General features: G+C 54.3%; 17 protein-coding genes across 17 annotated transcripts; all 17 read right to left on the bottom strand.

The window, feature by feature from the left end:
• Window positions 1-5,098: 5,098 nt before the first annotated feature.
• LOC141576403 (melanoma-associated antigen 8-like) lies at window positions 5,099-6,277 on the bottom strand. Its single transcript, XM_074359534.1, has one exon. The coding sequence runs from the start codon at window positions 6,207-6,209 to the stop codon at window positions 5,202-5,204; it is 1,008 nt and encodes a 335-aa protein (XP_074215635.1). The 5' UTR covers window positions 6,210-6,277; the 3' UTR covers window positions 5,099-5,201.
• A 5,702-nt stretch (window positions 6,278-11,979) lies between these two features.
• LOC141576260 (melanoma-associated antigen 8-like) lies at window positions 11,980-13,932 on the bottom strand. Its single transcript, XM_074359013.1, has 4 exons — window positions 13,848-13,932; window positions 13,140-13,208; window positions 12,427-12,812; window positions 11,980-12,360 (listed from the first exon to the last, which is right to left on the bottom strand). The coding sequence occupies exons 1-4, from the start codon at window positions 13,930-13,932 to the stop codon at window positions 11,980-11,982; spliced, it is 921 nt and encodes a 306-aa protein (XP_074215114.1).
• Window positions 13,933-19,018: 5,086 nt separating this feature from the next.
• On the bottom strand, window positions 19,019-20,186 carry LOC141576400 (melanoma-associated antigen 8-like). The gene has a single exon (XM_074359506.1). It carries the CDS (start codon window positions 20,116-20,118, stop codon window positions 19,111-19,113), a length of 1,008 nt encoding a protein of 335 aa, XP_074215607.1. The 5' UTR covers window positions 20,119-20,186; the 3' UTR covers window positions 19,019-19,110.
• A 6,045-nt stretch (window positions 20,187-26,231) lies between these two features.
• Window positions 26,232-28,184, bottom strand: LOC141576259 (melanoma-associated antigen 8-like). Its single transcript, XM_074359011.1, has 4 exons — window positions 28,100-28,184; window positions 27,392-27,460; window positions 26,679-27,064; window positions 26,232-26,612 (listed from the first exon to the last, which is right to left on the bottom strand). The coding sequence occupies exons 1-4, from the start codon at window positions 28,182-28,184 to the stop codon at window positions 26,232-26,234; spliced, it is 921 nt and encodes a 306-aa protein (XP_074215112.1).
• Window positions 28,185-33,368: 5,184 nt separating this feature from the next.
• LOC141576258 (melanoma-associated antigen 8-like) lies at window positions 33,369-35,321 on the bottom strand. Its single transcript, XM_074359010.1, has 4 exons — window positions 35,237-35,321; window positions 34,529-34,597; window positions 33,816-34,201; window positions 33,369-33,749 (listed from the first exon to the last, which is right to left on the bottom strand). Exons 1-4 carry the CDS (start codon window positions 35,319-35,321, stop codon window positions 33,369-33,371), a joined length of 921 nt encoding a protein of 306 aa, XP_074215111.1.
• Window positions 35,322-40,342: 5,021 nt separating this feature from the next.
• On the bottom strand, window positions 40,343-41,495 carry LOC141576257 (melanoma-associated antigen 8-like). The gene has a single exon (XM_074359009.1). The coding sequence runs from the start codon at window positions 41,493-41,495 to the stop codon at window positions 40,488-40,490; it is 1,008 nt and encodes a 335-aa protein (XP_074215110.1). The 3' UTR covers window positions 40,343-40,487.
• A 5,996-nt stretch (window positions 41,496-47,491) lies between these two features.
• LOC141576256 (melanoma-associated antigen 8-like) lies at window positions 47,492-48,644 on the bottom strand. The gene has a single exon (XM_074359008.1). It carries the CDS (start codon window positions 48,642-48,644, stop codon window positions 47,637-47,639), a length of 1,008 nt encoding a protein of 335 aa, XP_074215109.1. The 3' UTR covers window positions 47,492-47,636.
• A 5,576-nt stretch (window positions 48,645-54,220) lies between these two features.
• Window positions 54,221-55,812, bottom strand: LOC141576378 (melanoma-associated antigen 8-like). Its single transcript, XM_074359433.1, has one exon. It carries the CDS (start codon window positions 55,741-55,743, stop codon window positions 54,736-54,738), a length of 1,008 nt encoding a protein of 335 aa, XP_074215534.1. The 5' UTR covers window positions 55,744-55,812; the 3' UTR covers window positions 54,221-54,735.
• Window positions 55,813-61,743: 5,931 nt separating this feature from the next.
• LOC141576402 (melanoma-associated antigen 8-like) lies at window positions 61,744-62,891 on the bottom strand. The gene has a single exon (XM_074359520.1). It carries the CDS (start codon window positions 62,846-62,848, stop codon window positions 61,847-61,849), a length of 1,002 nt encoding a protein of 333 aa, XP_074215621.1. The 5' UTR covers window positions 62,849-62,891; the 3' UTR covers window positions 61,744-61,846.
• A 5,551-nt stretch (window positions 62,892-68,442) lies between these two features.
• On the bottom strand, window positions 68,443-70,033 carry LOC141576372 (melanoma-associated antigen 8-like). The gene has a single exon (XM_074359394.1). The coding sequence runs from the start codon at window positions 69,963-69,965 to the stop codon at window positions 68,958-68,960; it is 1,008 nt and encodes a 335-aa protein (XP_074215495.1). The 5' UTR covers window positions 69,966-70,033; the 3' UTR covers window positions 68,443-68,957.
• A 5,526-nt stretch (window positions 70,034-75,559) lies between these two features.
• LOC141576374 (melanoma-associated antigen 8-like) lies at window positions 75,560-77,150 on the bottom strand. The gene has a single exon (XM_074359396.1). The coding sequence runs from the start codon at window positions 77,080-77,082 to the stop codon at window positions 76,075-76,077; it is 1,008 nt and encodes a 335-aa protein (XP_074215497.1). The 5' UTR covers window positions 77,083-77,150; the 3' UTR covers window positions 75,560-76,074.
• A 5,526-nt stretch (window positions 77,151-82,676) lies between these two features.
• On the bottom strand, window positions 82,677-84,267 carry LOC141576373 (melanoma-associated antigen 8-like). Its single transcript, XM_074359395.1, has one exon. It carries the CDS (start codon window positions 84,197-84,199, stop codon window positions 83,192-83,194), a length of 1,008 nt encoding a protein of 335 aa, XP_074215496.1. The 5' UTR covers window positions 84,200-84,267; the 3' UTR covers window positions 82,677-83,191.
• Window positions 84,268-104,374: 20,107 nt separating this feature from the next.
• LOC141576382 (melanoma-associated antigen 8-like) lies at window positions 104,375-105,598 on the bottom strand. Its single transcript, XM_074359440.1, has one exon. The coding sequence runs from the start codon at window positions 105,528-105,530 to the stop codon at window positions 104,523-104,525; it is 1,008 nt and encodes a 335-aa protein (XP_074215541.1). The 5' UTR covers window positions 105,531-105,598; the 3' UTR covers window positions 104,375-104,522.
• Window positions 105,599-111,485: 5,887 nt separating this feature from the next.
• LOC141576383 (melanoma-associated antigen 8-like) lies at window positions 111,486-112,709 on the bottom strand. Its single transcript, XM_074359441.1, has one exon. The coding sequence runs from the start codon at window positions 112,639-112,641 to the stop codon at window positions 111,634-111,636; it is 1,008 nt and encodes a 335-aa protein (XP_074215542.1). The 5' UTR covers window positions 112,642-112,709; the 3' UTR covers window positions 111,486-111,633.
• A 5,502-nt stretch (window positions 112,710-118,211) lies between these two features.
• LOC141576379 (melanoma-associated antigen 8-like) lies at window positions 118,212-119,807 on the bottom strand. The gene has a single exon (XM_074359435.1). The coding sequence runs from the start codon at window positions 119,737-119,739 to the stop codon at window positions 118,732-118,734; it is 1,008 nt and encodes a 335-aa protein (XP_074215536.1). The 5' UTR covers window positions 119,740-119,807; the 3' UTR covers window positions 118,212-118,731.
• Window positions 119,808-125,309: 5,502 nt separating this feature from the next.
• On the bottom strand, window positions 125,310-126,857 carry LOC141576387 (melanoma-associated antigen 8-like). The gene has a single exon (XM_074359473.1). It carries the CDS (start codon window positions 126,817-126,819, stop codon window positions 125,830-125,832), a length of 990 nt encoding a protein of 329 aa, XP_074215574.1. The 5' UTR covers window positions 126,820-126,857; the 3' UTR covers window positions 125,310-125,829.
• A 6,051-nt stretch (window positions 126,858-132,908) lies between these two features.
• LOC141576255 (melanoma-associated antigen 8-like) lies at window positions 132,909-133,899 on the bottom strand. The gene has a single exon (XM_074359007.1). The coding sequence runs from the start codon at window positions 133,897-133,899 to the stop codon at window positions 132,910-132,912; it is 990 nt and encodes a 329-aa protein (XP_074215108.1). The 3' UTR covers window position 132,909.
• Between the last annotated feature and the right edge of the window lie 5,209 nt (window positions 133,900-139,108).

The following is a 139,108-nucleotide window of genomic DNA, read 5'->3' as shown; positions in this document are numbered from 1 at the left end:
GAGGTCCTGTCCGCGCTAACTCAGGGTCCTCACCGGGACTCCAAGCGGGACCTGGGATTCTGCTCTCCAACCACCTGAGGGCCCCATCCTGATAGTAGGTCCCCGGTCTCTCTGAGCCCTGGATGCCGAAGTCAGGACACACCACGTGTGCTCATCCCGCATTGAGGCCTCCCAGGGCTGACAGCAGGGGCAGGATCGGTTGCGTCCCCTCTGTTCTGGGATCTCGGGTCCCTCACTCCTCCCTCGGGGTCACCTTGACTCCTGGCAGGACCTGGGATTCCCCTCTCAGCCCACCTGAGGCCCCGCCCGTCATACCAAGACCCCAGTCCCTCTGAGACCCGCATTTCAGGAACTGCTGCCCGAGGTCCTCCCGCCCCATGGCCTCCCACGACTGACTCTGTTCTGGGGTCCAGGGTCCCTGAATGCTAACTCGCGGTCGTCACCTTCACTCCCAAGCGGCCCTGAGATTCTCTCCTCCGCAGACCTGAGGCCCCCTCCCTTTCACTATGTCCCCAGTCTGTCTGAGACTCGGATGCGGAAGTCAGGACAAACCACGTGGGCCTGTCGTCCCCTCGGGCCGCCGGACAGCTGAAAGCAAGGGCGCCTCTCTGTGGGATGGCCACTTTTCTGGGTTCAGGGGCCCCTCCTTCCTGCTTGAGGGTCCTCACTTTGACTCAGGCGGCATGTAGCCTCCCCTTGGAGCCCCCGAGGCCCCGCCCCTCATCTCAGGACCCCAGTCCCTCCGAGACCCGGATGGCGGGAAATGCCGCCGGTGCTTATTCCGACCTATGGCCTCCCAGGACCGACTGTGTTTTGGGGTCCAGGGTCCCTCACTGCTCGCTCGCGGTCGTCACCTTCACTCCCAGTGGGACCTCGGATTCTCTCCTCTGCAGATCCCAGGGTCCCCCCCTCATCTCACACGAAGTCCCCGGTCTCTGTGAGACCAGGGTGCCGCAGTCACGACACAACACGGGGACCTGTCCTGCCCTCGGGCCTCCGGACAGCTGATAGCAAGGGCCCCTTTCTGTGGGATGGCCTCTTTTCCGGGTTCGGGGTCCCCTCAGTTTTCCCTCAGGGTCGTCACTTAGGCGTCGTGTCGTCTAGCCTCTGGCCACCCGAGGCCCCGCCCCTCATCGCAGGACCCCCGTCCCTCGGAGACCCGGGTGTCAGGAAGTCAGGGCCCCACGAGTGCTCATCCCACCCAGGCCCTCCCAGGGCTGACAGCAGGGGCGGGGATCTGTGGGGCCCATGCTGTCCTCCGTCAGGGTCCTCACCTTGAGCCCTGGCGGGTCCTGGGACGCCCCCTTGTTGAGCCGAGCCCACACCTTCACACCAAGGCCCTCACTGCCCAGAGACCCCCAGGGGCGTCTGTGGACTCACAGCAGGCCACCAAGCCCAGGGCTTCCCAGGACTGTGGACGCCAGGCGCTGAGATGGATTCCCTGGGGGTCCCTCAGCCTTCCCTCTGCTCCTCACCTGGGCTCCAGGCTGGGCCTGGGCCCCTCCCTCTGCCCACCTCACTTTGCTCCCCTTGGACCCAGGCCCCTCCACAGCCAGGACCCCCGAGAGGGAAGCGGGGGTGGGGGTTGGGGCACTGATCCCCGCAACCCTGCCTGCGGTCTCCCAGGGCTGACAGCAGAACCGACCTGGATTCCCTGCAACCCGAGTCCCTCCACACGGTTCTACCTTGACTCCTGGCAGCGCTGGGCTCCTTCCCTGTGCAGACCTGAAGCCGGCCTCCCTCACCCAGGCCCTCACCTCTCTCACCCCCCAGGGAGGGGGCATCAGCGCCCGTCACATCCAGACCCCATGCCCGGGGGTCTCCCAGGGCTGTCGGGAGGGCCGGAGGTGGATTCCCTGTTTGGAATTCAGCCTCGGTGGGTGTTTCCTCCCTGCGATGTCCAGGACCATTCCTCATCTATGGCTTTGGATTCTGACCATCGAGGGGAGCTGACCCATCAGTGTAAGTGTCCAGCAGACTGTTTCCAAGAACACACCCCAGTAAATCCTACCCCAAGTTTGGGGCGGTTACCAAACCTCTTCAACTATATATGCCAGGACGGAGTACACTGTGAGCCACGTCAAACGCCACTCCTCCCTGCAGTTGGAGCATTCTGAGTGTCCTAGCAGCTCAGGCAGGATAACCAGGTCTCTAAGCATCCCTGAACAAAGTACACCTTCCCCCCTCGCCCAGGAGATGTATCCACGATCCCAGAGGGACTTCTCAGAGCAATCTCCCACCTGACACGTTCCTCTCACCACTAACAAGTGCCGTCTGCACGTCTGCCTGCCGCCACCACCCAGCTTCATTACCATCACCTCCCACAGAAGGACCTCCCCCCCAGCTTCCCAAAGCCCCGAACTGCCCTGGCGCTGGGCACTTACACTTGGGTGCTCTCTCCCGGACCCCCACCCCCTCGCCCTATTTTTATTTGCCCTATGGGACTTAGGAGACCTTTCACCAACTTCCCGATGTGACTGCGGCTCCTAGACTGTCCTAGGTGTGGGCTGTCCTGCTTTTCCGAGTGTCCCCACTGCTAACACCGAGCCCTCCAGAGAGCAGAGGCTCGGTGAACGTCTGCGGATGAACTGAGATGGTGAGCAGGGATCCTACTGATCCAGGTTGATTTTCTCCTACTTTCTTAACTAAGCCAGACAAATCCAGGTTATACACACATAATTATAATTTTATAGACTGACAGAAGAAAAGGGATAAGGAGCCAATAATTACCTATCGTTTACTTTTACTTCTCTCTTTCTTGACCCCACCGATTTTAGTGCTGATCACTCTCTCTCAATTTCCAAGTAAATTTCTATTCCGATGCGGTGTTACCTACTTTGGCATGACACAGTATGATGGAAACTTTCCCAATTTGTTTTACAAAATAGCAAAACTCAGTCTTGGGCTGCCTAAGTACCAGTACGTGTATAATCAATATCATTCACAAACTAAGATACTGAAGCTTATTAAATATTATTATTAATATACAGAAATCTGTTGCATCTTATACACTAACAAAGGAGTATCAGAAAGAGAAATCAAGGAAACAATCCCATTTACCATCACATCAAAGAGAATAAATAATCTAGTAATAAACCTAGCTAAGGAGACCAAAGACCTGTACTCCAATAACTACAAGACACTGATGCAAGAAGCTGAAGATGACACCAGCAGATGGAAAGATATACCGTGTTCTTGGATTGGAAGAATCAGTGTTGTTGACCAAACAACCCAGTGACCATACTACCGAAGGCAATCTACAGATTCAAAGCAATCCCTGTCAAAATAACAATGGCATTTTTCTCAGAACCAGAACAAATAATTTAAAAAAGTGTCTGGAAAAAGAAAAGAACCCCAATAGCTAAAACAATCTTGGGAATGAAGAACAGAGCTGGAGAGATCATGCTCCCTGACGTTAGACTATACTACAAAGCTGTAGTAATCAAAACAGTGCGGTTCTGGCCCCCAAACAGACACACAGATCAATGGAACAGGATAGAGAGGCGAGAAGTAAACCCACACACTTACCGTCAATTAATGTACGACAAAGGAAGCAAGGATATTGAATGGAGAAAAGACAGTCTCTTCAATAAGTGGCTCTGGGAAAACTGGACAGCTACCTGTCAAACAATGAACTTAGAACATTCTCTAACACCATATACAAAAAAAAACTCAAAATAGATTAAAGATCTACATTTAAGACTGGATACTATAATACTCCTAGAGGAAAACATAGGCAGAACACTCTCTGACATAAATTACAGCAATAACTTTTTGGATCCATGTCCTAAATAAAGGAAATAAAAGGAAAAATAAACAGCGGGGACCTAATTATACTTAAAAGCTTCTGCACAGCAAGGGAACCCACTGACTAAATTAAAACAACAACCTACTGAAGGGGAGAAAATATTTGCAAACGTTACAACTGACAAGGGAGCAATAACCACCATATATAAACAGCTCATACAATTCAACATCAAAAAAACAAATGACCCAACTATAAACGGGCAGAACACCACAATAGACATTTGTCCAAAGAAGAAATGCAGGTGGCCAGCAGGCACGTGAAAAGATGCTCAGTATAATTAATCATCAGGGAAATGCAAATCAAAACCACAATGACATATCACCTTATACCTGTCAGAATGGCTACCTGTCAGAATGGCTACCTTCAAAAGGAACGCAAATAGCAAATGTTGGCGAAGATGTGGAGAGAAGGGATCCCTCCTACACTGTTGGTGGGGATGTAAATTGGTGTGACCACTCTGGAAAACAGTATGCCGTTTCTCAAAAAACTAAAACTAGAACTACCAAGTGACCCAGCAATTCCATTCCTGGGTATACATCTCAAAAAAAAAAAAAACACACAAAAAAAACCAAATACTAATTTGAAAAGATACACGCACCCAATATTCATAGCAGCGTTATCTACAATTGCCAAGATGTGGAAGGAAGCTAAATGTCCATCAGCAGATGAATGGACACACAAACACACAGACACACACACACAGACACACACACACAGACACACACACACACACACACACACACACACACACACCCCGGAATACTACTCAGCCATAAAAAACAAAATTTTGCCGTTTGTAGCAAGATGGATGGACTTGGAGGACATTATGCTAAGTGAAATAAATCAGACAGAGAAAGACAAATACTGTATGATATCAATTTATATGTGGACTCTAAAAAATACAAGAAACTAGCGAGTATAACAAAGAAGAAGCAGGCTCATAGAGAAGAAACTAGTGATTACCAGTGGGGAGGGGTGAGGGGCAAGGGGCAATATAGGGGTGAGGGAGTGGGAAGTACAAACTATTGGGTGTAAGGAAGGTTCAAGAATGTATTGCAGAACAAGGGGTATATAACCAATATTTTCTCATAACTGTAAATAAAATGTAATCTTTACAAAGACTGTATAATAAAATAAAGTATATTGATATTTATTAAAACGAATAACATCTGAAACATCACTAAAGGAAATGAAGATGAATTTCCATATCATTGTAGAGAACAGGAGCCCAGAGATGCTGTACACCGTGTCCCCCCCACTGGCCCGGGCCCTCACTACCTAGAAGGCTGACTGCTTGCTCCTCAGACACACAGTGAAGAGTCAGCCTCACTTCCTGCCCGGCAGGAGAAGCTGCCGGACTGGGGCCTAGAAGGAGCCCAGCTGCAAGTCTGGCTCAGGCCCCCTCTTCCTCATCACTCACTCGCTCTTCAGACAGGGACGGGAAAGAACTGGGACCCCTTCTATTGATCCTGAGGAAATGTTCCAGGACTTGCAGCTTGCTGGTCTCCGTGTAGGCCCGGGGACCCCACAGGAACTCGTGGCGAGCGGGATCGCTGTTGGCCACCTGCCGGTACTCCACGTACCCCTCCCGCACCCACACGTTGGTGATGAGCTCCCTGGGCTCCCCGTAGATGAAGTGCTCCCTCCCAGCACACAGCCCCATCTTGCTAAGTGCTCCCCAGACTGCCTCCTCAGGAGCAAAGTCGCCCTCCAGGACAATCACACCCAGAAGTATCAGCAGGAGGCCAGTCTTGGGAATGCTCTGCCCATCGTCCTGCATGCCATCGTAGGTGAGGCCCAGGGTGGGGACCAGGACATACAAGTGCTCCCTGGGGTCCACCTCCTTCACATCCACCCCAAAGACCAGCTGCAGACACTCAGAGGCTTGGCTCAAGACCGCAGGGAAGTGGTCCTGGTCATCTCTGAGGACCGCATTCAGCATTTCCTCTTTTGAGGTCGGCTGCTTTGTGCGGTACTTGTGGAGCAGGAAGCCCATCAGGTCAACCATCATCAAATGTAATGCATCGTGGAGCCGGGACTCGGCATCTGCCGGGTCCTGCCCGGTGCTGGGCCCCTCCTCACCTTGGCTTCTGAGGCCATTGTCTTCCGACTGGCTCCAGGGAGGGGCTGCCACGGCTGTGGGGGAGGGGCAGACACCCTGAGGGCTCTGCGCGGGACTGGGTGTCCCAGAATCAGCCACCTCCTCGCCACTGCCCAGGAACAGGACTGAGTAGGAAGACAAGGAGGAGAAGGAGGAGGAGGAGGAAGAGGAGGAGGAGGAGGAGGGAGACAACGGGGATGCGCCCTCCTCCTCCTCAACCCAAATGTCCTGCTCATCCTCGGAATCCTCAGCCTCTCTTGGGTCGTGAAAGTCGGCTTCAGTGTGGTGGAGGTCACGCATCTGAACGGGAGGCACGGTGAGTGGTGTCGGGCAGCTGAGAGCAGCGAGGGCAGGGGTGACAGATGGGGACCCACGGGCCTGGGGAAGAAAGGGAGTGTCAGTGGCCCGGGCTGAGAAACCCACCGTGGGGGGCTCTGACAAAGGCTACTTACAGGTCTCCTCTTCAGGGGTGCCCTCGGCCTCACAGGGGCTCTCCTCCTGGTGGACGGTCGTCTGTGAACCTGACGGGGGAAGTGAGGCGGCTCCTCAGGGTGCAGCCGGCACAGCCCGAGGTTCTGGGGGCAACACGGGGTGTGTGGAGTGGACGTTGGCCTCGTGGGGTCCCCTCTGTTCCGGGAGCCCCCGGGTACACACTCAGGGCCCACACCTCACCTTCAGTCCTGGCACTGCCAGCCTCCTGTGCTCTGTGACCCGAGAACACGTGTCTCAGACCTAGGCCTTCCCGGTGTCTGGAGCCCCTGGGAGAGAAAGGAGGGGAGACCTCGGATCTACACTGTGGCACAGCCCTGGACCCGCGTGCTGGCAGGAGGCCTGGGCTCTGGCAGGTTCCCACTCTTCTAGGGTGGGAGGTCCTGTCCGCGCTAACTCAGGGTCCTCACCGGGACTCCAAGCGGGACCTGGGATTCTGCTCTCCAACCACCTGAGGGCCCCATCCTGATAGTAGGTCCCCGGTCTCTCTGAGCCCTGGATGCCGAAGTCAGGACACACCACGTGTGCTCATCCCGCATTGAGGCCTCCCAGGGCTGACAGCAGGGGCAGGATCGGTTGCGTCCCCTCTGTTCTGGGATCTCGGGTCCCTCACTCCTCCCTCGGGGTCACCTTGACTCCTGGCAGGACCTGGGATTCCCCTCTCAGCCCACCTGAGGCCCCGCCCGTCATACCAAGACCCCAGTCCCTCTGAGACCCGCATTTCAGGAACTGCTGCCCGAGGTCCTCCCGCCCCATGGCCTCCCACGACTGACTCTGTTCTGGGGTCCAGGGTCCCTGAATGCTAACTCGCGGTCGTCACCTTCACTCCCAAGCGGCCCTGAGATTCTCTCCTCCGCAGACCTGAGGCCCCCTCCCTTTCACTATGTCCCCAGTCTGTCTGAGACTCGGATGCGGAAGTCAGGACAAACCACGTGGGCCTGTCGTCCCCTCGGGCCGCCGGACAGCTGAAAGCAAGGGCGCCTCTCTGTGGGATGGCCACTTTTCTGGGTTCAGGGGCCCCTCCTTCCTGCTTGAGGGTCCTCACTTTGACTCAGGCGGCATGTAGCCTCCCCTTGGAGCCCCCGAGGCCCCGCCCCTCATCTCAGGACCCCAGTCCCTCCGAGACCCGGATGGCGGGAAATGCCGCCGGTCCTTATTCCGACCTATGGCCTCCCAGGACCGACTGTGTTTTGGGGTCCAGGGTCCCTCACTGCTCGCTCGCGGTCGTCACCTTCACTCCCAGTGGGACCTCGGATTCTCTCCTCTGCAGATCCCAGGGTCCCCCCCTCATCTCACACGAAGTCCCCGGTCTCTGTGAGACCAGGGTGCCGCAGTCACGACACAACACGGGGACCTGTCCTGCCCTCGGGCCTCCGGACAGCTGATAGCAAGGGCCCCTTTCTGTGGGATGGCCTCTTTTCCGGGTTCGGGGTCCCCTCAGTTTTCCCTCAGGGTCGTCACTTAGGCGTCGTGTCGTCTAGCCTCTGGCCACCCGAGGCCCCGCCCCTCATCGCAGGACCCCCGTCCCTCGGAGACCCGGGTGTCAGGAAGTCAGGGCCCCACGAGTGCTCATCCCACCCAGGCCCTCCCAGGGCTGACAGCAGGGGCGGGGATCTGTGGGGCCCATGCTGTCCTCCGTCAGGGTCCTCACCTTGAGCCCTGGCGGGTCCTGGGACGCCCCCTTGTTGAGCCGAGCCCACACCTTCACACCAAGGCCCTCACTGCCCAGAGACCCCCAGGGGCGTCTGTGGACTCACAGCAGGCCACCAAGCCCAGGGCTTCCCAGGACTGTGGACGCCAGGCGCTGAGATGGATTCCCTGGGGGTCCCTCAGCCTTCCCTCTGCTCCTCACCTGGGCTCCAGGCTGGGCCTGGGCCCCTCCCTCTGCCCACCTCACTTTGCTCCCCTTGGACCCAGGCCCCTCCACAGCCAGGACCCCCGAGAGGGAAGCGGGGGTGGGGGTTGGGGCACTGATCCCCGCAACCCTGCCTGCGGTCTCCCAGGGCTGACAGCAGAACCGACCTGGATTCCCTGCAACCCGAGTCCCTCCACACGGTTCTACCTTGACTCCTGGCAGCGCTGGGCTCCTTCCCTGTGCAGACCTGAAGCCGGCCTCCCTCACCCAGGCCCTCACCTCTCTCACCCCCCAGGGAGGGGGCATCAGCGCCCGTCACATCCGGACCCCGTGCCCGGGGGTCTCCCAGGGCTGTCGGGAGGGCCGGAGGTGGATTCCCTGTTTGGAATTCAGCCTCGGTGGGTGTTTCCTCCCTGCGATGTCCAGGACCATTCCTCATCTATGGCTTTGGATTCTGACCATCGAGGGGAGCTGACCCATCAGTGTAAGTGTCCAGCAGACCGTTTCCAAGAACACACCCCAGTAAATCCTACCCCAAGTTTGGGGCGGTTACCAAACCTCTTCAACTATATATGCCAGGACGGAGTACACTGTGAGCCACGTCAAACGCCACTCCTCCCTGCAGTTGGAGCATTCTGAGTGTCCTAGCAGCTCAGGCAGGATAACCAGGTCTCTAAGCATCCCTGAACAAAGTACACCTTCCCCCCTCGCCCAGGAGATGTATCCACGATCCCAGAGGGACTTCTCAGAGCAATCTCCCACCTGACACGTTCCTCTCACCACTAACAAGTGCCGTCTGCACGTCTGCCTGCCGCCACCACCCAGCTTCATTACCATCACCTCCCACAGAAGGACCTCCCCCCCAGCTTCCCAAAGCCCCGAACTGCCCTGGCGCTGGGCACTTACACTTGGGTGCTCTCTCCCGGACCCCCACCCCCTCGCCCTATTTTTATTTGCCCTATGGGACTTAGGAGACCTTTCACCAACTTCCCGATGTGACTGCGGCTCCTAGACTGTCCTAGGTGTGGGCTGTCCTGCTTTTCCGAGTGTCCCCACTGCTAACACCGAGCCCTCCAGAGAGCAGAGGCTCGGTGAACGTCTGCGGATGAACTGAGATGGTGAGCAGGGATCCTACTGATCCAGGTTGATTTTCTCCTACTTTCTTAACTAAGCCAGACAAATCCAGGTTATACACACATAATTATAATTTTATAGACTGACAGAAGAAAAGGGATAAGGAGCCAATAATTACCTATCGTTTACTTTTACTTCTCTCTTTCTTGACCCCACCGATTTTAGTGCTGATCACTCTCTCTCAATTTCCAAGTAAATTTCTATTCCGATGCGGTGTTACCTACTTTGGCATGACACAGTATGATGGAAACTTTCCCAATTTGTTTTACAAAATAGCAAAACTCAGTCTTGGGCTGCCTAAGTACCAGTACGTGTATAATCAATATCATTCACAAACTAAGATACTGAAGCTTATTAAATATTATTATTAATATACAGAAATCTGTTGCATCTTATACACTAACAAAGGAGTATCAGAAAGAGAAATCAAGGAAACAATCCCATTTACCATCACATCAAAGAGAATAAATAATCTAGTAATAAACCTAGCTAAGGAGACCAAAGACCTGTACTCCAATAACTACAAGACACTGATGCAAGAAGCTGAAGATGACACCAGCAGATGGAAAGATATACCGTGTTCTTGGATTGGAAGAATCAGTGTTGTTGACCAAACAACCCAGTGACCATACTACCGAAGGCAATCTACAGATTCAAAGCAATCCCTGTCAAAATAACAATGGCATTTTTCTCAGAACCAGAACAAATAATTTAAAAAAGTGTCTGGAAAAAGAAAAGAACCCCAATAGCTAAAACAATCTTGGGAATGAAGAACAGAGCTGGAGAGATCATGCTCCCTGACGTTAGACTATACTACAAAGCTGTAGTAATCAAAACAGTGCGGTTCTGGCCCCCAAACAGACACACAGATCAATGGAACAGGATAGAGAGGCGAGAAGTAAACCCACACACTTACCGTCAATTAATGTACGACAAAGGAAGCAAGGATATTGAATGGAGAAAAGACAGTCTCTTCAATAAGTGGCTCTGGGAAAACTGGACAGCTACCTGTCAAACAATGAACTTAGAACATTCTCTAACACCATATACAAAAAAAAACTCAAAATAGATTAAAGATCTACATTTAAGACTGGATACTATAATACTCCTAGAGGAAAACATAGGCAGAACACTCTCTGACATAAATTACAGCAATAACTTTTTGGATCCATGTCCTAAATAAAGGAAATAAAAGGAAAAATAAACAGCGGGGACCTAATTATACTTAAAAGCTTCTGCACAGCAAGGGAACCCACTGACTAAATTAAAACAACAACCTACTGAAGGGGAGAAAATATTTGCAAACGTTACAACTGACAAGGGAGCAATAACCACCATATATAAACAGCTCATACAATTCAACATCAAAAAAACAAATGACCCAACTATAAACGGGCAGAAAACCACAATAGACATTTGTCCAAAGAAGAAATGCAGGTGGCCAGCAGGCACGTGAAAAGATGCTCAGTATAATTAATCATCAGGGAAATGCAAATCAAAACCACAATGACATATCACCTTATACCTGTCAGAATGGCTACCTGTCAGAATGGCTACCTTCAAAAGGAACGCAAATAGCAAATGTTGGCGAAGATGTGGAGAGAAGGGATCCCTCCTACACTGTTGGTGGGGATGTAAATTGGTGTGACCACTCTGGAAAACAGTATGCCGTTTCTCAAAAAACTAAAACTAGAACTACCAAGTGACCCAGCAATTCCATTCCTGGGTATACATCTCAAAAAAAAAAAAACACACAAAAAAAACCAGATACTAATTTGAAAAGATACACGCACCCAATATTCATAGCAGCGTTATCTACAATTGCCAAGATGTGGAAGGAAGCTAAATGTCCATCAGCAGATGAATGGACACACAAACACACAGACACACACACACAGACACACACACACAGACACACACACACACACACACACACACACACACACACACACCCCGGAATACTACTCAGCCATAAAAAACAAAATTTTGCCGTTTGTAGCAAGATGGATGGACTTGGAGGACATTATGCTAAGTGAAATAAATCAGACAGAGAAAGACAAATACTGTATGATATCAATTTATATGTGGACTCTAAAAAATACAAGAAACTAGCGAGTATAACAAAGAAGAAGCAGGCTCATAGAGAAGAAACTAGTGATTACCAGTGGGGAGGGGTGAGGGGCAAGGGGCAATATAGGGGTGAGGGAGTGGGAAGTACAAACTATTGGGTGTAAGGAAGGTTCAAGAATGTATTGCAGAACAAGGGGTATATAACCAATATTTTCTCATAACTGTAAATAAAATGTAATCTTTACAAAGACTGTATAATAAAATAAAGTATATTGATATTTATTAAAACGAATAACATCTGAAACATCACTAAAGGAAATGAAGATGAATTTCCATATCATTGTAGAGAACAGGAGCCCAGAGATGCTGTACACCGTGTCCCCCCCACTGGCCCGGGCCCTCACTACCTAGAAGGCTGACTGCTTGCTCCTCAGACACACAGTGAAGAGTCAGCCTCACTTCCTGCCCGGCAGGAGAAGCTGCCGGACTGGGGCCTAGAAGGAGCCCAGCTGCAAGTCTGGCTCAGGCCCCCTCTTCCTCATCACTCACTCGCTCTTCAGACAGGGACGGGAAAGAACTGGGACCCCTTCTATTGATCCTGAGGAAATGTTCCAGGACTTGCAGCTTGCTGGTCTCCGTGTAGGCCCGGGGACCCCACAGGAACTCGTGGCGAGCGGGATCGCTGTTGGCCACCTGCCGGTACTCCACGTACCCCTCCCGCACCCACACGTTGGTGATGAGCTCCCTGGGCTCCCCGTAGATGAAGTGCTCCCTCCCAGCACACAGCCCCATCTTGCTAAGTGCTCCCCAGACTGCCTCCTCAGGAGCAAAGTCGCCCTCCAGGACAATCACACCCAGAAGTATCAGCAGGAGGCCAGTCTTGGGAATGCTCTGCCCATCGTCCTGCATGCCATCGTAGGTGAGGCCCAGGGTGGGGACCAGGACATACAAGTGCTCCCTGGGGTCCACCTCCTTCACATCCACCCCAAAGACCAGCTGCAGACACTTAGAGGCTTGGCTCAAGACCGCAGGGAAGTCGTCCTGGTCATCTCTGAGGACCGCATTCAGCATTTCCTCTTTTGAGGTCGGCTGCTTTGTGCGGTACTTGTTGAGCAGGAAGCCCATCAGGTCAACCATCATCAAATGTAATGCATCGTGGAGCCGGGACTCGGCATCTGCCGGGTCCTGCCCGGTGCTGGGCCCCTCCTCACCTTGGCTTCTGAGGCCATTGTCTTCCGACTGGCTCCAGGGAGGGGCTGCCACGGCTGTGGGGGAGGGGCAGACACCCTGAGGGCTCTGCGCGGGACTGGGTGTCCCAGAATCAGCCACCTCCTCGCCACTGCCCAGGAACAGGACTGAGTAGGAAGACAAGGAGGAGAAGGAGGAGGAGGAGGAAGAGGAGGAGGAGGAGGAGGGAGACAACGGGGATGCGCCCTCCTCCTCCTCAACCCAAATGTCCTGCTCATCCTCGGAATCCTCAGCCTCTCTTGGGTCGTGAAAGTCGGCTTCAGTGTGGTGGAGGTCACGCATCTGAACGGGAGGCACGGTGAGTGGTGTCGGGCAGCTGAGAGCAGCGAGGGCAGGGGTGACAGATGGGGACCCACGGGCCTGGGGAAGAAAGGGAGTGTCAGTGGCCCGGGCTGAGAAACCCACCGTGGGGGGCTCTGACAAAGGCTACTTACAGGTCTCCTCTTCAGGGGTGCCCTCGGCCTCACAGGGGCTCTCCTCCTGGTGGACGGTCGTCTGTGAACCTGACGGGGGAAGTGAGGCGGCTCCTCAGGGTGCAGCCGGCACAGCCCGAGGTTCTGGGGGCAACACGGGGTGTGTGGAGTGGACGTTGGCCTCGTGGGGTCCCCTCTGTTCCGGGAGCCCCCGGGTACACACTCAGGGCCCACACCTCACCTTCAGTCCTGGCACTGCCAGCCTCCTGTGCTCTGTGACCCGAGAACACGTGTCTCAGACCTAGGCCTTCCCGGTGTCTGGAGCCCCTGGGAGAGAAAGGAGGGGAGACCTCGGATCTACACTGTGGCACAGCCCTGGACCCGCGTGCTGGCAGGAGGCCTGGGCTCTGGCAGGTTCCCACTCTTCTAGGGTGGGAGGTCCTGTCCGCGCTAACTCAGGGTCCTCACCGGGACTCCAAGCGGGACCTGGGATTCTGCTCTCCAACCACCTGAGGGCCCCATCCTGATAGTAGGTCCCCGGTCTCTCTGAGCCCTGGATGCCGAAGTCAGGACACACCACGTGTGCTCATCCCGCATTGAGGCCTCCCAGGGCTGACAGCAGGGGCAGGATCGGTTGCGTCCCCTCTGTTCTGGGATCTCGGGTCCCTCACTCCTCCCTCGGGGTCACCTTGACTCCTGGCAGGACCTGGGATTCCCCTCTCAGCCCACCTGAGGCCCCGCCCGTCATACCAAGACCCCAGTCCCTCTGAGACCCGCATTTCAGGAACTGCTGCCCGAGGTCCTCCCGCCCCATGGCCTCCCACGACTGACTCTGTTCTGGGGTCCAGGGTCCCTGAATGCTAACTCGCGGTCGTCACCTTCACTCCCAGGCGGCCCTGAGATTCTCTCCTCCGCAGACCTGAGGCCCCCTCCCTTTCACTATGTCCCCAGTCTGTCTGAGACTCGGATGCGGAAGTCAGGACAAACCACGTGGGCCTGTCGTCCCCTCGGGCCGCCGGACAGCTGAAAGCAAGGGCGCCTCTCTGTGGGATGGCCACTTTTCTGGGTTCAGGGGCCCCTCCTTCCTGCTTGAGGGTCCTCACTTTGACTCAGGCGGCATGTAGCCTCCCCTTGGAGCCCCCGAGGCCCCGCCCCTCATCCCAGGACCCCAGTCCCTCCGAGACCCGGATGGCAGGAAACGCCACAGGTGGTCACCCTGCCCCAAGGCCTCCAAGGTCCAACACTGTCTCGGGGTGCAAGATCCGTCCGTTCTCCCTCGGGGTCCTCAACTTGACTCAGGCAGCATGTGGTCTCCCCTCTGGCCACCCCAATCCCCGCCCCTCATCCCAGGACCCCAGTCCCTCGGAGACCCGGATGTCGGGAAATGCCACTGGTGGTCACCCTGCCCCAAGGCCTCCAAGGTCCAACACTGTCTTGGGGTCCAGGATCCCTCCGTTCTCCCTCGGGGTCCTCACTTTGACTCAGGCGGCATGTAGCCTCCCCTTGGAACCCCCGAAGCCCCGCCCCTCATCTCAGGACCCCAGTCCCTCCGAGACCCGGATGGCGGGAAATGCCGCCGGTGCTTATTCCGATCTATGGCCTCCCAGGACCGACTGTGTTTTGGGGTCCAGGGTCCCTCACTGCTCGCTCGCGGTCGTCACCTTCACTCCCAGTGGGACCTCGGATTCTCTCCTCTGCAGATCCCAGGGTCCCCCCCTCATCTCACACGAAGTCCCCGGTCTCTGTGAGACCAGGGTGCCGCAGTCACGACACAACACGGGGACCTGTCCTGCCCTCGGGCCTCCGGACAGCTGATAGCAAGGGCCCCTTTCTGTGGGATGGCCTCTTTTCCGGGTTCGGGGTCCCCTCAGTTTTCCCTCAGGGTCGTCACTTAGGCGTCGTGTCGTCTAGCCTCTGGCCACCCGAGGCCCCGCCCCTCATCGCAGGACCCCCGTCCCTCGGAGACCCGGGTGTCAGGAAGTCAGGGCCCCACGAGTGCTCATCCCACCCAGGCCCTCCCAGGGCTGACAGCAGGGGCGGGGATCTGTGGGGCCCATGCTGTCCTCCGTCAGGGTCCTCACCTTGAGCCCTGGCGGGTCCTGGGACGCCCCCTTGTTGAGCCGAGCCCACACCTTCACACCAAGGCCCTCACTGCCCAGAGACCCCCAGGGGCGTCTGTGGACTCACAGCAGGCCACCAAGCCCAGGGCTTCCCAGGACTGTGGACGCCAGGCGCTGAGATGGATTCCCTGGGGGTCCCTCAGCCTTCCCTCTGCTCCTCACCTGGGCTCCAGGCTGGGCCTGGGCCCCTCCCTCTGCCCACCTCACTTTGCTCCCCTTGGACCCAGGCCCCTCCACAGCCAGGACCCCCGAGAGGGAAGCGGGGGTGGGGGTTGGGGCACTGATCCCCGCAACCCTGCCTGCGGTCTCCCAGGGCTGACAGCAGAACCGACCTGGATTCCCTGCAACCCGAGTCCCTCCACACGGTTCTACCTTGACTCCTGGCAGCGCTGGGCTCCTTCCCTGTGCAGACCTGAAGCCGGCCTCCCTCACCCAGGCCCTCACCTCTCTCACCCCCCAGGGAGGGGGCATCAGCGCCCGTCACATCCAGACCCCGTGCCCGGGGGTCTCCCAGGGCTGTCGGGAGGGCCGGAGGTGGATTCCCTGTTTGGAATTCAGCCTCGGTGGGTGTTTCCTCCCTGCGATGTCCAGGACCATTCCTCATCTATGGCTTTGGATTCTGACCATCGAGGGGAGCTGACCCATCAGTGTAAGTGTCCAGCAGACCGTTTCCAAGAACACACCCCAGTAAATCCTACCCCAAGTTTGGGGCGGTTACCAAACCTCTTCAACTATATATGCCAGGACGGAGTACACTGTGAGCCACGTCAAATGCCACTCCTCCCTGCAGTTGGAGCATTCTGAGTGTCCTAGCAGCTCAGGCAGGATAACCAGGTCTCTAAGCATCCCTGAACAAAGTACACCTTCCCCCCTCGCCCAGGAGATGTATCCACGATCCCAGAGGGACTTCTCAGAGCAATCTCCCACCTGACACGTTCCTCTCACCACTAACAAGTGCCGTCTGCACGTCTGCCTGCCGCCACCACCCAGCTTCATTACCATCACCTCCCACAGAAGGACCTCCCCCCCAGCTTCCCAAAGCCCCGAACTGCCCTGGCGCTGGGCACTTACATTTGGGTGCTCTCTCCCGGACCCCCACCCCCTCGCCCTATTTTTATTTGCCCTATGGGACTTAGGAGACCTTTCACCAACTTCCCGATGTGACTGCGGCTCCTAGACTGTCCTAGGTGTGGGCTGTCCTGCTTTTCCGAGTGTCCCCACTGCTAACACCGAGCCCTCCAGAGAGCAGAGGCTCGGTGAACGTCTGCGGATGAACTGAGATGGTGAGCAGGGATCCTACTGATCCAGGTTGATTTTCTCCTACTTTCTTAACTAAGCCAGACAAATCCAGGTTATACACACATAATTATAATTTTATAGACTGACAGAAGAAAAGGGATAAGGAGCCAATAATTACCTATCGTTTACTTTTACTTCTCTCTTTCTTGACCCCACCGATTTTAGTGCTGATCACTCTCTCTCAATTTCCAAGTAAATTTCTATTCCGATGCGGTGTTACCTACTTTGGCATGACACAGTATGATGGAAACTTTCCCAATTTGTTTTACAAAATAGCAAAACTCAGTCTTGGGCTGCCTAAGTACCAGTACGTGTATAATCAATATCATTCACAAACTAAGATACTGAAGCTTATTAAATATTATTATTAATATACAGAAATCTGTTGCATCTTATACACTAACAAAGGAGTATCAGAAAGAGAAATCAAGGAAACAATCCCATTTACCATCACATCAAAGAGAATAAATAATCTAGTAATAAACCTAGCTAAGGAGACCAAAGACCTGTACTCCAATAACTACAAGACACTGATGCAAGAAGCTGAAGATGACACCAACAGATGGAAAGATATACCGTGTTCTTGGATTGGAAGAATCAGTGTTGTTGACCAAACAACCCAGTGACCATACTACCCAAGGCAATCTACAGATTCAAAGCAATCCCTGTCAAAATAACAATGGCATTTTTCTCAGAACCAGAACAAATAATTTAAAAAAGTGTCTGGAAAAAGAAAAGAACCCCAATAGCTAAAACAATCTTGGGAATGAAGAACAGAGCTGGAGAGATCATGCTCCCTGACGTTAGACTATACTACAAAGCTGTAGTAATCAAAACAGTGCGGTTCTGGCCCCCAAACAGACACACAGATCAATGGAACAGGATAGAGAGGCGAGAAGTAAACCCACACACTTACCGTCAATTAATGTACGACAAAGGAAGCAAGGATATTGAATGGAGAAAAGACAGTCTCTTCAATAAGTGGCTCTGGGAAAACTGGACAGCTACCTGTCAAACAATGAACTTAGAACATTCTCTAACACCATATACAAAAATAAACTCAAAATAGATTAAAGATCTACATTTAAGACTGGATACTATAATACTCCTAGAGGAAAACATAGGCAGAACACTCTCTGACATAAATTACAGCAATAACTTTTTGGATCCATGTCCTAAATAAAGGAAATAAAAGGAAAAATAAACAGCGGGGACCTAATTATACTTAAAAGCTTCTGCACAGCAAGGGAACCCACTGACTAAATTAAAACAACAACCTACTGAAGGGGAGAAAATATTTGCAAACGTTACAACTGACAAGGGAGCAATAACCACCATATATAAACAGCTCATACAATTCAACATCAAAAAAACAAATGACCCAACTAAAAACGGGCAGAACACCACAATAGACATTTGTCCAAAGAAGAAATGCAGGTGGCCAGCAGGCACGTGAAAAGATGCTCAGTATAATTAATCATCAGGGAAATGCAAATCAAAACCACAATGACATATCACCTTATACCTGTCAGAATGGCTACCTGTCAGAATGGCTACCTTCAAAAGGAACGCAAATAGCAAATGTTGGCGAAGATGTGGAGAGAAGGGATCCCTCCTACACTGTTGGTGGGGATGTAAATTGGTGTGACCACTCTGGAAAACAGTATGCCGTTTCTCAGAAAACTAAAACTAGAACTACCAAGTGACCCAGCAATTCCATTCCTGGGTATACATCTCAAAAAAAAAAAAAACACACAAAAAAAACCAAATACTAATTTGAAAAGATACACGCACCCAATATTCATAGCAGCGTTATCTACAATTGCCAAGATGTGGAAGGAAGCTAAATGTCCATCAGCAGATGAATGGACACACACACACACAGACACACACACACAGACACACACACACACAGACACACACACACACACACACCGGAATACTACTCAGCCATAAAAAACAAAATTTTGCCGTTTGCAGCAAGATGGATGGACTTGGAGGACATTATGCTAAGTGAAATAAATCAGACAGAGAAAGACAAATACTGTATGATATCAATTTATATGTGGACTCTAAAAAATACAAGAAACTAGTGAGTATAACAAAGAAGAAGCAGGCTCATAGAGAACAAACTAGTGATTACCAGTGGGGAGGGGTGAGGGGCAAGGGGCAATATAGGGGTGAGTGAGTGGGAAGTACAAACTATTGGGTGTAAGGAAGGTTCAAGAATGTATTGCAGAACAAGGGGTATATAACCAATATTTTCTCATAACTGTAAATAAAATGTAATCTTTACAAAGACTGTATAATAAAATAAAGTATATTGATATTTATTAAAACGAATAACATCTGAAACATCACTAAAGGAAATGAAGATGAATTTCCATATCATTGTAGAGAACAGGAGCCCAGAGATGCTGTACACCGTGTCCCCCCCACTGGCCCGGGCCCTCACTACCTAGAAGGCTGACTGCTTGCTCCTCAGACACACAGTGAAGAGTCAGCCTCACTTCCTGCCCGGCAGGAGAAGCTGCCGGACTGGGGCCTAGAAGGAGCCCAGCTGCAAGTCTGGCTCAGGCCCCCTCTTCCTCATCACTCACTCGCTCTTCAGACAGGGACGGGAAAGAACTGGGACCCCTTCTATTGATCCTGAGGAAATGTTCCAGGACTTGCAGCTTGCTGGTCTCCGTGTAGGCCCGGGGACCCCACAGGAACTCGTGGCGAGCGGGATCGCTGTTGGCCACCTGCCGGTACTCCATGTACCCCTCCCGCACCCACACGTTGGTGATGAGCTCCCTGGGCTCCCCGTAGATGAAGTGCTCCCTCCCAGCACACAGCCCCATCTTGCTAAGTGCTCCCCAGACTGCCTCCTCAGGAGCAAAGTCGCCCTCCAGGACAATCACACCCAGAAGTATCAGCAGGAGGCCAGTCTTGGGAATGCTCTGCCCATCGTCCTGCATGCCATCGTAGGTGAGGCCCAGGGTGGGGACCAGGACATACAAGTGCTCCCTGGGGTCCACCTCCTTCACATCCACCCCAAAGACCAGCTGCAGACACTCAGAGGCTTGGCTCAAGACCGCAGGGAAGTGGTCCTGGTCATCTCTGAGGACCGCATTCAGCATTTCCTCTTTTGAGGTCGGCTGCTTTGTGCGGTACTTGTGGAGCAGGAAGCCCATCAGGTCAACCATCATCAAATGTAATGCATCGTGGAGCCGGGACTCGGCATCTGCCGGGTCCTGCCCGGTGCTGGGCCCCTCCTCACCTTGGCTTCTGAGGCCATTGTCTTCCGACTGGCTCCAGGGAGGGGCTGCCACGGCTGTGGGGGAGGGGCAGACACCCTGAGGGCTCTGCGCGGGACTGGGTGTCCCAGAATCAGCCACCTCCTCGCCACTGCCCAGGAACAGGACTGAGTAGGAAGACAAGGAGGAGAAGGAGGAGGAGGAGGAAGAGGAGGAGGAGGAGGAGGGAGACAACGGGGATGCGCCCTCCTCCTCCTCAACCCAAATGTCCTGCTCATCCTCGGAATCCTCAGCCTCTCTTGGGTCGTGAAAGTCGGCTTCAGTGTGGTGGAGGTCACGCATCTGAACGGGAGGCACGGTGAGTGGTGTCGGGCAGCTGAGAGCAGCGAGGGCAGGGGTGACAGATGGGGACCCACGGGCCTGGGGAAGAAAGGGAGTGTCAGTGGCCCGGGCTGAGAAACCCACCGTGGGGGGCTCTGACAAAGGCTACTTACAGGTCTCCTCTTCAGGGGTGCCCTCGGCCTCACAGGGGCTCTCCTCCTGGTGGACGGTCGTCTGTGAACCTGACGGGGGAAGTGAGGCGGCTCCTCAGGGTGCAGCCGGCACAGCCCGAGGTTCTGGGGGCAACACGGGGTGTGTGGAGTGGACGTTGGCCTCGTGGGGTCCCCTCTGTTCCGGGAGCCCCCGGGTACACACTCAGGGCCCACACCTCACCTTCAGTCCTGGCACTGCCAGCCTCCTGTGCTCTGTGACCCGAGAACACGTGTCTCAGACCTAGGCCTTCCCGGTGTCTGGAGCCCCTGGGAGAGAAAGGAGGGGAGACCTCGGATCTACACTGTGGCACAGCCCTGGACCCGCGTGCTGGCAGGAGGCCTGGGCTCTGGCAGGTTCCCACTCTTCTAGGGTGGGAGGTCCTGTCCGCGCTAACTCAGGGTCCTCACCGGGACTCCAAGCGGGACCTGGGATTCTGCTCTCCAACCACCTGAGGGCCCCATCCTGATAGTAGGTCCCCGGTCTCTCTGAGCCCTGGATGCCGAAGTCAGGACACACCACGTGTGCTCATCCCGCATTGAGGCCTCCCAGGGCTGACAGCAGGCGCAGGATCGGTTGCGTCCCCTCTGTTCTGGGATCTCGGGTCCCTCACTCCTCCCTCGGGGTCACCTTGACTCCTGGCAGGACCTGGGATTCCCCTCTCAGCCCACCTGAGGCCCCGCCCGTCATACCAAGACCCCAGTCCCTCTGAGACCCGCATTTCAGGAACTGCTGCCCGAGGTCCTCCCGCCCCATGGCCTCCCACGACTGACTCTGTTCTGGGGTCCAGGGTCCCTGAATGCTAACTCGCGGTTGTCACCTTCACTCCCAGGCGGCCCTGAGATTCTCTCCTCCGCAGACCTGAGGCCCCCTCCCTTTCACTATGTCCCCAGTCTGTCTGAGACTCGGATGCGGAAGTGAGGACAAACCACGTGGGCCTGTCGTCCCCTCGGGCCGCCGGACAGCTGAAAGCAAGGGTGCCTCTCTGTGGGATGGCCACTTTTCTGGGTTCAGGGGCCCCTCCTTCCTGCTTGAGGGTCCTCACTTTGACTCAGGCGGCATGTAGCCTCCCCTTGGAGCCCCCGAGGCCCCGCCCCTCATCCCAGGACCCCAGTCCCTCCGAGACCCGGATGGCAGGAAACGCCACAGGTGGTCACCCTGCCCCAAGGCCTCCAAGGTCCAACACTGTCTCGGGGTGCAAGATCCGTCCGTTCTCCCTCGGGGTCCTCAACTTGACTCAGGCAGCATGTGGTCTCCCCTCTGGCCACCCCAATCCCCGCCCCTCATCCCAGGACCCCAGTCCCTCGGAGACCCGGATGTCGGGAAATGCCACTGGTGGTCACCCTGCCCCAAGGCCTCCAAGGTCCAACACTGTCTTGGGGTCCAGGATCCCTCCGTTCTCCCTCGGGGTCCTCACTTTGACTCAGGCGGCATGTAGCCTCCCCTTGGAACCCCCGAAGCCCCGCCCCTCATCTCAGGACCCCAGTCCCTCCGAGACCCGGATGGCGGGAAATGCCGCCGGTGCTTATTCCGACCTATGGCCTCCCAGGACCGACTGTGTTTTGGGGTCCAGGGTCCCTCACTGCTCGCTCGCGGTCGTCACCTTCACTCCCAGTGGGACCTCGGATTCTCTCCTCTGCAGATCCCAGGGTCCCCCCCTCATCTCACACGAAGTCCCCGGTCTCTGTGAGACCAGGGTGCCGCAGTCACGACACAACACGGGGACCTGTCCTGCCCTCGGGCCTCCGGACAGCTGATAGCAAGGGCCCCTTTCTGTGGGATGGCCTCTTTTCCGGGTTCGGGGTCCCCTCAGTTTTCCCTCAGGGTCGTCACTTAGGCGTCGTGTCGTCTAGCCTCTGGCCACCCGAGGCCCCGCCCCTCATCGCAGGACCCCCGTCCCTCGGAGACCCGGGTGTCAGGAAGTCAGGGCCCCACGAGTGCTCATCCCACCCAGGCCCTCCCAGGGCTGACAGCAGGGGCGGGGATCTGTGGGGCCCATGCTGTCCTCCGTCAGGGTCCTCACCTTGAGCCCTGGCGGGTCCTGGGACGCCCCCTTGTTGAGCCGAGCCCACACCTTCACACCAAGGCCCTCACTGCCCAGAGACCCCCAGGGGCGTCTGTGGACTCACAGCAGGCCACCAAGCCCAGGGCTTCCCAGGACTGTGGACGCCAGGCGCTGAGATGGATTCCCTGGGGGTCCCTCAGCCTTCCCTCTGCTCCTCACCTGGGCTCCAGGCTGGGCCTGGGCCCCTCCCTCTGCCCACCTCAGTTTGCTCCCCTTGGACCCAGGCCCCTCCACAGCCAGGACCCCCGAGAGGGAAGCGGGGGTGGGGGTTGGGGCACTGATCCCCGCAACCCTGCCTGCGGTCTCCCAGGGCTGACAGCAGAACCGACCTGGATTCCCTGCAACCCGAGTCCCTCCACACGGTTCTACCTTGACTCCTGGCAGCGCTGGGCTCCTTCCCTGTGCAGACCTGAAGCCGGCCTCCCTCACCCAGGCCCTCACCTCTCTCACCCCCCAGGGAGGGGGCATCAGCGCCCGTCACATCCAGACCCCGTGCCCGGGGGTCTCCCAGGGCTGTCGGGAGGGCCGGAGGTGGATTCCCTGTTTGGAATTCAGCCTCGGTGGGTGTTTCCTCCCTGCGATGTCCAGGACCATTCCTCATCTATGGCTTTGGATTCTGACCATCGAGGGGAGCTGACCCATCAGTGTAAGTGTCCAGCAGACCGTTTCCAAGAACACACCCCAGTAAATCCTACCCCAAGTTTGGGGCGGTTACCAAACCTCTTCAACTATATATGCCAGGACGGAGTACACTGTGAGCCACGTCAAACGCCACTCCTCCCTGCAGTTGGAGCATTCTGAGTGTCCTAGCAGCTCAGGCAGGATAACCAGGTCTCTAAGCATCCCTGAACAAAGTACACCTTCCCCCCTCGCCCAGGAGATGTATCCACGATCCCAGAGGGACTTCTCAGAGCAATCTCCCACCTGACACGTTCCTCTCACCACTAACAAGTGCCGTCTGCACGTCTGCCTGCCGCCACCACCCAGCTTCATTACCATCACCTCCCACAGAAGGACCTCCCCCCCAGCTTCCCAAAGCCCCGAACTGCCCTGGCGCTGGGCACTTACACTTGGGTGCTCTCTCCCGGACCCCCACCCCCTCGCCCTATTTTTATTTGCCCTATGGGACTTAGGAGACCTTTCACCAACTTCCCGATGTGACTGCGGCTCCTAGACTGTCCTAGGTGTGGGCTGTCCTGCTTTTCCGAGTGTCCCCACTGCTAACACCGAGCCCTCCAGAGAGCAGAGGCTCGGTGAACGTCTGCGGATGAACTGAGATGGTGAGCAGGGATCCTACTGATCCAGGTTGATTTTCTCCTACTTTCTTAACTAAGCCAGACAAATCCAGGTTATACACACATAATTATAATTTTATAGACTGACAGAAGAAAAGGGATAAGGAGCCAATAATTACCTATCGTTTACTTTTACTTCTCTCTTTCTTGACCCCACCGATTTTAGTGCTGATCACTCTCTCTCAATTTCCAAGTAAATTTCTATTCCGATGCGGTGTTACCTACTTTGGCATGACACAGTATGATGGAAACTTTCCCAATTTGTTTTACAAAATAGCAAAACTCAGTCTTGGGCTGCCTAAGTACCAGTACGTGTATAATCAATATCATTCACAAACTAAGATACTGAAGCTTATTAAATATTATTATTAATATACAGAAATCTGTTGCATCTTATACACTAACAAAGGAGTATCAGAAAGAGAAATCAAGGAAACAATCCCATTTACCATCACATCAAAGAGAATAAATAATCTAGTAATAAACCTAGCTAAGGAGACCAAAGACCTGTACTCCAATAACTACAAGACACTGATGCAAGAAGCTGAAGATGACACCAGCAGATGGAAAGATATACCGTGTTCTTGGATTGGAAGAATCAGTGTTGTTGACCAAACAACCCAGTGACCATACTACCCAAGGCAATCTACAGATTCAAAGCAATCCCTGTCAAAATAACAATGGCATTTTTCTCAGAACCAGAACAAATAATTTAAAAAAGTGTCTGGAAAAAGAAAAGAACCCCAATAGCTAAAACAATCTTGGGAATGAAGAACAGAGCTGGAGAGATCATGCTCCCTGACGTTAGACTATACTACAAAGCTGTAGTAATCAAAACAGTGCGGTTCTGGCCCCCAAACAGACACACAGATCAATGGAACAGGATAGAGAGGCGAGAAGTAAACCCACACACTTACCGTCAATTAATGTACGACAAAGGAAGCAAGGATATTGAATGGAGAAAAGACAGTCTCTTCAATAAGTGGCTCTGGGAAAACTGGACAGCTACCTGTCAAACAATGAACTTAGAACATTCTCTAACACCATATACAAAAATAAACTCAAAATAGATTAAAGATCTACATTTAAGACTGGATACTATAATACTCCTAGAGGAAAACATAGGCAGAACACTCTCTGACATAAATTACAGCAATAACTTTTTGGATCCATGTCCTAAATAAAGGAAATAAAAGGAAAAATAAACAGCGGGGACCTAATTATACTTAAAAGCTTCTGCACAGCAAGGGAACCCACTGACTAAATTAAAACAACAACCTACTGAAGGGGAGAAAATATTTGCAAACGTTACAACTGACAAGGGAGCAATAACCACCATATATAAACAGCTCATACAATTCAACATCAAAAAAACAAATGACCCAACTAAAAACGGGCAGAACACCACAATAGACATTTGTCCAAAGAAGAAATGCAGGTGGCCAGCAGGCACGTGAAAAGATGCTCAGTATAATTAACCATCAGGGAAATGCAAATCAAAACCACGATGACATATCACCTTATACCTGTCAGAATGGCTACCTTCAAAAGGAACGCAAATAGCAAATGTTGGCGAAGATGTGGAGAGAAGGGATCCCTCCTACACTGTTGGTGGGGATGTAAATTGGTGTGACCACTCTGGAAAACAGTATGCCGTTTCTCAAAAAACTAAAACTAGAACTACCAAGTGACCCAGCAATTCCATTCCTGGGTATACATCTGAAAAAAAAAAAAACACACAAAAAAAACCAGATACTAATTTGAAAAGATACACGCACCCAATATTCATAGCAGCGTTATCTACAATTGCCAAGATGTGGAAGGAAGCTAAATGTCCATCAGCAGATGAATGGACACACAAACACACAGACACACACACACAGACACACACACACAGACACACACACACACACACACACACACACCGGAATACTACTCAGCCATAAAAAACAAAATTTTGCCGTTTGTAGCAAGATGGATGGACTTGGAGGACATTATGCTAAGTGAAATAAATCAGACAGAGAAAGACAAATACTGTATGATATCAATTTATATGTGGACTCTAAAAAATACAAGAAACTAGCGAGTATAACAAAGAAGAAGCAGGCTCATAGAGAAGAAACTAGTGATTACCAGTGGGGAGGGGTGAGGGGCAAGGGGCAATATAGGGGTGAGGGAGTGGGAAGTACAAACTATTGGGTGTAAGGAAGGTTCAAGAATGTATTGCAGAACAAGGGGTATATAACCAATATTTTCTCATAACTCTAAATAAAATGTAATCTTTACAAAGACTGTATAATAAAATAAAGTATATTGATATTTATTAAAACGAATAACATCTGAAACATCACTAAAGGAAATGAAGATGAATTTCCATATCATTGTAGAGAACAGGAGCCCAGAGATGCTGTACACCGTGTCCCTCCCCACTGGCCCGGGCCCTCACTACCTAGAAGGCTGACGGCTTGCTCCTCAGACACACAGTGAAGAGTCAGCCTCACTTCCTGCCCGGCAGGAGAAGCTGCCGGACTGGGGCCTAGAAGGAGCCCAGCTGCAAGTCTGGCTCAGGCCCCCTCTTCCTCATCACTCACTCGCTCTTCAGACAGGGACGGGAAAGAACTGGGACCCCTTCTATTGATCCTGAGGAAATGTTCCAGGACTTGCAGCTTGCTGGTCTCCGTGTAGGCCCGGGGACCCCACAGGAACTCGTGGCGAGCGGGATCGCTGTTGGCCACCTGCCGGTACTCCACGTACCCCTCCCGCACCCACACGTTGGTGATGAGCTCTCTGGGCTCCCCATAGATGAAGTGCTCCCTCCCAGCACACAGCCCCATCTTGCTAAGTGCTCCCCAGACTGCCTCCTCAGGAGCAAAGTCGCCCTCCAGGACAATCACACCCAGAAGTATCAGCAGGAGGCCAGTCTTGGGAATGCTCTGCCCATCGTCCTGCATGCCATCGTAGGTGAGGCCCAGGGTGGGGACCAGGACATACAAGTGCTCCCTGGGGTCCACCTCCTTCACATCCACCCCAAAGACCAGCTGCAGACACTCAGAGGCTTGGCTCAAGACCGCAGGGAAGTCGTCCTGGTCATCTCTGAGGACCGCATTCAGCATTTCCTCTTTTGAGGTCGGCTGCTTTGTGCGGTACTTGTGGAGCAGGAAGCCCATCAGGTCAACCATCATCAAATGTAATGCATCGTGGAGCCGGGACTCGGCATCTGCCGGGTCCTGCCCGGTGCTGGGCCCCTCCTCACCTTGGCTTCTGAGGCCATTGTCTTCCGACTGGCTCCAGGGAGGGGCTGCCACGGCTGTGGGGGAGGGGCAGACACCCTGAGGGCTCTGCGCGGGACTGGGTGTCCCAGAATCAGCCACCTCCTCGCCACTGCCCAGGAACAGGACTGAGTAGGAAGACAAGGAGGAGAAGGAGGAGGAGGAGGAAGAGGAGGAGGAGGAGGAGGGAGACAACGGGGATGCGCCCTCCTCCTCCTCAACCCAAATGTCCTGCTCATCCTCGGAATCCTCAGCCTCTCTTGGGTCGTGAAAGTCGGCTTCAGTGTGGTGGAGGTCACGCATCTGAACGGGAGGCACGGTGAGTGGTGTCGGGCAGCTGAGAGCAGCGAGGGCAGGGGTGACAGATGGGGACCCACGGGCCTGGGGAAGAAAGGGAGTGTCAGTGGCCCGGGCTGAGAAACCCACCGTGGGGGGCTCTGACAAAGGCTACTTACAGGTCTCCTCTTCAGGGGTGCCCTCGGCCTCACAGGGGCTCTCCTCCTGGTGGACGGTCGTCTGTGAACCTGACGGGGGAAGTGAGGCGGCTCCTCAGGGTGCAGCCGGCACAGCCCGAGGTTCTGGGGGCAACACGGGGTGTGTGGAGTGGACGTTGGCCTCGTGCGGTCCCCTCTGTTCCGGGAGCCCCCGGGTACACACTCAGGGCCCACACCTCACCTTCAGTCCTGGCACTGCCAGCCTCCTGTGCTCTGTGACCCGAGAACACGTGTCTCAGACCTAGGCCTTCCCGGTGTCTGGAGCCCCTGGGAGAGAAAGGAGGGGAGACCTCGGATCTACACTGTGGCACAGCCCTGGACCCGCGTGCTGGCAGGAGGCCTGGGCTCTGGCAGGTTCCCACTCTTCTAGGGTGGGAGGTCCTGTCCGCGCTAACTCAGGGTCCTCACCGGGACTCCAAGCGGGACCTGGGATTCTGCTCTCCAACCACCTGAGGGCCCCATCCTGATAGTAGGTCCCCGGTCTCTCTGAGCCCTGGATGCCGAAGTCAGGACACACCACGTGTGCTCATCCCGCATTGAGGCCTCCCAGGGCTGACAGCAGGCGCAGGATCGGTTGCGTCCCCTCTGTTCTGGGATCTCGGGTCCCTCACTCCTCCCTCGGGGTCACCTTGACTCCTGGCAGGACCTGGGATTCCCCTCTCAGCCCACCTGAGGCCCCGCCCGTCATACCAAGACCCCAGTCCCTCTGAGACCCGCATTTCAGGAACTGCTGCCCGAGGTCCTCCCGCCCCATGGCCTCCCACGACTGACTCTGTTCTGGGGTCCAGGGTCCCTGAATGCTAACTCGCGGTTGTCACCTTCACTCCCAGGCGGCCCTGAGATTCTCTCCTCCGCAGACCTGAGGCCCCCTCCCTTTCACTATGTCCCCAGTGTGTTTGAGACTCCCATGCGAAGTGAGGACAAACCACGTGGGCCTGTCGTCCCCTCGGGCCGCCGGACAGCTGAAAGCAAGGGCGCCTCTCTGTGGGATGGCCACTTTTCTGGGTTCAGGGGCCCCTCCTTCCTGCTTGAGGGTCCTCACTTTGACTCAGGCGGCATGTAGCCTCCCCTTGGAGCCCCCGAGGCCCCGCCCCTCATCCCAGGACCCCAGTCCCTCCGAGACCCGGATGGCAGGAAACGCCACAGGTGGTCACCCTGCCCCAAGGCCTCCAAGGTCCAACACTGTCTCGGGGTGCAAGATCCGTCCGTTCTCCCTCGGGGTCCTCAACTTGACTCAGGCAGCATGTGGTCTCCCCTCTGGCCACCCCAATCCCCGCCCCTCATCCCAGGACCCCAGTCCCTCGGAGACCCGGATGTCGGGAAATGCCACCGGTGGTCACCCTGCCCCTAGGCCTCCAAGGTCCAACACTGTCTTGGGGTCCAGGATCCCTCCGTTCTCCCTCGGGGTCCTCACTTTGACTCAGGCGGCATGTAGCCTCCCCTTGGAACCCCCGAAGCCCCGCCCCTCATCTCAGGACCCCAGTCCCTCCGAGACCCGGATGGCGGGAAATGCCGCCGGTGCTTATTCCGATCTATGGCCTCCCAGGACCGACTGTGTTTTGGGGTCCAGGGTCCCTCACTGCTCGCTCGCGGTCGTCACCTTCACTCCCAGTGGGACCTCGGATTCTCTCCTCTGCAGATCCCAGGGTCCCCCCCTCATCTCACACGAAGTCCCCGGTCTCTGTGAGACCAGGGTGCCGCAGTCACGACACAACACGGGGACCTGTCCTGCCCTCGGGCCTCCGGACAGCTGATAGCAAGGGCCCCTTTCTGTGGGATGGCCTCTTTTCCGGGTTCGGGGTCCCCTCAGTTTTCCCTCAGGGTCGTCACTTAGGCGTCGTGTCGTCTAGCCTCTGGCCACCCGAGGCCCCGCCCCTCATCGCAGGACCCCCGTCCCTCGGAGACCCGGGTGTCAGGAAGTCAGGGCCCCACGAGTGCTCATCCCACCCAGGCCCTCCCAGGGCTGACAGCAGGGGCGGGGATCTGTGGGGCCCATGCTGTCCTCCGTCAGGGTCCTCACCTTGAGCCCTGGCGGGTCCTGGGACGCCCCCTTGTTGAGCCGAGCCCACACCTTCACACCAAGGCCCTCACTGCCCAGAGACCCCCAGGGGCGTCTGTGGACTCACAGCAGGCCACCAAGCCCAGGGCTTCCCAGGACTGTGGACGCCAGGCGCTGAGATGGATTCCCTGGGGGTCCCTCAGCCTTCCCTCTGCTCCTCACCTGGGCTCCAGGCTGGGCCTGGGCCCCTCCCTCTGCCCACCTCAGTTTGCTCCCCTTGGACCCAGGCCCCTCCACAGCCAGGACCCCCGAGAGGGAAGCGGGGGTGGGGGTTGGGGCACTGATCCCCGCAACCCTGCCTGCGGTCTCCCAGGGCTGACAGCAGAACCGACCTGGATTCCCTGCAACCCGAGTCCCTCCACACGGTTCTACCTTGACTCCTGGCAGCGCTGGGCTCCTTCCCTGTGCAGACCTGAAGCCGGCCTCCCTCACCCAGGCCCTCACCTCTCTCACCCCCCAGGGAGGGGGCATCAGCGCCCGTCACATCCGGACCCCGTGCCCGGGGGTCTCCCAGGGCTGTCGGGAGGGCCGGAGGTGGATTCCCTGTTTGGAATTCAGCCTCGGTGGGTGTTTCCTCCCTGCGATGTCCAGGACCATTCCTCATCTATGGCTTTGGATTCTGACCATCGAGGGGAGCTGACCCATCAGTGTAAGTGTCCAGCAGACCGTTTCCAAGAACACACCCCAGTAAATCCTACCCCAAGTTTGGGGCGGTTACCAAACCTCTTCAACTATATATGCCAGGACGGAGTACACTGTGAGCCACGTCAAACGCCACTCCTCCCTGCAGTTGGAGCATTCTGAGTGTCCTAGCAGCTCAGGCAGGATAACCAGGTCTCTAAGCATCCCTGAACAAAGTACACCTTCCCCCCTCGCCCAGGAGATGTATCCACGATCCCAGAGGGACTTCTCAGAGCAATCTCCCACCTGACACGTTCCTCTCACCACTAACAAGTGCCGTCTGCACGTCTGCCTGCCGCCACCACCCAGCTTCATTACCATCACCTCCCACAGAAGGACCTCCCCCCCAGCTTCCCAAAGCCCCGAACTGCCCTGGCGCTGGGCACTTACACTTGGGTGCTCTCTCCCGGACCCCCACCCCCTCGCCCTATTTTTATTTGCCCTATGGGACTTAGGAGACCTTTCACCAACTTCCCGAAGTGACTGCGGCTCCTAGACTGTCCTAGGTGTGGGCTGTCCTGCTTTTCCGAGTGTCCCCACTGCTAACACCGAGCCCTCCAGAGAGCAGAGGCTCGGTGAACGTCTGCGGATGAACTGAGATGGTGAGCAGGGATCCTACTGATCCAGGTTGATTTTCTCCTACTTTCTTAACTAAGCCAGACAAATCCAGGTTATACACACATAATTATAATTTTATAGACTGACAGAAGAAAAGGGATAAGGAGCCAATAATTACCTATCGTTTACTTTTACTTCTCTCTTTCTTGACCCCACCGATTTTAGTGCTGATCACTCTCTCTCAATTTCCAAGTAAATTTCTATTCCGATGCGGTGTTACCTACTTTGGCATGACACAGTATGATGGAAACTTTCCCAATTTGTTTTACAAAATAGCAAAACTCAGTCTTGGGCTGCCTAAGTACCAGTACGTGTATAATCAATATCATTCACAAACTAAGATACTGAAGCTTATTAAATATTATTATTAATATACAGAAATCTGTTGCATCTTATACACTAACAAAGGAGTATCAGAAAGAGAAATCAAGGAAACAATCCCATTTACCATCACATCAAAGAGAATAAATAATCTAGTAATAAACCTAGCTAAGGAGACCAAAGACCTGTACTCCAATAACTACAAGACACTGATGCAAGAAGCTGAAGATGACATCAACAGATGGAAAGATATACCGTGTTCTTGGATTGGAAGAATCAGTGTTGTTGACCAAACAACCCAGTGACCATACTACCCAAGGCAATCTACAGATTCAAAGCAATCCCTGTCAAAATAACAATGGCATTTTTCTCAGAACCAGAACAAATAATTTAAAAAAGTGTCTGGAAAAAGAAAAGAACCCCAATAGCTAAAACAATCTTGGGAATGAAGAACAGAGCTGGAGAGATCATGCTCCCTGACGTTAGACTATACTACAAAGCTGTAGTAATCAAAACAGTGCGGTTCTGGCCCCCAAACAGACACACAGATCAATGGAACAGGATAGAGAGGCGAGAAGTAAACCCACACACTTACCGTCAATTAATGTACGACAAAGGAAGCAAGGATATTGAATGGAGAAAAGACAGTCTCTTCAATAAGTGGCTCTGGGAAAACTGGACAGCTACCTGTCAAACAATGAACTTAGAACATTCTCTAACACCATATACAAAAATAAACTCAAAATAGATTAAAGATCTACATTTAAGACTGGATACTATAATACTCCTAGAGGAAAACATAGGCAGAACACTCTCTGACATAAATTACAGCAATAACTTTTTGGATCCATGTCCTAAAACAAAGGAAATAAAAGGAAAAATAAACAGCGGGGACCTAATTATACTTAAAAGCTTCTGCACAGCAAGGGAACCCACTGACTAAATTAAAACAACAACCTACTGAAGGGGAGAAAATATTTGCAAACGTTACAACTGACAAGGGAGCAATAACCACCATATATAAACAGCTCATACAATTCAACATCAAAAAAACAAATGACCCAACTAAAAACGGGCAGAACACCACAATAGACATTTGTCCAAAGAGGAAATGCAGGTGGCCAGCAGGCACGTGAAAAGATGCTCAGTATAATTAACCATCAGGGAAATGCAAATCAAAACCACGATGACATATCACCTTATACCTGTCAGAATGGCTACCTGTCACAATGGCTACCTTCAAAAGGAACGCAAATAGCAAATGTTGGCGAAGATGTGGAGAGAAGGGATCCCTCCTACACTGTTGGTGGGGATGTAAATTGGTGTGACCACTCTGGAAAACAGTATGCCGTTTCTCAAAAAACTAAAACTAGAACTACCAAGTGACCCAGCAATTCCATTCCTGGGTATACATCTCAAAAAACAAAAAACAAAACAAAAAAAAAACCAGATACTAATTTGAAAAGATACACGCACCCAATATTCATAGCAGCGTTATCTACAATTGCCAAGATGTGGAAGGAACCTAAATGTCCATCAGCAGATGAATGGACACACACACACACAGACACACACACACAGACACACACACACACAGACACACACACACACACACACACACCGGAATACTACTCAGCCATAAAAAACAAAATTTTGCCGTTTGCAGCAAGATGGATGGACTTGGAGGACATTATGCTAAGTGAAATAAATCAGACAGAGAAAGACAAATACTGTATGATATCAATTTATATGTGGACTCTAAAAAATACAAGAAACTAGTGAGTATAACAAAGAAGAAGCAGGCTCATAGAGAAGAAACTAGTGATTACCAGTGGGGAGGGGTGAGGGGCAAGGGGCAATATAGGGGTGAGGGAGTGGGAAGTACAAACTATTGGGTGTAAGGAAGGTTCAAGAATGTATTGCAGAACAAGGGGTATATAACCAATATTTTCTCATAACTGTAAATAAAATGTAATCTTTACAAAGACTGTATAATAAAATAAAGTATATTGATATTTATTAAAACGAATAACATCTGAAACATCACTAAAGGAAATGAAGATGAATTTCCATATCATTGTAGAGAACAGGAGCCCAGAGATGCTGTACACCGTGTCCCCCCCACTGGCCCGGGCCCTCACTACCTAGAAGGCTGACTGCTTGCTCCTCAGACACACAGTGAAGAGTCAGCCTCACTTCCTGCCCGGCAGGAGAAGCTGCCGGACTGGGGCCTAGAAGGAGCCCAGCTGCAAGTTTGGCTCAGGCCCCCTCTTCCTCATCACTCACTCGCTCTTCAGACAGGGACGGGAAAGAACTGGGACCCCTTCTATTGATCCTGAGGAAATGTTCCAGGACTTGCAGCTTGCTGGTCTCCGTGTAGGCCCGGGGACCCCACAGGAACTCGTGGCGAGCGGGATCGCTGTTGGCCACCTGCCGGTACTCCACGTACCCCTCCCGCACCCACACGTTGGTGATGAGCTCCCTGGGCTCCCCATAGATGAAGTGCTCCCTCCCAGCACACAGCCCCATCTTGCTAAGTGCTCCCCAGACTGCCTCCTCAGGAGCAAAGTCGCCCTCCAGGACAATCACACCCAGAAGTATCAGCAGGAGGCCAGTCTTGGGAATGCTCTGCCCATCGTCCTGCATGCCATCGTAGGTGAGGCCCAGGGTGGGGACCAGGACATACAAGTGCTCCCTGGGGTCCACCTCCTTCACATCCACCCCAAAGACCAGCTGCAGACACTTAGAGGCTTGGCTCAAGACCGCAGGGAAGTGGTCCTGGTCATCTCTGAGGACCGCATTCAGCATTTCCTCTTTTGAGGTCGGCTGCTTTGTGCGGTACTTGTGGAGCAGGAAGCCCATCAGGTCAACCATCATCAAATGTAATGCATCGTGGAGCCGGGACTCGGCATCTGCCGGGTCCTGCCCGGTGCTGGGCCCCTCCTCACCTTGGCTTCTGAGGCCATTGTCTTCCGACTGGCTCCAGGGAGGGGCTGCCACGGCTGTGGGGGAGGGGCAGACACCCTGAGGGCTCTGCGCGGGACTGGGTGTCCCAGAATCAGCCACCTCCTCGCCACTGCCCAGGAACAGGACTGAGTAGGAAGACGAGGAGGAGAAGGAGGAGGAGGAGGAAGAGGAGGAGGAGGAGGAGGGAGACAACGGGGATGCGCCCTCCTCCTCCTCAACCCAAATGTCCTGCTCATCCTCGGAATCCTCAGCCTCTCTTGGGTCGTGAAAGTCGGCTTCAGTGTGGTGGAGGTCACGCATCTGAACGGGAGGCACGGTGAGTGGTGTCGGGCAGCTGAGAGCAGCGAGGGCAGGGGTGACAGATGGGGACCCACGGGCCTGGGGAAGAAAGGGAGTGTCAGTGGCCCGGGCTGAGAAACCCACCGTGGGGGGCTCTGACAAAGGCTACTTACAGGTCTCCTCTTCAGGGGTGCCCTCGGCCTCACAGGGGCTCTCCTCCTGGTGGACGGTCGTCTGTGAACCTGACGGGGGAAGTGAGGCGGCTCCTCAGGGTGCAGCCGGCACAGCCCGAGGTTCTGGGGGCAACACGGGGTGTGTGGAGTGGACGTTGGCCTCGTGCGGTCCCCTCTGTTCCGGGAGCCCCCGGGTACACACTCAGGGCCCACACCTCACCTTCAGTCCTGGCACTGCCAGCCTCCTGTGCTCTGTGACCCGAGAACACGTGTCTCAGACCTAGGCCTTCCCGGTGTCTGGAGCCCCTGGGAGAGAAAGGAGGGGAGACCTCGGATCTACACTGTGGCACAGCCCTGGACCCGCGTGCTGGCAGGAGGCCTGGGCTCTGGCAGGTTCCCACTCTTCTAGGGTGGGAGGTCCTGTCCGCGCTAACTCAGGGTCCTCACCGGGACTCCAAGCGGGACCTGGGATTCTGCTCTCCAACCACCTGAGGGCCCCATCCTGATAGTAGGTCCCCGGTCTCTCTGAGCCCTGGATGCCGAAGTCAGGACACACCACGTGTGCTCATCCCGCATTGAGGCCTCCCAGGGCTGACAGCAGGCGCAGGATCGGTTGCGTCCCCTCTGTTCTGGGATCTCGGGTCCCTCACTCCTCCCTCGGGGTCACCTTGACTCCTGGCAGGACCTGGGATTCCCCTCTCAGCCCACCTGAGGCCCCGCCCGTCATACCAAGACCCCAGTCCCTCTGAGACCCGCATTTCAGGAACTGCTGCCCGAGGTCCTCCCGCCCCATGGCCTCCCACGACTGACTCTGTTCTGGGGTCCAGGGTCCCTGAATGCTAACTCGCGGTCGTCACCTTCACTCCCAGGCGGCCCTGAGATTCTCTCCTCCGCAGACCTGAGGCCCCCTCCCTTTCACTATGTCCCCAGTCTGTCTGAGACTCGGATGCGGAAGTCAGGACAAACCACGTGGGCCTGTCGTCCCCTCGGGCCTCCGGACAGCTGAAAGCAAGGGCGACTCTCTGTGGGATGGCCACTTTTCTGGGATCAGGGGCCCCTCCTTCCTGCTTGAGGGTCCTCACTTTGACTCAGGCGGCATGTAGCCTCCCCTTGGAGCCCCCGAGGCCCCGCCCCTCATCCCAGGACCCCAGTCCCTCCGAGACCCGGATGGCAGGAAACGCCACAGGTGGTCACCCTGCCCCAAGGCCTCCAAGGTCCAACACTGTCTCGGGGTGCAAGATCCGTCCGTTCTCCCTCGGGGTCCTCAACTTGACTCAGGCAGCATGTGGTCTCCCCTCTGGCCACCCCAATCCCCGCCCCTCATCCCAGGACCCCAGTCCCTCGGAGACCCGGATGTCGGGAAATGCCACTGGTGGTCACCCTGCCCCAAGGCCTCCAAGGTCCAACACTGTCTTGGGGTCCAGGATCCCTCCGTTCTCCCTCGGGGTCCTCACTTTGACTCAGGCGGCATGTAGCCTCCCCTTGGAACCCCCGAAGCCCCGCCCCTCATCTCAGGACCCCAGTCCCTCCGAGACCCGGATGGCGGGAAATGCCGCCGGTGCTTATTCCGACCTATGGCCTCCCAGGACCGACTGTGTTTTGGGGTCCAGGGTCCCTCACTGCTCGCTCGCGGTCGTCACCTTCACTCCCAGTGGGACCTCGGATTCTCTCCTCTGCAGATCCCAGGGTCCCCCCCTCATCTCACACGAAGTCCCCGGTCTCTGTGAGACCAGGGTGCCGCAGTCACGACACAACACGGGGACCTGTCCTGCCCTCGGGCCTCCGGACAGCTGATAGCAAGGGCCCCTTTCTGTGGGATGGCCTCTTTTCCGGGTTCGGGGTCCCCTCAGTTTTCCCTCAGGGTCGTCACTTAGGCGTCGTGTCGTCTAGCCTCTGGCCACCCGAGGCCCCGCCCCTCATCGCAGGACCCCCGTCCCTCGGAGACCCGGGTGTCAGGAAGTCAGGGCCCCACGAGTGCTCATCCCACCCAGGCCCTCCCAGGGCTGACAGCAGGGGCGGGGATCTGTGGGGCCCATGCTGTCCTCCGTCAGGGTCCTCACCTTGAGCCCTGGCGGGTCCTGGGACGCCCCCTTGTTGAGCCGAGCCCACACCTTCACACCAAGGCCCTCACTGCCCAGAGACCCCCAGGGGCGTCTGTGGACTCACAGCAGGCCACCAAGCCCAGGGCTTCCCAGGACTGTGGACGCCAGGCGCTGAGATGGATTCCCTGGGGGTCCCTCAGCCTTCCCTCTGCTCCTCACCTGGGCTCCAGGCTGGGCCTGGGCCCCTCCCTCTGCCCACCTCACTTTGCTCCCCTTGGACCCAGGCCCCTCCACAGCCAGGACCCCCGAGAGGGAAGCGGGGGTGGGGGTTGGGGCACTGATCCCCGCAACCCTGCCTGCGGTCTCCCAGGGCTGACAGCAGAACCGACCTGGATTCCCTGCAACCCGAGTCCCTCCACACGGTTCTACCTTGACTCCTGGCAGCGCTGGGCTCCTTCCCTGTGCAGACCTGAAGCCGGCCTCCCTCACCCAGGCCCTCACCTCTCTCACCCCCCAGGGAGGGGGCATCAGCGCCCGTCACATCCGGACCCCGTGCCCGGGGGTCTCCCAGGGCTGTCGGGAGGGCCGGAGGTGGATTCCCTGTTTGGAATTCAGCCTCGGTGGGTGTTTCCTCCCTGCGATGTCCAGGACCATTCCTCATCTATGGCTTTGGATTCTGACCATCGAGGGGAGCTGACCCATCAGTGTAAGTGTCCAGCAGACCGTTTCCAAGAACACACCCCAGTAAATCCTACCCCAAGTTTGGGGCGGTTACCAAACCTCTTCAACTATATATGCCAGGACGGAGTACACTGTGAGCCACGTCAAACGCCACTCCTCCCTGCAGTTGGAGCATTCTGAGTGTCCTAGCAGCTCAGGCAGGATAACCAGGTCTCTAAGCATCCCTGAACAAAGTACACCTTCCCCCCTCGCCCAGGAGATGTATCCACGATCCCAGAGGGACTTCTCAGAGCAATCTCCCACCTGACACGTTCCTCTCACCACTAACAAGTGCCGTCTGCACGTCTGCCTGCCGCCACCACCCAGCTTCATTACCATCACCTCCCACAGAAGGACCTCCCCCCCAGCTTCCCAAAGCCCCGAACTGCCCTGGCGCTGGGCACTTACACTTGGGTGCTCTCTCCCGGACCCCCACCCCCTCGCCCTATTTTTATTTGCCCTATGGGACTTAGGAGACCTTTCACCAACTTCCCGATGTGACTGCGGCTCCTAGACTGTCCTAGGTGTGGGCTGTCCTGCTTTTCCGAGTGTCCCCACTGCTAACACCGAGCCCTCCAGAGAGCAGAGGCTCGGTGAACGTCTGCGGATGAACTGAGATGGTGAGCAGGGATCCTACTGATCCAGGTTGATTTTCTCCTACTTTCTTAACTAAGCCAGACAAATCCAGGTTATACACACATAATTATAATTTTATAGACTGACAGAAGAAAAGGGATAAGGAGCCAATAATTACCTATCGTTTACTTTTACTTCTCTCTTTCTTGACCCCACCGATTTTAGTGCTGATCACTCTCTCTCAATTTCCAAGTAAATTTCTATTCCGATGCGGTGTTACCTACTTTGGCATGACACAGTATGATGGAAACTTTCCCAATTTGTTTTACAAAATAGCAAAACTCAGTCTTGGGCTGCCTAAGTACCAGTACGTGTATAATCAATATCATTCACAAACTAAGATACTGAAGCTTATTAAATATTATTATTAATATACAGAAATCTGTTGCATCTTATACACTAACAAAGGAGTATCAGAAAGAGAAATCAAGGAAACAATCCCATTTACCATCACATCAAAGAGAATAAATAATCTAGTAATAAACCTAGCTAAGGAGACCAAAGACCTGTACTCCAATAACTACAAGACACTGATGCAAGAAGCTGAAGATGACACCAACAGATGGAAAGATATACCGTGTTCTTGGATTGGAAGAATCAGTGTTGTTGACCAAACAACCCAGTGACCATACTACCCAAGGCAATCTACAGATTCAAAGCAATCCCTGTCAAAATAACAATGGCATTTTTCTCAGAACCAGAACAAATAATTTAAAAAAGTGTCTGGAAAAAGAAAAGAACCCCAATAGCTAAAACAATCTTGGGAATGAAGAACAGAGCTGGAGAGATCATGCTCCCTGACGTTAGACTATACTACAAAGCTGTAGTAATCAAAACAGTGCGGTTCTGGCCCCCAAACAGACACACAGATCAATGGAACAGGATAGAGAGGCGAGAAGTAAACCCACACACTTACCGTCAATTAATGTACGACAAAGGAAGCAAGGATATTGAATGGAGAAAAGACAGTCTCTTCAATAAGTGGCTCTGGGAAAACTGGACAGCTACCTGTCAAACAATGAACTTAGAACATTCTCTAACACCATATACAAAAATAAACTCAAAATAGATTAAAGATCTACATTTAAGACTGGATACTATAATACTCCTAGAGGAAAACATAGGCAGAACACTCTCTGACATAAATTACAGCAATAACTTTTTGGATCCATGTCCTAAAACAAAGGAAATAAAAGGAAAAATAAACAGCGGGGACCTAATTATACTTAAAAGCTTCTGCACAGCAAGGGAACCCACTGACTAAATTAAAACAACAACCTACTGAAGGGGAGAAAATATTTGCAAACGTTACAACTGACAAGGGAGCAATAACCACCATATATAAACAGCTCATACAATTCAACATCAAAAAAACAAATGACCCAACTAAAAACGGGCAGAACACCACAATAGACATTTGTCCAAAGAGGAAATGCAGGTGGCCAGCAGGCACGTGAAAAGATGCTCAGTATAATTAACCATCAGGGAAATGCAAATCAAAACCACGATGACATATCACCTTATACCTGTCAGAATGGCTACCTTCAAAAGGAACGCAAATAGCAAATGTTGGCGAAGATGTGGAGAGAAGGGATCCCTCCTACACTGTTGGTGGGGATGTAAATTGGTGTGACCACTCTGGAAAACAGTATGCCGTTTCTCAACAAACTAAAACTAGAACTACCAAGTGACCCAGCAATTCCATTCCTGGGTATACATCTCAAAAAAAAAAAAACACACAAAAAAAACCAGATACTAATTTGAAAAGATACACGCACCCAATATTCACAGCAGCGTTATCTACAATTGCCAAGATGTGGAAGGAAGCTAAATGTCCATCAGCAGATGAATGGACACACACACACACAGACACACACACACAGACACACACACACACAGACACACACACACACACACACACACCGGAATACTACTCAGCCATAAAAAACAAAATTTTGCCGTTTGCAGCAAGATGGATGGACTTGGAGGACATTATGCTAAGTGAAATAAATCAGACAGAGAAAGACAAATACTGCATGATATCAATTTATATGTGGACTCTAAAAAATACAAGAAACTAGTGAGTATAACAAAGAAGAAGCAGGCTCATAGAGAACAAACTAGTGATTACCAGTGGGGAGGGGTGAGGGGCAAGGGGCAATATAGGGGTGAGGGAGTGGGAAGTACAAACTATTGGGTGTAAGGAAGGTTCAAGAATGTATTGCAGAACAAGGGGTATATAACCAATATTTTCTCATAACTGTAAATAAAATGTAATCTTTACAAAGACTGTATAATAAAATAAAGTATATTGATATTTATTAAAACGAATAACATCTGAAACATCACTAAAGGAAATGAAGATGAATTTCCATATCATTGTAGAGAACAGGAGCCCAGAGATGCTGTACACCGTGTCCCCCCCACTGGCCCGGGCCCTCACTACCTAGAAGGCTGACTGCTTGCTCCTCAGACACACAGTGAAGAGTCAGCCTCACTTCCTGCCCGGCAGGAGAAGCTGCCGGACTGGGGCCTAGAAGGAGCCCAGCTGCAAGTTTGGCTCAGGCCCCCTCTTCCTCATCACTCACTCGCTCTTCAGACAGGGACGGGAAAGAACTGGGACCCCTTCTATTGATCCTGAGGAAATGTTCCAGGACTTGCAGCTTGCTGGTCTCCGTGTAGGCCCGGGGACCCCACAGGAACTCGTGGCGAGCGGGATCGCTGTTGGCCACCTGCCGGTACTCCACGTACCCCTCCCGCACCCACACGTTGGTGATGAGCTCCCTGGGCTCCCCATAGATGAAGTGCTCCCTCCCAGCACACAGCCCCATCTTGCTAAGTGCTCCCCAGACTGCCTCCTCAGGAGCAAAGTCGCCCTCCAGGACAATCACACCCAGAAGTATCAGCAGGAGGCCAGTCTTGGGAATGCTCTGCCCATCGTCCTGCATGCCATCGTAGGTGAGGCCCAGGGTGGGGACCAGGACATACAAGTGCTCCCTGGGGTCCACCTCCTTCACATCCACCCCAAAGACCAGCTGCAGACACTTAGAGGCTTGGCTCAAGACCGCAGGGAAGTGGTCCTGGTCATCTCTGAGGACCGCATTCAGCATTTCCTCTTTTGAGGTCGGCTGCTTTGTGCGGTACTTGTGGAGCAGGAAGCCCATCAGGTCAACCATCATCAAATGTAATGCATCGTGGAGCCGGGACTCGGCATCTGCCGGGTCCTGCCCGGTGCTGGGCCCCTCCTCACCTTGGCTTCTGAGGCCATTGTCTTCCGACTGGCTCCAGGGAGGGGCTGCCACGGCTGTGGGGGAGGGGCAGACACCCTGAGGGCTCTGCGCGGGACTGGGTGTCCCAGAATCAGCCACCTCCTCGCCACTGCCCAGGAACAGGACTGAGTAGGAAGACGAGGAGGAGAAGGAGGAGGAGGAGGAAGAGGAGGAGGAGGAGGAGGGAGACAACGGGGATGCGCCCTCCTCCTCCTCAACCCAAATGTCCTGCTCATCCTCGGAATCCTCAGCCTCTCTTGGGTCGTGAAAGTCGGCTTCAGTGTGGTGGAGGTCACGCATCTGAACGGGAGGCACGGTGAGTGGTGTCGGGCAGCTGAGAGCAGCGAGGGCAGGGGTGACAGATGGGGACCCACGGGCCTGGGGAAGAAAGGGAGTGTCAGTGGCCCGGGCTGAGAAACCCACCGTGGGGGGCTCTGACAAAGGCTACTTACAGGTCTCCTCTTCAGGGGTGCCCTCGGCCTCACAGGGGCTCTCCTCCTGGTGGACGGTCGTCTGTGAACCTGACGGGGGAAGTGAGGCGGCTCCTCAGGGTGCAGCCGGCACAGCCCGAGGTTCTGGGGGCAACACGGGGTGTGTGGAGTGGACGTTGGCCTCGTGCGGTCCCCTCTGTTCCGGGAGCCCCCGGGTACACACTCAGGGCCCACACCTCACCTTCAGTCCTGGCACTGCCAGCCTCCTGTGCTCTGTGACCCGAGAACACGTGTCTCAGACCTAGGCCTTCCCGGTGTCTGGAGCCCCTGGGAGAGAAAGGAGGGGAGACCTCGGATCTACACTGTGGCACAGCCCTGGACCCGCGTGCTGGCAGGAGGCCTGGGCTCTGGCAGGTTCCCACTCTTCTAGGGTGGGAGGTCCTGTCCGCGCTAACTCAGGGTCCTCACCGGGACTCCAAGCGGGACCTGGGATTCTGCTCTCCAACCACCTGAGGGCCCCATCCTGATAGTAGGTCCCCGGTCTCTCTGAGCCCTGGATGCCGAAGTCAGGACACACCACGTGTGCTCATCCCGCATTGAGGCCTCCCAGGGCTGACAGCAGGCGCAGGATCGGTTGCGTCCCCTCTGTTCTGGGATCTCGGGTCCCTCACTCCTCCCTCGGGGTCACCTTGACTCCTGGCAGGACCTGGGATTCCCCTCTCAGCCCACCTGAGGCCCCGCCCGTCATACCAAGACCCCAGTCCCTCTGAGACCCGCATTTCAGGAACTGCTGCCCGAGGTCCTCCCGCCCCATGGCCTCCCACGACTGACTCTGTTCTGGGGTCCAGGGTCCCTGAATGCTAACTCGCGGTTGTCACCTTCACTCCCAGGCTGCCCTGAGATTCTCTCCTCCCCAGACCTGAGGCTCCCTCCCTTTCACTATGTCTCCAGTCTGTCTGAGACTCGAATGCGGAAGTCAGGACAAACCACGTGGGCCTGTCGTCCCCTCGGGCCTCCGGACAGCTGAAAGCAAGGGCGACTCTCTGTGGGATGGCCACTTTTCTGGGATCAGGGGCCCCTCCTTCCTGCTTGAGGGTCCTCACTTTGACTCAGGCGGCATGTAGCCTCCCCTTGGAGCCCCCGAGGCCCCGCCCCTCATCCCAGGACCCCAGTCCCTCCGAGACCCGGATGGCAGGAAACGCCACAGGTGGTCACCCTGCCCCAAGGCCTCCAAGGTCCAACACTGTCTCGGGGTGCAAGATCCGTCCGTTCTCCCTCGGGGTCCTCAACTTGACTCAGGCAGCATGTGGTCTCCCCTCTGGCCACCCCAATCCCCGCCCCTCATCCCAGGACCCCAGTCCCTCGGAGACCCGGATGTCGGGAAATGCCACTGGTGGTCACCCTGCCCCAAGGCCTCCAAGGTCCAACACTGTCTTGGGGTCCAGGATCCCTCCGTTCTCCCTCGGGGTCCTCACTTTGACTCAGGCGGCATGTAGCCTCCCCTTGGAACCCCCGAAGCCCCGCCCCTCATCTCAGGACCCCAGTCCCTCCGAGACCCGGATGGCGGGAAATGCCGCCGGTGCTTATTCCGACCTATGGCCTCCCAGGACCGACTGTGTTTTGGGGTCCAGGGTCCCTCACTGCTCGCTCGCGGTCGTCACCTTCACTCCCAGTGGGACCTCGGATTCTCTCCTCTGCAGATCCCAGGGTCCCCCCCTCATCTCACACGAAGTCCCCGGTCTCTGTGAGACCAGGGTGCCGCAGTCACGACACAACACGGGGACCTGTCCTGCCCTCGGGCCTCCGGACAGCTGATAGCAAGGGCCCCTTTCTGTGGGATGGCCTCTTTTCCGGGTTCGGGGTCCCCTCAGTTTTCCCTCAGGGTCGTCACTTAGGCGTCGTGTCGTCTAGCCTCTGGCCACCCGAGGCCCCGCCCCTCATCGCAGGACCCCCGTCCCTCGGAGACCCGGGTGTCAGGAAGTCAGGGCCCCACGAGTGCTCATCCCACCCAGGCCCTCCCAGGGCTGACAGCAGGGGCGGGGATCTGTGGGGCCCATGCTGTCCTCCGTCAGGGTCCTCACCTTGAGCCCTGGCGGGTCCTGGGACGCCCCCTTGTTGAGCCGAGCCCACACCTTCACACCAAGGCCCTCACTGCCCAGAGACCCCCAGGGGCGTCTGTGGACTCACAGCAGGCCACCAAGCCCAGGGCTTCCCAGGACTGTGGACGCCAGGCGCTGAGATGGATTCCCTGGGGGTCCCTCAGCCTTCCCTCTGCTCCTCACCTGGGCTCCAGGCTGGGCCTGGGCCCCTCCCTCTGCCCACCTCACTTTGCTCCCCTTGGACCCAGGCCCCTCCACAGCCAGGACCCCCGAGAGGGAAGCGGGGGTGGGGGTTGGGGCACTGATCCCCGCAACCCTGCCTGCGGTCTCCCAGGGCTGACAGCAGAACCGACCTGGATTCCCTGCAACCCGAGTCCCTCCACACGGTTCTACCTTGACTCCTGGCAGCGCTGGGCTCCTTCCCTGTGCAGACCTGAAGCCGGCCTCCCTCACCCAGGCCCTCACCTCTCTCACCCCCCAGGGAGGGGGCATCAGCGCCCGTCACATCCGGACCCCGTGCCCGGGGGTCTCCCAGGGCTGTCGGGAGGGCCGGAGGTGGATTCCCTGTTTGGAATTCAGCCTCGGTGGGTGTTTCCTCCCTGCGATGTCCAGGACCATTCCTCATCTATGGCTTTGGATTCTGACCATCGAGGGGAGCTGACCCATCAGTGTAAGTGTCCAGCAGACCGTTTCCAAGAACACACCCCAGTAAATCCTACCCCAAGTTTGGGGCGGTTACCAAACCTCTTCAACTATATATGCCAGGACGGAGTACACTGTGAGCCACGTCAAACGCCACTCCTCCCTGCAGTTGGAGCATTCTGAGTGTCCTAGCAGCTCAGGCAGGATAACCAGGTCTCTAAGCATCCCTGAACAAAGTACACCTTCCCCCCTCGCCCAGGAGATGTATCCACGATCCCAGAGGGACTTCTCAGAGCAATCTCCCACCTGACACGTTCCTCTCACCACTAACAAGTGCCGTCTGCACGTCTGCCTGCCGCCACCACCCAGCTTCATTACCATCACCTCCCACAGAAGGACCTCCCCCCCAGCTTCCCAAAGCCCCGAACTGCCCTGGCGCTGGGCACTTACACTTGGGTGCTCTCTCCCGGACCCCCACCCCCTCGCCCTATTTTTATTTGCCCTATGGGACTTAGGAGACCTTTCACCAACTTCCCGATGTGACTGCGGCTCCTAGACTGTCCTAGGTGTGGGCTGTCCTGCTTTTCCGAGTGTCCCCACTGCTAACACCGAGCCCTCCAGAGAGCAGAGGCTCGGTGAACGTCTGCGGATGAACTGAGATGGTGAGCAGGGATCCTACTGATCCAGGTTGATTTTCTCCTACTTTCTTAACTAAGCCAGACAAATCCAGGTTATACACACATAATTATAATTTTATAGACTGACAGAAGAAAAGGGATAAGGAGCCAATAATTACCTATCGTTTACTTTTACTTCTCTCTTTCTTGACCCCACCGATTTTAGTGCTGATCACTCTCTCTCAATTTCCAAGTAAATTTCTATTCCGATGCGGTGTTACCTACTTTGGCATGACACAGTATGATGGAAACTTTCCCAATTTGTTTTACAAAATAGCAAAACTCAGTCTTGGGCTGCCTAAGTACCAGTACGTGTATAATCAATATCATTCACAAACTAAGATACTGAAGCTTATTAAATATTATTATTAATATACAGAAATCTGTTGCATCTTATACACTAACAAAGGAGTATCAGAAAGAGAAATCAAGGAAACAATCCCATTTACCATCACATCAAAGAGAATAAATAATCTAGTAATAAACCTAGCTAAGGAGACCAAAGACCTGTACTCCAATAACTACAAGACACTGATGCAAGAAGCTGAAGATGACACCAACAGATGGAAAGATATACCGTGTTCTTGGATTGGAAGAATCAGTGTTGTTGACCAAACAACCCAGTGACCATACTACCCAAGGCAATCTACAGATTCAAAGCAATCCCTGTCAAAATAACAATGGCATTTTTCTCAGAACCAGAACAAATAATTTAAAAAAGTGTCTGGAAAAAGAAAAGAACCCCAATAGCTAAAACAATCTTGGGAATGAAGAACAGAGCTGGAGAGATCATGCTCCCTGACGTTAGACTATACTACAAAGCTGTAGTAATCAAAACAGTGCGGTTCTGGCCCCCAAACAGACACACAGATCAATGGAACAGGATAGAGAGGCGAGAAGTAAACCCACACACTTACCGTCAATTAATGTACGACAAAGGAAGCAAGGATATTGAATGGAGAAAAGACAGTCTCTTCAATAAGTGGCTCTGGGAAAACTGGACAGCTACCTGTCAAACAATGAACTTAGAACATTCTCTAACACCATATACAAAAATAAACTCAAAATAGATTAAAGATCTACATTTAAGACTGGATACTATAATACTCCTAGAGGAAAACATAGGCAGAACACTCTCTGACATAAATTACAGCAATAACTTTTTGGATCCATGTCCTAAAACAAAGGAAATAAAAGGAAAAATAAACAGCGGGGACCTAATTATACTTAAAAGCTTCTGCACAGCAAGGGAACCCACTGACTAAATTAAAACAACAACCTACTGAAGGGGAGAAAATATTTGCAAACGTTACAACTGACAAGGGAGCAATAACCACCATATATAAACAGCTCATACAATTCAACATCAAAAAAACAAATGACCCAACTAAAAACGGGCAGAACACCACAATAGACATTTGTCCAAAGAGGAAATGCAGGTGGCCAGCAGGCACGTGAAAAGATGCTCAGTATAATTAACCATCAGGGAAATGCAAATCAAAACCACGATGACATATCACCTTATACCTGTCAGAATGGCTACCTTCAAAAGGAACGCAAATAGCAAATGTTGGCGAAGATGTGGAGAGAAGGGATCCCTCCTACACTGTTGGTGGGGATGTAAATTGGTGTGACCACTCTGGAAAACAGTATGCCGTTTCTCAACAAACTAAAACTAGAACGACCAAGTGACCCAGCAATTCCATTCCTGGGTATACATCTCAAAAAAAAAAAAACACACAAAAAAAACCAGATACTAATTTGAAAAGATACACGCACCCAATATTCACAGCAGCGTTATCTACAATTGCCAAGATGTGGAAGGAAGCTAAATGTCCATCAGCAGATGAATGGACACACACACACACAGACACACACACACAGACACACACACACACAGACACACACACACAGACACACACACACACAGACACACACACACACACACACACACCGGAATACTACTCAGCCATAAAAAACAAAATTTTGCCGTTTGCAGCAAGATGGATGGACTTGGAGGACATTATGCTAAGTGAAATAAATCAGACAGAGAAAGACAAATACTGCATGATATCAATTTATATGTGGACTCTAAAAAATACAAGAAACTAGTGAGTATAACAAAGAAGAAGCAGGCTCATAGAGAACAAACTAGTGATTACCAGTGGGGAGGGGTGAGGGGCAAGGGGCAATATAGGGGTGAGGGAGTGGGAAGTACAAACTATTGGGTGTAAGGAAGGTTCAAGAATGTATTGCAGAACAAGGGGTATATAACCAATATTTTCTCATAACTGTAAATAAAATGTAATCTTTACAAAGACTGTATAATAAAATAAAGTATATTGATATTTATTAAAACGAATAACATCTGAAACATCACTAAAGGAAATGAAGATGAATTTCCATATCATTGTAGAGAACAGGAGCCCAGAGATGCTGTACACCGTGTCCCCCCCACTGGCCCGGGCCCTCACTACCTAGAAGGCTGACTGCTTGCTCCTCAGACACACAGTGAAGAGTCAGCCTCACTTCCTGCCCGGCAGGAGAAGCTGCCGGACTGGGGCCTAGAAGGAGCCCAGCTGCAAGTTTGGCTCAGGCCCCCTCTTCCTCATCACTCACTCGCTCTTCAGACAGGGACGGGAAAGAACTGGGACCCCTTCTATTGATCCTGAGGAAATGTTCCAGGACTTGCAGCTTGCTGGTCTCCGTGTAGGCCCGGGGACCCCACAGGAACTCGTGGCGAGCGGGATCGCTGTTGGCCACCTGCCGGTACTCCACGTACCCCTCCCGCACCCACACGTTGGTGATGAGCTCCCTGGGCTCCCCATAGATGAAGTGCTCCCTCCCAGCACACAGCCCCATCTTGCTAAGTGCTCCCCAGACTGCCTCCTCAGGAGCAAAGTCGCCCTCCAGGACAATCACACCCAGAAGTATCAGCAGGAGGCCAGTCTTGGGAATGCTCTGCCCATCGTCCTGCATGCCATCGTAGGTGAGGCCCAGGGTGGGGACCAGGACATACAAGTGCTCCCTGGGGTCCACCTCCTTCACATCCACCCCAAAGACCAGCTGCAGACACTCAGAGGCTTGGCTCAAGACCGCAGGGAAGTGGTCCTGGTCATCTCTGAGGACCGCATTCAGCATTTCCTCTTTTGAGGTCGGCTGCTTTGTGCGGTACTTGTGGAGCAGGAAGCCCATCAGGTCAACCATCATCAAATGTAATGCATCGTGGAGCCGGGACTCGGCATCTGCCGGGTCCTGCCCGGTGCTGGGCCCCTCCTCACCTTGGCTTCTGAGGCCATTGTCTTCCGACTGGCTCCAGGGAGGGGCTGCCACGGCTGTGGGGGAGGGGCAGACACCCTGAGGGCTCTGCGCGGGACTGGGTGTCCCAGAATCAGCCACCTCCTCGCCACTGCCCAGGAACAGGACTGAGTAGGAAGACGAGGAGGAGAAGGAGGAGGAGGAGGAAGAGGAGGAGGAGGAGGAGGGAGACAACGGGGATGCGCCCTCCTCCTCCTCAACCCAAATGTCCTGCTCATCCTCGGAATCCTCAGCCTCTCTTGGGTCGTGAAAGTCGGCTTCAGTGTGGTGGAGGTCACGCATCTGAACGGGAGGCACGGTGAGTGGTGTCGGGCAGCTGAGAGCAGCGAGGGCAGGGGTGACAGATGGGGACCCACGGGCCTGGGGAAGAAAGGGAGTGTCAGTGGCCCGGGCTGAGAAACCCACCGTGGGGGGCTCTGACAAAGGCTACTTACAGGTCTCCTCTTCAGGGGTGCCCTCGGCCTCACAGGGGCTCTCCTCCTGGTGGACGGTCGTCTGTGAACCTGACGGGGGAAGTGAGGCGGCTCCTCAGGGTGCAGCCGGCACAGCCCGAGGTTCTGGGGGCAACACGGGGTGTGTGGAGTGGACGTTGGCCTCGTGCGGTCCCCTCTGTTCCGGGAGCCCCCGGGTACACACTCAGGGCCCACACCTCACCTTCAGTCCTGGCACTGCCAGCCTCCTGTGCTCTGTGACCCGAGAACACGTGTCTCAGACCTAGGCCTTCCCGGTGTCTGGAGCCCCTGGGAGAGAAAGGAGGGGAGACCTCGGATCTACACTGTGGCACAGCCCTGGACCCGCGTGCTGGCAGGAGGCCTGGGCTCTGGCAGGTTCCCACTCTTCTAGGGTGGGAGGTCCTGTCCGCGCTAACTCAGGGTCCTCACCGGGACTCCAAGCGGGACCTGGGATTCTGCTCTCCAACCACCTGAGGGCCCCATCCTGATAGTAGGTCCCCGGTCTCTCTGAGCCCTGGATGCCGAAGTCAGGACACACCACGTGTGCTCATCCCGCATTGAGGCCTCCCAGGGCTGACAGCAGGCGCAGGATCGGTTGCGTCCCCTCTGTTCTGGGATCTCGGGTCCCTCACTCCTCCCTCGGGGTCACCTTGACTCCTGGCAGGACCTGGGATTCCCCTCTCAGCCCACCTGAGGCCCCGCCCGTCATACCAAGACCCCAGTCCCTCTGAGACCCGCATTTCAGGAACTGCTGCCCGAGGTCCTCCCGCCCCATGGCCTCCCACGACTGACTCTGTTCTGGGGTCCAGGGTCCCTGAATGCTAACTCGCGGTCGTCACCTTCACTCCCAAGCGGCCCTGAGATTCTCTCCTCCGCAGACCTGAGGCCCCCTCCCTTTCACTATGTCCCCAGTCTGTCTGAGACTCGGATGCGGAAGTCAGGACAAACCACGTGGGCCTGTCGTCCCCTCGGGCCTCCGGACAGCTGAAAGCAAGGGCGACTCTCTGTGGGATGGCCACTTTTCTGGGATCAGGGGCCCCTCCTTCCTGCTTGAGGGTCCTCACTTTGACTCAGGCGGCATGTAGCCTCCCCTTGGAGCCCCCGAGGCCCCGCCCCTCATCCCAGGACCCCAGTCCCTCCGAGACCCGGATGGCAGGAAACGCCACAGGTGGTCACCCTGCCCCAAGGCCTCCAAGGTCCAACACTGTCTCGGGGTGCAAGATCCGTCCGTTCTCCCTCGGGGTCCTCAACTTGACTCAGGCAGCATGTGGTCTCCCCTCTGGCCACCCCAATCCCCGCCCCTCATCCCAGGACCCCAGTCCCTCGGAGACCCGGATGTCGGGAAATGCCACTGGTGGTCACCCTGCCCCAAGGCCTCCAAGGTCCAACACTGTCTTGGGGTCCAGGATCCCTCCGTTCTCCCTCGGGGTCCTCACTTTGACTCAGGCGGCATGTAGCCTCCCCTTGGAACCCCCGAAGCCCCGCCCCTCATCTCAGGACCCCAGTCCCTCCGAGACCCGGATGGCGGGAAATGCCGCCGGTGCTTATTCCGATCTATGGCCTCCCAGGACCGACTGTGTTTTGGGGTCCAGGGTCCCTCACTGCTCGCTCGCGGTCGTCACCTTCACTCCCAGTGGGACCTCGGATTCTCTCCTCTGCAGATCCCAGGGTCCCCCCCTCATCTCACACGAAGTCCCCGGTCTCTGTGAGACCAGGGTGCCGCAGTCACGACACAACACGGGGACCTGTCCTGCCCTCGGGCCTCCGGACAGCTGATAGCAAGGGCCCCTTTCTGTGGGATGGCCTCTTTTCCGGGTTCGGGGTCCCCTCAGTTTTCCCTCAGGGTCGTCACTTAGGCGTCGTGTCGTCTAGCCTCTGGCCACCCGAGGCCCCGCCCCTCATCGCAGGACCCCCGTCCCTCGGAGACCCGGGTGTCAGGAAGTCAGGGCCCCACGAGTGCTCATCCCACCCAGGCCCTCCCAGGGCTGACAGCAGGGGCGGGGATCTGTGGGGCCCATGCTGTCCTCCGTCAGGGTCCTCACCTTGAGCCCTGGCGGGTCCTGGGACGCCCCCTTGTTGAGCCGAGCCCACACCTTCACACCAAGGCCCTCACTGCCCAGAGACCCCCAGGGGCGTCTGTGGACTCACAGCAGGCCACCAAGCCCAGGGCTTCCCAGGACTGTGGACGCCAGGCGCTGAGATGGATTCCCTGGGGGTCCCTCAGCCTTCCCTCTGCTCCTCACCTGGGCTCCAGGCTGGGCCTGGGCCCCTCCCTCTGCCCACCTCACTTTGCTCCCCTTGGACCCAGGCCCCTCCACAGCCAGGACCCCCGAGAGGGAAGCGGGGGTGGGGGTTGGGGCACTGATCCCCGCAACCCTGCCTGCGGTCTCCCAGGGCTGACAGCAGAACCGACCTGGATTCCCTGCAACCCGAGTCCCTCCACACGGTTCTACCTTGACTCCTGGCAGCGCTGGGCTCCTTCCCTGTGCAGACCTGAAGCCGGCCTCCCTCACCCAGGCCCTCACCTCTCTCACCCCCCAGGGAGGGGGCATCAGCGCCCGTCACATCCGGACCCCGTGCCCGGGGGTCTCCCAGGGCTGTCGGGAGGGCCGGAGGTGGATTCCCTGTTTGGAATTCAGCCTCGGTGGGTGTTTCCTCCCTGCGATGTCCAGGACCATTCCTCATCTATGGCTTTGGATTCTGACCATCGAGGGGAGCTGACCCATCAGTGTAAGTGTCCAGCAGACCGTTTCCAAGAACACACCCCAGTAAATCCTACCCCAAGTTTGGGGCGGTTACCAAACCTCTTCAACTATATATGCCAGGACGGAGTACACTGTGAGCCACGTCAAACGCCACTCCTCCCTGCAGTTGGAGCATTCTGAGTGTCCTAGCAGCTCAGGCAGGATAACCAGGTCTCTAAGCATCCCTGAACAAAGTACACCTTCCCCCCTCGCCCAGGAGATGTATCCACGATCCCAGAGGGACTTCTCAGAGCAATCTCCCACCTGACACGTTCCTCTCACCACTAACAAGTGCCGTCTGCACGTCTGCCTGCCGCCACCACCCAGCTTCATTACCATCACCTCCCACAGAAGGACCTCCCCCCCAGCTTCCCAAAGCCCCGAACTGCCCTGGCGCTGGGCACTTACACTTGGGTGCTCTCTCCCGGACCCCCACCCCCTCGCCCTATTTTTATTTGCCCTATGGGACTTAGGAGACCTTTCACCAACTTCCCGATGTGACTGCGGCTCCTAGACTGTCCTAGGTGTGGGCTGTCCTGCTTTTCCGAGTGTCCCCACTGCTAACACCGAGCCCTCCAGAGAGCAGAGGCTCGGTGAACGTCTGCGGATGAACTGAGATGGTGAGCAGGGATCCTACTGATCCAGGTTGATTTTCTCCTACTTTCTTAACTAAGCCAGACAAATCCAGGTTATACACACATAATTATAATTTTATAGACTGACAGAAGAAAAGGGATAAGGAGCCAATAATTACCTATCGTTTACTTTTACTTCTCTCTTTCTTGACCCCACCGATTTTAGTGCTGATCACTCTCTCTCAATTTCCAAGTAAATTTCTATTCCGATGCGGTGTTACCTACTTTGGCATGACACAGTATGATGGAAACTTTCCCAATTTGTTTTACAAAATAGCAAAACTCAGTCTTGGGCTGCCTAAGTACCAGTACGTGTATAATCAATATCATTCACAAACTAAGATACTGAAGCTTATTAAATATTATTATTAATATACAGAAATCTGTTGCATCTTATACACTAACAAAGGAGTATCAGAAAGAGAAATCAAGGAAACAATCCCATTTACCATCACATCAAAGAGAATAAATAATCTAGTAATAAACCTAGCTAAGGAGACCAAAGACCTGTACTCCAATAACTACAAGACACTGATGCAAGAAGCTGAAGATGACACCAACAGATGGAAAGATATACCGTGTTCTTGGATTGGAAGAATCAGTGTTGTTGACCAAACAACCCAGTGACCATACTACCCAAGGCAATCTACAGATTCAAAGCAATCCCTGTCAAAATAACAATGGCATTTTTCTCAGAACCAGAACAAATAATTTAAAAAAGTGTCTGGAAAAAGAAAAGAACCCCAATAGCTAAAACAATCTTGGGAATGAAGAACAGAGCTGGAGAGATCATGCTCCCTGACGTTAGACTATACTACAAAGCTGTAGTAATCAAAACAGTGCGGTTCTGGCCCCCAAACAGACACACAGATCAATGGAACAGGATAGAGAGGCGAGAAGTAAACCCACACACTTACCGTCAATTAATGTACGACAAAGGAAGCAAGGATATTGAATGGAGAAAAGACAGTCTCTTCAATAAGTGGCTCTGGGAAAACTGGACAGCTACCTGTCAAACAATGAACTTAGAACATTCTCTAACACCATATACAAAAATAAACTCAAAATAGATTAAAGATCTACATTTAAGACTGGATACTATAATACTCCTAGAGGAAAACATAGGCAGAACACTCTCTGACATAAATTACAGCAATAACTTTTTGGATCCATGTCCTAAAACAAAGGAAATAAAAGGAAAAATAAACAGCGGGGACCTAATTATACTTAAAAGCTTCTGCACAGCAAGGGAACCCACTGACTAAATTAAAACAACAACCTACTGAAGGGGAGAAAATATTTGCAAACGTTACAACTGACAAGGGAGCAATAACCACCATATATAAACAGCTCATACAATTCAACATCAAAAAAACAAATGACCCAACTAAAAACGGGCAGAACACCACAATAGACATTTGTCCAAAGAGGAAATGCAGGTGGCCAGCAGGCACGTGAAAAGATGCTCAGTATAATTAACCATCAGGGAAATGCAAATCAAAACCACGATGACATATCACCTTATACCTGTCAGAATGGCTACCTTCAAAAGGAACGCAAATAGCAAATGTTGGCGAAGATGTGGAGAGAAGGGATCCCTCCTACACTGTTGGTGGGGATGTAAATTGGTGTGACCACTCTGGAAAACAGTATGCCGTTTCTCAAAAAACTAAAACTAGAACTACCAAGTGACCCAGCAATTCCATTCCTGGGTATACATCTCAAAAAACAAAAAACAAAACAAAAAAAAAACCAGATACTAATTTGAAAAGATACACGCACCCAATATTCATAGCAGCGTTATCTACAATTGCCAAGATGTGGAAGGAACCTAAATGTCCATCAGCAGATGAATGGACACACACACACACAGACACACACACACACACACACACACACACCCCGGAATACTACTCAGCCATAAAAAACAAAATTTTGCCGTTTGCAGCAAGATGGATGGACTTGGAGGACATTATGCTAAGTGAAATAAATCAGACAGAGAAAGACAAATACTGTATGATATCAATTTATATGTGGACTCTAAAAAATACAACAAACTAGTGAGTATAACAAAGAAGAAGCAGGCTCATAGAGAACAAACTACTGATTACCAGTGGGGAGGGGTGAGGGGCAAGGGGCAATATAGGGGTGAGGGAGTGGGAAGTACAAACTATTGGGTGTAAGGAAGGTTCAAGAATGTATTGCAGAACAAGGGGTATATAACCAATATTTTCTCATAACTGTAAATAAAATGTAATCTTTAAAAAGACTGTATAATAAAATAAAGTATATTGATATTTATTAAAACGAATAACATCTGAAACATCACTAAAGGAAATGAAGATGAATTTCCATATCATTGTAGAGAACAGGAGCCCAGAGATGTTGTACACCGTGTCCCCCCCCACTGGCCCGGGCCCTCACTACCTAGAAGGCTGACTGCTTGCTCCTCAGACACACAGTGAAGAGTCAGCCTCACTTCCTGCCCGGCAGGAGAAGCTGCCGGACTGGGGCCTAGAAGGAGCCCAGCTGCAAGTCTGGCTCAGGCCCCCTCTTCCTCATCACTCACTCGCTCTTCAGACAGGGACGGGAAAGAACTGGGACCCCTTCTATTGATCCTGAGGAAATGTTCCAGGACTTGCAGCTTGCTGGTCTCCGTGTAGGCCCGGGGACCCCACAGGAACTCGTGGCGAGCGGGATCGCTGTTGGCCACCTGCCGGTACTCCACGTACCCCTCCCGCACCCACACGTTGGTGATGAGCTCCCTGGGCTCCCCATAGATGAAGTGCTCCCTCCCAGCACACAGCCCCATCTTGCTAAGTGCTCCCCAGACTGCCTCCTCAGGAGCAAAGTCGCCCTCCAGGACAATCACACCCAGAAGTATCAGCAGGAGGCCAGTCTTGGGAATGCTCTGCCCATCGTCCTGCATGCCATCGTAGGTGAGGCCCAGGGTGGGGACCAGGACATACAAGTGCTCCCTGGGGTCCACCTCCTTCACATCCACCCCAAAGACCAGCTGCAGACACTCAGAGGCTTGGCTCAAGACCGCAGGGAAGTGGTCCTGGTCATCTCTGAGGACCGCATTCAGCATTTCCTCTTTTGAGGTCGGCTGCTTTGTGCGGTACTTGTGGAGCAGGAAGCCCATCAGGTCAACCATCATCAAATGTAATGCATCGTGGAGCCGGGACTCGGCATCTGCCGGGTCCTGCCCGGTGCTGGGCCCCTCCTCACCTTGGCTTCTGAGGCCATTGTCTTCCGACTGGCTCCAGGGAGGGGCTGCCACGGCTGTGGGGGAGGGGCAGACACCCTGAGGGCTCTGCGCGGGACTGGGTGTCCCAGAATCAGCCACCTCCTCGCCACTGCCCAGGAACAGGACTGAGTAGGAAGACAAGGAGGAGAAGGAGGAGGAGGAGGAAGAGGAGGAGGAGGAGGAGGGAGACAACGGGGATGCGCCCTCCTCCTCCTCAACCCAAATGTCCTGCTCATCCTCGGAATCCTCAGCCTCTCTTGGGTCGTGAAAGTCGGCTTCAGTGTGGTGGAGGTCACGCATCTGAACGGGAGGCACGGTGAGTGGTGTCGGGCAGCTGAGAGCAGCGAGGGCAGGGGTGACAGATGGGGACCCACGGGCCTGGGGAAGAAAGGGAGTGTCAGTGGCCCGGGCTGAGAAACCCACCGTGGGGGGCTCTGACAAAGGCTACTTACAGGTCTCCTCTTCAGGGGTGCCCTCGGCCTCACAGGGGCTCTCCTCCTGGTGGACGGTCGTCTGTGAACCTGACGGGGGAAGTGAGGCGGCTCCTCAGGGTGCAGCCGGCACAGCCCGAGGTTCTGGGGGCAACACGGGGTGTGTGGAGTGGACGTTGGCCTCGTGCGGTCCCCTCTGTTCCGGGAGCCCCCGGGTACACACTCAGGGCCCACACCTCACCTTCAGTCCTGGCACTGCCAGCCTCCTGTGCTCTGTGACCCGAGAACACGTGTCTCAGACCTAGGCCTTCCCGGTGTCTGGAGCCCCTGGGAGAGGAGGGGAGACCTCGGATCTACACTGTGGCACAGCCCTGGACCCGCGTGCTGGCAGGAGGCCTGGGCTCTGGCAGGTTCCCACTCTTCTAGGGTGGGAGGTCCTGTCCGCGCTAACTCAGGGTCCTCACCGGGACTCCAAGCGGGACCTGGGATTCTGCTCTCCAACCACCTGAGGGCCCCATCCTGATAGTAGGTCCCCGGTCTCTCTGAGCCCTGGATGCCGAAGTCAGGACACACCACGTGTGCTCATCCCGCATTGAGGCCTCCCAGGGCTGACAGCAGGCGCAGGATCGGTTGCGTCCCCTCTGTTCTGGGATCTCGGGTCCCTCACTCCTCCCTCGGGGTCACCTTGACTCCTGGCAGGACCTGGGATTCCCCTCTCAGCCCACCTGAGGCCCCGCCCGTCATACCAAGACCCCAGTCCCTCTGAGACCCGCATTTCAGGAACTGCTGCCCGAGGTCCTCCCGCCCCATGGCCTCCCACGACTGACTCTGTTCTGGGGTCCAGGGTCCCTGAATGCTAACTCGCGGTTGTCACCTTCACTCCCAGGCTGCCCTGAGATTCTCTCCTCCCCAGACCTGAGGCCCCCTCCCTTTCACTATGTCTCCAGTCTGTCTGAGACTCGAATGCGGAAGTCAGGACAAACCACGTGGGCCTGTCGTCCCCTCGGGCCTCCGGACAGCTGAAAGCAAGGGCGACTCTCTGTGGGATGGCCACTTTTCTGGGATCAGGGGCCCCTCCTTCCTGCTTGAGGGTCCTCACTTTGACTCAGGCGGCATGTAGCCTCCCCTTGGAGCCCCCGAGGCCCCGCCCCTCATCCCAGGACCCCAGTCCCTCCGAGACCCGGATGGCAGGAAACGCCACAGGTGGTCACCCTGCCCCAAGGCCTCCAAGGTCCAACACTGTCTCGGGGTGCAAGATCCGTCCGTTCTCCCTCGGGGTCCTCAACTTGACTCAGGCAGCATGTGGTCTCCCCTCTGGCCACCCCAATCCCCGCCCCTCATCCCAGGACCCCAGTCCCTCGGAGACCCGGATGTCGGGAAATGCCACCGGTGGTCACCCTGCCCCAAGGCCTCCAAGGTCCAACACTGTCTTGGGGTCCAGGATCCCTCCGTTCTCCCTCGGGGTCCTCACTTTGACTCAGGCGGCATGTAGCCTCCCCTTGGAACCCCCGAAGCCCCGCCCCTCATCTCAGGACCCCAGTCCCTCCGAGACCCGGATGGCGGGAAATGCCGCCGGTGCTTATTCCGACCTATGGCCTCCCAGGACCGACTGTGTTTTGGGGTCCAGGGTCCCTCACTGCTCGCTCGCGGTCGTCACCTTCACTCCCAGTGGGACCTCGGATTCTCTCCTCTGCAGATCCCAGGGTCCCCCCCTCATCTCACACGAAGTCCCCGGTCTCTGTGAGACCAGGGTGCTGCAGTCACGACACAACACGGGGACCTGTCCTGCCCTCGGGCCTCCGGACAGCTGATAGCAAGGGCCCCTTTCTGTGGGATGGCCTCTTTTCCGGGTTCGGGGTCCCCTCAGTTTTCCCTCAGGGTCGTCACTTAGGCGTCGTGTCGTCTAGCCTCTGGCCACCCGAGGCCCCGCCCCTCATCGCAGGACCCCCGTCCCTCGGAGACCCGGGTGTCAGGAAGTCAGGGCCCCACGAGTGCTCATCCCACCCAGGCCCTCCCAGGGCTGACAGCAGGGGCGGGGATCTGTGGGGCCCATGCTGTCCTCCGTCAGGGTCCTCACCTTGAGCCCTGGCGGGTCCTGGGACGCCCCCTTGTTGAGCCGAGCCCACACCTTCACACCAAGGCCCTCACTGCCCAGAGACCCCCAGGGGCGTCTGTGGACTCACAGCAGGCCACCAAGCCCAGGGCTTCCCAGGACTGTGGACGCCAGGCGCTGAGATGGATTCCCTGGGGGTCCCTCAGCCTTCCCTCTGCTCCTCACCTGGGCTCCAGGCTGGGCCTGGGCCCCTCCCTCTGCCCACCTCACTTTGCTCCCCTTGGACCCAGGCCCCTCCACAGCCAGGACCCCCGAGAGGGAAGCGGGGGTGGGGGTTGGGGCACTGATCCCCGCAACCCTGCCTGCGGTCTCCCAGGGCTGACAGCAGAACCGACCTGGATTCCCTGCAACCCGAGTCCCTCCACACGGTTCTACCTTGACTCCTGGCAGCGCTGGGCTCCTTCCCTGTGCAGACCTGAAGCCGGCCTCCCTCACCCAGGCCCTCACCTCTCTCACCCCCCAGGGAGGGGGCATCAGCGCCCGTCACATCCGGACCCCGTGCCCGGGGGTCTCCCAGGGCTGTCGGGAGGGCCAGAGGTGGATTCCCTGTTTGGAATTCAGCCTCGGTGGGTGTTTCCTCCCTGCGATGTCCAGGACCATTCCTCATCTATGGCTTTGGATTCTGACCATCGAGGGGAGCTGACCCATCAGTGTAAGTGTCCAGCAGACCGTTTCCAAGAACACACCCCAGTAAATCCTACCCCAAGTTTGGGGCGGTTACCAAACCTCTTCAACTATATATGCCAGGACGGAGTACACTGTGAGCCACGTCAAACGCCACTCCTCCCTGCAGTTGGAGCATTCTGAGTGTCCTAGCAGCTCAGGCAGGATAACCAGGTCTCTAAGCATCCCTGAACAAAGTACACCTTCCCCCCTCGCCCAGGAGATGTATCCACGATCCCAGAGGGACTTCTCAGAGCAATCTCCCACCTGACACGTTCCTCTCACCACTAACAAGTGCCGTCTGCACGTCTGCCTGCCGCCACCACCCAGCTTCATTACCATCACCTCCCACAGAAGGACCTCCCCCCCAGCTTCCCAAAGCCCCGAACTGCCCTGGCGCTGGGCACTTACACTTGGGTGCTCTCTCCCGGACCCCCACCCCCTCGCCCTATTTTTATTTGCCCTATGGGACTTAGGAGACCTTTCACCAACTTCCCGATGTGACTGCGGCTCCTAGACTGTCCTAGGTGTGGGCTGTCCTGCTTTTCCGAGTGTCCCCACTGCTAACACCGAGCCCTCCAGAGAGCAGAGGCTCGGTGAACGTCTGCGGATGAACTGAGATGGTGAGCAGGGATCCTACTGATCCAGGTTGATTTTCTCCTACTTTCTTAACTAAGCCAGACAAATCCAGGTTATACACACATAATTATAATTTTATAGACTGACAGAAGAAAAGGGATAAGGAGCCAATAATTACCTATCGTTTACTTTTACTTCTCTCTTTCTTGACCCCACCGATTTTAGTGCTGATCACTCTCTCTCAATTTCCAAGTAAATTTCTATTCCGATGCGGTGTTACCTACTTTGGCATGACACAGTATGATGGAAACTTTCCCAATTTGTTTTACAAAATAGCAAAACTCAGTCTTGGGCTGCCTAAGTACCAGTACGTGTATAATCAATATCATTCACAAACTAAGATACTGAAGCTTATTAAATATTATTATTAATATACAGAAATCTGTTGCATCTTATACACTAACAAAGGAGTATCAGAAAGAGAAATCAAGGAAACAATCCCATTTACCATCACATCAAAGAGAATAAATAATCTAGTAATAAACCTAGCTAAGGAGACCAAAGACCTGTACTCCAATAACTACAAGACACTGATGCAAGAAGCTGAAGATGACACCAACAGATGGAAAGATATACCGTGTTCTTGGATTGGAAGAATCAGTGTTGTTGACCAAACAACCCAGTGACCATACTACCCAAGGCAATCTACAGATTCAAAGCAATCCCTGTCAAAATAACAATGGCATTTTTCTCAGAACCAGAACAAATAATTTAAAAAAGTGTCTGGAAAAAGAAAAGAACCCCAATAGCTAAAACAATCTTGGGAATGAAGAACAGAGCTGGAGAGATCATGCTCCCTGACGTTAGACTATACTACAAAGCTGTAGTAATCAAAACAGTGCGGTTCTGGCCCCCAAACAGACACACAGATCAATGGAACAGGATAGAGAGGCGAGAAGTAAACCCACACACTTACCGTCAATTAATGTACGACAAAGGAAGCAAGGATATTGAATGGAGAAAAGACAGTCTCTTCAATAAGTGGCTCTGGGAAAACTGGACAGCTACCTGTCAAACAATGAACTTAGAACATTCTCTAACACCATATACAAAAATAAACTCAAAATAGATTAAAGATCTACATTTAAGACTGGATACTATAATACTCCTAGAGGAAAACATAGGCAGAACACTCTCTGACATAAATTACAGCAATAACTTTTTGGATCCATGTCCTAAAACAAAGGAAATAAAAGGAAAAATAAACAGCGGGGACCTAATTATACTTAAAAGCTTCTGCACAGCAAGGGAACCCACTGACTAAATTAAAACAACAACCTACTGAAGGGGAGAAAATATTTGCAAACGTTACAACTGACAAGGGAGCAATAACCACCATATATAAACAGCTCATACAATTCAACATCAAAAAAACAAATGACCCAACTAAAAACGGGCAGAACACCACAATAGACATTTGTCCAAAGAGGAAATGCAGGTGGCCAGCAGGCACGTGAAAAGATGCTCAGTATAATTAACCATCAGGGAAATGCAAATCAAAACCACGATGACATATCACCTTATACCTGTCAGAATGGCTACCTTCAAAAGGAACGCAAATAGCAAATGTTGGCGAAGATGTGGAGAGAAGGGATCCCTCCTACACTGTTGGTGGGGATGTAAATTGGTGTGACCACTCTGGAAAACAGTATGCCGTTTCTCAAAAAACTAAAACTAGAACTACCAAGTGACCCAGCAATTCCATTCCTGGGTATACATCTCAAAAAACAAAAAACAAAACAAAAAAAAAACCAGATACTAATTTGAAAAGATACACGCACCCAATATTCATAGCAGCGTTATCTACAATTGCCAAGATGTGGAAGGAACCTAAATGTCCATCAGCAGATGAATGGACACACACACACACAGACACACACACACACACACACACACACACACACACACACACACACCCCGGAATACTACTCAGCCATAAAAAACAAAATTTTGCCGTTTGCAGCAAGATGGATGGACTTGGAGGACATTATGCTAAGTGAAATAAATCAGACAGAGAAAGACAAATACTGTATGATATCAATTTATATGTGGACTCTAAAAAATACAACAAACTAGTGAGTATAACAAAGAAGAAGCAGGCTCATAGAGAACAAACTACTGATTACCAGTGGGGAGGGGTGAGGGGCAAGGGGCAATATAGGGGTGAGGGAGTGGGAAGTACAAACTATTGGGTGTAAGGAAGGTTCAAGAATGTATTGCAGAACAAGGGGTATATAACCAATATTTTCTCATAACTGTAAATAAAATGTAATCTTTAAAAAGACTGTATAATAAAATAAAGTATATTGATATTTATTAAAACGAATAACATCTGAAACATCACTAAAGGAAATGAAGATGAATTTCCATATCATTGTAGAGAACAGGAGCCCAGAGATGCTGTACACCGTGTCCCCCCCTACTGGCCCGGGCCCTCACTACCTAGAAGGCTGACTGCTTGCTCCTCAGACACACAGTGAAGAGTCAGCCTCACTTCCTGCCCGGCAGGAGAAGCTGCCGGACTGGGGCCTAGAAGGAGCCCAGCTGCAAGTCTGGCTCAGGCCCCCTCTTCCTCATCACTCACTCGCTCTTCAGACAGGGACGGGAAAGAACTGGGACCCCTTCTATTGATCCTGAGGAAATGTTCCAGGACTTGCAGCTTGCTGGTCTCCGTGTAGGCCCGGGGACCCCACAGGAACTCGTGGCGAGCGGGATCGCTGTTGGCCACCTGCCGGTACTCCACGTACCCCTCCCGCACCCACACGTTGGTGATGAGCTCCCTGGGCTCCCCATAGATGAAGTGCTCCCTCCCAGCACACAGCCCCATCTTGCTAAGTGCTCCCCAGACTGCCTCCTCAGGAGCAAAGTCGCCCTCCAGGACAATCACACCCAGAAGTATCAGCAGGAGGCCAGTCTTGGGAATGCTCTGCCCATCGTCCTGCATGCCATCGTAGGTGAGGCCCAGGGTGGGGACCAGGACATACAAGTGCTCCCTGGGGTCCACCTCCTTCACATCCACCCCAAAGACCAGCTGCAGACACTCAGAGGCTTGGCTCAAGACCGCAGGGAAGTGGTCCTGGTCATCTCTGAGGACCGCATTCAGCATTTCCTCTTTTGAGGTCGGCTGCTTTGTGCGGTACTTGTGGAGCAGGAAGCCCATCAGGTCAACCATCATCAAATGTAATGCATCGTGGAGCCGGGACTCGGCATCTGCCGGGTCCTGCCCGGTGCTGGGCCCCTCCTCACCTTGGCTTCTGAGGCCATTGTCTTCCGACTGGCTCCAGGGAGGGGCTGCCACGGCTGTGGGGGAGGGGCAGACACCCTGAGGGCTCTGCGCGGGACTGGGTGTCCCAGAATCAGCCACCTCCTCGCCACTGCCCAGGAACAGGACTGAGTAGGAAGACAAGGAGGAGGAGGAGGAGGAAGAGGAGGAGGAGGAGGAGGGAGACAACGGGGATGCGCCCTCCTCCTCCTCAACCCAAATGTCCTGCTCATCCTCGGAATCCTCAGCCTCTCTTGGGTCGTGAAAGTCGGCTTCAGTGTGGTGGAGGTCACGCATCTGAACGGGAGGCACGGTGAGTGGTGTCGGGCAGCTGAGAGCAGCGAGGGCAGGGGTGACAGATGGGGACCCACGGGCCTGGGGAAGAAAGGGAGTGTCAGTGGCCCGGGCTGAGAAACCCACCGTGGGGGGCTCTGACAAAGGCTACTTACAGGTCTCCTCTTCAGGGGTGCCCTCGGCCTCACAGGGGCTCTCCTCCTGGTGGACGGTCGTCTGTGAACCTGACGGGGGAAGTGAGGCGGCTCCTCAGGGTGCAGCCGGCACAGCCCGAGGTTCTGGGGGCAACACGGGGTGTGTGGAGTGGACGTTGGCCTCGTGCGGTCCCCTCTGTTCCGGGAGCCCCCGGGTACACACTCAGGGCCCACACCTCACCTTCAGTCCTGGCACTGCCAGCCTCCTGTGCTCTGTGACCCGAGAACACGTGTCTCAGACCTAGGCCTTCCCGGTGTCTGGAGCCCCTGGGAGAGAAAGGAGGGGAGACCTCGGATCTACACTGTGGCACAGCCCTGGACCCGCGTGCTGGCAGGAGGCCTGGGCTCTGGCAGGTTCCCACTCTTCTAGGGTGGGAGGTCCTGTCCGCGCTAACTCAGGGTCCTCACCGGGACTCCAAGCGGGACCTGGGATTCTGCTCTCCAACCACCTGAGGGCCCCATCCTGATAGTAGGTCCCCGGTCTCTCTGAGCCCTGGATGCCGAAGTCAGGACACACCACGTGTGCTCATCCCGCATTGAGGCCTCCCAGGGCTGACAGCAGGCGCAGGATCGGTTGCGTCCCCTCTGTTCTGGGATCTCGGGTCCCTCACTCCTCCCTCGGGGTCACCTTGACTCCTGGCAGGACCTGGGATTCCCCTCTCAGCCCACCTGAGGCCCCGCCCGTCATACCAAGACCCCAGTCCCTCTGAGACCCGCATTTCAGGAACTGCTGCCCGAGGTCCTCCCGCCCCATGGCCTCCCACGACTGACTCTGTTCTGGGGTCCAGGGTCCCTGAATGCTAACTCGCGGTTGTCACCTTCACTCCCAGGCTGCCCTGAGATTCTCTCCTCCCCAGACCTGAGGCCCCCTCCCTTTCACTATGTCTCCAGTCTGTCTGAGACTCGAATGCGGAAGTCAGGACAAACCACGTGGGCCTGTCGTCCCCTCGGGCCTCCGGACAGCTGAAAGCAAGGGCGACTCTCTGTGGGATGGCCACTTTTCTGGGATCAGGGGCCCCTCCTTCCTGCTTGAGGGTCCTCACTTTGACTCAGGCGGCATGTAGCCTCCCCTTGGAGCCCCCGAGGCCCCGCCCCTCATCCCAGGACCCCAGTCCCTCCGAGACCCGGATGGCAGGAAACGCCACAGGTGGTCACCCTGCCCCAAGGCCTCCAAGGTCCAACACTGTCTCGGGGTGCAAGATCCGTCCGTTCTCCCTCGGGGTCCTCAACTTGACTCAGGCAGCATGTGGTCTCCCCTCTGGCCACCCCAATCCCCGCCCCTCATCCCAGGACCCCAGTCCCTCGGAGACCCGGATGTCGGGAAATGCCACTGGTGGTCACCCTGCCCCAAGGCCTCCAAGGTCCAACACTGTCTTGGGGTCCAGGATCCCTCCGTTCTCCCTCGGGGTCCTCACTTTGACTCAGGCGGCATGTAGCCTCCCCTTGGAACCCCCGAAGCCCCGCCCCTCATCTCAGGACCCCAGTCCCTCCGAGACCCGGATGGCGGGAAATGCCGCCGGTGCTTATTCCGACCTATGGCCTCCCAGGACCGACTGTGTTTTGGGGTCCAGGGTCCCTCACTGCTCGCTCGCGGTCGTCACCTTCACTCCCAGTGGGACCTCGGATTCTCTCCTCTGCAGATCCCAGGGTCCCCCCCTCATCTCACACGAAGTCCCCGGTCTCTGTGAGACCAGGGTGCCGCAGTCACGACACAACACGGGGACCTGTCCTGCCCTCGGGCCTCCGGACAGCTGATAGCAAGGGCCCCTTTCTGTGGGATGGCCTCTTTTCCGGGTTCGGGGTCCCCTCAGTTTTCCCTCAGGGTCGTCACTTAGGCGTCGTGTCGTCTAGCCTCTGGCCACCCGAGGCCCCGCCCCTCATCGCAGGACCCCCGTCCCTCGGAGACCCGGGTGTCAGGAAGTCAGGGCCCCACGAGTGCTCATCCCACCCAGGCCCTCCCAGGGCTGACAGCAGGGGCGGGGATCTGTGGGGCCCATGCTGTCCTCCGTCAGGGTCCTCACCTTGAGCCCTGGCGGGTCCTGGGACGCCCCCTTGTTGAGCCGAGCCCACACCTTCACACCAAGGCCCTCACTGCCCAGAGACCCCCAGGGGCGTCTGTGGACTCACAGCAGGCCACCAAGCCCAGGGCTTCCCAGGACTGTGGACGCCAGGCGCTGAGATGGATTCCCTGGGGGTCCCTCAGCCTTCCCTCTGCTCCTCACCTGGGCTCCAGGCTGGGCCTGGGCCCCTCCCTCTGCCCACCTCAGTTTGCTCCCCTTGGACCCAGGCCCCTCCACAGCCAGGACCCCCGAGAGGGAAGCGGGGGTGGGGGTTGGGGCACTGATCCCCGCAACCCTGCCTGCGGTCTCCCAGGGCTGACAGCAGAACCGACCTGGATTCCCTGCAACCCGAGTCCCTCCACACGGTTCTACCTTGACTCCTGGCAGCGCTGGGCTCCTTCCCTGTGCAGACCTGAAGCCGGCCTCCCTCACCCAGGCCCTCACCTCTCTCACCCCCCAGGGAGGGGGCATCAGCGCCCGTCACATCCGGACCCCGTGCCCGGGGGTCTCCCAGGGCTGTCGGGAGGGCCGGAGGTGGATTCCCTGTTTGGAATTCAGCCTCGGTGGGTGTTTCCTCCCTGCGATGTCCAGGACCATTCCTCATCTATGGCTTTGGATTCTGACCATCGAGGGGAGCTGACCCATCAGTGTAAGTGTCCAGCAGACCGTTTCCAAGAACACACCCCAGTAAATCCTACCCCAAGTTTGGGGCGGTTACCAAACCTCTTCAACTATATATGCCAGGACGGAGTACACTGTGAGCCACGTCAAACGCCACTCCTCCCTGCAGTTGGAGCATTCTGAGTGTCCTAGCAGCTCAGGCAGGATAACCAGGTCTCTAAGCATCCCTGAACAAAGTACACCTTCCCCCCTCGCCCAGGAGATGTATCCACGATCCCAGAGGGACTTCTCAGAGCAATCTCCCACCTGACACGTTCCTCTCACCACTAACAAGTGCCGTCTGCACGTCTGCCTGCCGCCACCACCCAGCTTCATTACCATCACCTCCCACAGAAGGACCTCCCCCCCAGCTTCCCAAAGCCCCGAACTGCCCTGGCGCTGGGCACTTACACTTGGGTGCTCTCTCCCGGACCCCCACCCCCTCGCCCTATTTTTATTTGCCCTATGGGACTTAGGAGACCTTTCACCAACTTCCCGATGTGACTGCGGCTCCTAGACTGTCCTAGGTGTGGGCTGTCCTGCTTTTCCGAGTGTCCCCACTGCTAACACCGAGCCCTCCAGAGAGCAGAGGCTCGGTGAACGTCTGCGGATGAACTGAGATGGTGAGCAGGGATCCTACTGATCCAGGTTGATTTTCTCCTACTTTCTTAACTAAGCCAGACAAATCCAGGTTATACACACATAATTATAATTTTATAGACTGACAGAAGAAAAGGGATAAGGAGCCAATAATTACCTATCGTTTACTTTTACTTCTCTCTTTCTTGACCCCACCGATTTTAGTGCTGATCACTCTCTCTCAATTTCCAAGTAAATTTCTATTCCGATGCGGTGTTACCTACTTTGGCATGACACAGTATGATGGAAACTTTCCCAATTTGTTTTACAAAATAGCAAAACTCAGTCTTGGGCTGCCTAAGTACCAGTACGTGTATAATCAATATCATTCACAAACTAAGATACTGAAGCTTATTAAATATTATTATTAATATACAGAAATCTGTTGCATCTTATACACTAACAAAGGAGTATCAGAAAGAGAAATCAAGGAAACAATCCCATTTACCATCACATCAAAGAGAATAAATAATCTAGTAATAAACCTAGCTAAGGAGACCAAAGACCTGTACTCCAATAACTACAAGACACTGATGCAAGAAGCTGAAGATGACACCAACAGATGGAAAGATATACCGTGTTCTTGGATTGGAAGAATCAGTGTTGTTGACCAAACAACCCAGTGACCATACTACCCAAGGCAATCTACAGATTCAAAGCAATCCCTGTCAAAATAACAATGGCATTTTTCTCAGAACCAGAACAAATAATTTAAAAAAGTGTCTGGAAAAAGAAAAGAACCCCAATAGCTAAAACAATCTTGGGAATGAAGAACAGAGCTGGAGAGATCATGCTCCCTGATGTTAGACTATACTACAAAGCTGTAGTAATCAAAACAGTGCGGTTCTGGCCCCCAAACAGACACACAGATCAATGGAACAGGATAGAGAGGCGAGAAGTAAACCCACACACTTACCGTCAATTAATGTACGACAAAGGAAGCAAGGATATTGAATGGAGAAAAGACAGTCTCTTCAATAAGTGGCTCTGGGAAAACTGGACAGCTACCTGTCAAACAATGAACTTAGAACATTCTCTAACACCATATACAAAAATAAACTCAAAATAGATTAAAGATCTACATTTAAGACTGGATACTATAATACTCCTAGAGGAAAACATAGGCAGAACACTCTCTGACATAAATTACAGCAATAACTTTTTGGATCCATGTCCTAAAACAAAGGAAATAAAAGGAAAAATAAACAGCGGGGACCTAATTATACTTAAAAGCTTCTGCACAGCAAGGGAACCCACTGACTAAATTAAAACAACAACCTACTGAAGGGGAGAAAATATTTGCAAACGTTACAACTGACAAGGGAGCAATAACCACCATATATAAACAGCTCATACAATTCAACATCAAAAAAACAAATGACCCAACTAAAAACGGGCAGAACACCACAATAGACATTTGTCCAAAGAGGAAATGCAGGTGGCCAGCAGGCACGTGAAAAGATGCTCAGTATAATTAACCATCAGGGAAATGCAAATCAAAACCACGATGACATATCACCTTATACCTGTCAGAATGGCTACCTTCAAAAGGAACGCAAATAGCAAATGTTGGCGAAGATGTGGAGAGAAGGGATCCCTCCTACACTGTTGGTGGGGATGTAAATTGGTGTGACCACTCTGGAAAACAGTATGCCGTTTCTCAAAAAACTAAAACTAGAACTACCAAGTGACCCAGCAATTCCATTCCTGGGTATACATCTCAAAAAACAAAAAACAAAACAAAAAAAAAACCAGATACTAATTTGAAAAGATACACGCACCCAATATTCATAGCAGCGTTATCTACAATTGCCAAGATGTGGAAGGAACCTAAATGTCCATCAGCAGATGAATGGACACACACACACACAGACACACACACACACACACACACACACACACACACACACACACACACCCCGGAATACTACTCAGCCATAAAAAACAAAATTTTGCCGTTTGCAGCAAGATGGATGGACTTGGAGGACATTATGCTAAGTGAAATAAATCAGACAGAGAAAGACAAATACTGTATGATATCAATTTATATGTGGACTCTAAAAAATACAACAAACTAGTGAGTATAACAAAGAAGAAGCAGGCTCATAGAGAACAAACTACTGATTACCAGTGGGGAGGGGTGAGGGGCAAGGGGCAATATAGGGGTGAGGGAGTGGGAAGTACAAACTATTGGGTGTAAGGAAGGTTCAAGAATGTATTGCAGAACAAGGGGTATATAACCAATATTTTCTCATAACTGTAAATAAAATGTAATCTTTAAAAAGACTGTATAATAAAATAAAGTATATTGATATTTATTAAAACGAATAACATCTGAAACATCACTAAAGGAAATGAAGATGAATTTCCATATCATTGTAGAGAACAGGAGCCCAGAGATGTTGTACACCGTGTCCCCCCCCACTGGCCCGGGCCCTCACTACCTAGAAGGCTGACTGCTTGCTCCTCAGACACACAGTGAAGAGTCAGCCTCACTTCCTGCCCGGCAGGAGAAGCTGCCGGACTGGGGCCTAGAAGGAGCCCAGCTGCAAGTCTGGCTCAGGCCCCCTCTTCCTCATCACTCACTCGCTCTTCAGACAGGGACGGGAAAGAACTGGGACCCCTTCTATTGATCCTGAGGAAATGTTCCAGGACTTGCAGCTTGCTGGTCTCCGTGTAGGCCCGGGGACCCCACAGGAACTCGTGGCGAGCGGGATCGCTGTTGGCCACCTGCCGGTACTCCACGTACCCCTCCCGCACCCACACGTTGGTGATGAGCTCCCTGGGCTCCCCATAGATGAAGTGCTCCCTCCCAGCACACAGCCCCATCTTGCTAAGTGCTCCCCAGACTGCCTCCTCAGGAGCAAAGTCGCCCTCCAGGACAATCACACCCAGAAGTATCAGCAGGAGGCCAGTCTTGGGAATGCTCTGCCCATCGTCCTGCATGCCATCGTAGGTGAGGCCCAGGGTGGGGACCAGGACATACAAGTGCTCCCTGGGGTCCACCTCCTTCACATCCACCCCAAAGACCAGCTGCAGACACTCAGAGGCTTGGCTCAAGACCGCAGGGAAGTGGTCCTGGTCATCTCTGAGGACCGCATTCAGCATTTCCTCTTTTGAGGTCGGCTGCTTTGTGCGGTACTTGTGGAGCAGGAAGCCCATCAGGTCAACCATCATCAAATGTAATGCATCGTGGAGCCGGGACTCGGCATCTGCCGGGTCCTGCCCGGTGCTGGGCCCCTCCTCACCTTGGCTTCTGAGGCCATTGTCTTCCGACTGGCTCCAGGGAGGGGCTGCCACGGCTGTGGGGGAGGGGCAGACACCCTGAGGGCTCTGCGCGGGACTGGGTGTCCCAGAATCAGCCACCTCCTCGCCACTGCCCAGGAACAGGACTGAGTAGGAAGACAAGGAGGAGAAGGAGGAGGAGGAGGAAGAGGAGGAGGAGGAGGAGGGAGACAACGGGGATGCGCCCTCCTCCTCCTCAACCCAAATGTCCTGCTCATCCTCGGAATCCTCAGCCTCTCTTGGGTCGTGAAAGTCGGCTTCAGTGTGGTGGAGGTCACGCATCTGAACGGGAGGCACGGTGAGTGGTGTCGGGCAGCTGAGAGCAGCGAGGGCAGGGGTGACAGATGGGGACCCACGGGCCTGGGGAAGAAAGGGAGTGTCAGTGGCCCGGGCTGAGAAACCCACCGTGGGGGGCTCTGACAAAGGCTACTTACAGGTCTCCTCTTCAGGGGTGCCCTCGGCCTCACAGGGGCTCTCCTCCTGGTGGACGGTCGTCTGTGAACCTGACGGGGGAAGTGAGGCGGCTCCTCAGGGTGCAGCCGGCACAGCCCGAGGTTCTGGGGGCAACACGGGGTGTGTGGAGTGGACGTTGGCCTCGTGCGGTCCCCTCTGTTCCGGGAGCCCCCGGGTACACACTCAGGGCCCACACCTCACCTTCAGTCCTGGCACTGCCAGCCTCCTGTGCTCTGTGACCCGAGAACACGTGTCTCAGACCTAGGCCTTCCCGGTGTCTGGAGCCCCTGGGAGAGAAAGGAGGGGAGACCTCGGATCTACACTGTGGCACAGCCCTGGACCCGCGTGCTGGCAGGAGGCCTGGGCTCTGGCAGGTTCCCACTCTTCTAGGGTGGGAGGTCCTGTCCGCGCTAACTCAGGGTCCTCACCGGGACTCCAAGCGGGACCTGGGATTCTGCTCTCCAACCACCTGAGGGCCCCATCCTGATAGTAGGTCCCCGGTCTCTCTGAGCCCTGGATGCCGAAGTCAGGACACACCACGTGTGCTCATCCCGCATTGAGGCCTCCCAGGGCTGACAGCAGGCGCAGGATCGGTTGCGTCCCCTCTGTTCTGGGATCTCGGGTCCCTCACTCCTCCCTCGGGGTCACCTTGACTCCTGGCAGGACCTGGGATTCCCCTCTCAGCCCACCTGAGGCCCCGCCCGTCATACCAAGACCCCAGTCCCTCTGAGACCCGCATTTCAGGAACTGCTGCCCGAGGTCCTCCCGCCCCATGGCCTCCCACGACTGACTCTGTTCTGGCGTCCAGGGTCCCTGAATGCTAACTCGCGGTTGTCACCTTCACTCCCAGGCTGCCCTGAGATTCTCTCCTCCGCAGACCTGAGGCCCCCTCCCTTTCACTATGTCTCCAGTCTGTCTGAGACTCGAATGCGGAAGTCAGGACAAACCACGTGGGCCTGTCGTCCCCTCGGGCCTCCGGACAGCTGAAAGCAAGGGCGACTCTCTGTGGGATGGCCACTTTTCTGGGATCAGGGGCCCCTCCTTCCTGCTTGAGGGTCCTCACTTTGACTCAGGCGGCATGTAGCCTCCCCTTGGAGCCCCCGAGGCCCCGCCCCTCATCCCAGGACCCCAGTCCCTCCGAGACCCGGATGGCAGGAAACGCCACAGGTGGTCACCCTGCCCCAAGGCCTCCAAGGTCCAACACTGTCTCGGGGTGCAAGATCCGTCCGTTCTCCCTCGGGGTCCTCAACTTGACTCAGGCAGCATGTGGTCTCCCCTCTGGCCACCCCAATCCCCGCCCCTCATCCCAGGACCCCAGTCCCTCGGAGACCCGGATGTCGGGAAATGCCACTGGTGGTCACCCTGCCCCAAGGCCTCCAAGGTCCAACACTGTCTTGGGGTCCAGGATCCCTCCGTTCTCCCTCGGGGTCCTCACTTTGACTCAGGCGGCATGTAGCCTCCCCTTGGAACCCCCGAAGCCCCGCCCCTCATCTCAGGACCCCAGTCCCTCCGAGACCCGGATGGCGGGAAATGCCGCCGGTGCTTATTCCGATCTATGGCCTCCCAGGACCGACTGTGTTTTGGGGTCCAGGGTCCCTCACTGCTCGCTCGCGGTCGTCACCTTCACTCCCAGTGGGACCTCGGATTCTCTCCTCTGCAGATCCCAGGGTCCCCCCCTCATCTCACACGAAGTCCCCGGTCTCTGTGAGACCAGGGTGCCGCAGTCACGACACAACACGGGGACCTGTCCTGCCCTCGGGCCTCCGGACAGCTGATAGCAAGGGCCCCTTTCTGTGGGATGGCCTCTTTTCCGGGTTCGGGGTCCCCTCAGTTTTCCCTCAGGGTCGTCACTTAGGCGTCGTGTCGTCTAGCCTCTGGCCACCCGAGGCCCCGCCCCTCATCGCAGGACCCCCGTCCCTCGGAGACCCGGGTGTCAGGAAGTCAGGGCCCCACGAGTGCTCATCCCACCCAGGCCCTCCCAGGGCTGACAGCAGGGGCGGGGATCTGTGGGGCCCATGCTGTCCTCCGTCAGGGTCCTCACCTTGAGCCCTGGCGGGTCCTGGGACGCCCCCTTGTTGAGCCGAGCCCACACCTTCACACCAAGGCCCTCACTGCCCAGAGACCCCCAGGGGCGTCTGTGGACTCACAGCAGGCCACCAAGCCCAGGGCTTCCCAGGACTGTGGACGCCAGGCGCTGAGATGGATTCCCTGGGGGTCCCTCAGCCTTCCCTCTGCTCCTCACCTGGGCTCCAGGCTGGGCCTGGGCCCCTCCCTCTGCCCACCTCAGTTTGCTCCCCTTGGACCCAGGCCCCTCCACAGCCAGGACCCCCGAGAGGGAAGCGGGGGTGGGGGTTGGGGCACTGATCCCCGCAACCCTGCCTGCGGTCTCCCAGGGCTGACAGCAGAACCGACCTGGATTCCCTGCAACCCGAGTCCCTCCACACGGTTCTACCTTGACTCCTGGCAGCGCTGGGCTCCTTCCCTGTGCAGACCTGAAGCCGGCCTCCCTCACCCAGGCCCTCACCTCTCTCACCCCCCAGGGAGGGGGCATCAGCGCCCGTCACATCCGGACCCCGTGCCCGGGGGTCTCCCAGGGCTGTCGGGAGGGCCGGAGGTGGATTCCCTGTTTGGAATTCAGCCTCGGTGGGTGTTTCCTCCCTGCGATGTCCAGGACCATTCCTCATCTATGGCTTTGGATTCTGACCATCGAGGGGAGCTGACCCATCAGTGTAAGTGTCCAGCAGACCGTTTCCAAGAACACACCCCAGTAAATCCTACCCCAAGTTTGGGGCGGTTACCAAACCTCTTCAACTATATATGCCAGGACGGAGTACACTGTGAGCCACGTCAAACGCCACTCCTCCCTGCAGTTGGAGCATTCTGAGTGTCCTAGCAGCTCAGGCAGGATAACCAGGTCTCTAAGCATCCCTGAACAAAGTACACCTTCCCCCCTCGCCCAGGAGATGTATCCACGATCCCAGAGGGACTTCTCAGAGCAATCTCCCACCTGACACGTTCCTCTCACCACTAACAAGTGCCGTCTGCACGTCTGCCTGCCGCCACCACCCAGCTTCATTACCATCACCTCCCACAGAAGGACCTCCCCCCCAGCTTCCCAAAGCCCCGAACTGCCCTGGCGCTGGGCACTTACACTTGGGTGCTCTCTCCCGGACCCCCACCCCCTCGCCCTATTTTTATTTGCCCTATGGGACTTAGGAGACCTTTCACCAACTTCCCGATGTGACTGCGGCTCCTAGACTGTCCTAGGTGTGGGCTGTCCTGCTTTTCCGAGTGTCCCCACTGCTAACACCGAGCCCTCCAGAGAGCAGAGGCTCGGTGAACGTCTGCGGATGAACTGAGATGGTGAGCAGGGATCCTACTGATCCAGGTTGATTTTCTCCTACTTTCTTAACTAAGCCAGACAAATCCAGGTTATACACACATAATTATAATTTTATAGACTGACAGAAGAAAAGGGATAAGGAGCCAATAATTACCTATCGTTTACTTTTACTTCTCTCTTTCTTGACCCCACCGATTTTAGTGCTGATCACTCTCTCTCAATTTCCAAGTAAATTTCTATTCCGATGCGGTGTTACCTACTTTGGCATGACACAGTATGATGGAAACTTTCCCAATTTGTTTTACAAAATAGCAAAACTCAGTCTTGGGCTGCCTAAGTACCAGTACGTGTATAATCAATATCATTCACAAACTAAGATACTGAAGCTTATTAAATATTATTATTAATATACAGAAATCTGTTGCATCTTATACACTAACAAAGGAGTATCAGAAAGAGAAATCAAGGAAACAATCCCATTTACCATCACATCAAAGAGAATAAATAATCTAGTAATAAACCTAGCTAAGGAGACCAAAGACCTGTACTCCAATAACTACAAGACACTGATGCAAGAAGCTGAAGATGACACCAACAGATGGAAAGATATACCGTGTTCTTGGATTGGAAGAATCAGTGTTGTTGACCAAACAACCCAGTGACCATACTACCCAAGGCAATCTACAGATTCAAAGCAATCCCTGTCAAAATAACAATGGCATTTTTCTCAGAACCAGAACAAATAATTTAAAAAAGTGTCTGGAAAAAGAAAAGAACCCCAATAGCTAAAACAATCTTGGGAATGAAGAACAGAGCTGGAGAGATCATGCTCCCTGATGTTAGACTATACTACAAAGCTGTAGTAATCAAAACAGTGCGGTTCTGGCCCCCAAACAGACACACAGATCAATGGAACAGGATAGAGAGGCGAGAAGTAAACCCACACACTTACCGTCAATTAATGTACGACAAAGGAAGCAAGGATATTGAATGGAGAAAAGACAGTCTCTTCAATAAGTGGCTCTGGGAAAACTGGACAGCTACCTGTCAAACAATGAACTTAGAACATTCTCTAACACCATATACAAAAATAAACTCAAAATAGATTAAAGATCTACATTTAAGACTGGATACTATAATACTCCTAGAGGAAAACATAGGCAGAACACTCTCTGACATAAATTACAGCAATAACTTTTTGGATCCATGTCCTAAAACAAAGGAAATAAAAGGAAAAATAAACAGCGGGGACCTAATTATACTTAAAAGCTTCTGCACAGCAAGGGAACCCACTGACTAAATTAAAACAACAACCTACTGAAGGGGAGAAAATATTTGCAAACGTTACAACTGACAAGGGAGCAATAACCACCATATATAAACAGCTCATACAATTCAACATCAAAAAAACAAATGACCCAACTAAAAACGGGCAGAACACCACAATAGACATTTGTCCAAAGAGGAAATGCAGGTGGCCAGCAGGCACGTGAAAAGATGCTCAGTATAATTAACCATCAGGGAAATGCAAATCAAAACCACGATGACATATCACCTTATACCTGTCAGAATGGCTACCTTCAAAAGGAACGCAAATAGCAAATGTTGGCGAAGATGTGGAGAGAAGGGATCCCTCCTACACTGTTGGTGGGGATGTAAATTGGTGTGACCACTCTGGAAAACAGTATGCCGTTTCTCAAAAAACTAAAACTAGAACTACCAAGTGACCCAGCAATTCCATTCCTGGGTATACATCTCAAAAAACAAAAAACAAAACAAAAAAAAAACCAGATACTAATTTGAAAAGATACACGCACCCAATATTCATAGCAGCGTTATCTACAATTGCCAAGATGTGGAAGGAACCTAAATGTCCATCAGCAGATGAATGGACACACACACACACAGACACACACACACACACACACACACACACACACACACACACACACACCCCGGAATACTACTCAGCCATAAAAAACAAAATTTTGCCGTTTGCAGCAAGATGGATGGACTTGGAGGACATTATGCTAAGTGAAATAAATCAGACAGAGAAAGACAAATACTGTATGATATCAATTTATATGTGGACTCTAAAAAATACAACAAACTAGTGAGTATAACAAAGAAGAAGCAGGCTCATAGAGAACAAACTACTGATTACCAGTGGGGAGGGGTGAGGGGCAAGGGGCAATATAGGGGTGAGGGAGTGGGAAGTACAAACTATTGGGTGTAAGGAAGGTTCAAGAATGTATTGCAGAACAAGGGGTATATAACCAATATTTTCTCATAACTGTAAATAAAATGTAATCTTTAAAAAGACTGTATAATAAAATAAAGTATATTGATATTTATTAAAACGAATAACATCTGAAACATCACTAAAGGAAATGAAGATGAATTTCCATATCATTGTAGAGAACAGGAGCCCAGAGATGTTGTACACCGTGTCCCCCCCCACTGGCCCGGGCCCTCACTACCTAGAAGGCTGACTGCTTGCTCCTCAGACACACAGTGAAGAGTCAGCCTCACTTCCTGCCCGGCAGGAGAAGCTGCCGGACTGGGGCCTAGAAGGAGCCCAGCTGCAAGTCTGGCTCAGGCCCCCTCTTCCTCATCACTCACTCGCTCTTCAGACAGGGACGGGAAAGAACTGGGACCCCTTCTATTGATCCTGAGGAAATGTTCCAGGACTTGCAGCTTGCTGGTCTCCGTGTAGGCCCGGGGACCCCACAGGAACTCGTGGCGAGCGGGATCGCTGTTGGCCACCTGCCGGTACTCCACGTACCCCTCCCGCACCCACACGTTGGTGATGAGCTCCCTGGGCTCCCCATAGATGAAGTGCTCCCTCCCAGCACACAGCCCCATCTTGCTAAGTGCTCCCCAGACTGCCTCCTCAGGAGCAAAGTCGCCCTCCAGGACAATCACACCCAGAAGTATCAGCAGGAGGCCAGTCTTGGGAATGCTCTGCCCATCGTCCTGCATGCCATCGTAGGTGAGGCCCAGGGTGGGGACCAGGACATACAAGTGCTCCCTGGGGTCCACCTCCTTCACATCCACCCCAAAGACCAGCTGCAGACACTCAGAGGCTTGGCTCAAGACCGCAGGGAAGTGGTCCTGGTCATCTCTGAGGACCGCATTCAGCATTTCCTCTTTTGAGGTCGGCTGCTTTGTGCGGTACTTGTGGAGCAGGAAGCCCATCAGGTCAACCATCATCAAATGTAATGCATCGTGGAGCCGGGACTCGGCATCTGCCGGGTCCTGCCCGGTGCTGGGCCCCTCCTCACCTTGGCTTCTGAGGCCATTGTCTTCCGACTGGCTCCAGGGAGGGGCTGCCACGGCTGTGGGGGAGGGGCAGACACCCTGAGGGCTCTGCGCGGGACTGGGTGTCCCAGAATCAGCCACCTCCTCGCCACTGCCCAGGAACAGGACTGAGTAGGAAGACAAGGAGGAGAAGGAGGAGGAGGAGGAAGAGGAGGAGGAGGAGGAGGGAGACAACGGGGATGCGCCCTCCTCCTCCTCAACCCAAATGTCCTGCTCATCCTCGGAATCCTCAGCCTCTCTTGGGTCGTGAAAGTCGGCTTCAGTGTGGTGGAGGTCACGCATCTGAACGGGAGGCACGGTGAGTGGTGTCGGGCAGCTGAGAGCAGCGAGGGCAGGGGTGACAGATGGGGACCCACGGGCCTGGGGAAGAAAGGGAGTGTCAGTGGCCCGGGCTGAGAAACCCACCGTGGGGGGCTCTGACAAAGGCTACTTACAGGTCTCCTCTTCAGGGGTGCCCTCGGCCTCACAGGGGCTCTCCTCCTGGTGGACGGTCGTCTGTGAACCTGACGGGGGAAGTGAGGCGGCTCCTCAGGGTGCAGCCGGCACAGCCCGAGGTTCTGGGGGCAACACGGGGTGTGTGGAGTGGACGTTGGCCTCGTGCGGTCCCCTCTGTTCCGGGAGCCCCCGGGTACACACTCAGGGCCCACACCTCACCTTCAGTCCTGGCACTGCCAGCCTCCTGTGCTCTGTGACCCGAGAACACGTGTCTCAGACCTAGGCCTTCCCGGTGTCTGGAGCCCCTGGGAGAGAAAGGAGGGGAGACCTCGGATCTACACTGTGGCACAGCCCTGGACCCGCGTGCTGGCAGGAGGCCTGGGCTCTGGCAGGTTCCCACTCTTCTAGGGTGGGAGGTCCTGTCCGCGCTAACTCAGGGTCCTCACCGGGACTCCAAGCGGGACCTGGGATTCTGCTCTCCAACCACCTGAGGGCCCCATCCTGATAGTAGGTCCCCGGTCTCTCTGAGCCCTGGATGCCGAAGTCAGGACACACCACGTGTGCTCATCCCGCATTGAGGCCTCCCAGGGCTGACAGCAGGCGCAGGATCGGTTGCGTCCCCTCTGTTCTGGGATCTCGGGTCCCTCACTCCTCCCTCGGGGTCACCTTGACTCCTGGCAGGACCTGGGATTCCCCTCTCAGCCCACCTGAGGCCCCGCCCGTCATACCAAGACCCCAGTCCCTCTGAGACCCGCATTTCAGGAACTGCTGCCCGAGGTCCTCCCGCCCCATGGCCTCCCACGACTGACTCTGTTCTGGCGTCCAGGGTCCCTGAATGCTAACTCGCGGTTGTCACCTTCACTCCCAGGCTGCCCTGAGATTCTCTCCTCCGCAGACCTGAGGCCCCCTCCCTTTCACTATGTCTCCAGTCTGTCTGAGACTCGAATGCGGAAGTCAGGACAAACCACGTGGGCCTGTCGTCCCCTCGGGCCTCCGGACAGCTGAAAGCAAGGGCGACTCTCTGTGGGATGGCCACTTTTCTGGGATCAGGGGCCCCTCCTTCCTGCTTGAGGGTCCTCACTTTGACTCAGGCGGCATGTAGCCTCCCCTTGGAGCCCCCGAGGCCCCGCCCCTCATCCCAGGACCCCAGTCCCTCCGAGACCCGGATGGCAGGAAACGCCACAGGTGGTCACCCTGCCCCAAGGCCTCCAAGGTCCAACACTGTCTCGGGGTGCAAGATCCGTCCGTTCTCCCTCGGGGTCCTCAACTTGACTCAGGCAGCATGTGGTCTCCCCTCTGGCCACCCCAATCCCCGCCCCTCATCCCAGGACCCCAGTCCCTCGGAGACCCGGATGTCGGGAAATGCCACTGGTGGTCACCCTGCCCCAAGGCCTCCAAGGTCCAACACTGTCTTGGGGTCCAGGATCCCTCCGTTCTCCCTCGGGGTCCTCACTTTGACTCAGGCGGCATGTAGCCTCCCCTTGGAACCCCCGAAGCCCCGCCCCTCATCTCAGGACCCCAGTCCCTCCGAGACCCGGATGGCGGGAAATGCCGCCGGTGCTTATTCCGATCTATGGCCTCCCAGGACCGACTGTGTTTTGGGGTCCAGGGTCCCTCACTGCTCGCTCGCGGTCGTCACCTTCACTCCCAGTGGGACCTCGGATTCTCTCCTCTGCAGATCCCAGGGTCCCCCCCTCATCTCACACGAAGTCCCCGGTCTCTGTGAGACCAGGGTGCCGCAGTCACGACACAACACGGGGACCTGTCCTGCCCTCGGGCCTCCGGACAGCTGATAGCAAGGGCCCCTTTCTGTGGGATGGCCTCTTTTCCGGGTTCGGGGTCCCCTCAGTTTTCCCTCAGGGTCGTCACTTAGGCGTCGTGTCGTCTAGCCTCTGGCCACCCGAGGCCCCGCCCCTCATCGCAGGACCCCCGTCCCTCGGAGACCCGGGTGTCAGGAAGTCAGGGCCCCACGAGTGCTCATCCCACCCAGGCCCTCCCAGGGCTGACAGCAGGGGCGGGGATCTGTGGGGCCCATGCTGTCCTCCGTCAGGGTCCTCACCTTGAGCCCTGGCGGGTCCTGGGACGCCCCCTTGTTGAGCCGAGCCCACACCTTCACACCAAGGCCCTCACTGCCCAGAGACCCCCAGGGGCGTCTGTGGACTCACAGCAGGCCACCAAGCCCAGGGCTTCCCAGGACTGTGGACGCCAGGCGCTGAGATGGATTCCCTGGGGGTCCCTCAGCCTTCCCTCTGCTCCTCACCTGGGCTCCAGGCTGGGCCTGGGCCCCTCCCTCTGCCCACCTCAGTTTGCTCCCCTTGGACCCAGGCCCCTCCACAGCCAGGACCCCCGAGAGGGAAGCGGGGGTGGGGGTTGGGGCACTGATCCCCGCAACCCTGCCTGCGGTCTCCCAGGGCTGACAGCAGAACCGACCTGGATTCCCTGCAACCCGAGTCCCTCCACACGGTTCTACCTTGACTCCTGGCAGCGCTGGGCTCCTTCCCTGTGCAGACCTGAAGCCGGCCTCCCTCACCCAGGCCCTCACCTCTCTCACCCCCCAGGGAGGGGGCATCAGCGCCCGTCACATCCGGACCCCGTGCCCGGGGGTCTCCCAGGGCTGTCGGGAGGGCCGGAGGTGGATTCCCTGTTTGGAATTCAGCCTCGGTGGGTGTTTCCTCCCTGCGATGTCCAGGACCATTCCTCATCTATGGCTTTGGATTCTGACCATCGAGGGGAGCTGACCCATCAGTGTAAGTGTCCAGCAGACCGTTTCCAAGAACACACCCCAGTAAATCCTACCCCAAGTTTGGGGCGGTTACCAAACCTCTTCAACTATATATGCCAGGACGGAGTACACTGTGAGCCACGTCAAACGCCACTCCTCCCTGCAGTTGGAGCATTCTGAGTGTCCTAGCAGCTCAGGCAGGATAACCAGGTCTCTAAGCATCCCTGAACAAAGTACACCTTCCCCCCTCGCCCAGGAGATGTATCCACGATCCCAGAGGGACTTCTCAGAGCAATCTCCCACCTGACACGTTCCTCTCACCACTAACAAGTGCCGTCTGCACGTCTGCCTGCCGCCACCACCCAGCTTCATTACCATCACCTCCCACAGAAGGACCTCCCCCCCAGCTTCCCAAAGCCCCGAACTGCCCTGGCGCTGGGCACTTACACTTGGGTGCTCTCTCCCGGACCCCCACCCCCTCGCCCTATTTTTATTTGCCCTATGGGACTTAGGAGACCTTTCACCAACTTCCCGATGTGACTGCGGCTCCTAGACTGTCCTAGGTGTGGGCTGTCCTGCTTTTCCGAGTGTCCCCACTGCTAACACCGAGCCCTCCAGAGAGCAGAGGCTCGGTGAACGTCTGCGGATGAACTGAGATGGTGAGCAGGGATCCTACTGATCCAGGTTGATTTTCTCCTACTTTCTTAACTAAGCCAGACAAATCCAGGTTATACACACATAATTATAATTTTATAGACTGACAGAAGAAAAGGGATAAGGAGCCAATAATTACCTATCGTTTACTTTTACTTCTCTCTTTCTTGACCCCACCGATTTTAGTGCTGATCACTCTCTCTCAATTTCCAAGTAAATTTCTATTCCGATGCGGTGTTACCTACTTTGGCATGACACAGTATGATGGAAACTTTCCCAATTTGTTTTACAAAATAGCAAAACTCAGTCTTGGGCTGCCTAAGTACCAGTACGTGTATAATCAATATCATTCACAAACTAAGATACTGAAGCTTATTAAATATTATTATTAATATACAGAAATCTGTTGCATCTTATACACTAACAAAGGAGTATCAGAAAGAGAAATCAAGGAAACAATCCCATTTACCATCACATCAAAGAGAATAAATAATCTAGTAATAAACCTAGCTAAGGAGACCAAAGACCTGTACTCCAATAACTACAAGACACTGATGCAAGAAGCTGAAGATGACACCAACAGATGGAAAGATATACCGTGTTCTTGGATTGGAAGAATCAGTGTTGTTGACCAAACAACCCAGTGACCATACTACCCAAGGCAATCTACAGATTCAAAGCAATCCCTGTCAAAATAACAATGGCATTTTTCTCAGAACCAGAACAAATAATTTAAAAAAGTGTCTGGAAAAAGAAAAGAACCCCAATAGCTAAAACAATCTTGGGAATGAAGAACAGAGCTGGAGAGATCATGCTCCCTGACGTTAGACTATACTACAAAGCTGTAGTAATCAAAACAGTGCGGTTCTGGCCCCCAAACAGACACACAGATCAATGGAACAGGATAGAGAGGCGAGAAGTAAACCCACACACTTACCGTCAATTAATGTACGACAAAGGAAGCAAGGATATTGAATGGAGAAAAGACAGTCTCTTCAATAAGTGGCTCTGGGAAAACTGGACAGCTACCTGTCAAACAATGAACTTAGAACATTCTCTAACACCATATACAAAAATAAACTCAAAATAGATTAAAGATCTACATTTAAGACTGGATACTATAATACTCCTAGAGGAAAACATAGGCAGAACACTCTCTGACATAAATTACAGCAATAACTTTTTGGATCCATGTCCTAAAACAAAGGAAATAAAAGGAAAAATAAACAGCGGGGACCTAATTATACTTAAAAGCTTCTGCACAGCAAGGGAACCCACTGACTAAATTAAAACAACAACCTACTGAAGGGGAGAAAATATTTGCAAACGTTACAACTGACAAGGGAGCAATAACCACCATATATAAACAGCTCATACAATTCAACATCAAAAAAACAAATGACCCAACTAAAAACGGGCAGAACACCACAATAGACATTTGTCCAAAGAGGAAATGCAGGTGGCCAGCAGGCACGTGAAAAGATGCTCAGTATAATTAACCATCAGGGAAATGCAAATCAAAACCACGATGACATATCACCTTATACCTGTCAGAATGGCTACCTTCAAAAGGAACGCAAATAGCAAATGTTGGCGAAGATGTGGAGAGAAGGGATCCCTCCTACACTGTTGGTGGGGATGTAAATTGGTGTGACCACTCTGGAAAACAGTATGCCGTTTCTCAAAAAACTAAAACTAGAACTACCAAGTGACCCAGCAATTCCATTCCTGGGTATACATCTCAAAAAACAAAAAACAAAACAAAAAAAAAACCAGATACTAATTTGAAAAGATACACGCACCCAATATTCATAGCAGCGTTATCTACAATTGCCAAGATGTGGAAGGAACCTAAATGTCCATCAGCAGATGAATGGACACACACACACACAGACACACACACACACACACACACACACACACACACACACACACACACCCCGGAATACTACTCAGCCATAAAAAACAAAATTTTGCCGTTTGCAGCAAGATGGATGGACTTGGAGGACATTATGCTAAGTGAAATAAATCAGACAGAGAAAGACAAATACTGTATGATATCAATTTATATGTGGACTCTAAAAAATACAACAAACTAGTGAGTATAACAAAGAAGAAGCAGGCTCATAGAGAACAAACTACTGATTACCAGTGGGGAGGGGTGAGGGGCAAGGGGCAATATAGGGGTGAGGGAGTGGGAAGTACAAACTATTGGGTGTAAGGAAGGTTCAAGAATGTATTGCAGAACAAGGGGTATATAACCAATATTTTCTCATAACTGTAAATAAAATGTAATCTTTAAAAAGACTGTATAATAAAATAAAGTATATTGATATTTATTAAAACGAATAACATCTGAAACATCACTAAAGGAAATGAAGATGAATTTCCATATCATTGTAGAGAACAGGAGCCCAGAGATGTTGTACACCGTGTCCCCCCCCACTGGCCCGGGCCCTCACTACCTAGAAGGCTGACTGCTTGCTCCTCAGACACACAGTGAAGAGTCAGCCTCACTTCCTGCCCGGCAGGAGAAGCTGCCGGACTGGGGCCTAGAAGGAGCCCAGCTGCAAGTCTGGCTCAGGCCCCCTCTTCCTCATCACTCACTCGCTCTTCAGACAGGGACGGGAAAGAACTGGGACCCCTTCTATTGATCCTGAGGAAATGTTCCAGGACTTGCAGCTTGCTGGTCTCCGTGTAGGCCCGGGGACCCCACAGGAACTCGTGGCGAGCGGGATCGCTGTTGGCCACCTGCCGGTACTCCACGTACCCCTCCCGCACCCACACGTTGGTGATGAGCTCCCTGGGCTCCCCATAGATGAAGTGCTCCCTCCCAGCACACAGCCCCATCTTGCTAAGTGCTCCCCAGACTGCCTCCTCAGGAGCAAAGTCGCCCTCCAGGACAATCACACCCAGAAGTATCAGCAGGAGGCCAGTCTTGGGAATGCTCTGCCCATCGTCCTGCATGCCATCGTAGGTGAGGCCCAGGGTGGGGACCAGGACATACAAGTGCTCCCTGGGGTCCACCTCCTTCACATCCACCCCAAAGACCAGCTGCAGACACTCAGAGGCTTGGCTCAAGACCGCAGGGAAGTGGTCCTGGTCATCTCTGAGGACCGCATTCAGCATTTCCTCTTTTGAGGTCGGCTGCTTTGTGCGGTACTTGTGGAGCAGGAAGCCCATCAGGTCAACCATCATCAAATGTAATGCATCGTGGAGCCGGGACTCGGCATCTGCCGGGTCCTGCCCGGTGCTGGGCCCCTCCTCACCTTGGCTTCTGAGGCCATTGTCTTCCGACTGGCTCCAGGGAGGGGCTGCCACGGCTGTGGGGGAGGGGCAGACACCCTGAGGGCTCTGCGCGGGACTGGGTGTCCCAGAATCAGCCACCTCCTCGCCACTGCCCAGGAACAGGACTGAGTAGGAAGACAAGGAGGAGAAGGAGGAGGAGGAGGAAGAGGAGGAGGAGGAGGAGGGAGACAACGGGGATGCGCCCTCCTCCTCCTCAACCCAAATGTCCTGCTCATCCTCGGAATCCTCAGCCTCTCTTGGGTCGTGAAAGTCGGCTTCAGTGTGGTGGAGGTCACGCATCTGAACGGGAGGCACGGTGAGTGGTGTCGGGCAGCTGAGAGCAGCGAGGGCAGGGGTGACAGATGGGGACCCACGGGCCTGGGGAAGAAAGGGAGTGTCAGTGGCCCGGGCTGAGAAACCCACCGTGGGGGGCTCTGACAAAGGCTACTTACAGGTCTCCTCTTCAGGGGTGCCCTCGGCCTCACAGGGGCTCTCCTCCTGGTGGACGGTCGTCTGTGAACCTGACGGGGGAAGTGAGGCGGCTCCTCAGGGTGCAGCCGGCACAGCCCGAGGTTCTGGGGGCAACACGGGGTGTGTGGAGTGGACGTTGGCCTCGTGCGGTCCCCTCTGTTCCGGGAGCCCCCGGGTACACACTCAGGGCCCACACCTCACCTTCAGTCCTGGCACTGCCAGCCTCCTGTGCTCTGTGACCCGAGAACACGTGTCTCAGACCTAGGCCTTCCCGGTGTCTGGAGCCCCTGGGAGAGAAAGGAGAGGAGACCTCGGATCTACACTGTGGCACAGCCCTGGACCCGCGTGCTGGCAGGAGGCCTGGGCTCTGGCAGGTTCCCACTCGTCTAGGGTGGGAGGTCCTGTCCGCGCTAACTCAGGGTCCTCACCGGGACTCCAAGCGGGACCTGGGATTCTGCTCTCCAACCACCTGAGGGCCCCATCCTGATAGTAGGTCCCCGGTCTCTCTGAGCCCTGGATGCCGAAGTCAGGACACACCACGTGTGCTCATCCCGCATTGAGGCCTCCCAGGGCTGACAGCAGGCGCAGGATCGGTTGCGTCCCCTCTGTTCTGGGATCTCGGGTCCCTCACTCCTCCCTCGGGGTCACCTTGACTCCTGGCAGGACCTGGGATTCCCCTCTCAGCCCACCTGAGGCCCCGCCCGTCATACCAAGACCCCAGTCCCTCTGAGACCCGCATTTCAGGAACTGCTGCCCGAGGTCCTCCCGCCCCATGGCCTCCCACGACTGACTCTGTTCTGGCGTCCAGGGTCCCTGAATGCTAACTCGCGGTTGTCACCTTCACTCCCAGGCTGCCCTGAGATTCTCTCCTCCGCAGACCTGAGGCCCCCTCCCTTTCACTATGTCTCCAGTCTGTCTGAGACTCGAATGCGGAAGTCAGGACAAACCACGTGGGCCTGTCGTCCCCTCGGGCCTCCGGACAGCTGAAAGCAAGGGCGACTCTCTGTGGGATGGCCACTTTTCTGGGATCAGGGGCCCCTCCTTCCTGCTTGAGGGTCCTCACTTTGACTCAGGCGGCATGTAGCCTCCCCTTGGAGCCCCCGAGGCCCCGCCCCTCATCCCAGGACCCCAGTCCCTCCGAGACCCGGATGGCAGGAAACGCCACAGGTGGTCACCCTGCCCCAAGGCCTCCAAGGTCCAACACTGTCTCGGGGTGCAAGATCCGTCCGTTCTCCCTCGGGGTCCTCAACTTGACTCAGGCAGCATGTGGTCTCCCCTCTGGCCACCCCAATCCCCGCCCCTCATCCCAGGACCCCAGTCCCTCGGAGACCCGGATGTCGGGAAATGCCACCGGTGGTCACCCTGCCCCTAGGCCTCCAAGGTCCAACACTGTCTTGGGGTCCAGGATCCCTCCGTTCTCCCTCGGGGTCCTCACTTTGACTCAGGCGGCATGTAGCCTCCCCTTGGAACCCCCGAAGCCCCGCCCCTCATCTCAGGACCCCAGTCCCTCCGAGACCCGGATGGCGGGAAATGCCGCCGGTGCTTATTCCGATCTATGGCCTCCCAGGACCGACTGTGTTTTGGGGTCCAGGGTCCCTCACTGCTCGCTCGCGGTCGTCACCTTCACTCCCAGTGGGACCTCGGATTCTCTCCTCTGCAGATCCCAGGGTCCCCCCCTCATCTCACACGAAGTCCCCGGTCTCTGTGAGACCAGGGTGCCGCAGTCACGACACAACACGGGGACCTGTCCTGCCCTCGGGCCTCCGGACAGCTGATAGCAAGGGCCCCTTTCTGTGGGATGGCCTCTTTTCCGGGTTCGGGGTCCCCTCAGTTTTCCCTCAGGGTCGTCACTTAGGCGTCGTGTCGTCTAGCCTCTGGCCACCCGAGGCCCCGCCCCTCATCGCAGGACCCCCGTCCCTCGGAGACCCGGGTGTCAGGAAGTCAGGGCCCCACGAGTGCTCATCCCACCCAGGCCCTCCCAGGGCTGACAGCAGGGGCGGGGATCTGTGGGGCCCATGCTGTCCTCCGTCAGGGTCCTCACCTTGAGCCCTGGCGGGTCCTGGGACGCCCCCTTGTTGAGCCGAGCCCACACCTTCACACCAAGGCCCTCACTGCCCAGAGACCCCCAGGGGCGTCTGTGGACTCACAGCAGGCCACCAAGCCCAGGGCTTCCCAGGACTGTGGACGCCAGGCGCTGAGATGGATTCCCTGGGGGTCCCTCAGCCTTCCCTCTGCTCCTCACCTGGGCTCCAGGCTGGGCCTGGGCCCCTCCCTCTGCCCACCTCACTTTGCTCCCCTTGGACCCAGGCCCCTCCACAGCCAGGACCCCCGAGAGGGAAGCGGGGGTGGGGGTTGGGGCACTGATCCCCGCAACCCTGCCTGCGGTCTCCCAGGGCTGACAGCAGAACCGACCTGGATTCCCTGCAACCCGAGTCCCTCCACACGGTTCTACCTTGACTCCTGGCAGCGCTGGGCTCCTTCCCTGTGCAGACCTGAAGCCGGCCTCCCTCACCCAGGCCCTCACCTCTCTCACCCCCCAGGGAGGGGGCATCAGCGCCCGTCACATCCGGACCCCGTGCCCGGGGGTCTCCCAGGGCTGTCGGGAGGGCCGGAGGTGGATTCCCTGTTTGGAATTCAGCCTCGGTGGGTGTTTCCTCCCTGCGATGTCCAGGACCATTCCTCATCTATGGCTTTGGATTCTGACCATCGAGGGGAGCTGACCCATCAGTGTAAGTGTCCAGCAGACCGTTTCCAAGAACACACCCCAGTAAATCCTACCCCAAGTTTGGGGCGGTTACCAAACCTCTTCAACTATATATGCCAGGACGGAGTACACTGTGAGCCACGTCAAACGCCACTCCTCCCTGCAGTTGGAGCATTCTGAGTGTCCTAGCAGCTCAGGCAGGATAACCAGGTCTCTAAGCATCCCTGAACAAAGTACACCTTCCCCCCTCGCCCAGGAGATGTATCCACGATCCCAGAGGGACTTCTCAGAGCAATCTCCCACCTGACACGTTCCTCTCACCACTAACAAGTGCCGTCTGCACGTCTGCCTGCTGCCACCACCCAGCTTCATTACCATCACCTCCCACAGAAGGACCTCCCCCCCAGCTTCCCAAAGCCCTGAACTGCCCTGGCGCTGGGCACTTACACTTGGGTGCTCTCTCCCGGACCCCCACCCCCTCGCCCTATTTTTATTTGCCCTATGGGACTTAGGAGACCTTTCACCAACTTCCCGATGTGACTGCGGCTCCTAGACTGTCCTAGGTGTGGGCTGTCCTGCTTTTCCGAGTGTCCCCACTGCTAACACCGAGCCCTCCAGAGAGCAGAGGCTCGGTGAACGTCTGCGGATGAACTGAGATGGTGAGCAGGGATCCTACTGATCCAGGTTGATTTTCTCCTACTTTCTTAACTAAGCCAGACAAATCCAGGTTATACACACATAATTATAATTTTATAGACTGACAGAAGAAAAGGGATAAGGAGCCAATAATTACCTATCGTTTACTTTTACTTCTCTCTTTCTTGACCCCACCGATTTTAGTGCTGATCACTCTCTCTCAATTTCCAAGTAAATTTCTATTCCGATGCGGTGTTACCTACTTTGGCATGACACAGTATGATGGAAACTTTCCCAATTTGTTTTACAAAATAGCAAAACTCAGTCTTGGGCTGCCTAAGTACCAGTACGTGTATAATCAATATCATTCACAAACTAAGATACTGAAGCTTATTAAATATTATTATTAATATACAGAAATCTGTTGCATCTTATACACTAACAAAGGAGTATCAGAAAGAGAAATCAAGGAAACAATCCCATTTACCATCACATCAAAGAGAATAAATAATCTAGTAATAAACCTAGCTAAGGAGACCAAAGACCTGTACTCCAATAACTACAAGACACTGATGCAAGAAGCTGAAGATGACACCAACAGATGGAAAGATATACCGTGTTCTTGGATTGGAAGAATCAGTGTTGTTGACCAAACAACCCAGTGACCATACTACCCAAGGCAATCTACAGATTCAAAGCAATCCCTGTCAAAATAACAATGGCATTTTTCTCAGAACCAGAACAAATAATTTAAAAAAGTGTCTGGAAAAAGAAAAGAACCCCAATAGCTAAAACAATCTTGGGAATGAAGAACAGAGCTGGAGAGATCATGCTCCCTGACGTTAGACTATACTACAAAGCTGTAGTAATCAAAACAGTGCGGTTCTGGCCCCCAAACAGACACACAGATCAATGGAACAGGATAGAGAGGCGAGAAGTAAACCCACACACTTACCGTCAATTAATGTACGACAAAGGAAGCAAGGATATTGAATGGAGAAAAGACAGTCTCTTCAATAAGTGGCTCTGGGAAAACTGGACAGCTACCTGTCAAACAATGAACTTAGAACATTCTCTAACACCATATACAAAAATAAACTCAAAATAGATTAAAGATCTACATTTAAGACTGGATACTATAATACTCCTAGAGGAAAACATAGGCAGAACACTCTCTGACATAAATTACAGCAATAACTTTTTGGATCCATGTCCTAAAACAAAGGAAATAAAAGGAAAAATAAACAGCGGGGACCTAATTATACTTAAAAGCTTCTGCACAGCAAGGGAACCCACTGACTAAATTAAAACAACAACCTACTGAAGGGGAGAAAATATTTGCAAACGTTACAACTGACAAGGGAGCAATAACCACCATATATAAACAGCTCATACAATTCAACATCAAAAAAACAAATGACCCAACTAAAAACGGGCAGAACACCACAATAGACATTTGTCCAAAGAGGAAATGCAGGTGGCCAGCAGGCACGTGAAAAGATGCTCAGTATAATTAACCATCAGGGAAATGCAAATCAAAACCACGATGACATATCACCTTATACCTGTCAGAATGGCTACCTTCAAAAGGAACGCAAATAGCAAATGTTGGCGAAGATGTGGAGAGAAGGGATCCCTCCTACACTGTTGGTGGGGATGTAAATTGGTGTGACCACTCTGGAAAACAGTATGCCGTTTCTCAAAAAACTAAAACTAGAACTACCAAGTGACCCAGCAATTCCATTCCTGGGTATACATCTCAAAAAAAACAAAACAAAACAAAAAAAAAACCAGATACTAATTTGAAAAGATACACGCACCCAATATTCATAGCAGCGTTATCTACAATTGCCAAGATGTGGAAGGAACCTAAATGTCCATCAGCAGATGAATGGACACACACACACACAGACACACAGACACACACACACACACACACACACACACACACCCCGGAATACTACTCAGCCATAAAAAACAAAATTTTGCCGTTTGCAGCAAGATGGATGGACTTGGAGGACATTATGCTAAGTGAAATAAATCAGACAGAGAAAGACAAATACTGTATGATATCAATTTATATGTGGACTCTAAAAAATACAACAAACTAGTGAGTATAACAAAGAAGAAGCAGGCTCATAGAGAACAAACTACTGATTACCAGTGGGGAGGGGTGAGGGGCAAGGGGCAATATAGGGGTGAGGGAGTGGGAAGTACAAACTATTGGGTGTAAGGAAGGTTCAAGAATGTATTGCAGAACAAGGGGTATATAACCAATATTTTCTCATAACTGTAAATAAAATGTAATCTTTAAAAAGACTGTATAATAAAATAAAGTATATTGATATTTATTAAAACGAATAACATCTGAAACATCACTAAAGGAAATGAAGATGAATTTCCATATCATTGTAGAGAACAGGAGCCCAGAGATGCTGTACACCGTGTCCCCCCCCACTGGCCCGGGCCCTCACTACCTAGAAGGCTGACTGCTTGCTCCTCAGACACACAGTGAAGAGTCAGCCTCACTTCCTGCCCGGCAGGAGAAGCTGCCGGACTGGGGCCTAGAAGGAGCCCAGCTGCAAGTCTGGCTCAGGCCCCCTCTTCCTCATCACTCACTCGCTCTTCAGACAGGGACGGGAAAGAACTGGGACCCCTTCTATTGATCCTGAGGAAATGTTCCAGGACTTGCAGCTTGCTGGTCTCCGTGTAGGCCCGGGGACCCCACAGGAACTCGTGGCGAGCGGGATCGCTGTTGGCCACCTGCCGGTACTCCACGTACCCCTCCCGCACCCACACGTTGGTGATGAGCTCCCTGGGCTCCCCATAGATGAAGTGCTCCCTCCCAGCACACAGCCCCATCTTGCTAAGTGCTCCCCAGACTGCCTCCTCAGGAGCAAAGTCGCCCTCCAGGACAATCACACCCAGAAGTATCAGCAGGAGGCCAGTCTTGGGAATGCTCTGCCCATCGTCCTGCATGCCATCGTAGGTGAGGCCCAGGGTGGGGACCAGGACATACAAGTGCTCCCTGGGGTCCACCTCCTTCACATCCACCCCAAAGACCAGCTGCAGACACTCAGAGGCTTGGCTCAAGACCGCAGGGAAGTGGTCCTGGTATCTCTGAGGACCGCATTCAGCATTTCCTCTTTTGAGGTCGGCTGCTTTGTGCGGTACTTGTGGAGCAGGAAGCCCATCAGGTCAACCATCATCAAATGTAATGCATCGTGGAGCCGGGACTCGGCATCTGCCGGGTCCTGCCCGGTGCTGGGCCCCTCCTCACCTTGGCTTCTGAGGCCATTGTCTTCCGACTGGCTCCAGGGAGGGGCTGCCACGGCTGTGGGGGAGGGGCAGACACCCTGAGGGCTCTGCGCGGGACTGGGTGTCCCAGAATCAGCCACCTCCTCGCCACTGCCCAGGAACAGGACTGAGTAGGAAGACAAGGAGGAGAAGGAGGAGGAGGAGGAAGAGGAGGAGGAGGAGGAGGGAGACAACGGGGATGCGCCCTCCTCCTCCTCAACCCAAATGTCCTGCTCATCCTCGGAATCCTCAGCCTCTCTTGGGTCGTGAAAGTCGGCTTCAGTGTGGTGGAGGTCACGCATCTGAACGGGAGGCACGGTGAGTGGTGTCGGGCAGCTGAGAGCAGCGAGGGCAGGGGTGACAGATGGGGACCCACGGGCCTGGGGAAGAAAGGGAGTGTCAGTGGCCCGGGCTGAGAAACCCACCGTGGGGGGCTCTGACAAAGGCTACTTACAGGTCTCCTCTTCAGGGGTGCCCTCGGCCTCACAGGGGCTCTCCTCCTGGTGGACGGTCGTCTGTGAACCTGACGGGGGAAGTGAGGCGGCTCCTCAGGGTGCAGCCGGCACAGCCCGAGGTTCTGGGGGCAACACGGGGTGTGTGGAGTGGACGTTGGCCTCGTGGGGTCCCCTCTGTTCCGGGAGCCCCCGGGTACACACTCAGGGCCCACACCTCACCTTCAGTCCTGGCACTGCCAGCCTCCTGTGCTCTGTGACCCGAGAACACGTGTCTCAGACCTAGGCCTTCCCGGTGTCTGGAGCCCCTGGGAGAGAAAGGAGGGGAGACCTCGGATCTACACTGTGGCACAGCCCTGGACCCGCGTGCTGGCAGGAGGCCTGGGCTCCGGCAGGTTCCCACTCTTCTAGGGTGGGAGGTCCTGTCCGCGCTAACTCAGGGTCCTCACCGGGACTCCAAGCGGGACCTGGGATTCTGCTCTCCAACCATCTGAGGGCCCCATCCTGATAGTAGGTCCCCGGTCTCTCTGAGCCCTGGATGCCGAAGTCAGGACACACCATGTGTGCTCATCCCGCATTGAGGCCTCCCAGGGCTGACAGCAGGCGCAGGATCGGTTGCGTCCCCTCTGTTCTGGGATCTCGGGTCCCTCACTCCTCCCTCGGGGTCACCTTGACTCCTGGCAGGACCTGGGATTCCCCTCTCAGCCCACCTGAGGCCCCGCCCGTCATACCAAGACCCCAGTCCCTCTGAGACCCGCATTTCAGGAACTGCTGCCCGAGGTCCTCCCGCCCCATGGCCTCCCACGACTGACTCTGTTCTGGGGTCCAGGGTCCCTGAATGCTAACTCGCGGTTGTCACCTTCACTCCCAGGCGGCCCTGAGATTCTCTCCTCCGCAGACCTGAGGCCCCCGCCCTTTCACTATGTCCCCAGTCTGTCTGAGACTCGAATGCGGAAGTCAGGACAAACCACGTGGGCCTGTCGTCCCCTCGGGCCGCCGGACAGCTGAAAGCAAGGGCGACTCTCTGTGGGATGGCCACTTTTCTGGGATCAGGGGCCCCTCCTTCCTGCTTGAGGGTCCTCACTTTGACTCAGGCGGCATGTAGCCTCCCCTTGGAGCCCCCGAGGCCCCGCCCCTCATCCCAGGACCCCAGTCCCTCCGAGACCCGGATGGCAGGAAACGCCACAGGTGGTCACCCTGCCCCAAGGCCTCCAAGGTCCAACACTGTCTCGGGGTGCAAGATCCGTCCGTTCTCCCTCGGGGTCCTCAACTTGACTCAGGCAGCATGTGGTCTCCCCTCTGGCCACCCCAATCCCCGCCCCTCATCCCAGGACCCCAGTCCCTCGGAGACCCGGATGTCGGGAAATGCCACCGGTGGTCACCCTGCCCCTAGGCCTCCAAGGTCCAACACTGTCTTGGGGTCCAGGATCCCTCCGTTCTCCCTCGGGGTCCTCACTTTGACTCAGGCGGCATGTAGCCTCCCCTTGGAACCCCCGAAGCCCCGCCCCTCATCTCAGGACCCCAGTCCCTCCGAGACCCGGATGGCGGGAAATGCCGCCGGTGCTTATTCCGATCTATGGCCTCCCAGGACCGACTGTGTTTTGGGGTCCAGGGTCCCTCACTGCTCGCTCGCGGTCGTCACCTTCACTCCCAGTGGGACCTCGGATTCTCTCCTCTGCAGATCCCAGGGTCCCCCCCTCATCTCACACGAAGTCCCCGGTCTCTGTGAGACCAGGGTGCCGCAGTCACGACACAACACGGGGACCTGTCCTGCCCTCGGGCCTCCGGACAGCTGATAGCAAGGGCCCCTTTCTGTGGGATGGCCTCTTTTCCGGGTTCGGGGTCCCCTCAGTTTTCCCTCAGGGTCGTCACTTAGGCGTCGTGTCGTCTAGCCTCTGGCCACCCGAGGCCCCGCCCCTCATCGCAGGACCCCCGTCCCTCGGAGACCCGGGTGTCAGGAAGTCAGGGCCCCACGAGTGCTCATCCCACCCAGGCCCTCCCAGGGCTGACAGCAGGGGCGGGGATCTGTGGGGCCCATGCTGTCCTCCGTCAGGGTCCTCACCTTGAGCCCTGGCGGGTCCTGGGACGCCCCCTTGTTGAGCCGAGCCCACACCTTCACACCAAGGCCCTCACTGCCCAGAGACCCCCAGGGGCGTCTGTGGACTCACAGCAGGCCACCAAGCCCAGGGCTTCCCAGGACTGTGGACGCCAGGCGCTGAGATGGATTCCCTGGGGGTCCCTCAGCCTTCCCTCTGCTCCTCACCTGGGCTCCAGGCTGGGCCTGGGCCCCTCCCTCTGCCCACCTCACTTTGCTCCCCTTGGACCCAGGCCCCTCCACAGCCAGGACCCCCGAGAGGGAAGCGGGGGTGGGGGTTGGGGCACTGATCCCCGCAACCCTGCCTGCGGTCTCCCAGGGCTGACAGCAGAACCGACCTGGATTCCCTGCAACCCGAGTCCCTCCACACGGTTCTACCTTGACTCCTGGCAGCGCTGGGCTCCTTCCCTGTGCAGACCTGAAGCCGGCCTCCCTCACCCAGGCCCTCACCTCTCTCACCCCCCAGGGAGGGGGCATCAGCGCCCGTCACATCCGGACCCCGTGCCCGGGGGTCTCCCAGGGCTGTCGGGAGGGCCAGAGGTGGATTCCCTGTTTGGAATTCAGCCTCGGTGGGTGTTTCCTCCCTGCGATGTCCAGGACCATTCCTCATCTATGGCTTTGGATTCTGACCATCGAGGGGAGCTGACCCATCAGTGTAAGTGTCCAGCAGACCGTTTCCAAGAACACACCCCAGTAAATCCTACCCCAAGTTTGGGGCGGTTACCAAACCTCTTCAACTATATATGCCAGGACGGAGTACACTGTGAGCCACGTCAAACGCCACTCCTCCCTGCAGTTGGAGCATTCTGAGTGTCCTAGCAGCTCAGGCAGGATAACCAGGTCTCTAAGCATCCCTGAACAAAGTACACCTTCCCCCCTCGCCCAGGAGATGTATCCACGATCCCAGAGGGACTTCTCAGAGCAATCTCCCACCTGACACGTTCCTCTCACCACTAACAAGTGCCGTCTGCACGTCTGCCTGCCGCCACCACCCAGCTTCATTACCATCACCTCCCACAGAAGGACCTCCCCCCCAGCTTCCCAAAGCCCCGAACTGCCCTGGCGCTGGGCACTTACACTTGGGTGCTCTCTCCCGGACCCCCACCCCCTCGCCCTATTTTTATTTGCCCTATGGGACTTAGGAGACCTTTCACCAACTTCCCGATGTGACTGTGGCTCCTAGACTGTCCTAGGTGTGGGCTGTCCTGCTTTTCCGAGTGTCCCCACTGCTAACACCGAGCCCTCCAGAGAGCAGAGGCTCGGTGAACGTCTGCGGATGAACTGAGATGGTGAGCAGGGATCCTACTGATCCAGGTTGATTTTCTCCTACTTTCTTAACTAAGCCAGACAAATCCAGGTTATACACACATAATTATAATTTTATAGACTGACAGAAGAAAAGGGATAAGGAGCCAATAATTACCTATCGTTTACTTTTACTTCTCTCTTTCTTGACCCCACCGATTTTAGTGCTGATCACTCTCTCTCAATTTCCAAGTAAATTTCTATTCCGATGCGGTGTTACCTACTTTGGCATGACACAGTATGATGGAAACTTTCCCAATTTGTTTTACAAAATAGCAAAACTCAGTCTTGGGCTGCCTAAGTACCAGTACGTGTATAATCAATATCATTCACAAACTAAGATACTGAAGCTTATTAAATATTATTATTAATATACAGAAATCTGTTGCATCTTATACACTAACAAAGGAGTATCAGAAAGAGAAATCAAGGAAACAATCCCATTTACCATCACATCAAAGAGAATAAATAATCTAGTAATAAACCTAGCTAAGGAGACCAAAGACCTGTACTCCAATAACTACAAGACACTGATGCAAGAAGCTGAAGATGACACCAACAGATGGAAAGATATACCGTGTTCTTGGATTGGAAGAATCAGTGTTGTTGACCAAACAACCCAGTGACCATACTACCGAAGGCAATCTACAGATTCAAAGCAATCCCTGTCAAAATAACAATGGCATTTTTCTCAGAACCAGAACAAATAATTTAAAAAAGTGTCTGGAAAAAGAAAAGAACCCCAATAGCTAAAACAATCTTGGGAATGAAGAACAGAGCTGGAGAGATCATGCTCCCTGACGTTAGACTATACTACAAAGCTGTAGTAATCAAAACAGTGCGGTTCTGGCCCCCAAACAGACACACAGATCAATGGAACAGGATAGAGAGGCGAGAAGTAAACCCACACACTTACCGTCAATTAATGTACGACAAAGGAAGCAAGGATATTGAATGGAGAAAAGACAGTCTCTTCAATAAGTGGCTCTGGGAAAACTGGACAGCTACCTGTCAAACAATGAACTTAGAACATTCTCTAACACCATATACAAAAATAAACTCAAAATAGATTAAAGATCTACATTTAAGACTGGATACTATAATACTCCTAGAGGAAAACATAGGCAGAACACTCTCTGACATAAATTACAGCAATAACTTTTTGGATCCATGTCCTAAAACAAAGGAAATAAAAGGAAAAATAAACAGCGGGGACCTAATTATACTTAAAAGCTTCTGCACAGCAAGGGAACCCACTGACTAAATTAAAACAACAACCTACTGAAGGGGAGAAAATATTTGCAAACGTTACAACTGACAAGGGAGCAATAACCACCATATATAAACAGCTCATACAATTCAACATCAAAAAAACAAATGACCCAACTAAAAACGGGCAGAACACCACAATAGACATTTGTCCAAAGAGGAAATGCAGGTGGCCAGCAGGCACGTGAAAAGATGCTCAGTATAATTAACCATCAGGGAAATGCAAATCAAAACCACGATGACATATCACCTTATACCTGTCAGAATGGCTACCTTCAAAAGGAACGCAAATAGCAAATGTTGGCGAAGATGTGGAGAGAAGGGATCCCTCCTACACTGTTGGTGGGGATGTAAATTGGTGTGACCACTCTGGAAAACAGTATGCCGTTTCTCAAAAAACTAAAACTAGAACTACCAAGTGACCCAGCAATTCCATTCCTGGGTATACATCTCAAAAAAAACAAAACAAAACAAAAAAAAAACCAGATACTAATTTGAAAAGATACACGCACCCAATATTCATAGCAGCGTTATCTACAATTGCCAAGATGTGGAAGGAACCTAAATGTCCATCAGCAGATGAATGGACACACACACACACAGACACACAGACACACACACACACACACACACACACACACACCCCGGAATACTACTCAGCCATAAAAAACAAAATTTTGCCGTTTGCAGCAAGATGGATGGACTTGGAGGACATTATGCTAAGTGAAATAAATCAGACAGAGAAAGACAAATACTGTATGATATCAATTTATATGTGGACTCTAAAAAATACAACAAACTAGTGAGTATAACAAAGAAGAAGCAGGCTCATAGAGAACAAACTACTGATTACCAGTGGGGAGGGGTGAGGGGCAAGGGGCAATATAGGGGTGAGGGAGTGGGAAGTACAAACTATTGGGTGTAAGGAAGGTTCAAGAATGTATTGCAGAACAAGGGGTATATAACCAATATTTTCTCATAACTGTAAATAAAATGTAATCTTTAAAAAGACTGTATAATAAAATAAAGTATATTGATATTTATTAAAACGAATAACATCTGAAACATCACTAAAGGAAATGAAGATGAATTTCCATATCATTGTAGAGAACAGGAGCCCAGAGATGCTGTACACCGTGTCCCCCCCCACTGGCCCGGGCCCTCACTACCTAGAAGGCTGACTGCTTGCTCCTCAGACACACAGTGAAGAGTCAGCCTCACTTCCTGCCCGGCAGGAGAAGCTGCCGGACTGGGGCCTAGAAGGAGCCCAGCTGCAAGTCTGGCTCAGGCCCCCTCTTCCTCATCACTCACTCGCTCTTCAGACAGGGACGGGAAAGAACTGGGACCCCTTCTATTGATCCTGAGGAAATGTTCCAGGACTTGCAGCTTGCTGGTCTCCGTGTAGGCCCGGGGACCCCACAGGAACTCGTGGCGAGCGGGATCGCTGTTGGCCACCTGCCGGTACTCCACGTACCCCTCCCGCACCCACACGTTGGTGATGAGCTCCCTGGGCTCCCCATAGATGAAGTGCTCCCTCCCAGCACACAGCCCCATCTTGCTAAGTGCTCCCCAGACTGCCTCCTCAGGAGCAAAGTCGCCCTCCAGGACAATCACACCCAGAAGTATCAGCAGGAGGCCAGTCTTGGGAATGCTCTGCCCATCGTCCTGCATGCCATCGTAGGTGAGGCCCAGGGTGGGGACCAGGACATACAAGTGCTCCCTGGGGTCCACCTCCTTCACATCCACCCCAAAGACCAGCTGCAGACACTCAGAGGCTTGGCTCAAGACCGCAGGGAAGTGGTCCTGGTATCTCTGAGGACCGCATTCAGCATTTCCTCTTTTGAGGTCGGCTGCTTTGTGCGGTACTTGTGGAGCAGGAAGCCCATCAGGTCAACCATCATCAAATGTAATGCATCGTGGAGCCGGGACTCGGCATCTGCCGGGTCCTGCCCGGTGCTGGGCCCCTCCTCACCTTGGCTTCTGAGGCCATTGTCTTCCGACTGGCTCCAGGGAGGGGCTGCCACGGCTGTGGGGGAGGGGCAGACACCCTGAGGGCTCTGCGCGGGACTGGGTGTCCCAGAATCAGCCACCTCCTCGCCACTGCCCAGGAACAGGACTGAGTAGGAAGACAAGGAGGAGAAGGAGGAGGAGGAGGAAGAGGAGGAGGAGGAGGAGGGAGACAACGGGGATGCGCCCTCCTCCTCCTCAACCCAAATGTCCTGCTCATCCTCGGAATCCTCAGCCTCTCTTGGGTCGTGAAAGTCGGCTTCAGTGTGGTGGAGGTCACGCATCTGAACGGGAGGCACGGTGAGTGGTGTCGGGCAGCTGAGAGCAGCGAGGGCAGGGGTGACAGATGGGGACCCACGGGCCTGGGGAAGAAAGGGAGTGTCAGTGGCCCGGGCTGAGAAACCCACCGTGGGGGGCTCTGACAAAGGCTACTTACAGGTCTCCTCTTCAGGGGTGCCCTCGGCCTCACAGGGGCTCTCCTCCTGGTGGACGGTCGTCTGTGAACCTGACGGGGGAAGTGAGGCGGCTCCTCAGGGTGCAGCCGGCACAGCCCGAGGTTCTGGGGGCAACACGGGGTGTGTGGAGTGGACGTTGGCCTCGTGGGGTCCCCTCTGTTCCGGGAGCCCCCGGGTACACACTCAGGGCCCACACCTCACCTTCAGTCCTGGCACTGCCAGCCTCCTGTGCTCTGTGACCCGAGAACACGTGTCTCAGACCTAGGCCTTCCCGGTGTCTGGAGCCCCTGGGAGAGAAAGGAGGGGAGACCTCGGATCTACACTGTGGCACAGCCCTGGACCCGCGTGCTGGCAGGAGGCCTGGGCTCCGGCAGGTTCCCACTCTTCTAGGGTGGGAGGTCCTGTCCGCGCTAACTCAGGGTCCTCACCGGGACTCCAAGCGGGACCTGGGATTCTGCTCTCCAACCATCTGAGGGCCCCATCCTGATAGTAGGTCCCCGGTCTCTCTGAGCCCTGGATGCCGAAGTCAGGACACACCATGTGTGCTCATCCCGCATTGAGGCCTCCCAGGGCTGACAGCAGGCGCAGGATCGGTTGCGTCCCCTCTGTTCTGGGATCTCGGGTCCCTCACTCCTCCCTCGGGGTCACCTTGACTCCTGGCAGGACCTGGGATTCCCCTCTCAGCCCACCTGAGGCCCCGCCCGTCATACCAAGACCCCAGTCCCTCTGAGACCCGCATTTCAGGAACTGCTGCCCGAGGTCCTCCCGCCCCATGGCCTCCCACGACTGACTCTGTTCTGGGGTCCAGGGTCCCTGAATGCTAACTCGCGGTTGTCACCTTCACTCCCAGGCGGCCCTGAGATTCTCTCCTCCGCAGACCTGAGGCCCCCGCCCTTTCACTATGTCCCCAGTCTGTCTGAGACTCGAATGCGGAAGTCAGGACAAACCACGTGGGCCTGTCGTCCCCTCGGGCCGCCGGACAGCTGAAAGCAAGGGCGACTCTCTGTGGGATGGCCACTTTTCTGGGATCAGGGGCCCCTCCTTCCTGCTTGAGGGTCCTCACTTTGACTCAGGCGGCATGTAGCCTCCCCTTGGAGCCCCCGAGGCCCCGCCCCTCATCCCAGGACCCCAGTCCCTCCGAGACCCGGATGGCAGGAAACGCCACAGGTGGTCACCCTGCCCCAAGGCCTCCAAGGTCCAACACTGTCTCGGGGTGCAAGATCCGTCCGTTCTCCCTCGGGGTCCTCAACTTGACTCAGGCAGCATGTGGTCTCCCCTCTGGCCACCCCAATCCCCGCCCCTCATCCCAGGACCCCAGTCCCTCGGAGACCCGGATGTCGGGAAATGCCACCGGTGGTCACCCTGCCCCTAGGCCTCCAAGGTCCAACACTGTCTTGGGGTCCAGGATCCCTCCGTTCTCCCTCGGGGTCCTCACTTTGACTCAGGCGGCATGTAGCCTCCCCTTGGAACCCCCGAAGCCCCGCCCCTCATCTCAGGACCCCAGTCCCTCCGAGACCCGGATGGCGGGAAATGCCGCCGGTGCTTATTCCGATCTATGGCCTCCCAGGACCGACTGTGTTTTGGGGTCCAGGGTCCCTCACTGCTCGCTCGCGGTCGTCACCTTCACTCCCAGTGGGACCTCGGATTCTCTCCTCTGCAGATCCCAGGGTCCCCCCCTCATCTCACACGAAGTCCCCGGTCTCTGTGAGACCAGGGTGCCGCAGTCACGACACAACACGGGGACCTGTCCTGCCCTCGGGCCTCCGGACAGCTGATAGCAAGGGCCCCTTTCTGTGGGATGGCCTCTTTTCCGGGTTCGGGGTCCCCTCAGTTTTCCCTCAGGGTCGTCACTTAGGCGTCGTGTCGTCTAGCCTCTGGCCACCCGAGGCCCCGCCCCTCATCGCAGGACCCCCGTCCCTCGGAGACCCGGGTGTCAGGAAGTCAGGGCCCCACGAGTGCTCATCCCACCCAGGCCCTCCCAGGGCTGACAGCAGGGGCGGGGATCTGTGGGGCCCATGCTGTCCTCCGTCAGGGTCCTCACCTTGAGCCCTGGCGGGTCCTGGGACGCCCCCTTGTTGAGCCGAGCCCACACCTTCACACCAAGGCCCTCACTGCCCAGAGACCCCCAGGGGCGTCTGTGGACTCACAGCAGGCCACCAAGCCCAGGGCTTCCCAGGACTGTGGACGCCAGGCGCTGAGATGGATTCCCTGGGGGTCCCTCAGCCTTCCCTCTGCTCCTCACCTGGGCTCCAGGCTGGGCCTGGGCCCCTCCCTCTGCCCACCTCACTTTGCTCCCCTTGGACCCAGGCCCCTCCACAGCCAGGACCCCCGAGAGGGAAGCGGGGGTGGGGGTTGGGGCACTGATCCCCGCAACCCTGCCTGCGGTCTCCCAGGGCTGACAGCAGAACCGACCTGGATTCCCTGCAACCCGAGTCCCTCCACACGGTTCTACCTTGACTCCTGGCAGCGCTGGGCTCCTTCCCTGTGCAGACCTGAAGCCGGCCTCCCTCACCCAGGCCCTCACCTCTCTCACCCCCCAGGGAGGGGGCATCAGCGCCCGTCACATCCGGACCCCGTGCCCGGGGGTCTCCCAGGGCTGTCGGGAGGGCCAGAGGTGGATTCCCTGTTTGGAATTCAGCCTCGGTGGGTGTTTCCTCCCTGCGATGTCCAGGACCATTCCTCATCTATGGCTTTGGATTCTGACCATCGAGGGGAGCTGACCCATCAGTGTAAGTGTCCAGCAGACCGTTTCCAAGAACACACCCCAGTAAATCCTACCCCAAGTTTGGGGCGGTTACCAAACCTCTTCAACTATATATGCCAGGACGGAGTACACTGTGAGCCACGTCAAACGCCACTCCTCCCTGCAGTTGGAGCATTCTGAGTGTCCTAGCAGCTCAGGCAGGATAACCAGGTCTCTAAGCATCCCTGAACAAAGTACACCTTCCCCCCTCGCCCAGGAGATGTATCCACGATCCCAGAGGGACTTCTCAGAGCAATCTCCCACCTGACACGTTCCTCTCACCACTAACAAGTGCCGTCTGCACGTCTGCCTGCCGCCACCACCCAGCTTCATTACCATCACCTCCCACAGAAGGACCTCCCCCCCAGCTTCCCAAAGCCCCGAACTGCCCTGGCGCTGGGCACTTACACTTGGGTGCTCTCTCCCGGACCCCCACCCCCTCGCCCTATTTTTATTTGCCCTATGGGACTTAGGAGACCTTTCACCAACTTCCCGATGTGACTGTGGCTCCTAGACTGTCCTAGGTGTGGGCTGTCCTGCTTTTCCGAGTGTCCCCACTGCTAACACCGAGCCCTCCAGAGAGCAGAGGCTCGGTGAACGTCTGCGGATGAACTGAGATGGTGAGCAGGGATCCTACTGATCCAGGTTGATTTTCTCCTACTTTCTTAACTAAGCCAGACAAATCCAGGTTATACACACATAATTATAATTTTATAGACTGACAGAAGAAAAGGGATAAGGAGCCAATAATTACCTATCGTTTACTTTTACTTCTCTCTTTCTTGACCCCACCGATTTTAGTGCTGATCACTCTCTCTCAATTTCCAAGTAAATTTCTATTCCGATGCGGTGTTACCTACTTTGGCATGACACAGTATGATGGAAACTTTCCCAATTTGTTTTACAAAATAGCAAAACTCAGTCTTGGGCTGCCTAAGTACCAGTACGTGTATAATCAATATCATTCACAAACTAAGATACTGAAGCTTATTAAATATTATTATTAATATACAGAAATCTGTTGCATCTTATACACTAACAAAGGAGTATCAGAAAGAGAAATCAAGGAAACAATCCCATTTACCATCACATCAAAGAGAATAAATAATCTAGTAATAAACCTAGCTAAGGAGACCAAAGACCTGTACTCCAATAACTACAAGACACTGATGCAAGAAGCTGAAGATGACACCAACAGATGGAAAGATATACCGTGTTCTTGGATTGGAAGAATCAGTGTTGTTGACCAAACAACCCAGTGACCATACTACCGAAGGCAATCTACAGATTCAAAGCAATCCCTGTCAAAATAACAATGGCATTTTTCTCAGAACCAGAACAAATAATTTAAAAAAGTGTCTGGAAAAAGAAAAGAACCCCAATAGCTAAAACAATCTTGGGAATGAAGAACAGAGCTGGAGAGATCATGCTCCCTGACGTTAGACTATACTACAAAGCTGTAGTAATCAAAACAGTGCGGTTCTGGCCCCCAAACAGACACACAGATCAATGGAACAGGATAGAGAGGTGAGAAGTAAACCCACACACTTACCGTCAATTAATGTACGACAAAGGAAGCAAGGATATTGAATGGAGAAAAGACAGTCTCTTCAATAAGTGGCTCTGGGAAAACTGGACAGCTACCTGTCAAACAATGAACTTAGAACATTCTCTAACACCATATACAAAAATAAACTCAAAATAGATTAAAGATCTACATTTAAGACTGGATACTATAATACTCCTAGAGGAAAACATAGGCAGAACACTCTCTGACATAAATTACAGCAATAACTTTTTGGATCCATGTCCTAAAACAAAGGAAATAAAAGGAAAAATAAACAGCGGGGACCTAATTATACTTAAAAGCTTCTGCACAGCAAGGGAACCCACTGACTAAATTAAAACAACAACCTACTGAAGGGGAGAAAATATTTGCAAACGTTACAACTGACAAGGGAGCAATAACCACCATATATAAACAGCTCATACAATTCAACATCAAAAAAACAAATGACCCAACTAAAAACGGGCAGAACACCACAATAGACATTTGTCCAAAGAGGAAATGCAGGTGGCCAGCAGGCACGTGAAAAGATGCTCAGTATAATTAACCATCAGGGAAATGCAAATCAAAACCACGATGACATATCACCTTATACCTGTCAGAATGGCTACCTTCAAAAGGAACGCAAATAGCAAATGTTGGCGAAGATGTGGAGAGAAGGGATCCCTCCTACACTGTTGGTGGGGATGTAAATTGGTGTGACCACTCTGGAAAACAGTATGCCGTTTCTCAAAAAACTAAAACTAGAACTACCAAGTGACCCAGCAATTCCATTCCTGGGTATACATCTCAAAAAAAACAAAACAAAACAAAAAAAAAACCAGATACTAATTTGAAAAGATACACGCACCCAATATTCATAGCAGCGTTATCTACAATTGCCAAGATGTGGAAGGAACCTAAATGTCCATCAGCAGATGAATGGACACACACACACACAGACACACAGACACACACACACACACACACACACACACACACCCCGGAATACTACTCAGCCATAAAAAACAAAATTTTGCCGTTTGCAGCAAGATGGATGGACTTGGAGGACATTATGCTAAGTGAAATAAATCAGACAGAGAAAGACAAATACTGTATGATATCAATTTATATGTGGACTCTAAAAAATACAACAAACTAGTGAGTATAACAAAGAAGAAGCAGGCTCATAGAGAACAAACTACTGATTACCAGTGGGGAGGGGTGAGGGGCAAGGGGCAATATAGGGGTGAGGGAGTGGGAAGTACAAACTATTGGGTGTAAGGAAGGTTCAAGAATGTATTGCAGAACAAGGGGTATATAACCAATATTTTCTCATAACTGTAAATAAAATGTAATCTTTAAAAAGACTGTATAATAAAATAAAGTATATTGATATTTATTAAAACGAATAACATCTGAAACATCACTAAAGGAAATGAAGATGAATTTCCATATCATTGTAGAGAACAGGAGCCCAGAGATGCTGTACACCGTGTCCCCCCCCACTGGCCCGGGCCCTCACTACCTAGAAGGCTGACTGCTTGCTCCTCAGACACACAGTGAAGAGTCAGCCTCACTTCCTGCCCGGCAGGAGAAGCTGCCGGACTGGGGCCTAGAAGGAGCCCAGCTGCAAGTCTGGCTCAGGCCCCCTCTTCCTCATCACTCACTCGCTCTTCAGACAGGGACGGGAAAGAACTGGGACCCCTTCTATTGATCCTGAGGAAATGTTCCAGGACTTGCAGCTTGCTGGTCTCCGTGTAGGCCCGGGGACCCCACAGGAACTCGTGGCGAGCGGGATCGCTGTTGGCCACCTGCCGGTACTCCACGTACCCCTCCCGCACCCACACGTTGGTGATGAGCTCCCTGGGCTCCCCATAGATGAAGTGCTCCCTCCCAGCACACAGCCCCATCTTGCTAAGTGCTCCCCAGACTGCCTCCTCAGGAGCAAAGTCGCCCTCCAGGACAATCACACCCAGAAGTATCAGCAGGAGGCCAGTCTTGGGAATGCTCTGCCCATCGTCCTGCATGCCATCGTAGGTGAGGCCCAGGGTGGGGACCAGGACATACAAGTGCTCCCTGGGGTCCACCTCCTTCACATCCACCCCAAAGACCAGCTGCAGACACTCAGAGGCTTGGCTCAAGACCGCAGGGAAGTGGTCCTGGTCATCTCTGAGGACCGCATTCAGCATTTCCTCTTTTGAGGTCGGCTGCTTTGTGCGGTACTTGTGGAGCAGGAAGCCCATCAGGTCAACCATCATCAAATGTAATGCATCGTGGAGCCGGGACTCGGCATCTGCCGGGTCCTGCCCGGTGCTGGGCCCCTCCTCACCTTGGCTTCTGAGGCCATTGTCTTCCGACTGGCTCCAGGGAGGGGCTGCCACGGCTGTGGGGGAGGGGCAGACACCCTGAGGGCTCTGCGCGGGACTGGGTGTCCCAGAATCAGCCACCTCCTCGCCACTGCCCAGGAACAGGACTGAGTAGGAAGACAAGGAGGAGAAGGAGGAGGAGGAGGAAGAGGAGGAGGAGGAGGAGGGAGACAACGGGGATGCGCCCTCCTCCTCCTCAACCCAAATGTCCTGCTCATCCTCGGAATCCTCAGCCTCTCTTGGGTCGTGAAAGTCGGCTTCAGTGTGGTGGAGGTCACGCATCTGAACGGGAGGCACGGTGAGTGGTGTCGGGCAGCTGAGAGCAGCGAGGGCAGGGGTGACAGATGGGGACCCACGGGCCTGGGGAAGAAAGGGAGTGTCAGTGGCCCGGGCTGAGAAACCCACCGTGGGGGGCTCTGACAAAGGCTACTTACAGGTCTCCTCTTCAGGGGTGCCCTCGGCCTCACAGGGGCTCTCCTCCTGGTGGACGGTCGTCTGTGAACCTGACGGGGGAAGTGAGGCGGCTCCTCAGGGTGCAGCCGGCACAGCCCGAGGTTCTGGGGGCAACACGGGGTGTGTGGAGTGGACGTTGGCCTCGTGGGGTCCCCTCTGTTCCGGGAGCCCCCGGGTACACACTCAGGGCCCACACCTCACCTTCAGTCCTGGCACTGCCAGCCTCCTGTGCTCTGTGACCCGAGAACACGTGTCTCAGACCTAGGCCTTCCCGGTGTCTGGAGCCCCTGGGAGAGAAAGGAGGGGAGACCTCGGATCTACACTGTGGCACAGCCCTGGACCCGCGTGCTGGCAGGAGGCCTGGGCTCCGGCAGGTTCCCACTCTTCTAGGGTGGGAGGTCCTGTCCGCGCTAACTCAGGGTCCTCACCGGGACTCCAAGCGGGACCTGGGATTCTGCTCTCCAACCATCTGAGGGCCCCATCCTGATAGTAGGTCCCCGGTCTCTCTGAGCCCTGGATGCCGAAGTCAGGACACACCATGTGTGCTCATCCCGCATTGAGGCCTCCCAGGGCTGACAGCAGGCGCAGGATCGGTTGCGTCCCCTCTGTTCTGGGATCTCGGGTCCCTCACTCCTCCCTCGGGGTCACCTTGACTCCTGGCAGGACCTGGGATTCCCCTCTCAGCCCACCTGAGGCCCCGCCCGTCATACCAAGACCCCAGTCCCTCTGAGACCCGCATTTCAGGAACTGCTGCCCGAGGTCCTCCCGCCCCATGGCCTCCCACGACTGACTCTGTTCTGGGGTCCAGGGTCCCTGAATGCTAACTCGCGGTTGTCACCTTCACTCCCAGGCGGCCCTGAGATTCTCTCCTCCGCAGACCTGAGGCCCCCGCCCTTTCACTATGTCCCCAGTCTGTCTGAGACTCGAATGCGGAAGTCAGGACAAACCACGTGGGCCTGTCGTCCCCTCGGGCCGCCGGACAGCTGAAAGCAAGGGCGACTCTCTGTGGGATGGCCACTTTTCTGGGATCAGGGGCCCCTCCTTCCTGCTTGAGGGTCCTCACTTTGACTCAGGCGGCATGTAGCCTCCCCTTGGAGCCCCCGAGGCCCCGCCCCTCATCCCAGGACCCCAGTCCCTCCGAGACCCGGATGGCAGGAAACGCCACAGGTGGTCACCCTGCCCCAAGGCCTCCAAGGTCCAACACTGTCTCGGGGTGCAAGATCCGTCCGTTCTCCCTCGGGGTCCTCAACTTGACTCAGGCAGCATGTGGTCTCCCCTCTGGCCACCCCAATCCCCGCCCCTCATCCCAGGACCCCAGTCCCTCGGAGACCCGGATGTCGGGAAATGCCACCGGTGGTCACCCTGCCCCTAGGCCTCCAAGGTCCAACACTGTCTTGGGGTCCAGGATCCCTCCGTTCTCCCTCGGGGTCCTCACTTTGACTCAGGCGGCATGTAGCCTCCCCTTGGAACCCCCGAAGCCCCGCCCCTCATCTCAGGACCCCAGTCCCTCCGAGACCCGGATGGCGGGAAATGCCGCCGGTGCTTATTCCGATCTATGGCCTCCCAGGACCGACTGTGTTTTGGGGTCCAGGGTCCCTCACTGCTCGCTCGCGGTCGTCACCTTCACTCCCAGTGGGACCTCGGATTCTCTCCTCTGCAGATCCCAGGGTCCCCCCCTCATCTCACACGAAGTCCCCGGTCTCTGTGAGACCAGGGTGCCGCAGTCACGACACAACACGGGGACCTGTCCTGCCCTCGGGCCTCCGGACAGCTGATAGCAAGGGCCCCTTTCTGTGGGATGGCCTCTTTTCCGGGTTCGGGGTCCCCTCAGTTTTCCCTCAGGGTCGTCACTTAGGCGTCGTGTCGTCTAGCCTCTGGCCACCCGAGGCCCCGCCCCTCATCGCAGGACCCCCGTCCCTCGGAGACCCGGGTGTCAGGAAGTCAGGGCCCCACGAGTGCTCATCCCACCCAGGCCCTCCCAGGGCTGACAGCAGGGGCGGGGATCTGTGGGGCCCATGCTGTCCTCCGTCAGGGTCCTCACCTTGAGCCCTGGCGGGTCCTGGGACGCCCCCTTGTTGAGCCGAGCCCACACCTTCACACCAAGGCCCTCACTGCCCAGAGACCCCCAGGGGCGTCTGTGGACTCACAGCAGGCCACCAAGCCCAGGGCTTCCCAGGACTGTGGACGCCAGGCGCTGAGATGGATTCCCTGGGGGTCCCTCAGCCTTCCCTCTGCTCCTCACCTGGGCTCCAGGCTGGGCCTGGGCCCCTCCCTCTGCCCACCTCACTTTGCTCCCCTTGGACCCAGGCCCCTCCACAGCCAGGACCCCCGAGAGGGAAGCGGGGGTGGGGGTTGGGGCACTGATCCCCGCAACCCTGCCTGCGGTCTCCCAGGGCTGACAGCAGAACCGACCTGGATTCCCTGCAACCCGAGTCCCTCCACACGGTTCTACCTTGACTCCTGGCAGCGCTGGGCTCCTTCCCTGTGCAGACCTGAAGCCGGCCTCCCTCACCCAGGCCCTCACCTCTCTCACCCCCCAGGGAGGGGGCATCAGCGCCCGTCACATCCGGACCCCGTGCCCGGGGGTCTCCCAGGGCTGTCGGGAGGGCCGGAGGTGGATTCCCTGTTTGGAATTCAGCCTCGGTGGGTGTTTCCTCCCTGCGATGTCCAGGACCATTCCTCATCTATGGCTTTGGATTCTGACCATCGAGGGGAGCTGACCCATCAGTGTAAGTGTCCAGCAGACCGTTTCCAAGAACACACCCCAGTAAATCCTACCCCAAGTTTGGGGCGGTTACCAAACCTCTTCAACTATATATGCCAGGACGGAGTACACTGTGAGCCACGTCAAACGCCACTCCTCCCTGCAGTTGGAGCATTCTGAGTGTCCTAGCAGCTCAGGCAGGATAACCAGGTCTCTAAGCATCCCTGAACAAAGTACACCTTCCCCCCTCGCCCAGGAGATGTATCCACGATCCCAGAGGGACTTCTCAGAGCAATCTCCCACCTGACACGTTCCTCTCACCACTAACAAGTGCCGTCTGCACGTCTGCCTGCCGCCACCACCCAGCTTCATTACCATCACCTCCCACAGAAGGACCTCCCCCCCAGCTTCCCAAAGCCCCGAACTGCCCTGGCGCTGGGCACTTACACTTGGGTGCTCTCTCCCGGACCCCCACCCCCTCGCCCTATTTTTATTTGCCCTATGGGACTTAGGAGACCTTTCACCAACTTCCCGATGTGACTGCGGCTCCTAGACTGTCCTAGGTGTGGGCTGTCCTGCTTTTCCGAGTGTCCCCACTGCTAACACCGAGCCCTCCAGAGAGCAGAGGCTCGGTGAACGTCTGCGGATGAACTGAGATGGTGAGCAGGGATCCTACTGATCCAGGTTGATTTTCTCCTACTTTCTTAACTAAGCCAGACAAATCCAGGTTATACACACATAATTATAATTTTATAGACTGACAGAAGAAAAGGGATAAGGAGCCAATAATTACCTATCGTTTACTTTTACTTCTCTCTTTCTTGACCCCACCGATTTTAGTGCTGATCACTCTCTCTCAATTTCCAAGTAAATTTCTATTCCGATGCGGTGTTACCTACTTTGGCATGACACAGTATGATGGAAACTTTCCCAATTTGTTTTACAAAATAGCAAAACTCAGTCTTGGGCTGCCTAAGTACCAGTACGTGTATAATCAATATCATTCACAAACTAAGATACTGAAGCTTATTAAATATTATTATTAATATACAGAAATCTGTTGCATCTTATACACTAACAAAGGAGTATCAGAAAGAGAAATCAAGGAAACAATCCCATTTACCATCACATCAAAGAGAATAAATAATCTAGTAATAAACCTAGCTAAGGAGACCAAAGACCTGTACTCCAATAACTACAAGACACTGATGCAAGAAGCTGAAGATGACACCAACAGATGGAAAGATATACCGTGTTCTTGGATTGGAAGAATCAGTGTTGTTGACCAAACAACCCAGTGACCATACTACCCAAGGCAATCTACAGATTCAAAGCAATCCCTGTCAAAATAACAATGGCATTTTTCTCAGAACCAGAACAAATAATTTAAAAAAGTGTCTGGAAAAAGAAAAGAACCCCAATAGCTAAAACAATCTTGGGAATGAAGAACAGAGCTGGAGAGATCATGCTCCCTGACGTTAGACTATACTACAAAGCTGTAGTAATCAAAACAGTGCGGTTCTGGCCCCCAAACAGACACACAGATCAATGGAACAGGATAGAGAGGCGAGAAGTAAACCCACACACTTACCGTCAATTAATGTACGACAAAGGAAGCAAGGATATTGAATGGAGAAAAGACAGTCTCTTCAATAAGTGGCTCTGGGAAAACTGGACAGCTACCTGTCAAACAATGAACTTAGAACATTCTCTAACACCATATACAAAAATAAACTCAAAATAGATTAAAGATCTACATTTAAGACTGGATACTATAATACTCCTAGAGGAAAACATAGGCAGAACACTCTCTGACATAAATTACAGCAATAACTTTTTGGATCCATGTCCTAAAACAAAGGAAATAAAAGGAAAAATAAACAGCGGGGACCTAATTATACTTAAAAGCTTCTGCACAGCAAGGGAACCCACTGACTAAATTAAAACAACAACCTACTGAAGGGGAGAAAATATTTGCAAACGTTACAACTGACAAGGGAGCAATAACCACCATATATAAACAGCTCATACAATTCAACATCAAAAAAACAAATGACCCAACTAAAAACGGGCAGAACACCACAATAGACATTTGTCCAAAGAGGAAATGCAGGTGGCCAGCAGGCACGTGAAAAGATGCTCAGTATAATTAACCATCAGGGAAATGCAAATCAAAACCACGATGACATATCACCTTATACCTGTCAGAATGGCTACCTTCAAAAGGAACGCAAATAGCAAATGTTGGCGAAGATGTGGAGAGAAGGGATCCCTCCTACACTGTTGGTGGGGATGTAAATTGGTGTGACCACTCTGAAAAACAGTATGCCGTTTCTCAAAAAACTAAAACTAGAACTACCAAGTGACCCAGCAATTCCATTCCTGGGTATACATCTCAAAAAAAACAAAACAAAACAAAAAAAAAACCAGATACTAATTTGAAAAGATACACGCACCCAATATTCATAGCAGCGTTATCTACAATTGCCAAGATGTGGAAGGAACCTAAATGTCCATCAGCAGATGAATGGACACACACACACACAGACACACAGACACACACACACACACACACACACACACACACCCCGGAATACTACTCAGCCATAAAAAACAAAATTTTGCCGTTTGCAGCAAGATGGATGGACTTGGAGGACATTATGCTAAGTGAAATAAATCAGACAGAGAAAGACAAATACTGTATGATATCAATTTATATGTGGACTCTAAAAAATACAACAAACTAGTGAGTATAACAAAGAAGAAGCAGGCTCATAGAGAACAAACTACTGATTACCAGTGGGGAGGGGTGAGGGGCAAGGGGCAATATAGGGGTGAGGGAGTGGGAAGTACAAACTATTGGGTGTAAGGAAGGTTCAAGAATGTATTGCAGAACAAGGGGTATATAACCAATATTTTCTCATAACTGTAAATAAAATGTAATCTTTAAAAAGACTGTATAATAAAATAAAGTATATTGATATTTATTAAAACGAATAACATCTGAAACATCACTAAAGGAAATGAAGATGAATTTCCATATCATTGTAGAGAACAGGAGCCCAGAGATGCTGTACACCGTGTCCCCCCCCACTGGCCCGGGCCCTCACTACCTAGAAGGCTGACTGCTTGCTCCTCAGACACACAGTGAAGAGTCAGCCTCACTTCCTGCCCGGCAGGAGAAGCTGCCGGACTGGGGCCTAGAAGGAGCCCAGCTGCAAGTCTGGCTCAGGCCCCCTCTTCCTCATCACTCACTCGCTCTTCAGACAGGGACGGGAAAGAACTGGGACCCCTTCTATTGATCCTGAGGAAATGTTCCAGGACTTGCAGCTTGCTGGTCTCCGTGTAGGCCCGGGGACCCCACAGGAACTCGTGGCGAGCGGGATCGCTGTTGGCCACCTGCCGGTACTCCACGTACCCCTCCCGCACCCACACGTTGGTGATGAGCTCCCTGGGCTCCCCATAGATGAAGTGCTCCCTCCCAGCACACAGCCCCATCTTGCTAAGTGCTCCCCAGACTGCCTCCTCAGGAGCAAAGTCGCCCTCCAGGACAATCACACCCAGAAGTATCAGCAGGAGGCCAGTCTTGGGAATGCTCTGCCCATCGTCCTGCATGCCATCGTAGGTGAGGCCCAGGGTGGGGACCAGGACATACAAGTGCTCCCTGGGGTCCACCTCCTTCACATCCACCCCAAAGACCAGCTGCAGACACTCAGAGGCTTGGCTCAAGACCGCAGGGAAGTGGTCCTGGTCATCTCTGAGGACCGCATTCAGCATTTCCTCTTTTGAGGTCGGCTGCTTTGTGCGGTACTTGTGGAGCAGGAAGCCCATCAGGTCAACCATCATCAAATGTAATGCATCGTGGAGCCGGGACTCGGCATCTGCCGGGTCCTGCCCGGTGCTGGGCCCCTCCTCACCTTGGCTTCTGAGGCCATTGTCTTCCGACTGGCTCCAGGGAGGGGCTGCCACGGCTGTGGGGGAGGGGCAGACACCCTGAGGGCTCTGCGCGGGACTGGGTGTCCCAGAATCAGCCACCTCCTCGCCACTGCCCAGGAACAGGACTGAGTAGGAAGACAAGGAGGAGAAGGAGGAGGAGGAGGAAGAGGAGGAGGAGGAGGAGGGAGACAACGGGGATGCGCCCTCCTCCTCCTCAACCCAAATGTCCTGCTCATCCTCGGAATCCTCAGCCTCTCTTGGGTCGTGAAAGTCGGCTTCAGTGTGGTGGAGGTCACGCATCTGAACGGGAGGCACGGTGAGTGGTGTCGGGCAGCTGAGAGCAGCGAGGGCAGGGGTGACAGATGGGGACCCACGGGCCTGGGGAAGAAAGGGAGTGTCAGTGGCCCGGGCTGAGAAACCCACCGTGGGGGGCTCTGACAAAGGCTACTTACAGGTCTCCTCTTCAGGGGTGCCCTCGGCCTCACAGGGGCTCTCCTCCTGGTGGACGGTCGTCTGTGAACCTGACGGGGGAAGTGAGGCGGCTCCTCAGGGTGCAGCCGGCACAGCCCGAGGTTCTGGGGGCAACACGGGGTGTGTGGAGTGGACGTTGGCCTCGTGGGGTCCCCTCTGTTCCGGGAGCCCCCGGGTACACACTCAGGGCCCACACCTCACCTTCAGTCCTGGCACTGCCAGCCTCCTGTGCTCTGTGACCCGAGAACACGTGTCTCAGACCTAGGCCTTCCCGGTGTCTGGAGCCCCTGGGAGAGAAAGGAGGGGAGACCTCGGATCTACACTGTGGCACAGCCCTGGACCCGCGTGCTGGCAGGAGGCCTGGGCTCCGGCAGGTTCCCACTCTTCTAGGGTGGGAGGTCCTGTCCGCGCTAACTCAGGGTCCTCACCGGGACTCCAAGCGGGACCTGGGATTCTGCTCTCCAACCATCTGAGGGCCCCATCCTGATAGTAGGTCCCCGGTCTCTCTGAGCCCTGGATGCCGAAGTCAGGACACACCATGTGTGCTCATCCCGCATTGAGGCCTCCCAGGGCTGACAGCAGGCGCAGGATCGGTTGCGTCCCCTCTGTTCTGGGATCTCGGGTCCCTCACTCCTCCCTCGGGGTCACCTTGACTCCTGGCAGGACCTGGGATTCCCCTCTCAGCCCACCTGAGGCCCCGCCCGTCATACCAAGACCCCAGTCCCTCTGAGACCCGCATTTCAGGAACTGCTGCCCGAGGTCCTCCCGCCCCATGGCCTCCCACGACTGACTCTGTTCTGGGGTCCAGGGTCCCTGAATGCTAACTCGCGGTTGTCACCTTCACTCCCAGGCGGCCCTGAGATTCTCTCCTCCGCAGACCTGAGGCCCCCGCCCTTTCACTATGTCCCCAGTCTGTCTGAGACTCGAATGCGGAAGTCAGGACAAACCACGTGGGCCTGTCGTCCCCTCGGGCCGCCGGACAGCTGAAAGCAAGGGCGACTCTCTGTGGGATGGCCACTTTTCTGGGATCAGGGGCCCCTCCTTCCTGCTTGAGGGTCCTCACTTTGACTCAGGCGGCATGTAGCCTCCCCTTGGAGCCCCCGAGGCCCCGCCCCTCATCCCAGGACCCCAGTCCCTCCGAGACCCGGATGGCAGGAAACGCCACAGGTGGTCACCCTGCCCCAAGGCCTCCAAGGTCCAACACTGTCTCGGGGTGCAAGATCCGTCCGTTCTCCCTCGGGGTCCTCAACTTGACTCAGGCAGCATGTGGTCTCCCCTCTGGCCACCCCAATCCCCGCCCCTCATCCCAGGACCCCAGTCCCTCGGAGACCCGGATGTCGGGAAATGCCACCGGTGGTCACCCTGCCCCTAGGCCTCCAAGGTCCAACACTGTCTTGGGGTCCAGGATCCCTCCGTTCTCCCTCGGGGTCCTCACTTTGACTCAGGCGGCATGTAGCCTCCCCTTGGAACCCCCGAAGCCCCGCCCCTCATCTCAGGACCCCAGTCCCTCCGAGACCCGGATGGCGGGAAATGCCGCCGGTGCTTATTCCGATCTATGGCCTCCCAGGACCGACTGTGTTTTGGGGTCCAGGGTCCCTCACTGCTCGCTCGCGGTCGTCACCTTCACTCCCAGTGGGACCTCGGATTCTCTCCTCTGCAGATCCCAGGGTCCCCCCCTCATCTCACACGAAGTCCCCGGTCTCTGTGAGACCAGGGTGCCGCAGTCACGACACAACACGGGGACCTGTCCTGCCCTCGGGCCTCCGGACAGCTGATAGCAAGGGCCCCTTTCTGTGGGATGGCCTCTTTTCCGGGTTCGGGGTCCCCTCAGTTTTCCCTCAGGGTCGTCACTTAGGCGTCGTGTCGTCTAGCCTCTGGCCACCCGAGGCCCCGCCCCTCATCGCAGGACCCCCGTCCCTCGGAGACCCGGGTGTCAGGAAGTCAGGGCCCCACGAGTGCTCATCCCACCCAGGCCCTCCCAGGGCTGACAGCAGGGGCGGGGATCTGTGGGGCCCATGCTGTCCTCCGTCAGGGTCCTCACCTTGAGCCCTGGCGGGTCCTGGGACGCCCCCTTGTTGAGCCGAGCCCACACCTTCACACCAAGGCCCTCACTGCCCAGAGACCCCCAGGGGCGTCTGTGGACTCACAGCAGGCCACCAAGCCCAGGGCTTCCCAGGACTGTGGACGCCAGGCGCTGAGATGGATTCCCTGGGGGTCCCTCAGCCTTCCCTCTGCTCCTCACCTGGGCTCCAGGCTGGGCCTGGGCCCCTCCCTCTGCCCACCTCACTTTGCTCCCCTTGGACCCAGGCCCCTCCACAGCCAGGACCCCCGAGAGGGAAGCGGGGGTGGGGGTTGGGGCACTGATCCCCGCAACCCTGCCTGCGGTCTCCCAGGGCTGACAGCAGAACCGACCTGGATTCCCTGCAACCCGAGTCCCTCCACACGGTTCTACCTTGACTCCTGGCAGCGCTGGGCTCCTTCCCTGTGCAGACCTGAAGCCGGCCTCCCTCACCCAGGCCCTCACCTCTCTCACCCCCCAGGGAGGGGGCATCAGCGCCCGTCACATCCGGACCCCGTGCCCGGGGGTCTCCCAGGGCTGTCGGGAGGGCCGGAGGTGGATTCCCTGTTTGGAATTCAGCCTCGGTGGGTGTTTCCTCCCTGCGATGTCCAGGACCATTCCTCATCTATGGCTTTGGATTCTGACCATCGAGGGGAGCTGACCCATCAGTGTAAGTGTCCAGCAGACCGTTTCCAAGAACACACCCCAGTAAATCCTACCCCAAGTTTGGGGCGGTTACCAAACCTCTTCAACTATATATGCCAGGACGGAGTACACTGTGAGCCACGTCAAACGCCACTCCTCCCTGCAGTTGGAGCATTCTGAGTGTCCTAGCAGCTCAGGCAGGATAACCAGGTCTCTAAGCATCCCTGAACAAAGTACACCTTCCCCCCTCGCCCAGGAGATGTATCCACGATCCCAGAGGGACTTCTCAGAGCAATCTCCCACCTGACACGTTCCTCTCACCACTAACAAGTGCCGTCTGCACGTCTGCCTGCCGCCACCACCCAGCTTCATTACCATCACCTCCCACAGAAGGACCTCCCCCCCAGCTTCCCAAAGCCCCGAACTGCCCTGGCGCTGGGCACTTACACTTGGGTGCTCTCTCCCGGACCCCCACCCCCTCGCCCTATTTTTATTTGCCCTATGGGACTTAGGAGACCTTTCACCAACTTCCCGATGTGACTGCGGCTCCTAGACTGTCCTAGGTGTGGGCTGTCCTGCTTTTCCGAGTGTCCCCACTGCTAACACCGAGCCCTCCAGAGAGCAGAGGCTCGGTGAACGTCTGCGGATGAACTGAGATGGTGAGCAGGGATCCTACTGATCCAGGTTGATTTTCTCCTACTTTCTTAACTAAGCCAGACAAATCCAGGTTATACACACATAATTATAATTTTATAGACTGACAGAAGAAAAGGGATAAGGAGCCAATAATTACCTATCGTTTACTTTTACTTCTCTCTTTCTTGACCCCACCGATTTTAGTGCTGATCACTCTCTCTCAATTTCCAAGTAAATTTCTATTCCGATGCGGTGTTACCTACTTTGGCATGACACAGTATGATGGAAACTTTCCCAATTTGTTTTACAAAATAGCAAAACTCAGTCTTGGGCTGCCTAAGTACCAGTACGTGTATAATCAATATCATTCACAAACTAAGATACTGAAGCTTATTAAATATTATTATTAATATACAGAAATCTGTTGCATCTTATACACTAACAAAGGAGTATCAGAAAGAGAAATCAAGGAAACAATCCCATTTACCATCACATCAAAGAGAATAAATAATCTAGTAATAAACCTAGCTAAGGAGACCAAAGACCTGTACTCCAATAACTACAAGACACTGATGCAAGAAGCTGAAGATGACACCAACAGATGGAAAGATATACCGTGTTCTTGGATTGGAAGAATCAGTGTTGTTGACCAAACAACCCAGTGACCATACTACCCAAGGCAATCTACAGATTCAAAGCAATCCCTGTCAAAATAACAATGGCATTTTTCTCAGAACCAGAACAAATAATTTAAAAAAGTGTCTGGAAAAAGAAAAGAACCCCAATAGCTAAAACAATCTTGGGAATGAAGAACAGAGCTGGAGAGATCATGCTCCCTGACGTTAGACTATACTACAAAGCTGTAGTAATCAAAACAGTGCGGTTCTGGCCCCCAAACAGACACACAGATCAATGGAACAGGATAGAGAGGCGAGAAGTAAACCCACACACTTACCGTCAATTAATGTACGACAAAGGAAGCAAGGATATTGAATGGAGAAAAGACAGTCTCTTCAATAAGTGGCTCTGGGAAAACTGGACAGCTACCTGTCAAACAATGAACTTAGAACATTCTCTAACACCATATACAAAAATAAACTCAAAATAGATTAAAGATCTACATTTAAGACTGGATACTATAATACTCCTAGAGGAAAACATAGGCAGAACACTCTCTGACATAAATTACAGCAATAACTTTTTGGATCCATGTCCTAAAACAAAGGAAATAAAAGGAAAAATAAACAGCGGGGACCTAATTATACTTAAAAGCTTCTGCACAGCAAGGGAACCCACTGACTAAATTAAAACAACAACCTACTGAAGGGGAGAAAATATTTGCAAACGTTACAACTGACAAGGGAGCAATAACCACCATATATAAACAGCTCATACAATTCAACATCAAAAAAACAAATGACCCAACTAAAAACGGGCAGAACACCACAATAGACATTTGTCCAAAGAGGAAATGCAGGTGGCCAGCAGGCACGTGAAAAGATGCTCAGTATAATTAACCATCAGGGAAATGCAAATCAAAACCACGATGACATATCACCTTATACCTGTCAGAATGGCTACCTTCAAAAGGAACGCAAATAGCAAATGTTGGCGAAGATGTGGAGAGAAGGGATCCCTCCTACACTGTTGGTGGGGATGTAAATTGGTGTGACCACTCTGGAAAACAGTATGCCGTTTCTCAAAAAACTAAAACTAGAACTACCAAGTGACCCAGCAATTCCATTCCTGGGTATACATCTCAAAAAACAAAAAACAAAACAAAAAAAAAACCAGATACTAATTTGAAAAGATACACGCACCCAATATTCATAGCAGCGTTATCTACAATTGCCAAGATGTGGAAGGAACCTAAATGTCCATCAGCAGATGAATGGACACACTCACACACAGACACACAGACACACACACACAGAAACACCTCGGAATATTACTCAGCCATAAAAAACAAAATTTTGCCGTTTGCAGCAACATGGATGGACTTGGAGGACATTATGCTAAGTGAAATAAATCAGACAGAGAAAGACAAATACTGCATGATATCAATTTATATGTGGACTCTAAAAAATACAACAAACTAGTGAGTATAACAAAGAAGAAGCAGGCTCATAGAGAACAAACTAGTGATTACCAGTGGGGAGGGGTGAGGGGCAAGGGGCAATATAGGGGTGAGGGAGTGGGAGGTACAAACTATTGGGTGTAAGGAAGGTTCAAGAATGTATTGCAGAACAAGGGGTATATAACCAATATTTTCTCATAACTGTAAATAAAATGTAATCTTTACAAAGACTGTATAATAAAATAAAGTATATTGATATTTATTAAAACGAATAACATCTGAAACATCACTAAAGGAAATGAAGATGAATTTCCATATCATTGTAGAGAACAGGAGCCCAGAGATGCTGTACACCGTGTCCCCCCCACTGGCCCGGGCCCTCACTACCTAGAAGGCTGACGGCTTGCTCCTCAGACACACAGTGAAGAGTCAGCCTCACTTCCTGCCCGGCAGGAGAAGCTGCCGGACTGGGGCCTAGAAGGAGCCCAGCTGCAAGTCTGGCTCAGGCCCCCTCTTCCTCATCACTCACTCGCTCTTCAGACAGGGACGGGAAAGAACTGGGACCCCTTCTATTGATCCTGAGGAAATGTTCCAGGACTTGCAGCTTGCTGGTCTCCGTGTAGGCCCGGGGACCCCACAGGAACTCGTGGCGAGCGGGATCGCTGTTGGCCACCTGCCGGTACTCCACGTACCCCTCCCGCACCCACACGTTGGTGATGAGCTCCCTGGGCTCCCCATAGATGAAGTGCTCCCTCCCAGCACACAGCCCCATCTTGCTAAGTGCTCCCCAGACTGCCTCCTCAGGAGCAAAGTCGCCCTCCAGGACAATCACACCCAGAAGTATCAGCAGGAGGCCAGTCTTGGGAATGCTCTGCCCATCGTCCTGCATGCCATCGTAGGTGAGGCCCAGGGTGGGGACCAGGACATACAAGTGCTCCCTGGGGTCCACCTCCTTCACATCCACCCCAAAGACCAGCTGCAGACACTCAGAGGCTTGGCTCAAGACCGCAGGGAAGTGGTCCTGGTCATCTCTGAGGACCGCATTCAGCATTTCCTCTTTTGAGGTCGGCTGCTTTGTGCGGTACTTGTGGAGCAGGAAGCCCATCAGGTCAACCATCATCAAATGTAATGCATCGTGGAGCCGGGACTCGGCATCTGCCGGGTCCTGCCCGGTGCTGGGCCCCTCCTCACCTTGGCTTCTGAGGCCATTGTCTTCCGACTGGCTCCAGGGAGGGGCTGCCACGGCTGTGGGGGAGGGGCAGACACCCTGAGGGCTCTGCGCGGGACTGGGTGTCCCAGAATCAGCCACCTCCTCGCCACTGCCCAGGAACAGGACTGAGTAGGAAGACAAGGAGGAGAAGGAGGAGGAGGAGGAAGAGGAGGAGGAGGAGGAGGGAGACAACGGGGATGCGCCCTCCTCCTCCTCAACCCAAATGTCCTGCTCATCCTCGGAATCCTCAGCCTCTCTTGGGTCGTGAAAGTCGGCTTCAGTGTGGTGGAGGTCACGCATCTGAACGGGAGGCACGGTGAGTGGTGTCGGGCAGCTGAGAGCAGCGAGGGCAGGGGTGACAGATGGGGACCCACGGGCCTGGGGAAGAAAGGGAGTGTCAGTGGCCCGGGCTGAGAAACCCACCGTGGGGGGCTCTGACAAAGGCTACTTACAGGTCTCCTCTTCAGGGGTGCCCTCGGCCTCACAGGGGCTCTCCTCCTGGTGGACGGTCGTCTGTGAACCTGACGGGGGAAGTGAGGCGGCTCCTCAGGGTGCAGCCGGCACAGCCCGAGGTTCTGGGGGCAACACGGGGTGTGTGGAGTGGACGTTGGCCTCGTGGGGTCCCCTCTGTTCCGGGAGCCCCCGGGTACACACTCAGGGCCCACACCTCACCTTCAGTCCTGGCACTGCCAGCCTCCTGTGCTCTGTGACCCGAGAACACGTGTCTCAGACCTAGGCCTTCCCGGTGTCTGGAGCCCCTGGGAGAGAAAGGAGGGGAGACCTCGGATCTACACTGTGGCACAGCCCTGGACCCGCGTGCTGGCAGGAGGCCTGGGCTCCGGCAGGTTCCCACTCTTCTAGGGTGGGAGGTCCTGTCCGCGCTAACTCAGGGTCCTCACCGGGACTCCAAGCGGGACCTGGGATTCTGCTCTCCAACCATCTGAGGGCCCCATCCTGATAGTAGGTCCCCGGTCTCTCTGAGCCCTGGATGCCGAAGTCAGGACACACCATGTGTGCTCATCCCGCATTGAGGCCTCCCAGGGCTGACAGCAGGCGCAGGATCGGTTGCGTCCCCTCTGTTCTGGGATCTCGGGTCCCTCACTCCTCCCTCGGGGTCACCTTGACTCCTGGCAGGACCTGGGATTCCCCTCTCAGCCCACCTGAGGCCCCGCCCGTCATACCAAGACCCCAGTCCCTCTGAGACCCGCATTTCAGGAACTGCTGCCCGAGGTCCTCCCGCCCCATGGCCTCCCACGACTGACTCTGTTCTGGGGTCCAGGGTCCCTGAATGCTAACTCGCGGTTGTCACCTTCACTCCCAGGCGGCCCTGAGATTCTCTCCTCCGCAGACCTGAGGCCCCCGCCCTTTCACTATGTCCCCAGTCTGTCTGAGACTCGAATGCGGAAGTCAGGACAAACCACGTGGGCCTGTCGTCCCCTCGGGCCGCCGGACAGCTGAAAGCAAGGGCGACTCTCTGTGGGATGGCCACTTTTCTGGGATCAGGGGCCCCTCCTTCCTGCTTGAGGGTCCTCACTTTGACTCAGGCGGCATGTAGCCTCCCCTTGGAGCCCCCGAGGCCCCGCCCCTCATCCCAGGACCCCAGTCCCTCCGAGACCCGGATGGCAGGAAACGCCACAGGTGGTCACCCTGCCCCAAGGCCTCCAAGGTCCAACACTGTCTCGGGGTGCAAGATCCGTCCGTTCTCCCTCGGGGTCCTCAACTTGACTCAGGCAGCATGTGGTCTCCCCTCTGGCCACCCCAATCCCCGCCCCTCATCCCAGGACCCCAGTCCCTCGGAGACCCGGATGTCGGGAAATGCCACCGGTGGTCACCCTGCCCCTAGGCCTCCAAGGTCCAACACTGTCTTGGGGTCCAGGATCCCTCCGTTCTCCCTCGGGGTCCTCACTTTGACTCAGGCGGCATGTAGCCTCCCCTTGGAACCCCCGAAGCCCCGCCCCTCATCTCAGGACCCCAGTCCCTCCGAGACCCGGATGGCGGGAAATGCCGCCGGTGCTTATTCCGATCTATGGCCTCCCAGGACCGACTGTGTTTTGGGGTCCAGGGTCCCTCACTGCTCGCTCGCGGTCGTCACCTTCACTCCCAGTGGGACCTCGGATTCTCTCCTCTGCAGATCCCAGGGTCCCCCCCTCATCTCACACGAAGTCCCCGGTCTCTGTGAGACCAGGGTGCCGCAGTCACGACACAACACGGGGACCTGTCCTGCCCTCGGGCCTCCGGACAGCTGATAGCAAGGGCCCCTTTCTGTGGGATGGCCTCTTTTCCGGGTTCGGGGTCCCCTCAGTTTTCCCTCAGGGTCGTCACTTAGGCGTCGTGTCGTCTAGCCTCTGGCCACCCGAGGCCCCGCCCCTCATCGCAGGACCCCCGTCCCTCGGAGACCCGGGTGTCAGGAAGTCAGGGCCCCACGAGTGCTCATCCCACCCAGGCCCTCCCAGGGCTGACAGCAGGGGCGGGGATCTGTGGGGCCCATGCTGTCCTCCGTCAGGGTCCTCACCTTGAGCCCTGGCGGGTCCTGGGACGCCCCCTTGTTGAGCCGAGCCCACACCTTCACACCAAGGCCCTCACTGCCCAGAGACCCCCAGGGGCGTCTGTGGACTCACAGCAGGCCACCAAGCCCAGGGCTTCCCAGGACTGTGGACGCCAGGCGCTGAGATGGATTCCCTGGGGGTCCCTCAGCCTTCCCTCTGCTCCTCACCTGGGCTCCAGGCTGGGCCTGGGCCCCTCCCTCTGCCCACCTCACTTTGCTCCCCTTGGACCCAGGCCCCTCCACAGCCAGGACCCCCGAGAGGGAAGCGGGGGTGGGGGTTGGGGCACTGATCCCCGCAACCCTGCCTGCGGTCTCCCAGGGCTGACAGCAGAACCGACCTGGATTCCCTGCAACCCGAGTCCCTCCACACGGTTCTACCTTGACTCCTGGCAGCGCTGGGCTCCTTCCCTGTGCAGACCTGAAGCCGGCCTCCCTCACCCAGGCCCTCACCTCTCTCACCCCCCAGGGAGGGGGCATCAGCGCCCGTCACATCCGGACCCCGTGCCCGGGGGTCTCCCAGGGCTGTCGGGAGGGCCGGAGGTGGATTCCCTGTTTGGAATTCAGCCTCGGTGGGTGTTTCCTCCCTGCGATGTCCAGGACCATTCCTCATCTATGGCTTTGGATTCTGACCATCGAGGGGAGCTGACCCATCAGTGTAAGTGTCCAGCAGACCGTTTCCAAGAACACACCCCAGTAAATCCTACCCCAAGTTTGGGGCGGTTACCAAACCTCTTCAACTATATATGCCAGGACGGAGTACACTGTGAGCCACGTCAAACGCCACTCCTCCCTGCAGTTGGAGCATTCTGAGTGTCCTAGCAGCTCAGGCAGGATAACCAGGTCTCTAAGCATCCCTGAACAAAGTACACCTTCCCCCCTCGCCCAGGAGATGTATCCACGATCCCAGAGGGACTTCTCAGAGCAATCTCCCACCTGACACGTTCCTCTCACCACTAACAAGTGCCGTCTGCACGTCTGCCTGCCGCCACCACCCAGCTTCATTACCATCACCTCCCACAGAAGGACCTCCCCCCCAGCTTCCCAAAGCCCCGAACTGCCCTGGCGCTGGGCACTTACACTTGGGTGCTCTCTCCCGGACCCCCACCCCCTCGCCCTATTTTTATTTGCCCTATGGGACTTAGGAGACCTTTCACCAACTTCCCGATGTGACTGCGGCTCCTAGACTGTCCTAGGTGTGGGCTGTCCTGCTTTTCCGAGTGTCCCCACTGCTAACACCGAGCCCTCCAGAGAGCAGAGGCTCGGTGAACGTCTGCGGATGAACTGAGATGGTGAGCAGGGATCCTACTGATCCAGGTTGATTTTCTCCTACTTTCTTAACTAAGCCAGACAAATCCAGGTTATACACACATAATTATAATTTTATAGACTGACAGAAGAAAAGGGATAAGGAGCCAATAATTACCTATCGTTTACTTTTACTTCTCTCTTTCTTGACCCCACCGATTTTAGTGCTGATCACTCTCTCTCAATTTCCAAGTAAATTTCTATTCCGATGCGGTGTTACCTACTTTGGCATGACACAGTATGATGGAAACTTTCCCAATTTGTTTTACAAAATAGCAAAACTCAGTCTTGGGCTGCCTAAGTACCAGTACGTGTATAATCAATATCATTCACAAACTAAGATACTGAAGCTTATTAAATATTATTATTAATATACAGAAATCTGTTGCATCTTATACACTAACAAAGGAGTATCAGAAAGAGAAATCAAGGAAACAATCCCATTTACCATCACATCAAAGAGAATAAATAATCTAGTAATAAACCTAGCTAAGGAGACCAAAGACCTGTACTCCAATAACTACAAGACACTGATGCAAGAAGCTGAAGATGACACCAACAGATGGAAAGATATACCGTGTTCTTGGATTGGAAGAATCAGTGTTGTTGACCAAACAACCCAGTGACCATACTACCCAAGGCAATCTACAGATTCAAAGCAATCCCTGTCAAAATAACAATGGCATTTTTCTCAGAACCAGAACAAATAATTTAAAAAAGTGTCTGGAAAAAGAAAAGAACCCCAATAGCTAAAACAATCTTGGGAATGAAGAACAGAGCTGGAGAGATCATGCTCCCTGACGTTAGACTATACTACAAAGCTGTAGTAATCAAAACAGTGCGGTTCTGGCCCCCAAACAGACACACAGATCAATGGAACAGGATAGAGAGGCGAGAAGTAAACCCACACACTTACCGTCAATTAATGTACGACAAAGGAAGCAAGGATATTGAATGGAGAAAAGACAGTCTCTTCAATAAGTGGCTCTGGGAAAACTGGACAGCTACCTGTCAAACAATGAACTTAGAACATTCTCTAACACCATATACAAAAATAAACTCAAAATAGATTAAAGATCTACATTTAAGACTGGATACTATAATACTCCTAGAGGAAAACATAGGCAGAACACTCTCTGACATAAATTACAGCAATAACTTTTTGGATCCATGTCCTAAAACAAAGGAAATAAAAGGAAAAATAAACAGCGGGGACCTAATTATACTTAAAAGCTTCTGCACAGCAAGGGAACCCACTGACTAAATTAAAACAACAACCTACTGAAGGGGAGAAAATATTTGCAAACGTTACAACTGACAAGGGAGCAATAACCACCATATATAAACAGCTCATACAATTCAACATCAAAAAAACAAATGACCCAACTAAAAACGGGCAGAACACCACAATAGACATTTGTCCAAAGAGGAAATGCAGGTGGCCAGCAGGCACGTGAAAAGATGCTCAGTATAATTAACCATCAGGGAAATGCAAATCAAAACCACGATGACATATCACCTTATACCTGTCAGAATGGCTACCTTCAAAAGGAACGCAAATAGCAAATGTTGGCGAAGATGTGGAGAGAAGGGATCCCTCCTACACTGTTGGTGGGGATGTAAATTGGTGTGACCACTCTGGAAAACAGTATGCCGTTTCTCAAAAAACTAAAACTAGAACTACCAAGTGACCCAGCAATTCCATTCCTGGGTATACATCTCAAAAAACAAAAAACAAAACAAAAAAAAAACCAGATACTAATTTGAAAAGATACACGCACCCAATATTCATAGCAGCGTTATCTACAATTGCCAAGATGTGGAAGGAACCTAAATGTCCATCAGCAGATGAATGGACACACTCACACACAGACACACAGACACACACACACAGAAACACCTCGGAATATTACTCAGCCATAAAAAACAAAATTTTGCCGTTTGCAGCAACATGGATGGACTTGGAGGACATTATGCTAAGTGAAATAAATCAGACAGAGAAAGACAAATACTGCATGATATCAATTTATATGTGGACTCTAAAAAATACAACAAACTAGTGAGTATAACAAAGAAGAAGCAGGCTCATAGAGAACAAACTAGTGATTACCAGTGGGGAGGGGTGAGGGGCAAGGGGCAATATAGGGGTGAGGGAGTGGGAGGTACAAACTATTGGGTGTAAGGAAGGTTCAAGAATGTATTGCAGAACAAGGGGTATATAACCAATATTTTCTCATAACTGTAAATAAAATGTAATCTTTACAAAGACTGTATAATAAAATAAAGTATATTGATATTTATTAAAACGAATAACATCTGAAACATCACTAAAGGAAATGAAGATGAATTTCCATATCATTGTAGAGAACAGGAGCCCAGAGATGCTGTACACCGTGTCCCCCCCACTGGCCCGGGCCCTCACTACCTAGAAGGCTGACGGCTTGCTCCTCAGACACACAGTGAAGAGTCAGCCTCACTTCCTGCCCGGCAGGAGAAGCTGCCGGACTGGGGCCTAGAAGGAGCCCAGCTGCAAGTCTGGCTCAGGCCCCCTCTTCCTCATCACTCACTCGCTCTTCAGACAGGGACGGGAAAGAACTGGGACCCCTTCTATTGATCCTGAGGAAATGTTCCAGGACTTGCAGCTTGCTGGTCTCCGTGTAGGCCCGGGGACCCCACAGGAACTCGTGGCGAGCGGGATCGCTGTTGGCCACCTGCCGGTACTCCACGTACCCCTCCCGCACCCACACGTTGGTGATGAGCTCCCTGGGCTCCCCATAGATGAAGTGCTCCCTCCCAGCACACAGCCCCATCTTGCTAAGTGCTCCCCAGACTGCCTCCTCAGGAGCAAAGTCGCCCTCCAGGACAATCACACCCAGAAGTATCAGCAGGAGGCCAGTCTTGGGAATGCTCTGCCCATCGTCCTGCATGCCATCGTAGGTGAGGCCCAGGGTGGGGACCAGGACATACAAGTGCTCCCTGGGGTCCACCTCCTTCACATCCACCCCAAAGACCAGCTGCAGACACTCAGAGGCTTGGCTCAAGACCGCAGGGAAGTGGTCCTGGTCATCTCTGAGGACCGCATTCAGCATTTCCTCTTTTGAGGTCGGCTGCTTTGTGCGGTACTTGTGGAGCAGGAAGCCCATCAGGTCAACCATCATCAAATGTAATGCATCGTGGAGCCGGGACTCGGCATCTGCCGGGTCCTGCCCGGTGCTGGGCCCCTCCTCACCTTGGCTTCTGAGGCCATTGTCTTCCGACTGGCTCCAGGGAGGGGCTGCCACGGCTGTGGGGGAGGGGCAGACACCCTGAGGGCTCTGCGCGGGACTGGGTGTCCCAGAATCAGCCACCTCCTCGCCACTGCCCAGGAACAGGACTGAGTAGGAAGACAAGGAGGAGGAGGAGGAGGAGGAGGAGGGAGACAACGGGGATGCGCCCTCCTCCTCCTCAACCCAAATGTCCTGCTCATCCTCGGAATCCTCAGCCTCTCTTGGGTCGTGAAAGTCGGCTTCAGTGTGGTGGAGGTCACGCATCTGAACGGGAGGCACGGTGAGTGGTGTCGGGCAGCTGAGAGCAGCGAGGGCAGGGGTGACAGATGGGGACCCACGGGCCTGGGGAAGAAAGGGAGTGTCAGTGGCCCGGGCTGAGAAACCCACCGTGGGGGGCTCTGACAAAGGCTACTTACAGGTCTCCTCTTCAGGGGTGCCCTCGGCCTCACAGGGGCTCTCCTCCTGGTGGACGGTCGTCTGTGAACCTGACGGGGGAAGTGAGGCGGCTCCTCAGGGTGCAGCCGGCACAGCCCGAGGTTCTGGGGGCAACACGGGGTGTGTGGAGTGGACATTGGCCTCGTGCGGTCCCCTCTGTTCCGGGAGCCCCCGGGTACACACTCAGGGCCCACACCTCACCTTCAGTCCTGGCACTGCCAGCCTCCTGTGCTCTGTGACCCGAGAACACGTGTCTCAGACCTAGGCCTTCCCGGTGTCTGGAGCCCCTGGGAGAGAAAGGAGGGGAGACCTCGGATCTACACTGTGGCACAGCCCTGGACCCGCGTGCTGGCAGGAGGCCTGGGCTCTGGCAGGTTCCCACTCTTCTAGGGTGGGAGGTCCTGTCCGCGCTAACTCAGGGTCCTCACCGGGACTCCAAGCGGGACCTGGGATTCTGCTCTCCAACCACCTGAGGGCCCCATCCTGATAGTAGGTCCCCGGTCTCTCTGAGCCCTGGATGCCGAAGTCAGGACACACCACGTGTGCTCATCCCGCATTGAGGCCTCCCAGGGCTGACAGCAGGCGCAGGATCGGTTGCGTCCCCTCTGTTCTGGGATCTCGGGTCCCTCACTCCTCCCTCGGGGTCACCTTGACTCCTGGCAGGACCTGGGATTCCCCTCTCAGCCCACCTGAGGCCCCGCCCGTCATACCAAGACCCCAGTCCCTCTGAGACCCGCATTTCAGGAACTGCTGCCCGAGGTCCTCCCGCCCCATGGCCTCCCACGACTGACTCTGTTCTGGGGTCCAGGGTCCCTGAATGCTAACTCGCGGTTGTCACCTTCACTCCCAGGCTGCCCTGAGATTCTCTCCTCCCCAGACCTGAGGCCCCCTCCCTTTCACTATGTCTCCAGTCTGTCTGAGACTCGAATGCGGAAGTCAGGACAAACCACGTGGGCCTGTCGTCCCCTCGGGCCTCCGGACAGCTGAAAGCAAGGGCGACTCTCTGTGGGATGGCCACTTTTCTGGGATCAGGGGCCCCTCCTTCCTGCTTGAGGGTCCTCACTTTGACTCAGGCGGCATGTAGCCTCCCCTTGGAGCCCCCGAGGCCCCGCCCCTCATCCCAGGACCCCAGTCCCTCCGAGACCCGGATGGCAGGAAACGCCACAGGTGGTCACCCTGCCCCAAGGCCTCCAAGGTCCAACACTGTCTCGGGGTGCAAGATCCGTCCGTTCTCCCTCGGGGTCCTCAACTTGACTCAGGCAGCATGTGGTCTCCCCTCTGGCCACCCCAATCCCCGCCCCTCATCCCAGGACCCCAGTCCCTCGGAGACCCGGATGTCGGGAAATGCCACTGGTGGTCACCCTGCCCCAAGGCCTCCAAGGTCCAACACTGTCTTGGGGTCCAGGATCCCTCCGTTCTCCCTCGGGGTCCTCACTTTGACTCAGGCGGCATGTAGCCTCCCCTTGGAACCCCCGAAGCCCCGCCCCTCATCTCAGGACCCCAGTCCCTCCGAGACCCGGATGGCGGGAAATGCCGCCGGTGCTTATTCCGATCTATGGCCTCCCAGGACCGACTGTGTTTTGGGGTCCAGGGTCCCTCACTGCTCGCTCGCGGTCGTCACCTTCACTCCCAGTGGGACCTCGGATTCTCTCCTCTGCAGATCCCAGGGTCCCCCCCTCATCTCACACGAAGTCCCCGGTCTCTGTGAGACCAGGGTGCCGCAGTCACGACACAACACGGGGACCTGTCCTGCCCTCGGGCCTCCGGACAGCTGATAGCAAGGGCCCCTTTCTGTGGGATGGCCTCTTTTCCGGGTTCGGGGTCCCCTCAGTTTTCCCTCAGGGTCGTCACTTAGGCGTCGTGTCGTCTAGCCTCTGGCCACCCGAGGCCCCGCCCCTCATCGCAGGACCCCCGTCCCTCGGAGACCCGGGTGTCAGGAAGTCAGGGCCCCACGAGTGCTCATCCCACCCAGGCCCTCCCAGGGCTGACAGCAGGGGCGGGGATCTGTGGGGCCCATGCTGTCCTCCGTCAGGGTCCTCACCTTGAGCCCTGGCGGGTCCTGGGACGCCCCCTTGTTGAGCCGAGCCCACACCTTCACACCAAGGCCCTCACTGCCCAGAGACCCCCAGGGGCGTCTGTGGACTCACAGCAGGCCACCAAGCCCAGGGCTTCCCAGGACTGTGGACGCCAGGCGCTGAGATGGATTCCCTGGGGGTCCCTCAGCCTTCCCTCTGCTCCTCACCTGGGCTCCAGGCTGGGCCTGGGCCCCTCCCTCTGCCCACCTCACTTTGCTCCCCTTGGACCCAGGCCCCTCCACAGCCAGGACCCCCGAGAGGGAAGCGGGGGTGGGGGTTGGGGCACTGATCCCCGCAACCCTGCCTGCGGTCTCCCAGGGCTGACAGCAGAACCGACCTGGATTCCCTGCAACCCGAGTCCCTCCACACGGTTCTACCTTGACTCCTGGCAGCGCTGGGCTCCTTCCCTGTGCAGACCTGAAGCCGGCCTCCCTCACCCAGGCCCTCACCTCTCTCACCCCCCAGGGAGGGGGCATCAGCGCCCGTCACATCCGGACCCCGTGCCCGGGGGTCTCCCAGGGCTGTCGGGAGGGCCGGAGGTGGATTCCCTGTTTGGAATTCAGCCTCGGTGGGTGTTTCCTCCCTGCGATGTCCAGGACCATTCCTCATCTATGGCTTTGGATTCTGACCATCGAGGGGAGCTGACCCATCAGTGTAAGTGTCCAGCAGACCGTTTCCAAGAACACACCCCAGTAAATCCTACCCCAAGTTTGGGGCGGTTACCAAACCTCTTCAACTATATATGCCAGGACGGAGTACACTGTGAGCCACGTCAAACGCCACTCCTCCCTGCAGTTGGAGCATTCTGAGTGTCCTAGCAGCTCAGGCAGGATAACCAGGTCTCTAAGCATCCCTGAACAAAGTACACCTTCCCCCCTCGCCCAGGAGATGTATCCACGATCCCAGAGGGACTTCTCAGAGCAATCTCCCACCTGACACGTTCCTCTCACCACTAACAAGTGCCGTCTGCACGTCTGCCTGCCGCCACCACCCAGCTTCATTACCATCACCTCCCACAGAAGGACCTCCCCCCCAGCTTCCCAAAGCCCCGAACTGCCCTGGCGCTGGGCACTTACACTTGGGTGCTCTCTCCCGGACCCCCACCCCCTCGCCCTATTTTTATTTGCCCTATGGGACTTAGGAGACCTTTCACCAACTTCCCGATGTGACTGCGGCTCCTAGACTGTCCTAGGTGTGGGCTGTCCTGCTTTTCCGAGTGTCCCCACTGCTAACACCGAGCCCTCCAGAGAGCAGAGGCTCGGTGAACGTCTGCGGATGAACTGAGATGGTGAGCAGGGATCCTACTGATCCAGGTTGATTTTCTCCTACTTTCTTAACTAAGCCAGACAAATCCAGGTTATACACACATAATTATAATTTTATAGACTGACAGAAGAAAAGGGATAAGGAGCCAATAATTACCTATCGTTTACTTTTACTTCTCTCTTTCTTGACCCCACCGATTTTAGTGCTGATCACTCTCTCTCAATTTCCAAGTAAATTTCTATTCCGATGCGGTGTTACCTACTTTGGCATGACACAGTATGATGGAAACTTTCCCAATTTGTTTTACAAAATAGCAAAACTCAGTCTTGGGCTGCCTAAGTACCAGTACGTGTATAATCAATATCATTCACAAACTAAGATACTGAAGCTTATTAAATATTATTATTAATATACAGAAATCTGTTGCATCTTATACACTAACAAAGGAGTATCAGAAAGAGAAATCAAGGAAACAATCCCATTTACCATCACATCAAAGAGAATAAATAATCTAGTAATAAACCTAGCTAAGGAGACCAAAGACCTGTACTCCAATAACTACAAGACACTGATGCAAGAAGCTGAAGATGACACCAACAGATGGAAAGATATACCGTGTTCTTGGATTGGAAGAATCAGTGTTGTTGACCAAACAACCCAGTGACCATACTACCCAAGGCAATCTACAGATTCAAAGCAATCCCTGTCAAAATAACAATGGCATTTTTCTCAGAACCAGAACAAATAATTTAAAAAAGTGTCTGGAAAAAGAAAAGAACCCCAATAGCTAAAACAATCTTGGGAATGAAGAACAGAGCTGGAGAGATCATGCTCCCTGACGTTAGACTATACTACAAAGCTGTAGTAATCAAAACAGTGCGGTTCTGGCCCCCAAACAGACACACAGATCAATGGAACAGGATAGAGAGGCGAGAAGTAAACCCACACACTTACCGTCAATTAATGTACGACAAAGGAAGCAAGGATATTGAATGGAGAAAAGACAGTCTCTTCAATAAGTGGCTCTGGGAAAACTGGACAGCTACCTGTCAAACAATGAACTTAGAACATTCTCTAACACCATATACAAAAATAAACTCAAAATAGATTAAAGATCTACATTTAAGACTGGATACTATAATACTCCTAGAGGAAAACATAGGCAGAACACTCTCTGACATAAATTACAGCAATAACTTTTTGGATCCATGTCCTAAAACAAAGGAAATAAAAGGAAAAATAAACAGCGGGGACCTAATTATACTTAAAAGCTTCTGCACAGCAAGGGAACCCACTGACTAAATTAAAACAACAACCTACTGAAGGGGAGAAAATATTTGCAAACGTTACAACTGACAAGGGAGCAATAACCACCATATATAAACAGCTCATACAATTCAACATCAAAAAAACAAATGACCCAACTAAAAACGGGCAGAACACCACAATAGACATTTGTCCAAAGAGGAAATGCAGGTGGCCAGCAGGCACGTGAAAAGATGCTCAGTATAATTAACCATCAGGGAAATGCAAATCAAAACCACGATGACATATCACCTTATACCTGTCAGAATGGCTACCTTCAAAAGGAACGCAAATAGCAAATGTTGGCGAAGATGTGGAGAGAAGGGATCCCTCCTACACTGTTGGTGGGGATGTAAATTGGTGTGACCACTCTGGAAAACAGTATGCCGTTTCTCAAAAAACTAAAACTAGAACTACCAAGTGACCCAGCAATTCCATTCCTGGGTATACATCTCAAAAAAAAAAAAACAAAACAAAAAAAAAACCAGATACTAATTTGAAAAGATACACGCACCCAATATTCATAGCAGCGTTATCTACAATTGCCAAGATGTGGAAGGAACCTAAATGTCCATCAGCAGATGAATGGACACACTCACACACAGACACACAGACACACACACACAGAAACACCTCGGAATATTACTCAGCCATAAAAAACAAAATTTTGCCGTTTGCAGCAACATGGATGGACTTGGAGGACATTATGCTAAGTGAAATAAATCAGACAGAGAAAGACAAATACTGCATGATATCAATTTATATGTGGACTCTAAAAAATACAACAAACTAGTGAGTATAACAAAGAAGAAGCAGGCTCATAGAGAACAAACTAGTGATTACCAGTGGGGAGGGGTGAGGGGCAAGGGGCAATATAGGGGTGAGGGAGTGGGAGGTACAAACTATTGGGTGTAAGGAAGGTTCAAGAATGTATTGCAGAACAAGGGGTATATAACCAATATTTTCTCATAACTGTAAATAAAATGTAATCTTTACAAAGACTGTATAATAAAATAAAGTATATTGATATTTATTAAAACGAATAACATCTGAAACATCACTAAAGGAAATGAAGATGAATTTCCATATCATTGTAGAGAACAGGAGCCCAGAGATGCTGTACACCGTGTCCCCCCCACTGGCCCGGGCCCTCACTACCTAGAAGGCTGACGGCTTGCTCCTCAGACACACAGTGAAGAGTCAGCCTCACTTCCTGCCCGGCAGGAGAAGCTGCCGGACTGGGGCCTAGAAGGAGCCCAGATGCAAGTCTGGCTCAGGCCCCCTCTTCCTCATCACTCACTCGCTCTTCAGACAGGGACGGGAAAGAACTGGGACCCCTTCTATTGATCCTGAGGAAATGTTCCAGGACTTGCAGCTTGCTGGTCTCCGTGTAGGCCCGGGGACCCCACAGGAACTCGTGGCGAGCGGGATCGCTGTTGGCCACCTGCCGGTACTCCACGTACCCCTCCCGCACCCACACGTTGGTGATGAGCTCCCTGGGCTCCCCATAGATGAAGTGCTCCCTCCCAGCACACAGCCCCATCTTGCTAAGTGCTCCCCAGACTGCCTCCTCAGGAGCAAAGTCGCCCTCCAGGACAATCACACCCAGAAGTATCAGCAGGAGGCCAGTCTTGGGAATGCTCTGCCCATCGTCCTGCATGCCATCGTAGGTGAGGCCCAGGGTGGGGACCAGGACATACAAGTGCTCCCTGGGGTCCACCTCCTTCACATCCACCCCAAAGACCAGCTGCAGACACTCAGAGGCTTGGCTCAAGACCGCAGGGAAGTGGTCCTGGTCATCTCTGAGGACCGCATTCAGCATTTCCTCTTTTGAGGTCGGCTGCTTTGTGCGGTACTTGTGGAGCAGGAAGCCCATCAGGTCAACCATCATCAAATGTAATGCATCGTGGAGCCGGGACTCGGCATCTGCCGGGTCCTGCCCGGTGCTGGGCCCCTCCTCACCTTGGCTTCTGAGGCCATTGTCTTCCGACTGGCTCCAGGGAGGGGCTGCCATGGCTGTGGGGGAGGGGCAGACACCCTGAGGGCTCTGCGCGGGACTGGGTGTCCCAGAATCAGCCACCTCCTCGCCACTGCCCAGGAACAGGACTGAGTAGGAAGACAAGGAGGAGGAGGAGGAGGAGGAGGAGGGAGACAACGGGGATGCGCCCTCCTCCTCCTCAACCCAAATGTCCTGCTCATCCTCGGAATCCTCAGCCTCTCTTGGGTCGTGAAAGTCGGCTTCAGTGTGGTGGAGGTCACGCATCTGAACGGGAGGCACGGTGAGTGGTGTCGGGCAGCTGAGAGCAGCGAGGGCAGGGGTGACAGATGGGGACCCACGGGCCTGGGGAAGAAAGGGAGTGTCAGTGGCCCGGGCTGAGAAACCCACCGTGGGGGGCTCTGACAAAGGCTACTTACAGGTCTCCTCTTCAGGGGTGCCCTCGGCCTCACAGGGGCTCTCCTCCTGGTGGACGGTCGTCTGTGAACCTGACGGGGGAAGTGAGGCGGCTCCTCAGGGTGCAGCCGGCACAGCCCGAGGTTCTGGGGGCAACACGGGGTGTGTGGAGTGGACGTTGGCCTCGTGCGGTCCCCTCTGTTCCGGGAGCCCCCGGGTACACACTCAGGGCCCACACCTCACCTTCAGTCCTGGCACTGCCAGCCTCCTGTGCTCTGTGACCCGAGAACACGTGTCTCAGACCTAGGCCTTCCCGGTGTCTGGAGCCCCTGGGAGAGAAAGGAGGGGAGACCTCGGATCTACACTGTGGCACAGCCCTGGACCCGCGTGCTGGCAGGAGGCCTGGGCTCTGGCAGGTTCCCACTCTTCTAGGGTGGGAGGTCCTGTCCGCGCTAACTCAGGGTCCTCACCGGGACTCCAAGCGGGACCTGGGATTCTGCTCTCCAACCACCTGAGGGCCCCATCCTGATAGTAGGTCCCCGGTCTCTCTGAGCCCTGGATGCCGAAGTCAGGACACACCACGTGTGCTCATCCCGCATTGAGGCCTCCCAGGGCTGACAGCAGGCGCAGGATCGGTTGCGTCCCCTCTGTTCTGGGATCTCGGGTCCCTCACTCCTCCCTCGGGGTCACCTTGACTCCTGGCAGGACCTGGGATTCCCCTCTCAGCCCACCTGAGGCCCCGCCCGTCATACCAAGACCCCAGTCCCTCTGAGACCCGCATTTCAGGAACTGCTGCCCGAGGTCCTCCCGCCCCATGGCCTCCCACGACTGACTCTGTTCTGGGGTCCAGGGTCCCTGAATGCTAACTCGCGGTTGTCACCTTCACTCCCAGGCTGCCCTGAGATTCTCTCCTCCCCAGACCTGAGGCCCCCTCCCTTTCACTATGTCTCCAGTCTGTCTGAGACTCGAATGCGGAAGTCAGGACAAACCACGTGGGCCTGTCGTCCCCTCGGGCCTCCGGACAGCTGAAAGCAAGGGCGACTCTCTGTGGGATGGCCACTTTTCTGGGATCAGGGGCCCCTCCTTCCTGCTTGAGGGTCCTCACTTTGACTCAGGCGGCATGTAGCCTCCCCTTGGAGCCCCCGAGGCCCCGCCCCTCATCCCAGGACCCCAGTCCCTCCGAGACCCGGATGGCAGGAAACGCCACAGGTGGTCACCCTGCCCCAAGGCCTCCAAGGTCCAACACTGTCTCGGGGTGCAAGATCCGTCCGTTCTCCCTCGGGGTCCTCAACTTGACTCAGGCAGCATGTGGTCTCCCCTCTGGCCACCCCAATCCCCGCCCCTCATCCCAGGACCCCAGTCCCTCGGAGACCCGGATGTCGGGAAATGCCACCGGTGGTCACCCTGCCCCTAGGCCTCCAAGGTCCAACACTGTCTTGGGGTCCAGGATCCCTCCGTTCTCCCTCGGGGTCCTCACTTTGACTCAGGCGGCATGTAGCCTCCCCTTGGAACCCCCGAAGCCCCGCCCCTCATCTCAGGACCCCAGTCCCTCCGAGACCCGGATGGCGGGAAATGCCGCCGGTGCTTATTCCGACCTATGGCCTCCCAGGACCGACTGTGTTTTGGGGTCCAGGGTCCCTCACTGCTCGCTCGCGGTCGTCACCTTCACTCCCAGTGGGACCTCGGATTCTCTCCTCTGCAGATCCCAGGGTCCCCCCCTCATCTCACACGAAGTCCCCGGTCTCTGTGAGACCAGGGTGCCGCAGTCACGACACAACACGGGGACCTGTCCTGCCCTCGGGCCTCCGGACAGCTGATAGCAAGGGCCCCTTTCTGTGGGATGGCCTCTTTTCCGGGTTCGGGGTCCCCTCAGTTTTCCCTCAGGGTCGTCACTTAGGCGTCGTGTCGTCTAGCCTCTGGCCACCCGAGGCCCCGCCCCTCATCGCAGGACCCCCGTCCCTCGGAGACCCGGGTGTCAGGAAGTCAGGGCCCCACGAGTGCTCATCCCACCCAGGCCCTCCCAGGGCTGACAGCAGGGGCGGGGATCTGTGGGGCCCATGCTGTCCTCCGTCAGGGTCCTCACCTTGAGCCCTGGCGGGTCCTGGGACGCCCCCTTGTTGAGCCGAGCCCACACCTTCACACCAAGGCCCTCACTGCCCAGAGACCCCCAGGGGCGTCTGTGGACTCACAGCAGGCCACCAAGCCCAGGGCTTCCCAGGACTGTGGACGCCAGGCGCTGAGATGGATTCCCTGGGGGTCCCTCAGCCTTCCCTCTGCTCCTCACCTGGGCTCCAGGCTGGGCCTGGGCCCCTCCCTCTGCCCACCTCACTTTGCTCCCCTTGGACCCAGGCCCCTCCACAGCCAGGACCCCCGAGAGGGAAGCGGGGGTGGGGGTTGGGGCACTGATCCCCGCAACCCTGCCTGCGGTCTCCCAGGGCTGACAGCAGAACCGACCTGGATTCCCTGCAACCCGAGTCCCTCCACACGGTTCTACCTTGACTCCTGGCAGCGCTGGGCTCCTTCCCTGTGCAGACCTGAAGCCGGCCTCCCTCACCCAGGCCCTCACCTCTCTCACCCCCCAGGGAGGGGGCATCAGCGCCCGTCACATCCGGACCCCGTGCCCGGGGGTCTCCCAGGGCTGTCGGGAGGGCCGGAGGTGGATTCCCTGTTTGGAATTCAGCCTCGGTGGGTGTTTCCTCCCTGCGATGTCCAGGACCATTCCTCATCTATGGCTTTGGATTCTGACCATCGAGGGGAGCTGACCCATCAGTGTAAGTGTCCAGCAGACCGTTTCCAAGAACACACCCCAGTAAATCCTACCCCAAGTTTGGGGCGGTTACCAAACCTCTTCAACTATATATGCCAGGACGGAGTACACTGTGAGCCACGTCAAACGCCACTCCTCCCTGCAGTTGGAGCATTCTGAGTGTCCTAGCAGCTCAGGCAGGATAACCAGGTCTCTAAGCATCCCTGAACAAAGTACACCTTCCCCCCTCGCCCAGGAGATGTATCCACGATCCCAGAGGGACTTCTCAGAGCAATCTCCCACCTGACACGTTCCTCTCACCACTAACAAGTGCCGTCTGCACGTCTGCCTGCCGCCACCACCCAGCTTCATTACCATCACCTCCCACAGAAGGACCTCCCCCCCAGCTTCCCAAAGCCCCGAACTGCCCTGGCGCTGGGCACTTACACTTGGGTGCTCTCTCCCGGACCCCCACCCCCTCGCCCTATTTTTATTTGCCCTATGGGACTTAGGAGACCTTTCACCAACTTCCCGATGTGACTGCGGCTCCTAGACTGTCCTAGGTGTGGGCTGTCCTGCTTTTCCGAGTGTCCCCACTGCTAACACCGAGCCCTCCAGAGAGCAGAGGCTCGGTGAACGTCTGCGGATGAACTGAGATGGTGAGCAGGGATCCTACTGATCCAGGTTGATTTTCTCCTACTTTCTTAACTAAGCCAGACAAATCCAGGTTATACACACATAATTATAATTTTATAGACTGACAGAAGAAAAGGGATAAGGAGCCAATAATTACCTATCGTTTACTTTTACTTCTCTCTTTCTTGACCCCACCGATTTTAGTGCTGATCACTCTCTCTCAATTTCCAAGTAAATTTCTATTCCGATGCGGTGTTACCTACTTTGGCATGACACAGTATGATGGAAACTTTCCCAATTTGTTTTACAAAATAGCAAAACTCAGTCTTGGGCTGCCTAAGTACCAGTACGTGTATAATCAATATCATTCACAAACTAAGATACTGAAGCTTATTAAATATTATTATTAATATACAGAAATCTGTTGCATCTTATACACTAACAAAGGAGTATCAGAAAGAGAAATCAAGGAAACAATCCCATTTACCATCACATCAAAGAGAATAAATAATCTAGTAATAAACCTAGCTAAGGAGACCAAAGACCTGTACTCCAATAACTACAAGACACTGATGCAAGAAGCTGAAGATGACACCAACAGATGGAAAGATATACCGTGTTCTTGGATTGGAAGAATCAGTGTTGTTGACCAAACAACCCAGTGACCATACTACCCAAGGCAATCTACAGATTCAAAGCAATCCCTGTCAAAATAACAATGGCATTTTTCTCAGAACCAGAACAAATAATTTAAAAAAGTGTCTGGAAAAAGAAAAGAACCCCAATAGCTAAAACAATCTTGGGAATGAAGAACAGAGCTGGAGAGATCATGCTCCCTGACGTTAGACTATACTACAAAGCTGTAGTAATCAAAACAGTGCGGTTCTGGCCCCCAAACAGACACACAGATCAATGGAACAGGATAGAGAGGCGAGAAGTAAACCCACACACTTACCGTCAATTAATGTACGACAAAGGAAGCAAGGATATTGAATGGAGAAAAGACAGTCTCTTCAATAAGTGGCTCTGGGAAAACTGGACAGCTACCTGTCAAACAATGAACTTAGAACATTCTCTAACACCATATACAAAAATAAACTCAAAATAGATTAAAGATCTACATTTAAGACTGGATACTATAATACTCCTAGAGGAAAACATAGGCAGAACACTCTCTGACATAAATTACAGCAATAACTTTTTGGATCCATGTCCTAAAACAAAGGAAATAAAAGGAAAAATAAACAGCGGGGACCTAATTATACTTAAAAGCTTCTGCACAGCAAGGGAACCCACTGACTAAATTAAAACAACAACCTACTGAAGGGGAGAAAATATTTGCAAACGTTACAACTGACAAGGGAGCAATAACCACCATATATAAACAGCTCATACAATTCAACATCAAAAAAACAAATGACCCAACTAAAAACGGGCAGAACACCACAATAGACATTTGTCCAAAGAGGAAATGCAGGTGGCCAGCAGGCACGTGAAAAGATGCTCAGTATAATTAACCATCAGGGAAATGCAAATCAAAACCACGATGACATATCACCTTATACCTGTCAGAATGGCTACCTTCAAAAGGAACGCAAATAGCAAATGTTGGCGAAGATGTGGAGAGAAGGGATCCCTCCTACACTGTTGGTGGGGATGTAAATTGGTGTGACCACTCTGGAAAACAGTATGCCGTTT

The sequence above is a fragment of the Camelus bactrianus genome, chromosome X (assembly GCF_048773025.1).
Source record: "Camelus bactrianus isolate YW-2024 breed Bactrian camel chromosome X, ASM4877302v1, whole genome shotgun sequence".
Lineage (NCBI taxonomy): Eukaryota > Metazoa > Chordata > Mammalia > Artiodactyla > Camelidae > Camelus > Camelus bactrianus.
The sequence above is the reverse complement of the archived record's forward strand: the minus strand, read 5'-3'. Positions and strand labels throughout refer to the sequence as shown.

Coding starts and splice junctions, on each gene's coding strand:
- LOC141576403 (XM_074359534.1), bottom strand. CDS start 6,209: ATGCGTGACCTCCACCACACTGAAGCCGACTTTCACGACCCAAGAGAG.
- LOC141576260 (XM_074359013.1), bottom strand. CDS start 13,932: ATGGGGCGGGAGGACCTCGGGCAGCAGTTCCTGAAATGCGGGTCTCAG. Junction 12,813..13,139: donor CACCCCTGAAGAGGAGACCT/GTAAGTAGCCTT, acceptor CTTCCTACTCAG/TCCTGTTCCTGGGCAGTGGC. Junction 12,361..12,426: donor TTGGGGTGGATGTGAAGGAG/GTGGACCCCAGG, acceptor GATGGCATGCAG/GACGATGGGCAGAGCATTCC.
- LOC141576400 (XM_074359506.1), bottom strand. CDS start 20,118: ATGCGTGACCTCCACCACACTGAAGCCGACTTTCACGACCCAAGAGAG.
- LOC141576259 (XM_074359011.1), bottom strand. CDS start 28,184: ATGGGGCGGGAGGACCTCGGGCAGCAGTTCCTGAAATGCGGGTCTCAG. Junction 27,065..27,391: donor CACCCCTGAAGAGGAGACCT/GTAAGTAGCCTT, acceptor CTTCCTACTCAG/TCCTGTTCCTGGGCAGTGGC. Junction 26,613..26,678: donor TTGGGGTGGATGTGAAGGAG/GTGGACCCCAGG, acceptor GATGGCATGCAG/GACGATGGGCAGAGCATTCC.
- LOC141576258 (XM_074359010.1), bottom strand. CDS start 35,321: ATGGGGCGGGAGGACCTCGGGCAGCAGTTCCTGAAATGCGGGTCTCAG. Junction 34,202..34,528: donor CACCCCTGAAGAGGAGACCT/GTAAGTAGCCTT, acceptor CTTCCTACTCAG/TCCTGTTCCTGGGCAGTGGC. Junction 33,750..33,815: donor TTGGGGTGGATGTGAAGGAG/GTGGACCCCAGG, acceptor GATGGCATGCAG/GACGATGGGCAGAGCATTCC.
- LOC141576257 (XM_074359009.1), bottom strand. CDS start 41,495: ATGCGTGACCTCCACCACACTGAAGCCGACTTTCACGACCCAAGAGAG.
- LOC141576256 (XM_074359008.1), bottom strand. CDS start 48,644: ATGCGTGACCTCCACCACACTGAAGCCGACTTTCACGACCCAAGAGAG.
- LOC141576378 (XM_074359433.1), bottom strand. CDS start 55,743: ATGCGTGACCTCCACCACACTGAAGCCGACTTTCACGACCCAAGAGAG.
- LOC141576402 (XM_074359520.1), bottom strand. CDS start 62,848: ATGCGTGACCTCCACCACACTGAAGCCGACTTTCACGACCCAAGAGAG.
- LOC141576372 (XM_074359394.1), bottom strand. CDS start 69,965: ATGCGTGACCTCCACCACACTGAAGCCGACTTTCACGACCCAAGAGAG.
- LOC141576374 (XM_074359396.1), bottom strand. CDS start 77,082: ATGCGTGACCTCCACCACACTGAAGCCGACTTTCACGACCCAAGAGAG.
- LOC141576373 (XM_074359395.1), bottom strand. CDS start 84,199: ATGCGTGACCTCCACCACACTGAAGCCGACTTTCACGACCCAAGAGAG.
- LOC141576382 (XM_074359440.1), bottom strand. CDS start 105,530: ATGCGTGACCTCCACCACACTGAAGCCGACTTTCACGACCCAAGAGAG.
- LOC141576383 (XM_074359441.1), bottom strand. CDS start 112,641: ATGCGTGACCTCCACCACACTGAAGCCGACTTTCACGACCCAAGAGAG.
- LOC141576379 (XM_074359435.1), bottom strand. CDS start 119,739: ATGCGTGACCTCCACCACACTGAAGCCGACTTTCACGACCCAAGAGAG.
- LOC141576387 (XM_074359473.1), bottom strand. CDS start 126,819: ATGCGTGACCTCCACCACACTGAAGCCGACTTTCACGACCCAAGAGAG.
- LOC141576255 (XM_074359007.1), bottom strand. CDS start 133,899: ATGCGTGACCTCCACCACACTGAAGCCGACTTTCACGACCCAAGAGAG.